Source organism: Poecile atricapillus, chromosome 5 (assembly GCF_030490865.1).
Source record: "Poecile atricapillus isolate bPoeAtr1 chromosome 5, bPoeAtr1.hap1, whole genome shotgun sequence".
Lineage (NCBI taxonomy): Eukaryota > Metazoa > Chordata > Aves > Passeriformes > Paridae > Poecile > Poecile atricapillus.
In genome coordinates, this window is record NC_081253.1 from 36,777,713 (window position 1) to 36,921,891 (window position 144,179).

Sequence of the window (144,179 nt, forward strand, 5' to 3'; positions counted from 1 at the left end):
TTTCTATACGGCTTTTCTTAGGACTCCATTTTTGCAAATGCCTGAAAGAGTCGTTTTCTAGTGAAGAATACTTCATTAAAAGCTCTTCAGATACCAAGACCTGAAAACTGATTAAGTGCAAGTTACAGTAAGAATTTTCTAAGAGGGGAAAGAATTTCTCTCTCAACTTGACCAGAGCCCCACATCTTTCCCAGCAGCATTTCATAAGGAGGACATCCCACTCACCCTGGAATGTTATTTTTCCTAATAAAAGTTAAGAAGTGAAGTTGCTTATTAAAAATAAAATATAATAAAAAATATATCTATAAAAATTGCAACAATTTATGCCCTTCTATGGAAAAAAAACCAAAACCTCATCTGTCACTTCTCATGACAAAAAAATGCCAATATTGAAACTTAACATTTCAGAGTCAATATTCCTGCTCATCTTTGGAGGAGATGGAGAAAAACCATCTATGTTATTTGCTACAGGGCCTTGTTTGGAGATGCAAGCCAGTTCTCCTAATTTCATCCACATTGTTAAAATCATGGGTCTTGACCCAAAATCAACTTGCTGTGAAGTCAGAAGGCTTGTGACTGACTAGAGTGGGAGCTGTATGGAACTCTGAAGAGATAAACTGAGTGGGAAACGGCTTTTAAAGAGAGATCTCTTGCCCCCAAGGCGAGAACACCTTAAGAAACTACAGAAACACATTGTTCTTGTTCAGCTTTTTGCTAAGGCCAAAAGATTTAAAACAAACACGGTTCTAAAACACAAAGGCAAAGACCAAAATTCCTCCCCCAGACAGTCACAATATCCTACTGACTTTCTGCTATCACTGCAGAGTATTTCCAGCTTCAGCTAATAGCACAGAAGAAATGAAAACTTGCATTTTGCAGCTTGTCTGCAAATTAAATCCCTGATGCTCTCTCTGAATCAGTTATTCACAAGAAAAAAAACGGCTAAGATCTCTCCAACATCCTCTTGGCTCTTGCAGTGTATTGAAATATCTTCAGAAAAATGGAAAGACTTTTAAGTTTGTGAGAATAAAAAAGGGAGGGCTTCCACCAACACAGGGACAATAAATTTTCCAAGTAAATATTAAGGGTTCTCTGAAAACAGAAGTGAAAGCCATGCAAATTTGACAGCAGAAATATTTCCCGTGTCTCAGGAGAAACAAACGTTCAACACACTAACTCTGGACAAGACAAGCTGTGAAGCTGCTCTCCAAAGAAGTCCAGAAATGGTGAATATTCATTCTGCTAACATGAATGTCACAAAGCATAATAAAAATTCTCACAGGACTCTGCCTTCCTATCTGCACAGGAACAGGAAGAATCTGAGTAAATGACGTTTCCCTCTGCTAGGGAAGCAAGCCTAGGTCTTGTTTCTAAAAATTAACTGCATTCCCACACTATAATCTCCTGATTTGCTGTTCAGTCTTTTTCTACTCTACAGCATGGTTTCATTTCTCATTTGAACCCAGATCTCCCTCTGCTTCCTCAAGCTGGGCATGGTTTTCTTTTAAATCAACATCTCTTCTTGTGGTGGGATTGCCTAGGCTGAAGGACAGCTGAGGACCCAAAGATCTGCCTGCCCTTAAGATCTTGCACAGGGAAAAAGAAGAGGAAGTCAGGTCCCTGTTGCAAACTCATCTCCAGACAAATACCTGAGTACCTGTTCTTCACGGAGCTAAACAGAAGTGCTCCAAAAAAGGGCTGTTTGAGGGAACAGACAGGATTTTGAACAGGACAGATTAAATTCTCTTCTTTCCTAGGAGCACACAGACCCTCTTGTTTTGCCTTTTCAGGTTTACAAGCTGCATCATGACTTTCCTCCTTCAGCAACATCCAGCTGGAATCTATTAACTCTTTACCACCATTAAATTTCTTCTTCTGATTCTAATCTTGCTATCTTGGCTTTTTTGCATGATCACTCAGCATGTTCACAGGAAAGGAGGAGTCCAAGAAAGAAGAGTGATACTCCCTGACAGCTTGTCTACAGAGATGTTTAGCAAGACAGACTGCTAACAAGCGTCTCGGTCCACACAAAAATCACTGCTCATGGGACAAAGAGCCACCACAAAACCTTCTCCTGCTTGTATATTAAACAGACCCAAAGCAGAGTCTTAACTATAAAACTACTGACTGCAACCATCAAAAAACTTTTCATCATTACCAGGAAGGGAAAATTGTGTAGGGAATGTACATTCTCACTTCCACAAGCACATGCATAAACATCTGTTGAAACTATACTTGGAAACATCCAATATAAGCGAGTACTTGAGGAAATCAGAGTGGATCTTATGAACAATAATTTTAGAGATACAAGGGTGTGTTCCATTATCACCCAAAGATACTTTTCTTGATACTGGAACAACACTCAGTTACATTAAACCTCTAGCTTGCTCTCAGTGATTAGATCTGCTTGCTCCTTTGGCATTTGGCAAAGCCAAACAAGCATTCACTGAGCTCTTCAGATAAATACTCAAACCCCATAGTCTGGAGTTTTGTTTGAAAAGTCAACATACTCATTAATCACTAAACTACACCAAACTTAGCAAGGCTGCAGATCTCACATCTTCAAGTTACCAGAAGCCTTCCAAGAGAAATAGAGCTGTTCCCCAAGCTTCCTTTCCTTTATTCTGTTGCTTGCCAGGAAGAACATACAGCAGCAATCTCTGTGATGCTCAGATCTCTGCCCCATCATGAGGATCTGCAGTTCACCAACTTCAGAGAAACTAAACTTAGTCCACTTCTCCTCCCCCCAACCTTCACCACTTGTTGTTTTGAAAAGGAAAGAGATGGTAAGAAATAAACTTTACAAGAGCAATTCTTTTACCTTTCCTCACATTTTGCAGTCACAGGCATCACCTCTCCAAGAAGACAATTTGAAGGATACCATTTAGTGAAACACAACAAGGTTTCCTTGTCAGTCAAGAAAAACTTCAGCTTCTTTAGTCTTTTGCAAAAAGTTCTGAAGATCATTCATCTTTCAGATTCACAAATTGAGACTCAAGTTTGAATTTATATATTGAGCATATATTGACAGGACAAGGGAGAATGACTTTTAAGTAAAAGAGTACACTAATGCTGGGTATTAGGAAGAAATTCTACCCTGTGAGGATGATAGGGCCACAACACACGTTGACTAGAAAACCTGTGTCTGCCCTGTTCCTGGACGTGTTCAAGACCAGGCTGGAACCAGCATTATCTAGTGGAAGGTAATCCAGCTAATGGCAGGTAGTGGAAGCAGATTGTACTTAACATCCCATCAAACACAAACTATTTCTTGATTCTATGATGATTCAATCTCCACAGGTCCAGGTAGATGTCAAACCTGCTCTTCACAGCCTTCTCCCTTCCCTGCCCCTCTGCCAAGTGCAACAGGCCTCAGGACTCAAGGGACCAGAGAGAGCCAAAGGGGGATGTCGCTAGAGGACACAAAATAGAAGCATGGATTCGATCACAACAGCAGAGGTTTCACCCCAAGGAGGCAGAAAGCCTTTATTTCAGGGTTTTCAGCTCCTTTTAGAAGGTGTTCCGGTACAGGGTAACCTGATTGGTAAAAGGAACACCACCTCTCTTGTTGTTCTATTGATGGAACAAGAGAAAAATACATCTAGAACATCTGTACAACATTGTTTTGAAAACCAAAACCTATTTACAAAAAACAGTCCTTGAGAAAGAAAAGTTTCCCAATAGACTTTCCCTTGGGAAACAGCTCCTGGAGCTATTGCTGGCCACTCTTGCTATCTGTCAGATGATGTTGCTCCTTCCTGGAATGATGTTTTTTGTGGAAGGGGTGTGCAGTAGCACAAAAACACCATCAGCTGCTGAGTTTCCCGGGATTGTTAGATTGTACAGAGGCACTGTCCTGTTTCAGTGGGATCTTCTGTGTCTTTTTCTGGGAGAAACATTAGCCCAGTCTCTGATGTTCAAGGCTCCAGTTGCTGTGTGTCTGTCTGTGTTACAGCTGGTGCAAGGCAAACATTTCTTCCAGACACAGAGTCCTGCTTGAACAGTCACAGAGCTACATCTATTTTTACATTATGTTTGTAATTTTAATTTTTTTTAAGTTTTTTAGAGCCTGCTGATCGTTTTCAAGGTTTTCTCTCTATCCCCAGTGCACATTCTCCAGAAATTGTGCTTTCACATCCTTTTGCATTTATTAAAGTTACCTGCAATGACCAGTCAATCAAAGCCCTGGGAAAACTTCAACTTCAAGGTGAAACCAGGCAAAATATTTATCTCCCACATCTGAAGCCATGAATTGCCAAGTACTGTCCCCAGTACACCTGTAGGTGTGCTGATGTCATTTCAAAGGGGTTGCCAATGAAAACACATTTTAATATCTTTTTGTAGTTTCCACATTGGAATTAAAATTCTTGACTAGAAAAATCACATGTCAAAATTTCTAGGACTCTTACAAACCAAAGCTGTCATTTTCACTCTGCATTTTAGAGTCTCGGAACAGTCACACAAGGTTTTAGTTCTAGACACTACAGAAAAAGTCCTTGGTGTTTGGCTCTAAGTTTACATCAGCATATATTCCTGATGATTACTTTAGGCAGGAGCAGCAAACTCAAGAATGAGCCAAACAGGCTATTCCTGTGTTCTCATGACCTGAGTCTCTCTCTCTCTCTCTCTCATGATGGCACCAAGGCCGCTGCCTTGTGTTAGAGTCTGAAATACAGACTGTGTGCCCTTGTTTTTAATTTTTAGTTCGAAGATTCAGGAAAACACTGAATTTCATATAACATGAAATTCATGAGCATGTTTTCATAGTAATACATGAAAACAAATGATAAAGTTAGATAAGAAAGGTAGGTGTGTAGATTAAAAAGGTTCTTAAATCACTGAGTGAAAAAGTAGTTTAGAGAACAGGAGACAATATGGAAGATTTAGAGTATTGTCTCTTGTCCTTCTTCTTTCTTCTTCATGTTCTTCTCCTAGAGGTTTTTGGGTAGTAGTTAGTGATTGGATAGAAAATGCCGCAGTACATCACAGAAGTGATGGGTCATTGGGTCATTAAGAAAAATAATATACGTGTCTATTGTTAATTGGATAAAAATAAGTATAAAAATAAAAGAACTACGTAGTTCGGGGCCATTTTGTGTATCAGACAGGAAGTGTGCCACAAGGCCTTGTTTGTACCATCAGAAGAAAGAAACGTACCAAATTGCAAAGATTAACCTTGTAACCAGCCTAGAGAGACCTGTTAAATTTTGTAAGGATCCTTCAATAAACATGAGAAACAAGATTCTAACGAGCTCGAGAGTTTACTTCGAATAATAAAGACTGAGATAAGTGGAACTCCCCACTTATCTGGGAGGGAGGATCCCAGAAGAATTCAGCCCAGAGGAGGCTGAAAAACTAGAGAAAAGCTGTATCTACAGAGAATTCAACCCAGAGAAGGCTAGGAGACTACAGAAAAGCTGTATCTACAGAAAATTCAGCCCAAAGAAGGCTGAGAGACTAGAGAAAAGTTATATTCATAGAGAATTGAGCCCAAAGGAGGCAAAGAAAAGGGAGACAGAGGTAACACCTTGGGACACCTGAGTGTGGAAGGCGAGCCCGCCCTCAAGCACGGCCATCCAAGTCAGTCATGGGCACAGGCTGCAGCTGAAGCTGCCAAGCGTTGCTGTGAGGCTGGCAAGTCAAGAGAAAGCCATTGTGGCCAATTCTGCTGAAGCCTTTTGCCAAAGCAAAGGCAGCTGTGCCCACAGTCTCCCCCTGTTTGGCAGCCGGCTGCTGCGGACGCCTCAGTGCGCAGGTGCCGACGTTGGGGCTGCTGCTGTTCCTGTGCACACTCTGCTGCTGTTCCTGTGCACACTCTGCTGCTGTTCCTGTGCACACTCTGCTGCTGTTCCTGTGCACACTCTGCTGCTGTTCCTGTGCACACTCTGCTGCTGTTCCTGTGCACACTCTGCTGCTGTTCCTGTGCACACTCTGCTGCTGTTCCTGTGCACACTCTGCTGCTGTTTCTGTGGGCTCCAGAGCCGCTTGGGCAGCAGTGACTGGGCAGCCCTGCTGGAGGAGACATCGCCGCCCTCCCCATGGTGGCAGCAGCTCAGCGTGCCCCGACCTCTGTGTCAGGGGGGCCTCAGTCACAGCATCGTGGCCTGGGCAGCCACGAGGGCCCGGCCTGGCTGCCAGCCCTGCCTCTGCCCACTGCCCCTTATCGCAGGCACCCAGTGGCCGTGGCCTGGCAGCACCCCCCTGCCCTCCATGTCCCCAGCCAGCCCAGCCTGGGCACACCTCAGGCTGTCCCCACCCTCCTGGAGGGGTGCTGTCCCAGCCTCGAGGGCTTCTGCTGCAAGGCCTGGGAGACATTTTGGGGAAGCGCCAGATCAACCGAGTGTCAGGAACCAGGCGGCTGCCCTGGGGCTGCTTATGGCCTCTGACACCCAGTTCCTCATGTCTTCCCACCACCCCGGCCCCTCAGGGGCCTCCTGTCCCCTTGGAGCCTCCTGACACCCACTCCCTCACACATCCCCCTTGTGCCTTCCCACTGCCTTGTCCCGTCAGGGCCTCCACAGCCCCTCATCCCCTCATGGCCTCCCAGCACCCTGTTCCCTCAGTGTCTCCCCCAGCGTGGCCCGGCAGCAGCGCCACAGCCCCACAGGAGCTCCAGAGGAGCTGCATCAAGAGGCACCTGGGAGCCCTCAGCAACCCAGCCAGCACCACACGGGCACGAGGACACAGATGGCACTTCCTGGCTGGGACAGGGGTTGTGCCTTCAGCAAAACCACCAAAGGCCAAGGGGCTTCTGGCCATTTTCCCTGCACCACTGCACACCCCGGTAGGTTGCTGAGCACAAGGACCCTTTTCCCTCTCTACCCCGGTATCCTGAGGACCTTGGGCAGCAAAAGAAAGCTCCCGGGAGTCTGTGTATTTAGAACATATCCTATATTTACATACTAAACAAAAACAATAGTAAGGAAAGAACAATTTTGAAGAAAAATAAAATCCTGGCTGGCTCAGGTGGCCCCAGCAGACAGAGCCTCCCAGATCAGCTCTCAGCAGAGCTCCAGCAGCGCATCCAGTCAAGGCCTGAGAGATGAGACCGTGTCCTGTATGCCATGTGGAGCTGATCTTGCAGTTTTCTGAAGGTGAAATATTGAGTTCTTTCTACTGCCTGGAGGATACAAAATTTTTGAATTGCCAGGCTTCTGATGGCAGGGCTGATGTTATCTGCCATGTCTTCAAGGGCTGGAAGAGAGGAACAGAGCTATTAGCGTTCAGGAACACACATAATCGCGGAATGATTATATGAAGGTGCTTTATTGAAGAGCTCTGGGTGTCAGGGGTACACAAACCCAAATCTGACCCATCTTGGTTTTGAGCTGAACATGTTTTATACTCTATCGTTATACAACTTACATATTAATTATTAAACTTCCACTGTTCTATTGCATGCATTGTTTTTACCCAGGCATGGATTTCTCGTGATCCCCCCCAGCCCCCTAACATTGTTCCTCATGTTCTTTAAACAATAATTATAGCTAATCACATCTAACAATTGTATCATTTATCATCTACTGACTCCACAGGTGCAGTTTGACATGATCTTTAGCAAGCACAAGGCCTAACATTTCCCAGGGCCTACTTTTCCCAGGGCTTTCCAAACCTAACTTTCTTTCTAAGTCCTTAAATTTTCTAAGATTTTAAGACCTTTTACTATCATTCCCACCTTTGAAAGCATTTTCACTTCACACTGTCCTTTTGTTGCCATTTGATTCAATAAACTGTATTAAGATAGTAGCAAACGTTAACAGTTAGCATTAGTTGACATTAGTAGTAGTTATGCTAAGGCTTGGTAGGCCACATGTAACCTGCAGATGAACTGTATAGTAGATATTGCAATGTAAGCAGTGTAGCTAGGAGATAATCTAAGGAATGTACCTGTTGGCAGAATTTAAAGGTTAAAGAGATAATCGTACCAAGTAGTGAAAGAAATTAAGAAATTGTGATGATGAAGAAATCATGTAGAAAACATATAAAAACCCTGTGATTTTTCTGTGGAATGGGGCTCTGTCTTTGGACGCTAGTCCACAGGCTCCCGGGCCCTCAATAAAGCACCGCATAAACGACTTCGGTTGTTTGTGTTTTCTTCGGATCGGGCAACAGTTTTCTGGCGACCGCGGCAGGACTCCGAAGGTGACTGGGGCGGTTCGCGTTCTGATCCACCCCACGCCGGCACCGAGTGATTCTTGGGGAGTCATCGGTTCGTGCCCGACCCCCGCACCTGGCGGACGACTGCGAAAGGTCAGCCCGAAGGTGCTTTATTTTCTGGTTCTGGTTTGGGTGCCTGCTCATAAGACGAGGCGGCGATCCTCGCAGGGTTGGGCTAAGACGTCTGGTTGGTCTGGGAAGCCTAGGCGCCGGCTGTCAGACGCGGCGAAAGCTGCGCAGGTCCGGCACTTGCCCCTTGTGGCGTCGAGAAGCGGCAAGTTGGATTGGTCTGGTATTTATCTGGTATTTAGTCCCTTTTGTTTGCTGTATGTGGTTTGCTTAAATTTGTTCAACTGTAAATATTGATTGTGGTTTTGTATATTGCTGCTAATTGGTTGATACGATCGTTTGTTGAATTATTGTTTAGGTGTTCGTAAGTTGTTGCTGTTAAGATTGAAACTACCTCAGTATTGAAGTGATTGTTGTGTGAGTGTGTGGTATGATTGATTCTGTTGGACTGTCAATATTGATTGTGGTTTTTATTGTTTCGTATATTGCTGCATATTGGTTGTTGCTATCGGTTATCGAGTTTTTGTACGGCTGTAAATAAGGTTCAAAATGTCATTCAAGGCACTTAAGTCTATGGTTCAGTCTAATAAAGGTATCCCAGAAAATACCCCGCTGGGATGTTTACTGAAGAGGTGGAAAAGTGAAGGGTTTTTCCAGGAGATGAGTAAGGATAAAATGATTGATTATTGTAATCATTGGTGGCCCGAATATAAGCGAGAAGGGCTGTCATGGCCAGAGAATGGTACTGTGGATTATGACACCATAAATTCGTTAATGCGCTATCTGGAGGAAAGTGAAAAATGGGATGAAATACAGTATTTAGACTTGTTTCATTTACTGCGTCGTAAAAAGGAGTGGCAAACTGAATGTGGAATAATGGTGCTGGAAATGAAAGAATCTGAGTGCGGGGGGGGGGGGGAGGGTTGTAAAAAGAAATCTAAATGTGTGCAGTGTTTAGCCTTAAACTTCTGGCCAGAAGAGGATTTGTCTTTAATGGTGTCACCAGGCACGCCTTCTGCTTCACCCCTTCCTACCGTTTCACCCCTCCCCTCTGCCTCACTCCATCCCTCGTTGTATCCGCCGTTACCTGAAAGTAGTACGGAGGAGGAGGAGGAGGAGGAGGATGAGGAGGCGACAAACATAACAGTGGCACCAAGGAAAGCTAAAAAGGTTGCTATGCGTCTTTCAATCCCTCCCCCTACTTCTGCCCAAAATCAGCGGAATACTCCTCTCGCGGCACGAACTAGACAGGGATGTAAAAATCATGGGGGACCCCAGCTTATCGCCCCTTTAAGGGAAGCTATGGGACCCCAAAGAGAGAAAGTGCTTGTGAAAGTACCCTTCTCCCCAGGAGATTTGGTGATTTGGAAGCAGTCAGCAGGTAACTACCGTGAGAATCCTGAAAGGGTGGCACGGGTGGTTAAGATGATTATTAGGACTCAGAACCCGGACTGGAATGACATGCAGGTTTTATTAGATACCTTAATGGATTCCACGGAGAAAGAGATGGTGTTGCGGGCAATGAAAGAGCGTGCTCGGGAAATGATTAGACTGTATCGAGCTGGGGGAACTGTGAATGACTTAGTTCCGAGTGATGATCCGGGATGGGACCCGAACAAGGCTGAAGGGATGGAATCTATCAGGGGGTACCAGGAGTTGTTGGTAGAAGGAATCAGGACTGGGATGCCTAAAACACTAAATTGGTCGAAGTTGTATTCAGTCAGGCAGGATAAGAATGAATCTCCTTCGGTGTTTTTAGAACGCCTTAAGGAGACTGCTAGACGCTTCACTGATTTGGAGATCGACAGTGAAGCAGGAAAATTGCAGCTTGCTTTAATCTTTTTGGGTCAGACACAGGAAGATATACGTAAAAAACTGCAGAAATTAGAAGGACATGATACTCGGGATTTGGATAAAATGCTAGAAGTGGCTTGGAAAGTTTATAATAACAGAGAAAAAGAAACGGCCAAGAAACAGCAGGCGAATATATTAGCTATAATGCAGCAAGCCGGTAATAGAGGAGGAGGCAGAGGTGGTTTTGGGCGCGGTCGTGGCTCTGGACGTGGCAGGGCAGGATTCCAGAATGTTAACTTTGGAGGACGGGGGATGGCCCCTCCTGGTCCCCAGCAAGGAGGGATTGCTCCCAATCAATGCGCGTTCTGTCGTCAGGTAGGACACTAGAAGAATGAGTGCCCAGTGAAAGCTGGACTGGGAGGAATGCCAGTGAATGGACCAACAGGTTACTCCGTGAATCCAGAAAGTGGCGCCCAAGCATTAGTATTGGGAAATTATCAGCATCAAAGCTGACTAGAACAGGATTTGAAGGTCAGGATTGATATTGATGGGAAAGAACAAGAGTTTGGATACGGGGTTATCGTGGATACGGGGGCAACGCATTCAGTTTTAAACAAAAGGTTGGGACCTATTAGTGATACTACCATACAGGTGGTGGGGGCAACGGGACAATTAGAAGAAAGACCCTTCTTACAACCATTAAATTTGAGATTTGGAGGAAAAGAATTAGACCATCAGTTTCTGTATATGCCTAATTGCCCCAAGCCATTGCTTGGCAGAGATTTGTTGTCATCATTAAATGTCAGAATTATATTCGAGAATGGGAGAGTAAAATTAGAAGTTCCGGGAGAAGAAATTGCTCAATTGTTTGTAATAAAAGAAATTGATCCCTCTCCTATTCCTATTGAAGTAGATCAAGCTGTAGTACCTTGGGTATGGGAGTCGGGGAACCCGGGAAAATCAAAAGCTGCTCAGCCAGTGGTAGTAGAATTAAAAGAGGGAGCTCAGCCAGTGAGAATAAAACAATACCCAATTAAATTAGAAGCTAAACAGGGTGTCGCTCCTTTGATAACTCAGTTTTTAGCACAAGGAATTTTGCAGGAATGTGAATCAGACTTTAACACTCCTATTTTTCCAGTTAGAAAACCAAATGGTAAGTATCGGCTAGTGCAGGATTTAAGGGCAATTAATAATATTGTCAAAGACATTCACCCAGTGGTTGCCAATCCGTATACTTTATTAACATCTGTGTCAGAAAAATTTAAATGGTTCTCTGTTATTGATTTGAAAGATGCTTTCTTCTGCATCCCTCTGGCATTGGAAAGTAGGAAATATTTTGCATTTGAATGGGAGAATCCTGACACTGGAAGAAAGAGACAGCTCACCTGGTCTCGATTGCCGCAAGGTTTCAAAAACAGCCCTACAATATTTGGAAATCAATTGGCAAAAGAATTAGAAGAGTGGAAGACTGCTGAGGTAAGAGAATTACCTTCCTCTTATGTCGTTCTCCAGTACGTGGATGGTATCTTTTTAGCAACAGCAGAAAAAGGATTGTGTCTGAAATTGACTATTGCTCTGTTGAATATGTTGGGCCAGGCTGGCTACCGAGTGTCAAAAGAAAAAGCACAGCTGATAAAAGAAAGTGTAATATATTTGGGATGTGAGATCACCCAAGGCCAGAGACGGTTGGGAGTCAATCGAGTGGAAGCTATTTGTGCTATTCCCCTTCCCAGGAACCATCAAGAACTAAGGTCCATTCTGGGAATGGTAGGATGGTGCAGGCTGTGGATTCTGAATTTTGGACTTCTAGCTAAACCATTATATGAAGCTCTGAAAGAACCGCAGTTGAGCTGGGATCGACAGAGGAAAAAGGCCTTTGAAGACTTGAAACAGGCATTGAGGGAAGCTCCGGCATTAGGCCTTCCAGATTTAAATAAAGACTTTCAGTTGTATGTAAATGAGAGACAGAAATTGGCACTGGGAGTGCTAGTTCAGAGACTTGGTTCATGGAAACGCCCGGTAGGGTATTTTTCGAAGCAACTAGATACAGTAAGTGCTGGTTGGCCGTCATGCTTGCGGGCAGTTACGGCCACAGTGATCCTCATCCAGGAAGCCAGGAAATTGACTTTGGGAAGGAAAATAGAGGTATTTGTGCCTCACATGGTACTGGCAGTCTTGGAACAAAAGGGGGTCACTGGCTTTCATCCAGCAGAATGCTGCAATACCAAGCAATTCTGAGAGAACAGGATGATGTGGATCTAAAAATGACTAATCATGTTAACCCAGCAGAATTTCTCCGCAGTGAGCAGGAAGAAGGAGAATTAGCACATGACTGTGTGGAGGTGATTGAACAAGTGTATGCCAGCCGAATGGATTTGAAAGACGTTCCAATGGAAGATCCGGATTGGGAACTGTTTACTGATGGGTCCAGCTTTGTAGAAAATGGTACCAGGTATGCGGGATATGCAGTGGTAACAGTTACCACTGTAGCGGAAGCAAAGGCCTTGGTTCCGGGAACGTCAGCTCAGCAAGCTGAGATCATTGGACTCACTAGAGCCCTAATGTTAAGTTCCGGAAAGAAAGTGAATATATGGACTGATTCTAAATATGCTTTTGGGGTTGTGCACATTCATGGTGCCTTGTGGAAAGAACGAGGGTTATTGAACTCTCAAGGAACTACCATCAAATATAGAACTGAAATTCTAGCTTTGCTAGATGCAGTACACCAACCTGAAAAGGTTGCAATAATGCATGTGAGAGGTCACCAGAAGGAAGAAGGAAAAATATATCAAGGGAACAGATTGGCTGATGTTACAGCACGAGAAGTGGCCAGAGAAGTGTGGACCCAAATGGCCCTGATACCCACTAAGGTGAGTCCTGTAACTCCACATTTGATTCAAGAACCGAAGTATTCCCCGGATGATGAAAAACTAGCATCACTGCTGAAAGCGCAGAAGAATGCAACTGGATGGTGTGTAACAGCCATGGGACAAGTTGTAGTTCCCACCCGAATTATGAGAGCCATCTTAGAGACTGAACATAATAAATGCCATTGGGGAGCAGAGGCATTGGTAAAATTTCTAAAAAGAGAAGTAATTTCTAACCAGATGTTAACATTGGCAAAACGGGTGAATGCCATGTGTCCAACTTGTTTGAAGTATAACCCAATAGTTAGGAAACAGATCCAGCTGGGGAAGTTACAAGTGGGACCAGAACCAGGAGATTACTGGCAAGTAGATTTTTCAGAATTATCAAAAGCACAGAACTTTAAGTATCTCTTAGTGTATGTATGCACTTTTTCAGGATGGCCTGAAGCCTTTCCTTGTCGAACCAATCAGGCAAAAGAAGTAGTCAAAACACTGTTGAAAGAAATTATTCCAAGATTTGGGGTACCGTTAGGACTGTCGTCAGATAGAGGCCCACACTTTATAGCAGGAATAGTACAAGAGGTGGCCAGGATGTTAGATATATCTTGGGACTTACACACCCCTTGGCGACCTCAATCGAGTGGTCAGGTAGAGCGGATGAATCAAACAATTAAGGGACAAATTAAGAAAATTTGCCAAGAGGCAAAAATACAGTGGCCACAGGCACTGCCATTGGCATTGCTCAGAATCAGAATCAAACCCAGGGAGCTAGTGGGAGTTAGCCCATATGAAATTCTATATGGAAAACCATACCATGCTAATGTGTTGAAAGGAGATTTGCACGTGCAGGGTGATCAGACAATATTTGGTTATATCATGTCACTAAACAAAACTCTTAATGCTTTAAGGGGAACCTTGCAGTGGAATCGACCTTTACCACTGGAAAATCCGGTGCATGACATTCAACCAGGAGACCAAGTCTATGTGAAGGATTGGTCCACCCACCCCTTGAAAGAGACATGGGACGGGCCCCGCCAAGTGATCCTGGCAACTTACACTGCAGTAAAGGTCGAAGGAATCGACTCATGGATCCACTACACCCGAGTCAAGAAAGTCCCTGTACAATGGGAGACTCAGATAGTCTCTCCAACACGGGTGATCTTTCGCAAAAAGTAGCCTTTTTGATTATATTGTTACCGGTAATAACGAAACCAATTCCTGTTAACAGCTCTATTGTGGTTGCAGTTACCAAACCAGTGGAAAGGATGGATGTGAACCTGACCTATGACCAGAAAACTGAAGTCCAGAATGTGCAAGCAACCTGCAAGAAAGGTGCTGATTATCCAGAAGCAAATATTGTCACAGTTTGGGGTAAGGATGCACAAAAGACCAGGCCTACTTACATAGTATCTCTAACAGGAAAGAAGCATAGAGAGCCGAGAGATACAGAAGTAGCTGTACATCAAAGTCACGAACAAGAGAATTTAGTAGTAGGGTTGATTAGAGATTTTGGAAAAGTCCAAAATGTGTCCCGAATTACAGCATGCTTACCCCTCCCACAAGCAGCAGGAGAACCAATTCCGTGGGGAATAATTCCCATTCCATTACTACCTGAGACGGCAGACAACGCATCTACAGTATGTCAAAAGACTGTCCAAAAGGTAGTTGTCCGACCTGAAGAAGATTGTATGAAACTGCCCAACAGCCAATTTACCCGTATAAGAGGGTTTAATGGTGTAGGGTGGTGTAGTTATGATGAGTTACAAGATTGCCAAAATATTACGAGCCAAACTACATTGTGGGATGATTGGAAAACCGTATGGGGTCCGAGTTTATTAGAACATTATAGCTATATTGGAGCAGTAGACTGGTGTATACAATGGACAGGAAGTAAAAATCAAACCCCGGAAGAAGTCTATAGAACAGGGACCTCTACAAGAGAAATTAAAGCAGCTAAAGAAAATTGGAATTGTACTAAAGTCATTACATGTGATACCCCTGAAAGCCAAATTAGCCTGGCTCCTCTTAGAGTACTACTTAAGTGGGGATGTGAATGTAGAAAATTTAATCATACAATTACAAGAGAAGCATCCGGAAACAGTGGAATCAGATGAGCTGTAAGTTGTAGAGTTACTACTATCAAAAGTCCAGGAAATTTAGTCTGGGTAATGGGACATGGACAATGGACTACACATATTCCTATAGATGGGCTGGTAACACAAATCACTCTGGGAATCCCCACTCTCTGCCCCCTGTGGAAACAATCAAAATTAAAACCCAACCGGAAGAAAAGAGAAGTAGATGCATTCACGGAGTTAGAAAATGAATGGCACGAGCCAGATGGTGGAGTTAAATTTGGATGGGCTTTAGAATCACTATTTGCACCTGTAGCCTCTTATAGGAACAGAGAAATGCTATACAAATTGCTAGGGCAAACTGAGAGATTAGCAGCAGCCACTAAGAAAGGATTTAAAGACATGAATCTGCAATTACAAGCCACATCCCGAATGACTTTACAGAACAGGATGGCACTGGATATGCTATTGTTAAAAGAGCATGGTGTGTGTCAGTATCTAAAAAGGAAAATTGACCATTGCTGCATCCATATTCCAAATATGACCATTGAAGTAGAAAAAGATATTTCTCAATTGGAAACGATTGGATCCAAAACAAAAGAAATTGAAAAAGAAGCACAACATAATTGGATCGGAGCTATATTTGAGTCTCTAGGACTTCAGGTTTCTGGATGGCTTTCATCAGTGATACAGTACATTCTGTTATTCGCAGTCTTGTTACTAATCATTTGGTTAGCCTATAAGTGTGTTCTAGGAGTCATCGAAAAGGAAACAAGACACACCAGAAGAGTGATAAAAGCCTTGGCAAGAACCAATGAGATACGCCTCAGTGAAATACGCCGACCTCCTCCGAAATATGAAGATGTCGTTGGGCAAGATAATCCAGCATTTGAAAGAACCAACGAGAACTCAGAGTTGAGCATTCTTGCAGAAGATTGAAGAATGCTCAAAAGGGGGGAATTGTTGCCATTTGATTCAATAAACTGTATTAAGATAGTAGCAAACGTTAACAGTTAGCATTAGTTGACATTAGTAGTAGTTATGCTAAGGCTTGGTAGGCCACATGTAACCTGCAGATGAACTGTATAGTAGATATTGCAATGTAAGCAGTGTAGCTAGGAGATAATCTAAGGAATGTACCTGTTGGCAGAATTTAAAGGTTAAAGAGATAATCGTACCAAGTAGTGAAAGAAATTAAGAAATTGTGATGATGAAGAAATCATGTAGAAAACATATAAAAACCCTGTGATTTTTCTGTGGAATGGGGCTCTGTCTTTGGACGCTTGTCCACAGGCTCCCGGGCCCTCAATAAAGCACCGCATAAACGACTTCGGTTGTTTGTGTTTTCTTCGGATCGGGCAACACTTTGTTTCCAAGTTTATACTTGATGTTCTTCGAATCCTTGATTGATGTAAGCGTTGTCCTGGATGTTGTCACAAATTGGAGAACCAGAAGATGGTGGGGGTAGATCTCGTGTCAGTGCCTTTATTATTTTCTGGCTCCAGGATGTTTTCTTCTGTATTTCTCCCTTGAAGATGCTGTCAGCTAACCAAATTGCTAAGAATACAATTAGTAAGATGATCACATTCTCAAGGATAGATTTAAGCCATGAATTCACATTCCACCCTAACCCTTTGAAGATTTTGCCTAACCAACTTGTGGTCAAATCCTTTTGCTCTTCCTGTGCTTCGTGCTCTATTTGCTGCAACTGATAGATGTCATCTTCTAAATCTGCAGTCACATTTGGGATGTGGACACAACAATGATCAAGCTGTCCCTTTAGAAAAACCCACACACTCCATGCTCTTTCAGGAGTAATAAATTGTCATTGTATGTTTAGTTCTTTAAATCTTTCCTGGGTGACTCTTGCTAGTCTATCTACCTGACCTGTAAGTTTGTACAACATTTCTCTCTTCTGATAGTTTCCTATAGGACCAAGCAAAGACTCTAGGGCCCACCTAAATTTCACTTCACTAGAGGGTTCTTGCTAAGTGTCATCTTGATTCTATTCCTATCCTAATCTTTCCTAGCTATGCCTGTGTCTAGCCACTGAGTTGATTTTGCCATTGTTAGCATCCGTACCGAGATTAATTTTTGCTTGAGCAATTTTACCAATGCCTCTGCACCCCAATGCCATTTGTTATGTTTAATTTGTAGATCTTCTCTCATTATCAAGGGGGTTAACACTATTTGTCTTTGTGCAGTTACATACCACTCTTCTGAATTCTTTTGTGCATTTAGCAACTGTCCCAATTTCTCATCTTCTATTGAATCTTTTGGTTTTGGAGGCAAATTAAATTGAGATATGTTAACTTTTAAAGGTATCAATGCCATTGTTGTTTGCACTTCTCGAGCAATCTGTCAGGCTGTCCAGTCTGCCTTTCAATTCCCCTCGCAAATTTTGGAGTTTCCTGATTAGTGTGCTTTGCAGTGCATAATTGCCACTTGTTCTGGTTTTTGGACGGCTTTTATCAATTGTAGGACTGCATCTTGATGTTTAATGTGCGCAATTTGAGAAGACAGCAGTCTTCTTTCTTTCTACAGTGCTCCATGTACATGTACTACTCCAAAAGCATACTTTGAGTCAGTCCATATGTTTACCCTTTTCCCTTTATTCAATTTTAATGCTCTGGTTAAAGCAACCAGTTCTGCCCTCTGGGCAGATGTATTTGGTGATAATGCTTTTGCCTCCATTACTGTATTGACTGTTCTTACCGCATATCCAGCGTATCTGGACCCGTTTTCCATGAAGCTGCTTCCATCTGGACCAGTTTTCCATGAAGCTGCTTCCATCTGTGAATAGCTCTCACTCTGGTTGCTCTAGTGGGATGTCTCTCAGGTCTTCTCTTGACGAATAGGTGCACTTTACTTCTACACAGTCGTGCTCTAATGGGCCTTCTTCAGTTGTGGTACCTAGGAACAAAGATTCAAGAGGTTAGTTGTCTTTAGTCTGACATCATCCTGCTCAGTCAGGATTACCTGGTATTTCATCATCCTGCTTGGAGATAGACAATGGCCCCCCTTTTGATCTAAAACAGTAGTTACCATACGTGGCATGTAGACATCTATGTGCCTACTCACCGTGAGTTTTCTAGCTTCTTGTGTCAGCATCATGGTGGCTGCAACTGCCCACAGGCATGAAGGCCATCCGGCACTCATGTTATCAAGCTGTTTGTAAAAGCAGCCTACCAGCCTTTTCCAGCTTCCCAAAGGTTGGGTCAGCACTCCCTGTGCTAGGTGTAGTCTTTCACGCACAAACAGCTGAAAATCTTCGGATAATGCAGGCAATCCTAATGCCGGAGCAGTTGTCAATGCCAGGTAAACCCTGGTTTGCCCCAGGTAAAGGCTGCATCTTCTGGGCTCCATGCAGGGGTTTTGCAATTAGTCCATAGTCCATGATCTACAGGCAGCACCACTCTGTCATCCTAAGGAAATCTCGCAGCTCATGCAGATTCTGGGGTTCTGAAATAGCACAAATAGCTTGAACATGATCAGTACCCAGCTTTCATTGCCCTTGTGAGATTTCACATCTCAGGTAAATCGCAGTTTGTCGGGCAATTTGTGCCTTCTCTTTAGACACCTTATATCCACTCATTCCCAGCTGATTTAAAATTTCAATTGTTACCTTTATGCAGGTTGTTTTCTCTTCTGTAGTTGTCAGTGTATCATCAACATACTGTAACAGCAGGTATTGTTCTCTTGGTACTTGCCCGTTCTCGGTCCAAATCTCCAGCTCCTTAGCCAGCTGGCTTCCAAATTGTGTTGGACTGTTCTTGTATTCCTGTGGGAGTCGTGTGTCCAAGTGAGCTGGGTTTTCCTTCCATTTTCTGGATTTTCCCACTCAAAGGCAAACAGTTTCCTACTTTCTTTGTCAAGGGGTATGCAGAAAAAGGCATCTTTTAAATCAATTACAGTAAACCATTTCTATTTCTCTTTTACGGATGTTAACACTGTGCAAGGATTAGCTACCACTGGGTAAATATCTTTAGTTATTCCATTATTGCTCTCAAATCCTCTACTAGTCTGTATTGCTCAACACAGAAATTTGGGCTCTAGTGTTAACTACACAAGTAATAGGTGCATGTTTAGGACCCACTATTGCTGTAATCAGTATGTCTCCAGTTTTCTTATTTCTAGTGAGCATTTTAAATACAACTAACTTCCACCTCTCTGCTCACCCATGAGAGGCAGAGTTACCAGTTTCCCTGATTCTACAGCTGTTTGGGCTCTACTCCCAGAAGCTGAGAAGGAGACTGCTTTGGCTCCCAGCCCAGAGCCTGTGGAGGTGTGCTGGGTTATCCAATGGGGCATTTGATAAAATGAACTTGGGACAGTGCCAATTAGAAACTACTTTACTCAACTTTTAAGTGATTAGCCATCCATTCTGTTTCTGGGGACCCCTTTCTTTATCTCTGGTGACCACCAATACTGGCGATTAGAGATTTGTTTTCTCTTTTCTCGGTTTTCATTATGAGAACCAATGTATCTAACAGCCTTTTCTTTCTCTGATTTTTCTTCTGGGATTTCTACAGGTCCATAATTTCTACTGTAATTAATCAGCTCTTTTGCAACTCTGCTCCATGTCCAAATTTTATGGTTCCTAGCAGGAGAACGCAACTGTGAACCTGTCAGCTGAGTGGGGATGGTGAAGGGAGTAAACCCAGGATCAGTGGAACCAGGTCGATCAGTCGGGTTCCCAAGAAATCTGTCTAGTCTGTCCACAGGGCTTATAGCTGCTATGGTTTTTTGGAGAAAAATTGCTGTAGGTTTAAGTGATCCTGGAAGGCCTTGACTTAAAGGGGTCATCATTTCAGTTTTCACAGGTACCAACATCGGTGATACATAACCAGCAATTAATTTTCTTTTGTGTATCATCTGCAAGCAGACAGCTTTGTGAATATTTTCCAGTAGTTGGTCAGGGGTACTCACTGTAGCAGTCAAGTCCCCCCTTTCCAAGGGGTTAAGCCCCTCTGCCCAATAAGCTGTGTGCTGTTAGGGACCATGGGTTATGTCTGTCTCCTGTTGTTAAGAAGACCTCATGTCCCCAGTGCCCACTGGATTCCTGTTCTCTCAGTCGAATCTGATCACCTCCAGTGAGACTAGGAATACATATTCTGTCTCTGACTTGTGAGGGAGATGCCTGTACTCCCTTTTTTCCTTTTTTTTTCTTTTTTTTTTTCATTTTATTTTAGTGGTTATATGCGGATCAAGATCCTTATCATTATTTATATAATTATATTCTGTTTTAATTAGAGGTTTCAAACTAGGACAGCAGTGTTCCCCACAATTTAATGCAAGTTAGCTCATTTTGAGGGTAAATTTGATTAACGAGAGGGCTTTCCCTCCCTTCTGTTTCTTTTAGCGATAAATTTTTTATCATGGAGGGCTGCTCGCAACAGATTGATCTTACTCCTTTCTCCATTTAATTGTTTTTGCAAAATTTCAACTAGGTTTTGGAGGGATTTTATTGTAGTTTTTTCCTCACTTCGTCACTTAAAGCGAGTTTCTATAGCTGCTGTAAGATGAGCTCCCAAAACTGTACAGAGTATACTTTTATTTTTTGCCCAGTTTATATTTTGTTTCATGTTGTAAAGAACATACTCTATCAGTCACATTTTCCAAATTAAACCAATAATTAAGCACCAACTTTTCCCCTCCCGGAGAAGGTCTGTGTCTTGGTTCTAGAAGACAGGTGTCTGCTAGGGAGAGCAGGAGCCTCCCTTGGGATGAAAGAATGTAGACCCCCTCCCTCCGAATTATTATAATTTTGAAATCAAGGGGCTTTCAGGCAGCGATCTGGGGATAGGAATAACAGTTCTTTACTTGTATAACCAGGCAAACAAACAAACAATAACTACAGCATTAACAAGAAAACAGAAACAGGGACCCTGTGACAGCTTTCTCGGCTGAGACGGGATGGAGGAGAGGCTTTGTTTTCACAAACCCCCTTGGGTGGGCAGTCCCGGTGCTCCTGCAGGGCTCCGAGGAACACTCGGCTGGAACAGCAGGGATGAGCTGAGATCCTGGGCTGGTGGATGAGGTGTATCAGCAGCTCCGTGGCGGCGTCTGGCACTGCCACACGTCCCGGCAGGACAGGGGGTGCGAGGCCACCAACAAAGAGGGAAGAAGGAGAAGCAGCAGCAGCTCCGTCTGGGTGATGGCAAAATTCCCTTCTCTCTACCGAAGCAGCTCCTGGCCCAAAAAAAAAAAAAAAAGAATGTCCCTCCCCGAAGCCGAAGAAAACCAGCCAAAAACTGTCCCCACCCTCCTTTCCTGCCCCCTTCCCCCCCTGGGCCCGGCCACTCTTTGTCATTTGTTGAGCACCCACTAAATACTCACAGTTAGGTTGTCCCAGCAACTAATGGGTAAAAATTCCACGGGCAAGCCAGAACAAAAAAAAAGGACACTTAAGCCCCAACACTAAGATTGCAGGAGGTGATTTTTCTTATGTAGTCCCAGTTATTTCTTATCACCTTTTACAGTTCATTTAAACACTGATCTACCATTTATTGCCTACCTCTATTGGGATGAACCTCACTCTGGTAAAGCAATTGTTGCTTCACCAGGATTTAATTGAAATTTTGGAGAAGTAAAAATAGGAAATCAGCCCTCATGATTAAGAAATTGCCTGAAATTGTTTATTTGGATTGTATTGGATGAATTGAAATTGCTTATTCTTTGTAATAAGAAGCTGAATGTATATTTTAAGTGAAAATGGATTCTTTGCTTTTGTTTTTCCTTTTTTCTTGCCCTTATCATTTTCCCACTTTACTTTTTCTGTCTGATTTTCTGTCTCTGGTTTCCGGGCTATGCTACCAAGCTTTGATGAGACCTGAAGACTTCGTAACAACACTACAAAGGAGCCCTCTTGACGCTGATCGTGAGTCACGGGGTGGTGTAAGAGACGCTCTGAAGTTTCCCTCATTTGCCTCACGAGCATGGCAAGAACAGAGACCGAGACCCTGAGGAGCCCAGGGGACTTTGTGCAGGGGTTCTGGCCTGGTTGAGGTGGATGCTTGCTAAGCCATTGTTTGAAGGTGTGCTCGACCTACAGCACAAGAGCGATTGTTTGCAGGTGTTTGCTGTGCTGAGCAACGGCTCACACCACAATAGCCTATACATCTCCCCACCTTTTGGCCAACTGCCCCTCACCTTGAAACTTGAGACTCTAAAGGTGACTTTTCTAAGTTGCTTTCAGAGAGAGAGTTCCCCATGGAAGAAGGCACTGGCGACCCCATCTTGTCCATTGGTAGCGATACCTCCCCCTCGTTTTCTCTCTTTACTTTGCCTCTTTATTCCTCTCTCTTTCTCTCTCTTTCTCTCCTTCTCATCCATTGCATAAGCCATGATGCTGGCACTAAAATAAAGATGCATTATTGCTGTTGTGATTTCAACTGAAATCCCTTGGTGTCCTTTTTGCACTCTGAGATCAAACAAACCTCTTACAAAGCCCGCCTGTGTGAGCAGATTGTGACACATGTATACTTCAATGTGTGCACAAATGATGAATCAGACAATTTCTAGCATCTATGTTGTTCATCAGGCCAGGGGAGATGTTAGGAAGGATGAGAATTTAACAAAAAGTTTCACAGATATGAATGCTTAGTGGAAGGTTCTCTAAGAAATGAAAGCAAGCTTGGATATATAAAAAGACATTTTCAAGGGCCACTTATTGCTGAAACCACCGAGTGAACAAGGGTTTAGTTGAGATGGAAGACTTAGAACAAGGGTTTAGTCAGTTAGAAGGAGGTTTTATGGATGAAGTCCAACAGCTTTAAGTGGTCTTCAAACAAAGCATGTTTTCTACCAAGTAAAACAAGCATAGGCAGACAGAAAGACGTTTTTTATCAAAGCAAAAAGAATTTTCCACTGCAAAACAACTTTCAAAGTTTAACATGTAATTACTAACTCAAATGATTAGGTAGTCACTACCATAGTATGGCAATTTCAGCTGTTTTGATAGGATCTATGTACATGTAAAGGTATTGTGTATGATGCTGATTGGTTGTTATGCAATGATACACACAGCAAAAGAAAGCGATATAATGCACTGTAACCAGAACTAAGTGGGCTTCAGGACACAGGGCTTGCCTGTAGCCAGCAGCTGTAGGCTGAGCCACGACCCCCTGCTGTAATCTAGTCAAAAGAATAAACAGCATTCTAAAGAAGAGCCATCTGAAGTCCCCATCCCTCTGCTGGATCTAACAGTCCTGCCCTCTCCCTGATCCTGTCCATGGATGGAGCATTACTGTGTTTTCAGGAAGCTGTTCTAGAAAGCCTCAGGCATTCCAAGCTCCTTTGCCCTCTGTGGATGCTTGCCACAGAATCCCTCACAGCCGGGTTCAGGGCATACTCAGCTTGGCTCTTCCAAAATCCAAGGCCTTCAAGGTGCTCAGTTAAACCTTTAACTCCACTGTGCTGTGGAACTGGACCTTCAGCACAGGGACCTTTCCAGCCTGATCTGCGCTCGTTCCTCTGCGTCTCTGCACAAAACACAGTGCAGGAGAGAACAGCAGGAGGGGCCTGTGTATCACAGAGCTCTGGATTTGTGACCCTTCAGCACCACAGAGATGCAGGTTAAGTGAAAAAGCCAAACTGTTTATTGATGGGATGCAAAGCAAAGGGATGAGCTGAGGGGCAAAAAAGGGGATGAGCAAGGTCTGAGGGTGGGGGGATGGAGCTGTCAAAAGGGAGGGAAACTGGTGGGAAAAAGAAGGGATGGGCAGTGTCTAAGGGCTGGAGGCATGGAGCTATCAAAAGGGAAGGAGAATAGAGGGAAAAAGAAGGGATGGTCAAGGTCTGAGGGCTAGAGGCAGGGAGCTGTGAAAAGTGAGGGAAACTGGAGGGAAAAAGAAGGGATGGGCACTTTCTGAGGGCTGCAGGGACAGAGCTATCTACAAGCAGGGAGAGGGCTGAAGCCGCGTGAGCTTCCCACAAGCTCAGCTGTGCCAGTTGTCAGCTGAGCCTGGAGCTCCAGCTGGTGTCTTCTGGTTTCAGCGTACTCTCGTCTTCCATGGCATCTTATACAAAGACAGGTTCTCCTGAAGCAGCAGACGAGCGAACATCTGCTGTTCTTTCAATAAATGTCTGGAGAAAAACTGTGTTCCTCTGAGAAGCGTTGTCATCTCTTCTCAGGGCTTGAAGTGCTGGAAGAGAGGGGAACAGAGCCACGATCAGAGCCCAGATCTGTGGCAATCCTAGGAGAAAGTGCTGCCAGGGCCATGCCAGCCTGCTCTTGCTGTGGTCACAAGAGGGAAGAGGCCAACAGGATCAGCTGCAAGGTCCTGGTCACCCCACCCAAATCTGCCCCCCATATCTCTGAAATGTCTCTGTGCTATTCCCACAACACCAAGGTATCCACAGACGGAGAGAAGCCCTCTGAAGCCGGGGCAGGGATTACAGCTCCATGCCCAGGCATTGCAGATCCCCCAGTGCCAGCCCCTCACTGCCAGCCCTCACTCACCCTCGATGAGGGCCTGCAGCTCTTCCTGCTGCCCCCTCAGGTGCTCCCCGGCCATCCCTGGGAACACAGAGCCTGTCAGGGCCCCGGCGGCACAGCTCCCTGCCAGCGGCGCTGCCAGCCCTGGGGCCACACGGCCTCCCGCCCCGGCAGGGCTCAGCCCCAGCCCTTGCCGCATCCTGACTCAGCCCAAGGGCACAGCTGCCAGAGGCCGGCAGCAGCCCCGAGGGCAGCCGGGGCTCCAGGGCGCCGGGCCCGGGTGCCGCTGCCGGGGCAGCAGCCGGGGCTGGGGCCGAGCTGCGGCGGGGCGGGGAGCCAGCCCGGGCTCGTGGCTCACCCATGAACCTGACGGCCACCTCTCGCAGGGACTCCCGTGGGCTGTCCAGCTACGGCAGGGCCCGGCGCAGTTGCTCGGCTGCTCGGCTCCTGTCGTCTGCCAGCTGGAGAGAGCGGCAGGAGGGAAGGGTTGGCGCGGGCTCTGCCCCTCGGCCGGGCGCTGCCTGCGGCCAGCCCCGGCCTCCCGTGCCCACCCAGCCCTGAGGCCCGGCCCGCAGCCCCACTGGGCTGGGGCTCCATCGGCACCCGGCTCGGGGCCACAGGAGCCTGAAGAGGAACCCGTGCAGCTCAGGGAAGGAAGCGGTGTGTGGGGCTCAGGCTGGCTCCCATGGGTGCAGCATTGGGCAGGGGCCACAGCTGCCAGCCCCACACACTGAGCCCTGGGGGCTGGGGGCTTCTCAAATTTGGGCTTCTCCAGGCCGTTCTTACCAGACACTCGGTAAACTTCCACAGCTGCTCCTTCCTCACCAGCTGCTTCAAATTCCTCCTCTTGAGGAACTCGGCCACACGAAGCAGCGTTTCCCGAGAGGCCTGGAGAGCAGCAGAGATGCAGAGATGGCACTGCAGCCGAGGGCACAGGACTCTTGTCTGGGTGACAGGGCCCAGAGGAAGCTGCATATGAGCTCTTGGCTTACAGTGGGAGTGGGTATCCTGTCAGCATTTGCGATGCCCTGAGTCTCTCCAACGTCATAATTTTGAATGGTCACGTCCTCGGTCCCTGCCATGTCAGCCTCTGCCCTGTCATCCGTCACTGCAGCGTCAGAAACTTCTGAGGGCTCAGCTGAATCTGGGCTGACATCAAGCTCTGCCTGGAGCTCCTCCAGCCCAGAGTCAGGCTCAGCTGCGCCCTCAGATGCTGCTGTGGTGTTGTTCTTTTGCGCCGAACGCGCAGGAATTTGCGGAACCCATGTGCAGAATGAACAAAGGACAGGGAAGAGAGGCATGTTCCATGGAGTGCTGCAAGTGCAGAGCTGGGCTGAGCAGTGACAGCAGGCCCAGCCCAGGTAGGGATGGCTGCAGGTACCTTCAGCGTTTTGCGGAAGCGGCCGCGGGCGGGCTCCTGCTGTTGTCTGTCGTTCATGGCTGCATCTGGAAAAGAGCAGCCAGAGCTGAGAGGCTGCGGGAGAGGCCGGAGAACACAGCCCAGCCCTGCACTCCCCAGGCAGGGACAGCCTTGGGGTGGCTCAGGGGATGGAGCAAGGTCACTGGCGGGGGTCAGCCCCAGCCCCTCTTCCGTCCTGTCCTTGGGCATGTCCACACGGGACGGGACGGTTCCTAACTGGCTGCAGCCATCAGCCCTGTGGCCCAGCTCTGCCACTCACCATCCTGCAGAGGTTGGAACTGCTCCAGCTCTTCTGGCTCTTGTGCTGGGGCAGCTCCAGGGTCTGTCTTTCTGTTCCGTCGGAACACTTTAAACAGGTTGAGGAATCTGCCTGCCATGATGCAATCCTGCCTCAAAGGCACCTTAAAGAGAGATGCCTTGGGTAATCTCTGAGAAAACAAACTGTGCAGTTGTGCCTTGAAGGCACCTGCGAGAGAGAAGTTTCAGGGAGGCTACAGGACAGCAAGTCCTGCAGTTGGGTCTCAAGGGCTCCTGCCACAATGACTGGAGGCTCCTTGTAAATGACTGTGGTCACCAGGTCCCACAGACTCACCTTGAGGACAGAGGTCAGAAGGATGGGAGATGCCTCAGAAAAGCTCCAGGTCACCAAGTACCGGAGTCTGGCCTTGAAGGCACCTGCAAAAGAAAAGTCTTGGGAAAGCCACGGGCCACCAAGGGCCGCAGTCTTGCCCCGCAGGCACCTGGAAAAGAAAAGCCTTGGGAAAGCCACAGGCCAGCAATTCAAACATTCTTGAACTAAAACTCCATACGCTATTCCCTCTTTAACATTAACAAATAACTCAAATAATCGGTTTAAATCAGGTAAACTTAAAACCGGGGCACTAGCCAATTTTTCTTTTAACTCCTTTAACTTCTTCTCATCTTCTTCTCTCCAAGTAATAGGTTCCTCCTCTGCTAATTTTTCATATAAAAACTTCACCAATTTCATATATTCTTCTATCCAGAACTTGCAATATCCAGTCAATCCTAACAATTTTCTTATGTCCGTTTTAGTTTTTGGCGCTGATAAAGACAATATTCCTTGTACTCGGATTGGGTCTAACTTTTTGTATCCTTGCCCAATCAAATGCCCCAAATATCTCACTTCAGACTCTACGAACTGCAACTTTTTCCTGGACACCCTTAGTCCTTTCTTTCCCAAATAGTTTAATAGACTAATTGTAGTTTCTCGTACTTCATCTTTTAATTCACCCGAAACTAATAAATCATCAACATATTGTAAAATATTAACACCTCCCATGGGCTTGAATTCACTCATCAGTTCTTGTAGAGCCTGCCCAAATAAATTCGGGGATTCCGTGAAGCCTTGCGGTAACCTAGTCCATTGTAATTGCTGTTTCCTACCAGTCTCGGTGTCTGTCCACTCAAAAGCAAACCATTTTCTACTCTCTTTCTCTAACAGGCAAGACCAAAAAGCGTCCTTTAAATCGATTACGCTAAACCATTTGTGGTCTGACGGTATCCTATCCAGTAGGTTATAAGGATTGGCTACAACCGGATACCGAGTGATGGTCTGTCTGTTAACCTCCCTCAAATCTTGCACTAGCCGGTAGGTACCATCTGATTTCTTGACTGGCAAGATGGGAGTATTGTGGGGGGACATGCATGGTTCTAGTATCCCTCCTTCAATCAACTCATTAATGATGCCATTCAGTCCTTGTCTCCCTTCTACCGATATGGGATACTGTCGTATTCGAATAGGTGGTATTCCAGGCTTCATTTTTACCTCTATTGGAGGAATGTCCAACAACCCATGCTGCCCTTTTTCTGCCCACACTCTTTGATCTATCTCGCTCTCATCCTCTTCTCTTAACAACAACATCTTAGCCACCACCTGCCCCTCTGTTGGTATTACCCCTATTTGCAATTGCACTTGTAGGTCCCGACCCAATAGATTGCACTTTATATCCGGGATGTACAGCAGATCCACACACCCTTCTCGGAAACCCCCCTTAACTATTACCCCTTCTATAAGAAAAACCTCAAAAGGATTATTTTCAGCACCATTTACTTTGCAAGTCCTTTCACTTCAACTATATCCTTCTGGAATCTTGGAGACACTAGATCTATCTGGCCCTGTATCAACCAAAAATTCATACTCTTCGCTCTGAGGGCCTACTTCCAACTTTACCAAGGGTTCTTTTCCATGTTTCATGCCGTCCCTCAGAGCATAGAACCCCTGACACCCCTAATCATCCCCTTTTAATATTTTTTCTAGAGTGTCCTGTTCTTTGGCTATGTATTCATCTTGTTGTCTCTTCTTACAAAACTTCTTCATATGTCCTCTCCCATTACAATAACAGCATATTAATTCTGACCTTTGTATCCTTCTCTCTCCTCCATCTCTCCCTTCCTTTTCTTCCTCCCACCTCCTGAATTCCCTCTTGTCATCCTTTTTGACTCCTCCTTTTTCTCCCCCCATCATCTCTTTGGCCACTGCTATCATTATTTTCGCTTTTGCTTTCGTTTTCTCCTCTTCCCTCCTCAGATAAACTTTCTGTGCTTCCCTCAGCAGTTCATTCAACCCCTTCTCCTGCCAATCATCCAATTTTTCCAATTTTCTTCTTATATCCACCCACGCCTTGGTCACGAATTGTATTTTCACTAGCACCTGTCCTTCTGGGCTTTCTGGATCGACACTTGAGTATAGCTGGAAGTTTCTTCTCAATCTCTCCAACCACGCACTAGGTGTCTCCTCCTTCTCCTGATGACTATCGAAAGCTAGCTTTGCGTTATTCGCTCTCGGTACTGCCTCTCTTATACCTCTAATCATTAATGTTCTGTAATCTCTCATATTCCCTCTTCCCTCTTCCTCATTGGGATTCCACCCAGGATCTCGATTTGGAACCTTCTCCTCCCCTCTGGGGCCAGCCCGATTTTCCCTCTCCCATATCCTCATTGCAGCGGCTCTAATCCACTGATTTTCCTCTGGGGAAAACAGAATATTTAATATTGAATTCAGTTCTTCCCAGGTGTACACACTCGGGCCTAGGAATTGATCTAGCTGATGCGAGATTCCAATCGGATCTTCCAATAAGGTTTTTCTCTCTTTCTTAAAGTTCCGCACCTCCGAGGCGGTCAGAGGAGCATTCACAAACCCTATTACCCCCTCTGGCACCTCCCATGGGTACTTCCCGCAACGGGAACAGCTTTTCTGCCATTCCACCTTTGTCCTCATTTCTTTTTGTTTGGAATCTGGTATTATATCTATGTCCCCCTTCATCCCAATTCTGTTTGTCAGGGACCGGAAGGGATACAGGGACATTCGGGTTAGTTGAGGGGGAATCAATCAATTGGTCGCTTTGAGATGCTGCGGGAACTGCAATGATGTTAGAAGGAGACCTCGGTGGAGGAGTTGAGGTTGAAACCTCCACTGGTAATCCCAAAGAGGGTGTCAGTGTCATGGGGGAGATGACCGGGAAACTAGAGGCTCTGTAAGAAGAGGTAGTGGGTTCTAACATTGGGTATGTAGATACAGACGAGGGGACCAGGGAAGCTTGAGGTAATGTAGGGTAAGTTGTTAATGGCCGAGGAGGAGGATGACGCACCATAGGTGGAGTTGGGGGAGGAGGTGGTGGGAGGTTTTCTAAAGGGTCCCATTTCCTCTCCAGTTTCTCTTCCTCTCCTTTTTCAGCCTCCTTAGTTACTTTGTATACTTTAATTTCTTCTTCCCTCTTATCATCATGAAGCCAACAACTGGCATATTTTACTTCCTCTTCATTTGATGTCTCCCTTAAACTTACATGTTTAATCAGGGCCAAACACAACCATCTCTCCCGACCCATACCAGGGCCAAAACACCGGGCCCTCAGAAATGCTCTCCTTTGGCCATATTTCCGTGCAATACTTTATCATTTTTACCTTATCTAATCCATTTAGTCTTTCCTCCTTTTCCCACTTACTTAGCATTTTTCCCAGTGGGCTATTCGGAGGTATTTCTCTTGGCATCTTTTCTTTTCTATTTTTCTTATTGCCACTCTTCCCCACACATTGCCCCATATTGCCTTTCTATGTGCTCCAAGTAATGTAGATCAATATAAATATATTTCAAACAACAACGAGATACACACCTATGGCCTCACACTTTAATAACCAGAATCAAAAATACCCACAAAGTGTTATCAATGTATTAGAATAGAAACAAAACGACAGACTATTGAAAATAATAATAATTAAATGTAAATACGATCTCTGAATATTGTCGGGTAGAAACAAAATGACGGAGAATTGAAAACAATAATTAAATATAAATGTAATCAAAACAATTAAAATAACCAGGTTGAAAGCAAAAGAGCGGACAATTGAAAACAGTATCTAAACACAAAAGTAATCAGGTATAAATGTAATCAGGTAAGAACAAAGTGGTGGACAATGGAAAAACAATAATTAAGTATAAACGTAATCAAGTAAAAACAAAATGGCGGACAATTGGAAATAATCGGGTAAAAACAAAATGGCGGTCAATAGGAAATAATAATTTAATAGAAATGTGACCAAGTAGGAAACAAAATGGCGGACTATTGAAAACAATAATGAAATATAAATGTAATCAAGTGAAAACAAAATGGCGGACAATTGGAGATTAATTGGGTGAAAACAAAATGGCGGACAATTGAAAACAATAATTAAATATAAATATAATCAAATAAAAACAAAATGGCGGACAATTGAAAACAATAATTAAATATAAATATAATCAAATAAAAACAAAATGGCGGACAATAGGGAATAATCAGGTAAGAACAAAATGGCAGACAATTAATTAAATGTAATCAAGTGAAAACAAAATGGCGGACAATTGGAGATTAATTGGGTGAAAACAAAATGGCGGACAATTGGAAACAATAATTAAATATAAATATAATCAAATAAAAACAAAATGGCGGACAATTGAAAACAATAATTAAATATAAATGTAATCAAGTACAAACAAAATGTCGGACAATTGAAAATGATCGGGTAAAAACAAAATTTCGGACAATTGAAAACAAAAATTAAATATAAATGTAATCAAGTAAAAACAAAATGGCGGACAATTGAAAATAATTGGGTGAAAACAAAATGGCGGACAATTGGAAACAATAATTAAATATAAATGTAATCAAGTAAAAACAAAATGGCGGACAATTGAAAATGATCGGGTAAAAACAAAATGGCGGACAATAGGGAATAATCAGGTAAGAACAATATGGCAGACAATTAATTAAATGTAATCAAGTGAAAACAAAATGGCGGACAATTGGAGATTAATTGGGTGAAAACAAAATGGCGGACAATTGGAAACAATAATTAAATATAAATATAATCAAATAAAAACAAAATGGCGGACAACTGAAAACAATAATTAAATATAAATGTAATCAAGTAAAAACAAAATGGCGGACAATTGAAAATGATCGGGTAAAAACAAAATGTCGGACAATTGAAAACAATAATTATATATAAATGTAATCAAGTAAAAACAAAATGGCGGAAAATTGAAAATAATTGGGTGAAAACAAAATGGCGGACAATTGGAAACAATAATTAAATATAAATGTAATCAAGTAAAAACAAAATGGCGGACAATTGAAAATGATCGGGTAAAAACAAAATGTCGGACAATAGGGAATAATCAGGTAAGAACAAAATGGCAGACAATTAATTAAATGTAATCAAGTAAAAACAAAATGGCGGACAATTGGAGATTAATTGGGTGAAAACAAAATGGCGAACAATTGGAAACAATAATTAAATATAAATATAATCAAATCAAAACAAAATGGCGGACAATTGAAAACAATTAAATATAAATGTCATCAAGTAAAAACAAAATGGCGGACAATTGAAAATGATCGGGTAAAAACAAAATGGCGGACAATTGAAAACAATAATTAAATATAAATGTAATCAAGTAAAAACAAAATGGCGGACAATTGAAAACAATAATTAAATATAAATGTAATCAAGTGAAAACAAAATGGCGGACAATTGGAGATTAATTGGGTGAAAACAAAATGGCGGACAATTGGAAACAATAATTAAATATAAATATAATCAAATAAAAACAAAATGTCGGACAATTGAAAACAATAATTATATATAAATGTAATCAAGTAAAAACAAAATGGCGGACAATTGAAAACAATAAAGAAAAACCCAAAATGGCGGACAATAAGAAACAGTTAAATGATAAAATTAATAGTCTAGTCAGCAATCGACCTTCACAGCTCAAAATGGCTGCCACAGCAACAGAATGGCCACCCTTCCAGCCACTTAGCCTCCCATACCAAGATGGCTGTTCTGCCAACTACACAATCAACACAAAATGGCTGCTCGACCAGCCACACAATCCACCACAAAATGGCTGCCCTGCCAGCCACACAATCCCTGCTCACCACAGCCAGGGGATGATCTGGAGACTCTCGGCTGAGCCTCACCCCAGAACTACACCCCTCTGGCGCACCGAGATTACTTCAATATACCAAGTCTCAAACTAAATGGATAATGTGCCCCTACCCAAACTGAAATTTAATGACGGGCAACACAAATCTGAATCGCAACCAATTTTTTCTCTTAAAAAAAAAGGAAATTCAACTAACAACAAAGGAACTTATAAATGACCAAAACTCAAAGAACCTTATACAAGAATCCTAAAATGACAGGCTCTAAAACCATTCCCTCCTAATCCTAATGAGTAGGAGGCCCTTCCCACAACCGGTGGCCCTTATTCCCTCTCTAGGGTCTCTGTATTGTGAGGTTTCCCCCTATGAACCTCAAAAACACCGGGTGAGGTTCCTAGTTCGGGGTCCTAACTCCCCAGGTTGTCCCTCAACCCCCCGAGGAGCACAAACCCCCAGAGTGAGTACCCCCCTTCCCCCCTGTCTAGGGAAAGGTTACCTCCCCACTCCCGGGTCCTAATTCCCCAGATGGTCCAACTCACAAAAAAACCTTCCCACTTGAGCTTGACAACCAAGGGGACCCTCCCACAGTCGGTGGCCTCTCCCTCTTGGGTCTCTGCACTGTGGTGCACAGACTCCAGCACCTTCCCGGCCTTAAGGGCTTCAGAGTCCTCTCCCAAGCTTCCCAAGCTTGAGACTTTCAGTTGGATTTCCGGGGAACCCCTCTCTCAGGTGTTGTCCCAGGCACTTTGGGGTCCCTAGGGGTCACCCATCTCCCTTCCCTGGGTCCCTGGGGTTTGCCCGTCTCCCTCCTAGCCTAAGGGGGTCCCTCCCCCTTCATCCCAACACCTTACCGGTCAGGGTTGCTCCCTGGAGAGGGGGGGTCCTTCTCACCGGACTGTCACTCCTGCTGGTCTTTGGGTTCAATCCAGCAACCCTTCCGTGGTCTCGACGTAGTCCAGGGGTATATATAAAAAGAAAATGCGCACCACCCAAATCTGTGCTACTCCGGGACCACCTCTGGGTGTGGATATCCCAGGTTTTGGCACCAAAAATTGTCAAAAACAAGGGTCTGGACTCTTCTGGATGTTAAAAGAAGTAGCCAAACCTTTATTCAATGGCAAAAATACCAACAGGAGTAGGAAGACAGGCTAGCCTGACTCCCTGCAATTCCCTACCCGACGAGGAAGGAGAGCCCCCCCACACAGTTGTACCCAAGGTTATATACCGCTTGATCCCCAGGGGATGGTACAACTCAGGGTCCAATGAGGGATCAGGGGAGGAGGAGTGAGGGGAGGCGGTTACACTACTGGGAACCAATAGGGACATGTCATGGGCGGGATGGCAACTAGGGAACCAATCACGAACCGAACTAGGGGTGAGGAGCATGGAAGGTTCTGGAAGAAAGGGTCGGGTTTACAATGATGGATAGGGGGATTAGGGCAGGCCGGGGTGATGGGCAGGGAAGGTTCGGGAATAAGGGGAGGGGTTTACATAATTGACAACTGGGGTCAAAACCAATACAGTTAATAGGGGAGAACAAGAACATACCAACAGACTAACAATTACAATCATAACACTATAAATACTTATAACACCGCTGGGCTTGGCCTTTGGGTACCTGCACAAACTTCAAGTCAGTGGCCTTAGTTTCCAGGACAGCCCTGTGTTGGCCAGCATCCTGACGTGGATGCTGGACTGCTGCAAGGCGCTGCTGGGACCCAGCAGGACAGGACTGGCTGTCTTGTTTACATGTTGAAAATGAGTGAGATTGTATTTAGCTAGAAATTTAGGGATCCCTGAATTTGATAAGGAGCTGTGCCATTATAAGCTTAGAATTTTTTTTCTTTTATTCTGTATCGTAGCTGTTTTGTAGCATTTAATTTTGTTTCAATACAGCAAAGTAGAGGCCCTTCTTTTGGTTTGGATTCTTTAGGGATTTTTTTCCCATCTGAAAGGAAGACTCTGTGAAGGCAGCGATTGGCCGGGCCACAAATACAGGTCATGAAGAAACAAAAGACGTGGCCGAGACCTCTTACATCCCACACTGAAGAGTCAGCCAAGGGAAAGGAGCATTTGGGAGTCATGCCTGGGGGAGGAGGGACAGGCAGTGGGGTTATGGCTGTCTCTGAGCTGGGGGACACGGCTCAAAGGGCAGATGGCTGAGGTTTTGGTGTTGGACTGCTGCTGCCCAGAGGATCCACTGCTACTGCAGAACTTTTCCATCACTGTGTCTCTTTAATGTGGGTGAGCCTCTGCTCCCAGGTGTGGCCATGTAACTGGGTCCTTTCAATACCCGATCACTCTGGGAGGGATCCTCACCATGTGCTTGGGTGCCTCAGGGGAAAACAGGGACCCCGACCACCTCTGAAAGGGAGGAGTTTCACAGCTGCTCGTGGGAGCCCAGCAGCTGCTGCTGTTGCCAGGGCATTACTCAGGTGACAGCCAGGGAACACCCAAAAACAATCCCCCCTCCACCTTTTTTCTCCTTCCAGGGCTGCCCAGACCCTGCTGTTTCTGCTGCCGCTCTGGATTTTTAGTACACTTTGAGCTCAACATCCCTGGGTCTGCACAGCCTCATGCTGCTCCTGCCACAGCTTTGAGCTCATTGCTAAACTGTTTGCCACCCCGGGCCTGCACTCCTCTGCTGTTCCATCCTGGCCCCTCGAGGTTCCAGCTATAGTCCTTTTCACCAATTTTATATCTCCCCACATTTGGGTGCCCAAACGACTGCAGTGGGTCAACCCTGGCTGGGTGCCAGGTGCCCACTCTGTTGCTCTGTCACTCTCTTTCCCACTGGGACAAGGAAGGGGATAAGACAGAGAACAGCCAGCAGGGTGAGATAAGGCAGTCTTATTACAGTAAAATAAAGAACTAAGCAGAGATCTGTGCCTGCATGGGCGGAAGAGAAAAAAGTCACTCTCTACTTCCCATCGGATGTTTGGACATTTTCTGAAAAGAAGGGCTTCAGCACGCGTAATGGCTCCTCCAGAAGGAAAACACTGAAAACTCACAAATGCTCCCCCCCTTCCTCCTCTCTCCCTGAGCTTAGCTCTCTGAGCCGTTGTCATAAGATGTGGAATATCCCTTTGGCTAATTTGGGTCATTTGGCTTGGTTGTGTCCTCTCCCAGCATCTTGCCCACTCCCATCCCCTTTGATGGGGGAAGGAATGTCAGAGAGACAGCACTGCCCGGCAGTAGCCAAAACACTGCTCTGTTCTCAACACCCACCCAGGAACCAATGCAAAGCACAGCACTGGAAGGGCTGTGAACTTTACCTTGGTCAGAACTAATACAGGTGCTATGGAAAGTTTTGGATTCTGGCATGTGCGTGCCCTTCTGCACCTCAGGCCAGACCGTCCTGACAAAACCCATTCAACGACCAGCAGAATTGCATATTCTAAAACCAGGGGAACCTACCTCAACCCCTCCACAGTCAGCTAAGAATATCTCTGCTGCTGCTACAAAAATTCACTACTTACCAACAAAACACAAACGTGCAGATGAAATGATCCCAGCCTCCGTAGAAATGATTCTTAATGTATCAAGACCTTTTCTGAGAGGGACCCCAACTGAACTAAGAGATTGTTTAGTTGGGAGATGACACAAAGTCCGGGAAGATGTAGTGCGCAGCGATGCTTTGAACAGCCTGCAAACCCCAAGAAAATCAATCCCAACATGGGGAAACCTCCTGTATCTCATGATGTCTCATTCACCAACATCTGAGCAAAACAGATCAAGTATGTGTAAAGCTAAAGGTGTAGAGCTGTCACTGTGAAAACTGGAATGGAAATAGCAGGAAACAAAAAAGTAGACGGGCAAGTGTGAGAAAGGAGCAAGGCTGAAAGTGCAGAAGATTGCTGGGAAGCCTGGAAGAAAGTAGATTACACACTATCTGAGAACAGGAAAGGCGTCGTGTTTCTTCCCAGGTTGCAAGCCTTGAGAAAAGTAACAAGCTGTCAGGCCCATGGATTTATTAGAGGCCTGCAGCCATGTTGCTTGTGAAGGACTGAAGAGATTGTCACACTGTTGAACACCGTCAGGTTCATGGGTGAGCCACGAGCCCGGGCTGGCTCCCCGCCCCGCCGCAGCTCGGCCCCAGCCCCGGCTGCTGCCCCGGCAGCGGCACCCGGGCCCGGCGCCCTGGAGCCCCGGCTGCCCTCGGGGCTGCTGCCGGCCTCTGGCAGCCGTGCCCTTGGGCTGAGTCAGGATGCGGCAAGGGCTGGGGCTGAGCCCTGCCGGGGCGGGAGGCCGTGTGGCCCCAGGTCTGGCAGCGCCGCTGGCAGGGAGCTGTGCCGCCGGGGCCCTGACAGGCTCTGTGTTCCCAGGGATGGCCGGGGAGCACCTGAGGGGGCAGCAGGAAGAGCTGCAGGCCCTCATCGAGGGTGAGTGAGGGCTGGCAGAGAGGGGCTGGCACTGGGGGAGCTGAAATGCCTGGGCAGGGAGCTGCAATCTCTGCCACGGCTTCAGAGGGCTTCTCTCCCTGTGTGGACACCTTGGTGGTGTGGGAATATCACAGAGAGATTTCAAGGCTGTGGGGGGCGGATTTGGGTGGGGTGACCAGGACCTTGCAGCTGATCCTGTTGGCCTCTTCCCTCTTGTGGCCACAGCAAGAGCAGGCTGGCATGGCCCTGGCAGCACTTTCTCCTAGGATTGCCACAGATCTGGGCTCTGATCGTGGCTCTGTTCCCCTCTCTTCCAGCACTTCAAGCCCTGAGAAGAGATGACAACGCTTCTCAGAGGAACACAGTTTTTCAGAAGCATTTATTGAAAGAACAGCAGATGTTCGCTCGTCTGCTACTTTAGGAGAACAAGTCTTCATATGAGATGCCATGGAAGATGAGACTACGCTGAAACCAGAAGAGACCAGCTGGAGCTCCAGGCACAGCTGACAACTGGCACAGCTGAGCCTATGGGAAGCTCGCATGGCTTCAGCCCTGTCCCTGCCTGTAGATAGCTCTGTCCCTGCAGCCCTCAGACACTTCCCATCCCTTCTTTTTCCCTCCAGTTTCCCTCCCTTTTGAATACCTCCCTTCCTGCGTCCCTCAAACACTTTCCATCCCTTCTTTTTCCCTCCAGTTTCCCTCCCTTTTCACAACTCCCTGCCTCCATCCCTCAGACCTTGCCCATCCCCTTTTTTGCCCCTCAGCTCATCCCTTTGCTTCGCATCCCATCAATAAACAGGTTGGCTTTTTCTCTTGACCTGCCTCTCTGTGGAGTTGAAGGGTCACAAATCCAGAGCGCTGTGACACACAGGCCCCTCCTGCCGTTCTCTCCTGCGCTGTGTTCTGTGCAGAGACGCAGAGGAACGAGCGCAGATCGGGCTGGAAAGGTCCCTGTTCTTAAGGTCCAGTTCCACAGCATTGTGGAGTTAAAGGTTTAACTGAGCACCTTGAAGGCCTTGGATTTCGAAAGAGCCAAGCTGAATATGCCCTGAACCCGGCTGTGAAGTGTTGCACTATATTAGAAATGGCGAGATATATGAGATATATTCTTCTCTGGCTGGGTTGATCAAGAGAGCAAGATTTATTATTTTTGATCTTCATTTATAGACATCTTTGAGAAGGTCCGAGTGGTAAAACACTGGGCATTAAACTTACACATCATTATCATTGGAGAAGTGGAACACCACCCCTTGGCTGCTTCTTGCAAGTAAACAGCAAGGATCCGAAACAACACCTGCAAAGATAGTTGTCTTTCTCCAAGGATTGTTTGGATTCTTCCTTATGCTTCCTCAGGCCAGAGTGAGAAGCTTGTGTGACCTAGTTCCACACAGGCTGTGTTCCCTGCTTGCTTTTTGCATTTAGCAGCCACAGCTCCTCTTTATCCTTTTAGGGCAGAAAGGCAGCATTTGGAATGTCCTGCTAGGCCCCTGCAGGAAAGAGAACCAGCCCAGCATTAGAGGTCCCTTTAGTAACTTGTTGATTACCAGACGGAACCTGAATTGGACACTGACTTAGAATGGTCAGGGAAGGTCTCTGGCACATGCTGTCAAATCCTTTATGCATTACCATCAACTCCTGTTTTCATTCTTGCAAGGAATCAGTTCAACTTGGCAAATTGGAGTTGATTTACTGAAATATGGGTATGATCTAGTATCAGTATCCAACTGTAGCAGAGAAAGACTCTTTAACCGATTAGGGTTAAAAAGTGTATGTTTATTGGCAGTGCTGGGCCGATGGGCAGGGTCACCCCTTAGTACACAGGGCCCTGAGTTCAGGTGAATACAGGCTTTTTATTTACAGAAATATTGAATACAAATATGTATTCATAACTCAGTTACCAGCCACTCTACGCTTCTTATGCTAATTAGAAACAAAAGCAATTTAGCATGGGCAGTTTGTTCCTTGAGGCGGTGGTCTCGTTATGGGGAGGTGTCACATAACGGAGGAAGGGATATGGCTCTTCCTCATTCTGACCTTTCTACTTTTTCAGTCCAAAGTGACAAATGAACCCCTGGCCATGTTCCTAGTTTCATGTTTCCAGTTAGTTTCAGGTTTGCCATTGTCTTATGTTCTTGAAGTTCCTCACAAGATTCTATGTTTCTCATTACAAGCCCAGCTGAAAAAACATAAGGTTGACAGACAATTAGTTATTGGCTAATGACTAGCTCCTCATTCTAGTAGTGCCTCTCTATTAAATTTAACAAGGGTTAGTGTGGTGGTGCATATTTCTGGGAGTTACCTAGTTTCTTTGTGGACCTTCTAGGCAGCTGTGATGTGTTTTTCCCCTCCCCTCCCTGTCCCTGAAACGTTATCCCATTGGTTGGTGTTATATGTCCCCCCGCCCCTCTCCCGAGGTTTGAAAAAGTCCGGGAAGGAGAAATCCGGTCTCTTCTCCCCTGGAAACCAGCCAGAATAAACATCCTCCGTTACCCTGGAGGGAGAACCAGCACTTTTTGATCTTTTCTTGGTCGTGAAGGATCTCCCCGACCCCTCCATCGACAGAGCTAGCTTGGATTACTTCGGGGGGCTAAGGGAAGATCGCTTCAGGTTAGTTTTTTATTAGATTTAACAAAAATTAATTTCAATTAAGGTTTTAGCTTTTTGAATATCTTAAATTCTTCAAAGTTTATGCTTCATGCCCCACTTCCTCTTTAAAATGAGTAAATTCTTTTACTCAATATACAGACTCTTCATCTATCAAGGCTGTATGGCCAGCTTCTTTCAATACTAAGCCACATGCTGTTGATAGTCATGTCAAAGCTGTCACTTTTTGTAATATTTTCCAATTCCAAACAAGCATTGCAATAGATAAAATCAAACTAATGCCCACTAAAATAAGGAAAACAACAATAGGGTCTATCAGGGTATGAAGTATACCAGTTGCTGTTGGTGACCATCCAAAAAGCACATCCCACCACTGATGAGACAAGTGTTCTGCAAATCACTTAAAAACTCTTTTGATTGTCTCAGTATCATGATGTATAGTAATCAAAGTCTTTTTCCCTGCATCTTGAATTTCTTTTAGGATCTCTTTCAATTCTTGATGTTTTAACAATTGGGCGACTAAGTCCAAATTCATTCCTATAGGCACAGGTGATATTTCTTGCACTGTTGCGAAATTTGCCTTTATGTATTGCTGTGATACTATGGGTGCTTGATAGGAAAAATCACAGCCTTCCATTTCAATAAAGTTACAAGCACACAAGTTAAACTGAGTTTCATTCCCTATTTGATTGTCTACCATTATGGTGGGACATGCTGTCCTGAGACAGACACAACCTTGTCCTACATATGCAAGCAAGGTGGTTTGGTTCACTGAATGCATTTCAAAGTGACAAGTGCTCTGATCTGTGTCTAAGCAAGTGTCTTTATCATCTGCCAAAATTCCTTCACGTATGGACCCTAATTGTTTCCTCATAGAACAGGGTTTCAAATCGATGGTCCACCACTTTCCCTCAACCTCTCGTGCCCACATTCTGTGTTCTGAAGGATATAACACTGCTTTCTCATGATTTCCTCCTAGGGCCACTACTGAATAGATTAAACTCACTGACACACCAGACATGGTCAGGACAAAGGCTGTCACCACACTTACCATAAAAATCATAGGTGAAATTAACTAAAACCCACCAGGCTTGCAGTTCCCTCTCCATATTGGAAGCATTGTCCCAAACAATTTGACGAATTTCAACAGGGAATATCCCCTCTCCAACTTCTCTAATGACTGCAGCAGCCACTGACTGCATCCACAGCAGTGCCTGTGTGCAGCCAAGAGCCAAAGAAACGTCTTTACTAGCTGTGCCTTGGGCTTTAATCATGCATTCATGGTCTCCTTCTTCTGTGTTTTCCCATTCGGGCAACACTTTAGTCAGCTCCCAATGATTCTTGCCCAACGCCAACAAGGACGATTGCAGAGGCTGCTGTAATTTGACTAACTCACTCCCTACTGTAGTCAGCTTATCCGTTAATAATTCTGATTCTACAGTGTTCAAAACTCCTAATCCTGTCCAGTTAAGTTAACTCCTAATAGTCCAGTTAGGTCTCTTTTTCTTTTAGAAGGTATATGTTTTTGAAGCCAATTGATCCAATCTATGAAAGAATTTTGAGAAACAGGGCACACTGTGGCCGAACAGCAGAGGCATTTACTTGCATTCCCATTTCTATGCTTTTCAGGGACCATTTTGGGTTTGTCAGCAGCCTTTGAATTCCTGTCTTTTTAATGGCATATGGTCCAATCTTTGTGATCATGGGTGTTATTTGTTGTTTTTCTTCTTTTTCTGAAATTTTTGGCACTTGGGTGATCACAGTCTTTCTCAGCACTTTGGGGGTGGTTTTGGCCTTGCTTCCAGGGGCAACACATACCTGGGTGATATTAAAATCAACATCATACCTCTTCACTGAACCCCCTTTGATCTTCATTCTGAAGTCAGGACACTTGGACAAGCATTTGTCACAACACTCGGGACCCATCCGGATGATTTTCATGGGCGGATGATGAGCCTCATGAAATCCATCTTGCACAAATTCGTACTCACACCCCCAAACATTTGTCCCTGCCCACAAACTCGCCTTTGTGACTTTTAGCATCATGCTCAAAGCTTTACGTGCATGAGGATTGTATGCTTTTCCGTAGCAGCCGTTTATCTCAGTTATATTGTGTCTACGTGGTGCTGTTCAATTGTAGCTGTGGCCAAAATTATAAAAGTCCCAACTTTCCACATTATGTCCATAATGACTAAGAGTTCGTTTACTCAGTGTTCCGAGTGAGTTTCAGCTTCAATTCTTCTTCACCTGGCGTGACTTTCCAGATTCCTTTGGGGGCTTTCTTCACTCGGGAGCGATGAATCCAGACTTTCTGTTCCTTGATCTTGATTGCAGTGACGGTGGTGAGGAGCAGCTGGAATGGTCCTTCCCACTGAGGTTCTAGGGTCTTTTCTGCAAAAGACTTAACATATCCATAATCCCCAGGCTGTGCATCATACACTGGCCCATCTAATTCCCTGTTCTGGGCTCCAGCCACACACTTTCCAGTTTCCTGAAGTTGTTTATTCAAGACCACCATGCAGCTGTACAAGGTTTCTTCCCCAACTTGAGTAGGTGTTGTTCCCTCTTGGACTGCATATGGCCTCCCGTACAATATTTCAAATGGACTTAGTTTCAGTTTGGCTTTTGGTTTTCTGTGGATTCTCAATCATGCCAGTGGAAGAGCTTGAGGCCAGGTTAAATTTGCTTCTTGTCCCAACCTCATGATTTGTTGCTTAATCCAATGGTTCATTATTTCTACTTGGCCACTTGATTGAGGATGATACGGAGTATGCAGTTCCAAATCTATTCCCAAATGGCGGCTGATTTGTTGTCCAATTTTTGAAATGAAGTGGGGCCTCTATCTGAGGAAATGGTGGCTGGAGCTCTAAAACATGCTATTATTTCTTGCAATAATGCTTTGGTTACCTCTTGAGCTTTAGCTGTCCTAGCAGGGAAAGTTTCTGGCCACCCTGAAAAGGTATCAGTTAGCACCAATAGGTATTGATACCCCGCTTTCTTGGGCAATTCTGTCAAGTCAATTAGCCATTGCTGCCCAGGTCCACAACCTTTCCCAATTTGTCCAATTTTAGGTTTTGGGATATTCTTAGGATTAGTTTGGAGGCAAAGACTACATTGGTGAATTACTTGTATAGCCATACTTTGCAATTTTCTGGCTATAATTCTTTCTTTCAAATAATTATATGGGGCATCTACTTGCCAATGTGTTTTCTCATGTTCTTTCTGTATTAGTGCCCACAACAGGTAAGAAGGTACCACAAGTTTCCTTTTTGTTGTTATAGCCCAGCCCTCTTGATTGTGACTTGTCCCCTTTGCTTTAATAAGTTTTTTGACTTTTTTATTATACACTGGCTTACCTTCAATGGAAATTTTCCCATCTGGTATTAATGTTGCCTCAACTGCTTCTTTAAGTACCTTACCTTTGGCTGCATCTTTTGCCTCTCTGTCTGCCAGCTCATTTCCTTCTTCCAATTCAGAGCTCACTTATTGGTGTGCTTTGATAAGCAGGATGGCCACCATTTCAGGTAGCTGTACTGCATCTAACAGTCTCCGTATTTCTTGTGCATGTTTGATATTTTTCCCTTGTGAGTTCAACAGTCCTTTTTCTCTCCAAACAGCTCTGTGTGCATGGACTACCCCAAATGTGTACCTTGAATCCGTATAGATGTTAATTTCTTTTCCTTTTGCCAGCTCTAATGCCCAGACTAAAGCTATTATTTCAGCTTTCTGTGCAGAGGTGTTTGTTGGGAATGATCCAGACTCTATTCCCTCTCGGCTTGTGGTAACTGCATGCCCAGCATGCCTCTTTCCACTGATAATGTAACTGCTTCCATCAGTGAACCGGGTCTCAGCATTCTCAAGTGGAGTATCCCTCAGCTCAGGGTGACTGGAGTAGGTGGCTTCGATGGTCTCCAGGCAGTCGTGGATCTCCGGTTCTCCCATGCTCCCGCTGAGGAATGAAGCTGGGTTCACAGTGTTAGTTACCACAATCTCAACATCATCCTGTTCTACCAATATGGCTTGATATTTCAGGAACCCCTGTGGGGAAAGCCAATGTCCCCCTTTCGCCTCCAGTACTGCAGATACTGTGTGGGGCACTGGCACAGTCATCTTCTGCCCAGGGTGAACTTGTGTGCCTCTTGAATATTGACTGCCACTGCTGCAACGGCTCTGAGGCATCCTGGCCACCCTTTGGCTGCCGTGTCCAGCTGCTTGGAGAGGTAGGTGACTGCTCTCTGATATGGGCCTAGGCTCTGTGCCAGTATTTCCAGGGCCATCTCTTGTTTTTTGTGAGAAAACAGAAGGAATGGTTTACTCACTTCTGGAAGTCCCAGGGCCGGAGCTGACACGAGGGCCTTCTTCAGCTCATCAAAGGCTCGCGTTGTTTCTTTTGTCCATTGAAGATCCTTGACCCCCTCCGTAATCAAAGCATACAGAGGTTTAACAAGCAACCCATAGTTCTAAATCCACAGCCTGCAAGACCCTGTCATCCTTAAAAAGGTTCTCAATTCCTTCACCATCTGGGGCTTCGGGGTTTGGCATATTGCTTCTTTACCATCTTGCCCCAAAGGTCTTTGTCCAGCACTCACTTCATATCCAAGATAAATAACTGTTTGTTTTACCATTTGGGCTTTCTTCTGGGATACTCCATACCCTTGCAGGACCAAGAAATTCAGAAGGTTTACCATCCAGTCCACACATGCCTCTTGGCTCCTGGTGGCTATTAATAGATTGTCCATGTCCTGGAGTAGCTGTCCTTCTCCTGACGGGGGTTCCCATTTGCGAGCCAATCTCCAAAAATAGTAGGGGAATTCTTGTACCCTTGTGGCAGCATTGTCCATGTGAGCTGAGTTTTTCACCCAGTCTTGGAGATTTCTCATTCAGATGCAAAAATCTTCTGGCTGGCTTCATGGTGAGGGAGGCAAAAGAATGCATTATTTAAATGTAAATCATAAACCAGGATAATTCAGATGTGAAATGGGTTAACAAGGGATTGGCAACCACTGGATACAGATCCTCAGTTATCTTGTTAACAGCCCTCCAATCTTGTACTAACCTGTACGACCCATCTTCTTCACTGGCTTCTTCTTCACTGGCAGAACAGGAGTGTTAAATTAGATTGACACTCCTTCAATAGCCCTATTTGTAAAAAGGTTTCAATAATTGGGGTAATTCCTTCTTTATCCTCCATCCTCAGGGGATATTGTTTGACCCTCACCGGTTGTATTTTCTCTTTCAACTTAATTTGGACTGGTGGTGTGTTCTTTGCTCTTCCTGGTACATTAGAAGCCCATACCCCAGGAAATACTTTATCCATTATTTTCCTAAAATTTTCCTTTTCATTATCCCCTTTAATTTCTTTGGTTATTAGCATTAAACTTAACAATCCCACATACTGTCGGTCTTTTACCTCCAAGCTAATTTCTCCATTTTGAAAAACTATTCTTGCTTCCGACTCCTTCAACAAATCTCTGCCTAAGAGGGTAGATGGAGCATTTGGCATATATAAAAACAGATGAATTGCCCATTGTTTTTCCAATTTATACTTCAAAGATTTACAAAAAATATGCTTTTTCAGATTGGCCAGTTGTCCCCCTTACCAACACAATATCTTTTGTTACGGTGTTAGGGTTCAGGAACACATAATCACAGAATGATTATATGAAGGTGCTTTATTGAAGAGCTCTGGGTGTCAGGGGTACACATACCCAAATCTGACCCATCTTGGTTTTGAAATTAACATGTTTTATACTCTATCGTTATACAACTTACATATTAATTATTAAACTTCCATTGTTTTATTGTAAGCATTGTTTTTACCCCAGCAAGGATTACTCGTGATCCCCCCCAGCCCCCAACGTTGTTCCTCATGTTCTTTAAACAATAATTATATCTAATCACATCTAACAATTGTATCATTTATCATATATTGATTACACAGGTGCAGTTTGACATGATCTTTAGCAAGTACAAGGCCTAACATTTCCCAGGGCCTACTTTTCCCAGGGCTTGCCAAGCCTACCTTTCTTTCTAAGTCTCTGAATTTTCTAAGATTTTAAAACCTTTTCTATCACAAGTATTAGAGCCTTATTCAACACTGAAAAGTTGCTCCTGTATCTCTTAGAAATTCCACTTCTTTTTCTTTATTCCCTAGCTTGACTATAACCAGAGGGTCCCCTGGGGTAGGGCCCTCTGGTCCTCTTCAGTCTTCTTTTACATGAGCAACCTCCCCCTTTCTGATCATCTCTCCTCTGTTCATCACTTTTTCTTAATTCTGGGCACTGCTTTTTCCAGTGTCCAAATGTCTTGCAAAATGCACATTGATCCCTTCCCAGTTGGGGTGGTCCTCGTTTTGGTGGACCTTGCTTACATTTTTCTTTCTCCCCCTCATTCACTACTGCCACCAATTTTCTCATCCACTGTTTATATCCTTCTTCTCAATTGCTAAAGACCCTCCAGGCTTCATCCACCAGGGTTTCCAGATTCTGGCTCTCTGGGCCTCAGAAAACAAATTTATTAGCTGCTTCATTCCTTCACTCGATCCTGGGTCCAGGCTGGTATGTTTCCACATTGCAGTTGATCTAAAAACTCAGAAGGTGTTTGAGAAGGATCTTGTGTAATAGTATATAGAGCTGATTAATTTATAGTCCTGGGAATTGCTCTTTCCAACCCTTTTACTGTTAATTCCTGATATCCTTGTAACTGTCTTAGTCCCCCTTGTTCATTGGGATTCCAGCCAGGATCTTGAAGGGAAAGTACATCCTTAACATCCTCCTGTGTTGTCCTACAATCATCCTCGACTAGGTCTTTAGCTACCTTTAATACCAATACTTTTTCTGTCTCTGTCAGGGCATCAAGCAGTAGCTGTAAATCTGACCAATCTGCTGAATGCTGCTTAACCATAAACATCAGTTTCTTAGCAACGCCTGCTGGATCACTCCAATAACTCTTAGCAATCTTTTCCCAAACCTCCAAATCCATTGTAGAAATGGACTCATGGACTAATTGACTAATCTTGTCGTTCCCTCAGGGGTCATTGCTTCTCTCAGAGGTGCTTGTATAACCTCTTTAACCTGCTTTTGGGTCCTGGATGCTACAGGGCTTGGTGGGGGAGACTTAGAAGTCTTGGTCCTTGATGAGGAAGACCCAGGCTCCTCATCCTCACTGTCACCGCTCAGCAATGGTGGTTCTGAGCCTGCTTCCTCTTCCACCTCCCCCCTCTCTCTAACATTCTAAGAGGTGGTCTTAGGAAGTTTGCTGTTTCCCATTCCAAAACCTCTCTTTGGTATCCTTTATCAGGGTGAGTGCATCTTTGATTAATTGAGCATGTTCTACAACACCATTTAGGCTTTCTCTATTTAGCTTTGTTACCTTTCTCCGGGGCCAGTACCAAGGGATCAGACGGTGGTCTAATCCCACAATCTCTCTGCCACTTCGGGTGGTCACAGAGAGTAAAAAACATATCAGCATAAGTCACTTCCAGCCACTTGTGTTCATGCTGGAGGAAAAGCATTAACTGCAATAAGGTTTCCTAGTCCAGCGTACCATTTACTGGCCACCTCACACCCCCATCCAGCCTATATAGTGGCCACCATTGTGTACAGAACTTCCTCTTGCTTTCTGTACTAGCATATCCCACTAGTTCTTCCCAATGTGTTAAAAGCCATCCCAAAGGACTACTCCTAGGAATTTCTTTACTCTCATTTGTTCCCATCCTGGAAGTTCTTTTTCTCACAATGTTTCTTTATCCCAACTTTGGAGTTTCACTTGGTAATATTCAGGTACCCAATTATCTTGGGCACACTCAACCCTAAGAATGTCAATTGCTTTCTTTAGGGGCCCTGAAACACCATGCTCTAATAACTCAAATATCTCACTGCTGCCATGGGTTACTTTACCAGTTCCTAGCAAGATTTTTATCGCTATCTGGGTGGCTTTATTCTCTTTTGTGCTACAAAGGAAACAGAGTCCCCACTTGGGGATCCTCCACCTAAATACCCGTCGGACCCAAGGCTCTTGACAGACTACACAACGAAACACAATCCAAGGGTTACAATCACAACCTTTCTTTAAACAGAGAAATTCTTTCTCCCTGGCTCTCCAATGCCCCTGATTCCTAGGCATGTAAGCTTAATCCAAAAATGGTAACAGTCAGCAGTTGTAACTCCTGTCACTAGATGGTGGCGTCTCCTCAAAAATGCTTATCACAACCCAGCCACGGGGAGAAGGGGAGATTTTATTAAACGGGTTTCATACAATCAAACATACACCCCAATCACTTTGTCCTTTTCTAGCTGCTTGCAGTCGCCCAGAGCGAAACCATAGATTGGGATTCCCCACTCACCCCGTGCTGATAGCACGTCTCAAACACGCACTTCCTTTGGTTCCAAGCCTCTCCCGTTTCAGAAGGTTACAAATGAAATTCAGCCTAATTTTATCAATAAGGATTTTATGGAAAAATTTCTAAAATCCAATTATGGAAACAACTACAATCACTGTCAGCATTGAGCCCGGGATCGGTGATGGGTGAATTCTGAATCGGCCTTTGTCACACTGATTCCCCGAAGTTCAAAACTTGTCTTTGGGAGAGCTGTGTTTTATACAGTTTTTTCAGCTTGAGGCTATGCAGTTGCAGTTTCTTTCTTTTTTTTTTTTTTTTCTTTTTTTTTTGTGTTGTTAGATTGTCGCCCTGAAAACTCAGCTTCTGTGCTTCCTAACATAGTTTTCTAAAGACTTGCACAGGACAGTAACTGTACACATAGATATGTGTACATTCTTTCTGTTACAGGTCTTGTGACGAGCATCTCTCATCACCAGTGCAATGGGAAATGTTATCCTGACCATCCAATCCCTGGCCGTGGTCAGAAGCCTATAAATCCTGGGAGGAAAGATAAACTCTTCTCTTCTTTTCACCACACCTGGACCTGTGTCCGTGTGATCTGTTCATCACTAGCAGCAACATCAGATATTCATATTTCTCCTGCTGGACTGCTGATGAGTTTTCTGAGAAGGAGATGAAGTTTGACTGGTTTTTCGGGAAGCAGGCTTTGAGATGTAGACTAGTGGTGAGTTTTTTTTTAGTCTGTGTAGTTTTCTTAGGGAAACCGACATTGAGACGCATGGTCCGAGAAAATCAGATCAAGTCGGTATCAAGCGTTAATCACCAAGTCCTTAGAGCACTTACCTTGCTTGAGCAAACCCACCTCTACTCAGTGTTATCTTAATTGCTTAGTCGTTTTCTTGCAAATTCCTGGTTTTCCAGCTGCTGCTTTTACAATCTCAAGTTGTTTATGTTTTACACATAAAACCTGTTTTTATACTTGATTTTATATGTGTACAATAAAACGCAAATTATACTAACACATATTACAAGAACAACCAGCCCAACAGCGCACCGGCTGCTGCAAATCACCTCTGCTGAGCCTCTCTCAGCTTGTGACACAAATCACTCTGCTGAGCCCCCCTCGGCCCTCGGCTGGCCACACAAATCCCCAGCAGCTAATACCGCTTCCTGCTACCTTTGTCACTCCACACTTAGAGTAAATTAATTCCTGTGACCCAAAATCAACCTTTACAGCTCTCCCCAGGACCTTTCTTGTCCCTAAACCTGGGACCAAAACCACAAACTGCAACCTACCAGGCCGCTTTTTAATCACAAATCAAACAAAATGGGAGCCTCCACGGCTCCCAAAACTCAGCAAACCAGCAATACTGTTGTTACCACCGTTTCACCTCAAGACACAAACTATCACCTCCCGGTGCTGCTCCTGGCACTGCTTGAAACACAAACCACCAGCAGCTTACGCTGCTCCTCCTGCTCTCAAATTAAGAGCTCACACTCTTAAAACCAATTATTCCCTGGAAACATACAAACAAAACCACAAAGGCATTTGTTGCATGTAAAGATGTCTCTTTTATTTATTTATCAATTTTATCTATTTATCAACAGCCTTTTAACCCTGTGAAGACCGTACACCACCTCAAAGGTACCTGTTTCAATTTTTAAACATATCTTTTTTTCCATAGTTCTGGCAGTTCCTGGTCTTTCTCCGGGCTGTCAGTGAGGACACAGGAGTCCCCATGTTCCCAGAACATTCCAGGTGGGCACCCAAGGGGGTCCTGGACTCCTGCTGGCCCCTGGGCTAGAGAGAGCAGAGTCCTGCCACGGTCGCCAAAATGATTTACCAAAATATGGATATGATCTAGTATCAGTATCCAGCTGAGACGGACAAAGACTCTTTAACCGATTAGGGTTACAGAGTGTGTGTTTATTGGCAGTGCTGGGCCGAAGGGCAGGGTCACCCCTTAATACACACGGCCCTGAGTTCAGGTGAATAGAGAGTTTTATTTACCGAGATATTAAATGTAAATACAGATTCATAACCCAGTTACCACCCACTCCCCGCTTACTATGCCAATTAAGAAAGAAGCAATTAAGCATGCACAGTTTGCTCCTTGAAATGAGTTGGTGGTCTTATTATGGGGAGTGGTCACAAAAGGAGGAAGGAATATGTATCTCTTCCTCGTTGTGACCTTTCTATCTTTTCAGTCCAAAGTGACAAATGAACCCCTGGCCAGGCTCCTAGTTTTGTGTTTCCAATTAGTTTCTGGTTTGCCATTGTCTTATGTTCTTGAAGTTCCTCACAAGATTCTGTGTTTCTCATTACAAGCCCAGCTGAACAAAACAAGGTTGACAGACAATTAGTTATCAGCTAATGATTAGCTCCTAATTCTAGTAGGGCCTCTCTATCTATTTTAATTTGATTTAGCAAGGAGTAATTTTAATTAAGGCTTTAGCTTTTCTAATATCTTAAATTCTTCAAAGTTTATGTTTCAGCCTGAAAGAAGAACAAATTTCAGAGGACTTGGAGCTCCTATTGGAATGGCTGCAGGTAAAAAGACGGCACACAGGATCCAAAGATTTGTACAAAGAAGCTCTTGCCCGTGGCTGGCCTGTCACCAGGGAAATGTGTAAAACTTGCATATCAGCCTGCAAGCAATGTCACAGATGACTAGAAAGGCATCCTTTAGAAGATGATCTACGCACTTAAGAAAGGGTAAAGGCTTATGGGATGCGTGGCAGGTAGATTATATTGGTCCCTTTAAGAAGTCAGGTGGTAAACACTTTGTGCTGGCAGGAGTGGAGATTATATGTGGGTTGGCCCAAGCCCAAGCTTTGAAAAGAACTACAGGAGATAATACTGTCAAAGCATTGCAAGGGTGGTTTGGAATTTTCCCAAAACCACAAGAAATTCAATCTGATAACGGGTCCCACTTCATTGCCAGAATTGTACAGAATTGGGAAAAGGTGAAAGAATAAAATGGACTTTTCACACCCCTTACTGCCCTCAAGCTAACGGGATTGTAGAAAGGACCAATGGTTTCCTGAAACGGCTCCTTAAACCACAAGAGGGAAGCTGGGCTCTTTGGCTAAGGGAAGCTGTAAAAAATGTAAATGACAGATGGGGATTAAACAGGTGTCCCAAAATCGCTGCCTTTTGTCCAAAAGCCCCAAGCATAATTCCCACTCTATGGGGACCAAGTGACCCTAAGGATCCAGCACACTAGCCTGGACAACCTGCCCTGGTGGACCTTCCTAGTGTAGGGCAAGTACCACTAGTATTAAAAACCTCTCCAAATAAATATGCATGGGTGGCCTCCGACACTCTGGGAGAAGAGCATTGGATCAACACACGCTGGGTAATTCCATCATTTTAAGTTTCTGCCTTTTGGGGGCAGACTCTGTTGTGTTCACTTTCCACAGAAGAACACCGAGGGCCATGAAGACCAGACAAACCATGATAATACTAGTATTAAATAGTAAGTACTTACTATGGTAAGATACTTGTCTGCATCTTACCACAACACCATGGCCAAAACTTGGCTGAGTGGCCGTGGTCTGAAGCTACCATCAGGTACCCCTGATGTGTTCTAGGATCCTACCCTAGAAACCGTCACCCAAACCTAGTGACCGTAGTACTACACGACTCTTGAGGTACGTACCGTCAAAATGACTGGGGTTGGGACTGAAAAGATTGGCCCAGAGTGATAACTGGAACAATTGGTGAAGAAATTAAGGTAGGATGCAGAAAAGTGGAAAAGTCTCTTTACAAGAAAGCTTCCACCATTGCAATCATCAGAAATTTTCTAGAATCAGATGTGACGAGCAATTTGCACCCCAACATCATGGCAAAACTCTGTGCCACAGCAGTGTGGTCATATAACAAACAATCCCCCCTCATACTGTGTTGTCATCAGAAAAATATCGGTTACTATATCCTGGACCCCAGTACCAACAAGTGGAAATTACGAAGCTTTGTAAAAACCAATCTACTGACTGTCGGTATCATTTCACTTGAACCAAATCAACCTCTGTAACATGTAATTGGCAAAATGACCTGACACATCAGTCAGGTCTGAAAGGTCTAATTTATAGACTCAAAATCAATGCTGTGGCAAAACCCATACTGAGTGCAGTGATCACATACCATGGTGTAAGCACCCCCCCAGTGCTGGATGACAAACATAATGTTTTCTCTCCCTTTGTGGGAACGCAAGGTGATGATGTGACAATAACCTGAAAATTAAATGCTGAATCCACATTGAAGCTGTATACAGTTATGGCATGCGACCTCATGGCCATGTTCTGTTTTGTGAAATTCAAAATCAGAATAGTTGGCTAAAGCTAACTGACGTACAATTTTCCCATCAAATTGTGTGGGGGAAAAACAATACCAAATACTGGAGAGAACTTGATGTCAATGTTGTGACACCTACACCTGCCACCACCCAACCACCGGTTATACTGAGCCCGAGAAATTTTGAAATCGGGCCATATATAATCAGAAAAACTGGCCAACAACAAATATTGATTAATTTGGTGTGGTTTCTTAACCAAGTCAAATTGCTAATGCAAAACAATGTCTCAGAAGTTCAGCCAGCTTGTTCACCTTTTTTGCTAACTTCTTTTGAGAGGCGGACACCTGGTTCTGAAATCGTAATTCTTCTAAGAAACGAATGACAAGATCATAACCTGTGTTGTGGGAATAGGATTGGGAATTTTGAATAGTATTGATTTAGAAGTGCTGATGAATTTATTGGCTACCACAACTGGGGATGTAACCAAATTACAGCAACCACTGCAGTCATCCTTATTGGCTTTGGGAACCCAACAGTGGTTACTATCAAACATATTGCCAGATTGGGAAAAGGAAAATGTAAATGATCACAAATTGATAATTGATGCACTCGGTGCTACACAAAATAACATCTCTTTGGCTCTTCTTAGCTGCATTCAGGCTCAATTGTGGATGCAGTCAGTTACTGCCTCAATTATAAGAGAAGGCAAAGAAGGTACTTTTCCTACTGAAAGTCAACAAATAATTTGGGACAATGCCACTGATTTGGAAAAATAATTTAAATCCTGGTGGAACCTAGTAAATTTTACCTGTGACCCCAGCACAAACACAGCCACAGCCTTTGTACTGACTATACGGAATGCTTCAGTGCATTCAATATTCCCTGTCATTGCATTAGGGCTGAATCATGATGGAGCTGCTCTCTATCCTTTTGAGCATAGGGATTGGGCCCGTCAAATTGGTGAGAAGTGGCAAACCATTGGTTTGGAAACTTAATTAGTAACTTAATTCACTGTGCATTTGGAAACTTGTATTGTCCAGGAACAACAAGGGTCTATCTGTGAAAGTAATGCAACCAGAGCTCAAGATATTTCTTTGGACACAGAACAAAATATCTGCAACTCTGAAATACATCCTACCGAGACTTCTGAAACAGAACTTGTGCATATAGGACGTGGATGTGCATGTTTGAGAACTGCTTGTGATAGTGTACTTCTAGAAATCTTAGTAGTGAATACAAAAAAATCATTCAAATTTTTGTGTTTCTAATTTTCCTAAGATTGTAGGAGGTGATTTTTCTTATGTAGTCCCAGTTATTTCTTATCACCTTTTACAGTCCATTCACACACTGATCCACCATTTATTGCCTACCTCTATTGGGATGAACCTCACTCTGGTAAAGCAATTGTTGCTTCACCAGGATGTCATGGGGTGGCTTTACCTTTAAGATAGCTTTGGGAGCTAAAGAAGTTGAAGCTTCTGGTGGCTGATGGGAGTCTTTTCTCCTGACCAATTATCGGTCATTTCTAAGAATTGACAGCAGTTTTGACCATGAGAAAGTTAAGTCAACCTGTGAACACCTCCTTAAGATGTAAAGTCAGAGCACTTTTGCTCTCTTTGTTTCCTGGCTGTGAAAGGTAACAGAGCTCCGGCTGGCCTCCCGTTCTCTGCCCAGCCCATGCGGCCCGGGCCGGGGCTGGGCTGGGCCCAGCGGCTCCCGGCTGGGAGATGGGGCCTGCGGGGCTTCACCCCGGGCTCTGGCCGGGCCAGGCCGGTCCCCGGCTCAGCTGCAGTTTTTGCTGTGACTGAATTTACCAGAGACTGCCAAGTAAAGAAAGGAAAAAAAAGCTCTTGACATGCGGCAGGCTGAGACAGCGACCACACTCTCCAGAGCAGCCATGAAGAATCTTCTATCGAAGACAGCTCCAGCTCCTGTTCCGGCAGAGATCATAGAACCATCTACAAAGCCTGGGCAAGATTTTAACCCTTTCATTACTGTGATAAAAACAAGGGTATTTTGTTCACTAAGAAAGTAGAATGGAAAATTAGCGGTGATGTATAACCTTTGTTTGTGCTTGCTTAAGACATGTTAGAACATTGTGGTTTGTGCTTGTTTGTGGTTTATACTTGCTTAAGGCATGCTGCAGAACATGGTTAGAACATTGTGGTTTGTACTTGCTCAAGGCATGTTGCAAAACATGCCCTTACTTGGGATGTGTTGCCCAGTTCTAGTTCCGGGGGCCCGACCAGGGTGAGGCGCCTTCACCATGTCGGGAGGGGTTTGCAAGGGGAGACCTACCTGAGGGAGACTGTCAGCCTTCATCACCACGACTACCAGGAGGTAGAAGAAGACCCCTAGCAACAGACGACACATGCGCAGAGTACCAGCCTAAAGACACGTCACCGGACGTATAAAAGGAAGAGCGGGAAGTGGTTCGCGCGCGGCAGTTGGCGGAGCCCTACGGAACGGAGGCCCCCTGTCGCCCAGCGCTGTTTTTGCCTATACCTTGCTTGCTCTAATTAATAAATTTTCAATTGACCAAACCGATTTGGGTGTATAAATTTATCACAATTACCCAGATGAGACTTGCAGATTAATCCTTTTATCCAGAGAGAGAAAAAGAGAGTAATCAACATGTAAAGAGACTTTATAAACTATCAGAGACAGTACAGAAAAGAATTAAGCTTCAGAAAAGGTAGAGAATAAGGAGATGATTTATAAGCTGAAATATTTTTCTGTTAAAGCTATGGAGATGGACAATAGGGTCTTGAACAAACTCCTTTAATTCATGACAGAGTATATAGGGAGGAATGGAGTGTTCAAAGTTTGGATTTTGAGCAAAAGGTGGAGTAATTGTGATACAGTGAGGTGCTGGAACAGAGTGAGATAGAGTAATAGTTGAAGATTTGAGGCCTTCAGAGCCAATGTGAAAACTGTTTCCAGGAAAGCTCACAAAGACAGATGAAGAAGACTTTTGCCTTTGAATAATTCATCCTTAAAAATTACATCCCTAGACTCATGGCCCATACACACCTCAGAGTGATGTGAAATGGGAGGAGTGAGCTCTAATGACAAGATTTCAGAGCAGCCGGCATCAGAAAAATAGAAAGCTATAACTGAAATAGCTTTCTTGTGAGAAACTCCATAGATTAGCAGAGGAAGACTTCTGTTTCTCTACAAAGACTGATGAAAAGACTCTAGCAGGAATTGGAACTGGTTTAAACACCAAAGTTCCAAAGTTTTTGTCTCTATGTTGTCATGTGTGCAAGGGAATGGTGGGTAGCAGGGGATAAAAAGGGTTTTCTGGAAGTTTATTCTGGTGTTCTTATTCTTGTACTTTGTTAATAAACTTTCTTTATTCCTTTTTAAATTTTAAGCCTGTTTTGCTCTTGCTCTAATCCATATCTCACAGCAAGAAATAAGTAATTTTTTAGTTACTGTTTTAAAACCACGACAGAGGACCACCCCAACTGGGAAGGGATCAATGTGCATTTTGCAAGACATTTGGACACTGCAAAAATCAGTGCCCAGAATTAAGAAAAAGTGATGAACAGAGGAGAGATGATCAGAAAGGGGGAGGTTGCTCATGTAAAAGAAGACTGAAGAGGACCAGAGGGCCCTACCCCAAGGGACCCTCTGGTTATAGTCAAGCTAGGGAATAAAGAAAAAGAAGTGGAATTTCTAAGAGATACAGGAGCAACATTTTCAGTGTTGAATAAGGCTCTAATACTTGTGATAGTAAAAGGTTTTAAAATCTTAGAAAATTCAGAGACATAGAAAGAAAGGTAGGCTTGGCAAGCCCTGGGAAAAGTAGGCCCTGGGAAATGTTAGGCCTTGTACTTGCTAAAGATCATGTCAAACTGCACCTGTGTAATCAATATATGATAAATGATACAATTGTTAGATGTGATTAGATATAATTATTGTTTAAAGAACATGAGGAACAACGTTGGGGGCTGGGGGGGGATCATGAGTATTCCTTGCTGGGGTAAAAACAATGCTTACAATAAAACAATGGAAGTTTAATAATTAATATGTAAGTTGTATAACGATAGAGTATAAAACATGTTAATTTCAAAACCAAGATGGGTCAGATTTGGGTTTGTGTACCCCTGACACCCAGAGCTCTTCAATAAAGCACCTTCATATAATCATTCCGTGATTATGTGTTCCTGAACCCTAACACCGTAACAAAAGATATTGTGATGGTAAGGGGGACAACTGGCCAATCTGAAAAAGCATATTTTTGTAAACCTTTGAAGTATAAATTGGAAAAACAATGGGCAATTCATCTGTTTTTATATATGCCAAATGCTCCATCTACCCTCTTAGGCAGAGATTTGTTGAAGGAGTCGGAAGCAAGAATAGTTTTTCAAAATGGAGAAATTAGCTTGGAGGTAAAAGACCGACAGTATGTGGGATTGTTAAGTTTAATGCTAATAACCAAAGAAATTAAAGGGGATAATGAAAAGGAAAATTTTAGGAAAATAATGGATGAAGTATTTCCTGGGGTATGGGCCTCTGATGTACCAGGAAGAGCAAAGAACACACCACCAGTCCAAATTAAGTTGAAAGAGAAAATACAACCGGTGAGGGTCAAACAATATCCCCTGAGGATGGAGGATAAAGAAGGAATTACCCCAATTATTGAAACCTTTTTACAAATAGGGCTATTGAAGGAGTGTCAATCTAATTTAACACTCCTGTTCTGCCAGTGAAGAAGAAGCCAGTGAAGAAGATGGGTCGTACAGGTTAGTACAAGATTGGAGGGCTGTTAACAAGATAACTGAGGATCTGTATCCAGTGGTTGCCAATCCCTTGTTAACCCATTTCACATCTGAATTATCCTGGTTTATGATTTACATTTAAAGGATGCATTCTTTTGCCTCCCTCACCATGAAGCCAGCCAGAAAAATTTTGCATCTGAGTGAGAAAGCTCCAAGACTGGGTGAAAAACTCAGCTCACATGGACAATGCTGCCACAAGGGTACAAGAATTCCCCTACTATTTTTGGAGATTGGCTCGCAAATGGGAACCCCCGTCAGGAGAAGGACAGCTACTCCAGGACATGGACAATCTCTTAATAGCCACCAGGAGCCAAGAGGCATGTGTGAACTGGATGGTAAACCTTCTGAATTTCTTGGTCCTGCAAGGGTATGGAGTATCCCAGAAGAAAGCCCAAATGGTAAAACAAACAGTTATTTATCTCGGATATGAAGTGAGTGCTGGACAAAGACCTTTGGGGCAAGATGGTAAAGAAGCAATATGCCAAACCCCGAAGCCCCAGATGGTGAAGGAATTGAGAACCTTTTTAGGGATGACAGGGTGGTGCAGGCTGTGGATTTAGAACTATGGGTTGCTTGTTAAACCTCTGTATGCTTTGATTACGGAGGGGGTCAAGGATCTTCAATGGACAAAAGAAACAACGCGAGCCTTTGATGAGCTGAAGAAGGCCCTCGTGTCAGCTCCGGCCCTGGGACTTCCAGAAGTGAGTAAACCATTCCTTCTGTTTTCTCACAAAAAACAAGAGATGGCCCTGGAAATACTGGCACAGAGCCTAGGCCCATATCGGAGAGCAGTCACCTACCTCTCCAAGCAGCTGGACACGGCAGCCAAAGGGTGGCCAGGATGCCTCAGAGCCGTTGCAGCAGTGGCAGTCAATATTCAAGAGGCACACAAGTTCACCCTGGGCATAAGATGATTGTGCCAGTGCCCCACACAGTATCTGCAGTACTGGAGGCGAAAGGGGGACATTGGCTTTCCCCACAGGGGTTCCTGAAATATCAAGCCATATTGGTAGAACAGGATGATGTTGAGATTGTGGTAACTAACACTGTGAACCCAGCTTCATTCCTCAGCGGGAGCATGGGAGAACCGGAGATCCACGACTGTCTGGAGACCATTGAAGCCACCTACTCCAGTCACCCTGAGCTGAGGGATACTCCGCTTGAGAATGCTGAGACCCGGTTCACTGATGGAAGCAGTTACATTATCAGTGGAAAGAGGCACGCTGGGCATGCAGTTACCACAAGCCGAGAGGGAATAGAGTCTGGATCATTCCCAACAAACACCTCTGCACAGAAAGCTGAAATAATAGCTTTAGTCCGGGCATTAGAGCTGGCAAAAGGAAAAGAAATTAACATCTACACGGATTCAAGGTACACATTTGGGGTAGTCCATGCACACAGAGCTGTTTGGAGAGAAAAAGGACTGTTGGAGTCACAAGGGAAAAATATCAAACATACATAAGAAATACGGAGACTGTTAGATGCAGTACAGCTACCTGAAATGGTGGCCATCCTGCTTATCAAAGCACACCAAAAAGTGAGCTCTGAATTGGAAGAAGGAAATGAGCTGGCAGACAGAGAGGCAAAAGATGCAGCCAAAGGTAAGGTACTTAAAGAAGCAGTTGAGGCAACATTAATACCAGATGGGAAAATTTCCATTGAAGGTAAGCCAGTGTATAATAAAAAAGTCAAAAAACTTATTAAAGCAAAGGGGACAAGTTACAATCAAGAGGGCTGGGCTATAACAACAGAAAGGAACTTGTGGTACCTTCTTACCTGTTGTGGGCAGTAATACAGAAAGAACATGAGAAAACACATTGGCAAGTAGATGCCCCATATAATTATTTGAAAGAAGGAATTATAGCCAGAAAATTGCAAAGTATGGTGATACAAGTAACTCACCAATGTAGTCTTTGCCTCCAAACTAATCCTAAGAATATCCCAAAACCTAAAATTGGAGAAATTGGGAAAGGTTGTGGACCTGGGCAGCAATGGCAAATTGACTTGACAGAATTGCCCAGGAAAGCGGGGTATCAATACCTATTAGTGCTGATACCTTTTCAGGGTGGCCAGAAACTTTCCCTGCTAGGACAGCTAAAGCTCAAGAGGTAACCAAAGCATTATTGCAAGAAATAATAGCATGTTTTAGAGCTCCAGCCACCATTTCCTCAGATAGAGGGCCCCACATCATTTCAAAAATTGTACAACAAATCAGCCGCCATTTGGGAATAGATTTGGAACTGCATACTCCGTATCATCCTCAATCAAGTGGCCAAGTAGAAATAATGAACCATTGGATTAAGCAACAAATCATGAGGTTGGGACAAGAAGCAAATTTAACCTGGCCTCAAGCTCTTCCACTGGCATGATTGAGAATCCACAGAAAACCAAAAGCCAAACTGAAACTAAGTCCATTTGAAATATTGTACGGGAGGCCATATGCAGTCCAAGAGGGAACAACACCTACTCAAGTTGGGGAAGAAACCTTGTACAGCTGCATGGTGGCCTTGAATAAACAACTTCAGGAAACTGGAAAGTGTGTGGCTGGAGCCCAGAACAGGGAATTAGATGGGCCAGTGTATGATGCACAGCCTGGGGATTATGGGTATGTTAAGTCTTTTGCAGAAAAGACCCTAGAACCTCAGTGGGAAGGACCATTCCAGCTGCTCCTCACCACCTTCACTGCAATCAAGATCAAGGAACAGAAAGTCTGGATTCATCGCTCCCGAGTGAAGAAAGCCCCCAAAGGAATCTGGAAAGTCACGCCAGGTGAAGAAGAATTGAAGCTGAAACTCACTCGGAATGCTGAGTAAACGAACTCTTAGTCATTATGGACATAATGTGGAAAGTTGGGACTTCTGTAATTTTGGCCACAGCTACAATTGAACAGCACCACGTAGACACAATATAACTGAGATAAACGGCTGCTATGGAAAAGCATACAATCCTCATGCACGTAAAGCTTTGAGCATGATGCTAAAAGTCACAAAGGCGAGTTTGTGGGCAGGGACAAATGTTTGGGGGTGTGAGTACGAATTTGTGCAAGATGGATTTCATGAGGCTCATCATCCGCCCATGAAAATCATCCGGATGGGTCCCGAGTGTTGTGACAAATGCTTGTCCAAGTGTCCTGACTTCAGAATGAAGATCAAAGGGGGTTCAGTGAAGAGGTATGGTATTGATTTTAATATCACCCAGGTATGTGTTGCCCCTGGAAGCAAGGCCAAAACCACCCCCAAAGTGCTGAGAAAGACTGTGATCACCCAAGTGCCAAAAATTTCAGAAAAAGAAGAAAAACAACGAATAACACCCATGATCACAAAGACTGGACCATATGCCATTAAAAAGACAGGAGTTCAAAGACTGCTGAATAACCCAAAATGGTCCCTGAAAAGCATAGAAATGGGAATGCAAGTAAATGCCTCTGCTGTTTGGCCAGAGTGTGCCCCATTTCTCAAAAATTCTTTCATAGATTGGATCAATTGGCTTCAAAAACGTATGTCTCCTAAAAGAAAAAGAGACCTAACTGGACTATTAGGAGTTAAGTGGACAGGATTAGGAGTTTTGAACACTGTAGAATCAGAATTATTAAGGAATCAGCTGACTACAGTAGGGAGTGAGTTAGTCAAATTACAGCACCCTCTGCAATCGTCCTTGTTGGTGTTGGGTAAGAAGCATTGGGAGCTGACTAAAGTGCTGCCCGAATGGGAAAACACAGAAGAAGGAGACCATGAATGGATGATTAAGGCACTAAGCACCGCTAGTAAAGACGTTTCTTTGGCTCTTGGCTGCACACAGGCACCGCTGTGGATGCAGTCAGTGGCTGCTGCAGTCATTAGAGAAGGTGGAGAGGGGATATTCCCTGTTGAAATTCGTCAAATTGTTTGGGACAATGCTTCCAATATGGAGAGGGAACTGCAAGCCTGGTGGGTTTTAGTTAATTTCACCTATGATTTTTATGGTAAGTGTGGTGACAGCCTTTGTCCTGACCATGTCTGGTGTGTCAGTGAGTTTAATCTATTCAGTAGTGGCCCTAGGAGGAAATCATGAGAAAGCAGTGTTATATCCTTCAGAACACAGAATGTGGGCACGAGAGGTTGAGGGAAAGTGGTGGACCATCGATTTGAAACCCTGTTCTATGAGGAAACAATTAGGGTCCATATGTGAAGGAATTTTGGCAGATGATAAAGACACTTGCTTAGACACAGATCAGAGCACTTGTCACTTTGAAATGCATTCAGTGAACCAAACCACCTTGCTTGCATATGTAGAACAAGGTTGTGTCTGTCTCAGGACAGCATGTCCCACCATAATGGTAGCCAATCAAATAGGGAATGAAACTCAGTTTAACTTGTGTGCTTGTAACTTTGTTGAAATGGAAGGCTGTGATTTTTCCTATCAAGCACCCGTAGTATCACAGCAATACATAAAGGCAAATTTGGCAACAGTGCAAGAAATATCACCTGTGCCTATAGGAATGAATTTGGCCTTAGTCGCCCAATTGTTAAAACATCAAGAATTGAAAGAGATCCTAAAAGAAATTCAAGATGTAGGGAAAAAGACTTTGATTACTATACATCATGATACTGAGACAATCAAAAGAGTTTTTAAGCAATTTGAAGAACACTTGTCTCATCAGTGGTGGGATGTGCTTTTTGGATGGTCACCAACAGCAACTGGTATACTTCATACCCTGATAGACCCTATTGTTGTTTTCCTTATTTTAGTGGGCATTAGTTTGATTTTATCTATTGCAATGCTTGTTTGGAATTGGAAAATATTACAAAAAGTGACAGCTTTGACATGACTATCAACAGCGTATGGCTTAGTCTTGAAAGAAGCTGGCCATACAGCCTTGATAGATGAAGAGTCTGTATATTGAGTAAAAGAATTTACTCATTTTAAAGAGGAAGTGGGGAATGAAGCATAAACTTTGAAGAATTTAAGATATTCAAAAAGCTAAGACCTTAATTGAAACTAATTTTTTTTTAAATCTAATAAAAAACGAATCCCTGTTAAATTTAATAGAGAGGCACTACTAGAATGAGGAGCTAATCATTAGCCAATAACTAATTGTCTGTCAGCCTTGTGTTTGTTCAGCTGGGCTTGTAATGAGACATGTAGAATCTTGTAAGGATCTTCAAGAACATAAGACAATGGCAAACCTGAAACTATCTGGAAACATGAAACTAGGAACATGGCCAGGGGTTCATTTGTCACTTTGGACTGAAAAGGCAGAAAGGTCACAATGAGGAAGGGCCATATCCCTTCCTTCCTTATGTGACCCCTCCCCATAACGAGACCACCAACTCATTTCAAGGAACAAACTGCCCATGCTTAATTGCTTTTTCTCTAATTAGCATAAGAAGCAGAGAGTGGCTGGTAACTGAGTTATGAATACGTATTTGTATTCAATACCTCTGTAAATAAAAAGCCTGTATTCACCTTTACTCGGGGCCGTGTATATTAAGGGGTGACCCTGCCCATCAGCCCAGCACTGCCAATAAACATACATTTTTTAACCCTAATTGGTTAAAGAGTCTTTCTCCGCTATAGTTGGATACTGATACTAGATCATACCCATATTTTAGTAAATCAACTCCAATTTGCCATGTTGAACTGATTCCTTGCAAGAATGAACTACAGGAGTTGATGGTAATGCATAAAGGATTCGACAGCATGTGCCAGAGAACTTCCCTGACCATTCTAAGTCCGTGTCCAATTCAGGTTCTGTCTGGTAATCAACAAGTTACTAAAGGGACCTCTCATGCTGAGCTTGTTCTCTTTCCTGCAGGGGCCTAGCAGGACATTCCAAATGCTGCCTTTCTGCCCTAAAAAGAAAAAGAGGAGCTGTGGCTGCTAAATGCAAAAAGCAAGCAGGGAACACAGCCTGTGTGCAACTAGGTCACACAAGCTTCTCACTCTGGCCTGAGGAAGCATAAGGAAGAATCCAAACAATCCTTGGAGAAAGACAACAATCTTTGCAGGTGTTGTTTAGGATCCTTGCTGTTTACTTGCAAGTAGTAGTCAAGGGGTGGTGTTCCACTTCTCCAATGATAATGATGTGTAAGTTTAATGCACAATAAGAGTTTAACCACTCAGACATTCTCAAAGATGTCTATAAATGAAGATCAAAAATAATAAATCTCGCTCTCTTGATCAACCCAGCCAGAGAGTCTGTGTCGTACATCTCGCCATTCCTAATATAGTGCGACACTTCACAGCCGGGTTCAGGGCACACTCAGCTTGGCTCTTCCAAAATCCAAGGCCTTCAGGGTGCTCATTTAAACCTTTAACTCCACAGTCCTGTGGAAGCAGACCTTCAGCACAAGGACCTTTCCAGCCTGATCTGCGCTCGTTCCTCTGCGTCTCTGCACAAAACACAGTGCAGGAGAGAACGGCAGGAGGGGCCTGTGTGTCACAGCGCTCTGGATTTGTGACCCTTCAGCTCCACAGAGATGCAGGTTAACCTGTTTATTGATGGAATGCAAAGCAAAGGGATGAGCTGGAATCCTAGGAGAAAGTCCTGCCAGAGCCACCCCTGCCTGCTCTTGCCGTGGCCACAAGAGTGAAGAGACCAACAGGATCAGTTGCATGGTCCTGGTCATGAATCTCCCCAACTACATCCCCACCAAAATCTCTCGTCCTGCATCCCTGAAATCTCTGTGCTTTTCCCACACCACCAAGGTGTCCACACAGGGAGAGAATCCCTCTGAAGCCGGGGCAGGGATTGCAGCTCCCTGCCCGGGCATTGCAGATCCCCCAGTGCCAGTCCTGTCGTTCTAATTGGGAACGGCAGGAAAGAACGACAGGACTCTCAAAGAAGTCAGAACAGGAGAGAATCTCTAGTTTATTGCTACAGCCATGTTATATAGACTAGTTCGTGGAAAGTACAGAAAGGAAACTCTTATTGGTCAGTAAAGTGCTACATTACCATCATTGATCAGTGGGGTTCACCACTCCCTGACTTTCTCTTGCAAGGAACACAAGGGAACAGACAAAGAGCACCTGGCAGTTGTTTTCTGTCTCTGAGGATTGTTTTGAAATCCTCCCATGAAATTTCCAGGCTAGCTTCTCAGGCAGGACTGGCAGGCCATGGGGCCTGCAGCTTGCTCCAAAGCTAGCATCCACACCAGTCCCTCACTGCCAGACCTCACTCACCCTCGATGAGGGCCTGCAGCTCTTCCTGCTGCCCCCTCAGGTGCTCCCCGGCCATCCCTGGGAACACAGAGCCTGTCAGGGCCCCGGCGGCACAGCTCCCTGCCAGCGGCGCTGCCAGCCCTGGGGCCACACGGCCTCCCGCCCCGGCAGGGCTCAGCCCCAGCCCTTGCCGCATCCTGACTCAGCCCAAGGGCACGGCTGCCAGAGGCCGGCAGCAGCCCCGAGGGCAGCCGGGGCTCCAGGGCGCCGGGCCCGGGTGCTGCTGCCGGGGCAGCAGCCGGGGCTGGGGCCGAGCTGCGGCGGGGCGGGGAGCCAGCCCGGGCTCGTGGCTCACCCATGAACCTGACGGTGTTCAACAGTGTGACAATCTCTTCAGTCCTTCACAAGCAACACGGCTGCAGGCCTCTAATAAATCCATGGGCCTGACAGCTTGTTACTTTTCTCAAGGCTTGCAACCTGGGAAGAAACACGACGCCTTTCCTGTTCTCAGATAGTGTGTAATCTACTTTCTTCCAGGCTTCCCAGCAATCTTCTGCACTTTCAGCCTTGCTCCTTTCTCACACGTACCTGTCTACCTCTTTGTTTCCTTCTACTATTTCCATTTGTTTTCACAATGAAAGGTCTACACCTTCAGCTTTACACATACTTGATGTGTTTGGCTCAGGTGTCAGTGAATGAGACATCATGAGATACAGGAGGTTTCCCCATGTTGGGATTGATTTTCTCGGGGTTTGCAGGCAGTTCAAAGCATCGCTGAGCACTACATCTTCCCGGACTTTGTGTCATCTCCCAACTGAACAATCTCTTAGTTCAGTTAAGGTCCCTCTCAGAAACGGTCTTCATACATTAAGAATCATTTCTACGGAGGCTGGGATCATTTCATCTGCATGTTTGTGTTTTTTTGGTAAGTAGTGAATTTTTGTAGCAGCAGCAGAGATATTCTTAGCTGACTGTGGAGGGGTTGAGGTAGGTTCCCCTGTTTTTCAGAATATGCAATTCTGCTGGTCATTGAATGGGTTTTGTCAGGACGGTCTGGCCTGAGGTGCAGAAGGGCACGCACATGCCAGAATCCAAAACTTTCCATAACACCTGTATTAGTTCTGACCAAGGTGAAGTTCACAGCCCTTCCAGTACTGTGTTTTGCATTGGTACCTAGGTGGGTGTTGAGAACAGAGCAGTGTTTTGGCTACTGCCGGGCAGTGCTGTCTCTCTGACATTCCTTCCCCCATCAAAGGGGATGGGAGTGGGCAAGATGCTGGGAGAGGACACAACCAAGCCAAATGACCCAAATTAGCCAAAGGGATATTCCACATCTTATGACAACAGCTCAGAGAGCTTAGCTCAGGGAGAGAGGAGGAAGTAGGAGGGTATTTATCAGTTTTCAGTGTTTTCCTTCTGGAGGAATGCATACTGAAGCCCTTCTTTTCAGAAAAAGTCCAAACATCAGATGGGAAGTAGAGAGTGACTTTTTTCTCTTCAGCCCATGCAGACACAGATCTCTGTTTAGTTCTTTATTTTACTGTAATAAAACTGCCTTATCTCACCCTGCTGGCTGTTCTCTGTCTTATCCTCTTCCCTGTCCCAGTGGGAGAGTGACAGAGTGACAGAGTGGGCACCTGGCACCCAGCCAGGGTTGACCCACTGCAGTCGTTTAGGCACCCAAATGTGGGGTGATATAAAGTTGGTGAAATCGACTATATCAGGAACCTCGAGGGGCTGGGCTGGAACAGCAGAGGAGTGCAGGCCTGGGGTGGCAAACAGTTTAGCAATGAGCTCAAAGCTGTGGCAGGAGCAGCATGAGGCTGGGCAGACCCAGGGATGTTGAGCTAAAAGTGTACTAAAACTCCAGAGCAGCGGCAGAAACAGCATGGTCTGGGCAGCCCTGGAAGGAGAAAAAAGGTGGAGGGGGGATTGTTTTTGGGTGTTCCCTGGCTGACACCTGAGTAATGCCCTGGCAACAGCAGCAGCTGCTGGGCTCCCACGAGCAGCCGTGAAACTCCTCCCTTTCAGAGGTGGTCGGGGTCCCTGTTTTCCCCTGAGGCACCCAAGCACATGGTGAGGATCCCTCCCAGAGTGATCGGGTATTGAAAGGACCCAGTTACATGGCCACACCTGGGAGCAGAGGCTCACCCACATTAAAGAGACAAAGTGATGGAAAAGTTCTGCAGTAGCAGTGGATCCTCTGGGCAGCAGCAGTCCAACACCAAAACCTCAGCCATCTGCACTTTGAGCCATGTCCCCCAGCTCAGAGACAGCCATAACCCCACTGCCTGTCCCTTCTCCCCCAGGCATGACTCCCAAATGCTCCTTTCCCTTGGCTGACTCCTTAGTGTGGGATGTAAGAGGTCTCAGCCACATCTTTTGTTTCTTCATGACCTGTATTTGTGGCCTGGACAACCGCTGCCTTCACAGAGTCTTCCTTTCAGATGGGAAACAATTCCCTAAAGAATCCAAACCAAAAAAAGGGCCTCTACTTTGCTGTATTGAAACAAAATTAAATGCTACAAAACAGCTAAAATTCAGAATCAAAAATAATTTCTTAGCTTATAATGGCACAGCTCCTTATCAAATTCAGGGATCCCTAAATTTCTAGCTAAATACAATCTCACTCATTTTCAACATGTAAACAAGACAGCCAGTCCTGTCCTGCTGGGTCCCAGCAGCGCCTTGCAGCAGTCCAGCATCCACGTCAGGATGCTGGCCAACACAGGGCTCTCCTGGAAACTAAGGCCGCTGACTTGAAGTTTGTGCAGGTACCCAAAGGTCAAGCCCAGCAGTGTTCCCTCAGGATATAGCAGTCCTGAGTGATCTCCCCTGACATCACCCACTCCTTGTGGCACCAGTTGCTTTCCTGTGGAATGTTCTAGCTGCCCCAAGAGTAAAGAGGGAGCTGGAGAAAGAGCTTGCCAGGCTGCTCTCCATCCTTTCCCAGCAATCCTGCTTAAGGGGAGAAGTCCAAGCTGAGCTCAAATGTGTAAATGGAAGAGCCGTGCACAGGAAGGGTCAGTGGGAAGGATGATCCAGGAACCATTGGCCTGGCAGCCTGAGCTTGCTACCCCGGAAGGCCTTGGAGCAGATCCTGCTGAGTGCCATGCCATGGCATGTGCAGGGAACCAGGGGGTCTGCTGGAGGGTGGGAAAGCTCTGTGGAGGGATGGGAACAGCTGGGGGTGCTGGTGGGGTGTTGAGGAGTTCTGTGAGCGTGTTTTGGGGGCGTTGGTGTTGGTGGGTGTGTTGGGGAAGGAGTTGTCTGGAAGTGAGAGGTCTAGGCTGGAATTAGAGTCAGTTTGACAGCATCATCCATGGTTTGGCATAGCCTTGGTTATGGAGGACATAAGGAATATCTGTGACTTTTCCTGTTAGTGGTCCTGGTTCTCATGCAAAAAAAGAAGAGGGGAGAGCTGTAATTTATTGGCCACCTAGATATCTGTACCAGGGGGAGGATTAGCGTTTTTGCAAGCTACTCAATTGTTTGGAATATTTTTGTAATACTGAGTGGACTGTCATTCCTTGAGAGCTTTAATCCTTCAGAGAATTAGGATATTATCATCCCTCCATAGAAAACGAAAGGCATGCCAACCAAGGAATGGCCTTTTTTTAGCCTCTGTGTAGTGTTACATTTTGTAAAGTGACACTCGATGAATGATGTCAAGGCAAAGGACTTGCTGCTTTGAGATGGGAAGCAAACTTGCACATCTTTCACATTCTCTGGCCATTCCAATTAATTGATGAAGTCCACCAGATCCTTCTGTGCCTTCCCAACAAAGATGTTTTTGGAGCTGCATGAAATTACTTCAATGGGAAAATAATTCAAATTAATGTAATTAATCTGACCAAGACTAAGAGTTGCCAGCAGTTGTTCCAGATGCTCCTGCCAACAGCCCCTGCAGGAAGGAGCCCAGCCCCCAATGCATGGGGGCTTTGGCCGCCCTCTGGCACAGGAACCCCCCAGGGGCACAGGTCTCTGGGGCAGGAGAAGGGCACCAGCACTGCCAGGGCTCGGCTGGGGTGGCAGGTCTGCCTCAGTGGGGACTCTGCCACACTTGCTGATTTCATTGCTGCCAGGCCCCTGTACAGATTCTGTGCAAGGCCCCGTGCCCTTCCTGCTGCAGCTGCGTCGGCAGCCCTGGGGGCTCCTTCTGCTGCCCTGAGCCTGCAGAGCAGGGCAGCATTTGCTGATGGTTTGAGACGTTCCTAAAGATCCTGTCATGCTGTCTTAGACACTTTGGGCAAGGGATTCCTTCCAAGCTGGGCCACTTTGGGGGGGATGGGAGCGGAACCAGGGCAGGTGGCAGTGAGTGCAAGTGCCCTTTGTGACACGGTGCAGCCTGGTAACCGTGGAATGGAAAGGGACAGGGTGTCCAAGGGCCCTTTGTGACACAGGGTGACATAGGGGCTGGTGGTGACAGGGCAACACCACAGTGCCCAGTGCACGTGACGGGAGAGGACGCGCCAGAGCGGTGCTGTGAGGAGCCCCCACACAGCGCACTCGTTTGTGTCTTACCCGGAGTTTTTCCAAGGCGTTTCTTCTACAGGTGACCTCGTGGAAAGACTGCGGGCCTTGGTGGCCCGTGGCTTTCCCGAGGCTTTTCTTTTGCAGAGGCCTGCAGGGGAAGACTGCGGGCCTTGCTGGCCCGTGGCTTTCCTGAGGCTTTTCTTTTGCAGGTGCCTGCGGGGCAAGACTGCGGCCCTTGGTGGCCCGTGGTCTTCCCAAGACTTTTCTTTTGCAGGTGCCTTCAAGGCCAGAGTCTGGTACTTGGTGACCTGAAGCTTTTCTGAGGCATCTCCCATCCTTCTGGTTTCTGTCCTCAAGGTGAGACTGTGGGACCTGGTGACCACAGTCATTTACGAGGAGTCTCCAGTCATTGTGGCAGGAGCCCTCGAGACTAGACTGCAGGACTTGCTGTCCTGTAGCCTCCCTGATGCTTCTCTCTCACAGGTGCCTTCAAGGCACAACTGCACAGTTTGTTTTCTCAGAGATTTCCCAAGGCATGTCTCTTTAAGGTGCCTTTGAGGCAGGATTGCATCATGGCAGGCAGATTCCTCAACCTGTTTAAAGTGTTCCGACGGAACAGAAAGACAGACCCTGGAGCTGCCCCAACACACGAGCCAGAAGAGCCGGAGCAGTTCCAACCACTGCAGGATGGTGAGTGGCGGAGCTGGGCCACAGGGCTGATGGCTGCAGCCAGCTGGATCAAATCCATCCCATCCCATCCCATGCCATCCCATCCCATCCCATCCCATCCCATCCCATCCCGTCCCGTCCCGTCCCGTCCCGTCCCATCCCATCCCATCCCATCCCGTCCCATCCCATCCCGTCCCGTCCCGTGTGGACATGCCCAAGGACAGGACGGAAGAGGGGCTGGGGCTGACCCCTGCCAGTGACCTTGCTCCATCCCCTGAGCCACCCCAGGGCTGTGCCTGCCTGGGGAGTGCAGGGCTGGGCTGTGTTCTCCGGCCTCTCCCGCAGCCCCTCAGCTCTGGCTGCTCTTTTCCAGATGCAGCCATGGACGACAGACAACAGCAGGAGCCCGCCCGCGGCCGCTTCCGCAAAACGCTGAAGGTACCTGCAGCCATCCCTACCTGGGCTGGGCCTGCTGTCACTGCTCAGCCCAGCTCTACACTTGCAGCACTCCATGGAACATGCCTCTCTTCCCTGTCCTTTGTTCATTCTGCACAGAGGTTCCGCAAATTCCTGCGCATTCGGCGTAGAAACAACAACACCACAGCAGCAACTGAGGGCGCAGCTGAGCCTGACTCTGGGCTGGAGGAGCTCCAGGCAGAGCCTGATGTCAGCCCAGATTCAGCTGAGCCCTCAGAAGTTTCTGACGCTGCAGTGAAGGATGACAGGGCAGAGGCTGACATGGCAGGGACTGAGGACGTTGCCATTCCAGATGATGACACCAGAGGAACTCAGGGCATCGCGAATGCCAACAGGATACCCACTCCCACTCTAAGCCAAGAGCTCATATGGGATTATTTCAAGGACGCTCGTGGTTCTTCTGACATGGTTGAGAAGAGAGCTGCTTCTTCTGACCAGCAGGTAGCCAGCCAGGAGCCAGAAGTGGAGGTCTCCCAGGATCCTGTGCCCCCTCAAGCCACATCCACAGGGCCCCCTCAGACTATGAGGCCAGCAGAGTGTGATGGGACGGTAAGCACTTCTTGGGGGAAGCTGGGGAAGTTGCTGCCTTGGACAGCGCTCCAAGTCTTCCCCATTCCTACTCCAGGTGCCAGCCATGGTGAGGAACTTTTACCAGAGTCTGGTGTCCCATGTCCCTGTGGATGTCAGTCAGCAAATTGACATTGTGAGGCTGGCTGAAGAACACCCTATCGATGTGGTGCTGACCCTCCTGTGCTGTGCCCCATCGTGTGACAGGTATGGGGCCCACGTGCCTTGAGAGCTCAGGGCTCACCGGCCTTTAGGGCCCATTGCCCTGCACAGCCTGTCCAATGGGCTCTGCCCAACAGGCAGAGAGGTCCAGGAGCCTCGGGCCCCTCTGTTTCCTGAGGCTGCTGCCAATGCTCCCTCCCTGCCCCTCAGGGCACCGGGGCTCTGTCACCTGGGACCCCACAGCTACACAGGGCATGGCTCTGAGACTGAGACACCCCTGACACAGAGCTCTGATCCCACAGAGCTGCTGCAGTGATGTGGAGAGTCATAGGCTCATCAAGACCAGCAATGGAGAAAGTGGTGCCAATACTGCTCTGTGTGATGGAGAACTGGCCCCTTTGCAACATCAGCACCTCTGATGGGGACACCAAGGACATTTTTCCCTTGAGTGTGAGTTTCTGGAGCTGACCTTTGATCACCTGGAGCTTGCTTCCCCAGGAGCTCTCTGTTCTCTTCCCGCCTCACTTACTGGGCTGAAACCAGGGCTAGGGGAAGGCTCAGGGGACACCGGACCCACTGCTCCTCGTGCATGTCCCCTCAGGCCCTGCCCCATGGACACATTGGCACTGAGCGCTGTCTTGCTGTGCTGCTTTTGCAGGCAACTCTGGTGCTCTGGGTGATGGTCCACATGCCTCAGTGCCATGACGCAATGATCATTTATACCCCTCGGCTGTTTGTGGCTCTGCTGTTCCAAGTTGTCATCACCACACAGCAGATGCCACCAGTGGAATTTGACAGCTTCTGGAGAGCATGCCAAGAGGAACACCGCCTTCCCAGCAACCCCAACAGGTGCCAGTCCTCCTGTCCTTCCCATGCCCTTGTGGCTGACACCAGTGCACCCAGTGTGACCTGGGCTTTGCTCTGCACACAGGTTTGCAGTGCAGGCCATGAAGGCTCTGCTCTGCCGACTGGGGTGTTCCAAAGAGTTGACGGCTATGGAGCTCAAGGGTGTCTGGGACACGCTCCTCTGTGCTGACACCCAGCACAATGCTGTGGGTCTGCTGGCCAGGTGAGAGCCCCTTCCCCCCACTGACTCTGAAATGTGTGCCCTGTGCCACTCATAGTCCCCGTGGTCACGGCCAGAAGGCCTTGTCACTGAGGGATGGCTGAGCAGACTGGAAACGGCTGAGAGAGGAGGGTGCCCAAAGAAGGCACCTCCCAAAGCACCCACGATCCCTCCAAGGATGCTGGGGAAAGGCCAGATCTCTGTGAGTCATTCATGGCAGAGATTTTTTTCCCCCCACCTCAAGTCATGGTGCTGTTTTCCCCCTGACAGGGAGATGTGCAGTGGATTGGTCCCCCTCCGTACCAGCATTGCACTCCACCTGCTCAAGGCACTCACCAGGGATAAGCCGCCCTGGGATCTGCCCTTCCTGGCATTCCTTGTGGAGGTGAGCCTGATGGCCAGCACTACCTCGCTGAGCTGCCTGCCAGCCCTGTCCCCTTGCATAGCCACAGCTGCCTGGGACGGTGCCTGCGCCAGTTCCAGGCTCCTGATGGCTGGTTCCCCTCTCACTGCCCTGTGCCTTTCAGGTCCTCGAGTATTTAGATATGACTAAATATGGTGACTGTGTCCTTGAGATTATGTCAATGCACCTGCAGAGCGAGTGCCGGCAGAGGCGTTGCCTGGCACTCAGAGGCCTCAAGGTGCTCAGCAAGGATCCCTTGATGGTGAGAACGGGGCAGCGGCTGAAGCTGTGCTGGGCAAAGCAGCCCCTTGGATTGGCTGGGCTTCAGGAGCTGAGGCAGCTGCTCCCAGCTCTCCTGCCTCACCTGCCTGAGTGCTTTGGGACAGGCCTTTGGCCTCTGGGCCCGGCAGCAGCAGGGTGGGGTTGCAGTGCCAGGGCGGTCTTGGCACTGCAGCCGTTCAGGGCTTCCCAGAACAGCTTTGTGTTCCAAACAGGCCATAAGAATGTGCAGCCTGTCTCAACGCCTTCAGGACCTGCTGGGTGATAAAGATGGAGATGTGGTTGGCATGGCCCTCCGTGTGTTGCTCAGCATGCTCAAGAATAAAGACATCGGGATATGCAGCACCACTGCTCCGAAGCTGGCTCAGGCACTCCTGCTGCTCTTTGATCACGTAAGGCTCTGTGCCCCCAGCCATGGGCATTGGCTGCTGCCCAGAAACTTTGTGTCTTACAGATTTCTGGGCCTTTGTCCAGTCGAGCCTGGAGGAATTGGTATTAAGGTCTTTTTCTCTTCTTTTCCTCCAGGACCACAGCCATGTGCAGTTGCTCTCCCTTGAACTCTTCTTCAAGACAATGGACTGGGTAGTGGATGAGGGAAAGAAGCCTCTGGAGAAGATTTTGAACCAGAGCCTGCTTCCACTCTTCATCCACTGCCATGATGAGAACTGGCGTGTGGCGAAGGTGAGGTTTGCTGTGGTGCCGGTGCATCCCTGGGAGGGGAATCGGCTTCCTCCTGTCCTGGAATCTCCCAGGCTGCAGCTTCCTCTGGGCCCTGTCACCCAGACAAGAGTCCTGTGCCCTCGGCTGCAGTGCCATCTCTGCATCTCTGCTGCTCTCCAGGCCTCTCGGGAAACGCTGCTTCGTGTGGCCGAATTCCTCAAGAGGAGGAATCTGAAGCAGCTGGTGAGGAAGGAGCAGCTGTGGAAGTTTGCCGAGTGTCTGGTAAGAACGGCCTGGAGAAGCCCAAATTTGAGAAGCCCCCAGCCCCCAGTGCTCAGTGTGTGGGGCTGGCAGCGGTGGCCCAGTGCTGCACCCGGGGGCGCCAGCCTGTGCCCTACACACCGCTTCCTTCCCTGGGCTGCACGGCTTCTTCTCCAGGCTCCTGTGGCCCCGAGCCGGGTGCCGATGGAGCCCCAGCCCAGTGGGGCTGCGGGCCGGGCCTCAGGGCTGGGCGGGCACGGGAGGCTGGGGCTGGCCGCAGGCAGTGCCCGGCCGAGGTGCAGAGCCTGCGCCAACCCTTCCCTCCTGCCGCTCTCTCCAGCTGGCAGACGACAGGAGCCGAGCGGCCAAGCACCTGCGCCGGGCCCTGCCATACCTGGACAGCCCACAGGAGTCCCTGCGAGAGGCGGCCGTCAGGTTCATCGGTGAGCCACGAGCCCGGGCTGGCTCCCCGCCCCGCCGCAGCTCGGCCCCAGCCCCGGCTGCTGCCCCGGCAGCGGCACCCGGGCCCGGCGCCCTGGAGCCCCGGCTGCCCTCGGGGCTGCTGCCGGCCTCTGGCAGCCGTGCCCTTGGGCTGAGTCAGGATGCGGCAAGGGCTGGGGCTGAGCCCTGCCGGGGCGGGAGGCCGTGTGGCCCCAGGGCTGGCAGCGCCGCTGGCAGGGAGCTGTGCCGCCGGGGCCCTGACAGGCTCTGTGTTCCCAGGGATGGCCGGGGAGCACCTGAGGGTGTAGCAGGAAGAGCTGCAGGCCCTCATCGAGGGTGAGTGAGGGCTGGCAGTGAGGGGCTGGCACTGGGGGATCTGCAATGCCTGGGCATGGAGCTGCAATCCCTGCCCCGGCTTCAGAGGGCTTCTCTCTCTGTGTGGACACCTTGGTGGTGTGGAAATATCACAGAGAGATTTCAGGGATGCAGGGCGAGAGATTTGGGTGGGGATGTAGTTGGGGAGATTTGTGACCAGGACCTTGCAGCTGATTCTGTTGGCCCCTTACCTCTTGTGGCCACAGCAAGAGCAGGCTGGCATGGCCCTGGCAGGACTTTCTCCTAGGATTGCCACAGATCTGGGCTCTGATCGTGGCTCTGTTCCCCTCTCTTCCAGCACTTGAAGCCCTGAGGACAGATGACAGCCCTTCTCAGAAAAACACAGACCTTCGAGAGATATTCTCTAAAAGAGCTGGAGAGCTACGCTGTCTGCTGGCTTAGGAGAACCAGTTTTCATTTAAGGTGCCATGGAAGACGAGACTACACTGAAACCAGAAGAGACCTGCTGGAGCTCCAGGCACAGCTGACAACTGGCACAGCTGAGCCTGTGGGAAGCTCGCATGGCTTCAGCCCTCTCCCTGCCTGTAGATAGCTCTGTCCCTACAGCCCTCAGAAACTGCCTATCCCTTCTTTTTCCTTCCACTCTCCTTCTCGTTTCACAGCTCCCTGCCTCCAGCCCTCAGACACTGCCCATCCCTTCTTTTTCCCTCCACTTTCCCTCCCTTTTGATACCTCCCTCCTTCCAGCCCTTAGACACTCCCCATCCCCTTCTTTGCCCCTCAGCTCATCCCTTTGCTTCACATCCCATCAATAAACAGTTTGCCTTTTTCACTAAACCTGCATCTCTGTGGAGTTGAAGGGTCACAAATCCAGAGTGCTGTGACACACAGGCCCCTCCTGCCGTTCTCTCCTGCACCGTGTTTTGTGCAGAGACGCAGAGGAAGGAGCGCAGATCAGGCTGGAAAGGTCCCTGTGCTGAAGGCCTGGTTCCACAGCATTGTGGAGTTCAAGGTGTTACTGAAGGCCAGTAGTGGGACAAGGAGCCTGTGTGTGTCAGGGACCAAAGTTGTGTCTAAGGCCCTGCCGTATTTGGTCCTCTTTCGTGCACGTTGAAAGGTTAATGAATAAAGCCAGGTTCAAAGACCCTCCTGGAAAGGCAAAATCCCGATTTTAGCAGCTTTTTCCACTTCGGCATTGCAGGTATTGATGGATCTACTGGAGAGGGAATGTTCATCCCAAATTTCTGCCCATTTTTCTAGGAACACTCCAATGGCAGTACAATGCCACGTGTACTGATTCAGTCTTCTGAGGTTTTTTGGGTTATTCTCTTTTGGGATTTAGGGGCATGGAAGGTGGGGAGAGAGGCAGGACATAATCCAGATCCAGAAAAATCCCATACAGCACTGGAAATGAGGAAAACATAGTGGAAACAAGCAGAAAGGAACTGGGGGAAAAAAGGATTTTTAAGAAGGAAAAATAGGGAAAAGTAAGGACAAAATTCCAGACAAATCCACTAGGAAAGAATAATTTGGAGGTGGAATAGGAGAAATTCCAGCCCAGCAGGCTACCAGGGCCTGGGAGGGCCCAAATTTTTTATTTTATTTGGGAACTTTTTAGGGCTTTTTAAAAATATTATTGGATTTTTTTCCAGGAAGATCCCCCTTTTCCTTTCTGATGGGACTGGAAGTCAACTCGTGCTCCTGCAGTGCCTCTTTTTGCCCATCCTCATTCCTGAATATTCTTAGAAACATCTGTAAAACGGTGAAAATGATGATGGACTGTGGCCTTTTTTCATTCTCAATACCTGTGATGCTATTGGAGTGAAAAGAAGAGGGAAAAACCAATAAAAAATGGGAAAAAATATTTATAAATCAGAATTCCCCCATCTATCAGTGCCTGGCTTTTTGTTACAAGGCTTATTAAAAAGAAAAAAAAAGGTGGTTGTAGTGGGTGACTCCCTTCTGAGGGGAACAGAGGGCCCCGTACACTGACTGGACCCATCCCACAGGGAGGTCTGCTGCCTCCCTGGGACTCGGCTACGGGGTATCACTGAGAGACTTCCTGGGCTGATCCAGCCCTCTGGTTGTTATCCACTGCTGCTACTCCAGGCTGGCAGAGATGAGACTGAAACGAGGAGTGCCAGGGCAATTCAAAGAGACTTCAGGGCACTGGCTCAGTGGTTGATGGGGCAGGAGCACAGGTAGACTTTTCCTCAGTCCCTTTGGTGGCAGAAAAAAAGTGAAAGCAATAGGAGAGCCCACATTATCAACAAGTGGCTCAAGGGTTGGTGTCATCGGCAGAATTCTGGGTTCTCTGATCATGGGGCGACTTTTCTAGCACCCAGCCTGCTGGAACTGGATGGGCTGCATCTCTCTTAAGGGTAGAAGAATTTTATCTTATGAACTCGCAGAACTCACTGAGAGGGCTTTAAACTAGGTTTCAAGGGGGAAGGGGATGCAGCTGGGCTGTCTGGAAGCAGGGCCAAGGGTGGTGAGCCTGAGTTAGGGGTGAAATCAGTAGCTCAGATGAGGGGCATGTACACCAATGCACACAGCATGGGTAACAAAGAAGAAGAGCTGGAGGCCGTGGTGCAACAGCAAAGCCATGATGTACTCATGGCTGAGTGCTGCACTGGGTGGCTACAAGCTCTTCAGAAGAGACAGGAAAGGGAGAAGAGGTGGAGGAGTGGCCCTTTCTGTTAGGGAGGTTTCGACACCGTAAGTATGGATGCTAACTGTGAAGTAGGGAGCACAGTGCCTGTGGAATAGCAGGCCACATAACTTTCTCAGTCTTGCCTGGGAAAGTGGCCTGGGAATTCCTAAGGAGGAATTAAAACGACCCTCAGAGATAGAAAAGAGCCTTGCGGGAGCTGTTTGTCTGTTCCTTGTTTTCTTACAAGAGAAGGTGGAGGGGTGGTATACCCCACTGACCAATGATGGTGATGTGTTCATTTACTAACCAATAAGAGTTTTCCTTTCTGTACTTTCACGTATCGGTCTGTAAAAAAGACCTGAAGCAATAAACTGGGAGAAATTCTCCTGATAGACTCCCAAGAGAGTCTGTCGTTCTTCTCGCTGTTCCCAATAGAGCGACACTGTAAGTATTGAAACTGATGATGATAAAGTTGAGTGCCTATGGGTAAGAATTAAGGGGAAGGCCCACAAGGCTGATATCCTACTGGGAGTCTGTTATCGTCCACCCAACCAGGAAGAAGAGGCAGACAACTCATTCTATAAGCAGCTGGAGAAGGTTTCAGCATCACCAGCCCTTGTTCTTGTAGGTGATTTTAGCCAACCAGACATCTGCTGGTAACTTAACACAGCAGGAAAGAGGCAGTCCAGGAAGATTTTAGTATGTGGAGGACAACTTTTTGTCGCAGCTGGTGAGTGAGCTCAGCAGGGGAGGGACTATGTTAGACCTGTTGTTTGCAGATAGAGATGGGCTGGTGGGAGATGTGGTGGTTGGAGGCTGCTTGGGACATAGTGATCATGGAATGATAGAGTTCTCCAGATCAGGTGAAATCAAGAGGAACATCAATAGGACTTTTATATTGGACTTTACTTACATTGGAGTGCAGATTTTGGCCTATTTAGGAGACTTATTGTCCCTAAAGCAGGACACTTATTCAAAGCATTCCTTGGGAAGTAGCCCTTAAAAACAAAGGAGTCCAGGAAGGATGGGTGGTCTTCAAAACAGAGATCTTGAGGGCACAGGAAGAGTCTGTCCCTGTGTGCTGAAAGATGAGTTGATGAGGCAAACATCCAGCCTGGATGGGCAATGAAGTTTTGAAGGAACTGAAGAATAAAAAGAGGATGTATATAATCTTTGAAAGGAAGGTCAGGTCTCTCAGGATGTGTTTTAGGGGGGTTGCTAGGGCATGTAGGGAAAACATTAGGGAGAACAAAGCTCAGTTCAAACTTCATTTGTCAACTTTTGTAAAGGATAATAAAAAATGATTTTATGAATACATTAATGGTAAAAGGAGGGGTAAGAGCCACCCTTGTTCTCTATTAGATGCAGGAGGGAACTTAGTAACTGCAGATGAGGAGAAGGCAGAGGTGCTTAACACCTTCTTTTCCTCAATCTTTAGTGGAAAGCAGCTTGTCCTCAGGACAGCTGTCCTCTTGGGTTGGTAGATGGTGTCAGGGAGCAGGATGGTCCCGCTGTTGTCCAGGAGGAGGCAGTCAGAGAACTGCTGAGCCACTTGGATGTTCATAAATCTATGGGGCAGATGGGATCCAGCCAGGGTGATGAGGGAGCTGGCAGGTGAGCTGGCAAAACCACTCTCCATCATTTACCAACAGTCCTGGCTCACTGGTGAGGTTCCAGATGACTGGAAACTGGCCAATGTGACAGCCATTCACAAAAAGGGTGGGAAGGAGGATCCTGGTGATTACAGGCCAGTCAGCCTGAGCTCAGTACCTGATAAGATAATGGAGCAGTTTATGCTGAGTGTCATCACACAGCATTCACAGGATGGCCAGGGTATCAGACCCAGCCAGTGTGGGTTCAGGAGGGATAGGTCTTGTTTTATGACCAGGTGACCTGCCTAGTGGATGCAGGAAAGGCTGTGGATGTTGTGTACCTGGACTTCAGCAAGGCCTTTGGCTCTGTCTCCCGCAGCATTCCCTGGAAAAGCTGCAGCCCAGGCTTGGACAGGAGCACTCTTTGCTGGGTTAGGAACAGTCTGGATGGCTGGGCCCAGAGAGTGCTGGTGAACGGTGCTGCATCCAGCTGGGGGCCAGTGAGCAGTGGTGTCCCTCAGGGGTCTGTGCTGGGTCCTGTTGTGTTCAATATCTTTACTGATGACATGGATGAGGGGATTGAGTCCACCACCAGTAAATTTGCAATGACACCAAGCTGGGAGCGTGTATTGATCTGTTGGAGGGTAGAAGGGCTCTGCAGAGAGACCTGGAACTGTTGGATGGGTGGGCAGAGTCCAATAAGATGAAGTTTAGCAAATCCAAGTGCTGAGTCCTGCATTTTGGCCACAATAACCCCCTGCAATGCTCCAGGCTGGGGACGGTGTGGCTGGTCAGTGCCCAGGCAGAAAGGGACCTGGGGGTGCTGGTGACAGCAGCTGAACACAAGCCAGCAGCGTGCCCTGGTGGTCAAGATGGCCAGTGGCCCCTGGCCTGGAATAGTGTGGCCAGCAGGAGCAGGGAGGTCATTCTTCCCCTGTGCTCGGCACTGGTGAGGCCACACCTTGAGTGCTTTGTCCAGTTCTGATCCCTCTCTTTGGGAAGGACGTTGAGATGTTTGAGCACATCCAGAGGAGGCAACGAGGCTGGGAACACAAACCCTGTGAGGAACAGCTGAGGGAGCTGGGGTTGTTTATCCTGGAGACAAGGAGACTCAGAGCTGTTCTTACCACTCCCTGAAAGGTGGCTGTGGGCAGGTGGGCTTGGTCTCTTTCTCCAGGCAGCAGCTGACAGAAGCAGAGGACACAGTCTTAAGCTGTGCCAAGGGAAATATAGGTTGAATATTAGGAAAGAGTTTTCACAGAAAGAGTGATAAAGCACTGGCATGGTCTGCCTGGGGATGTGGTGGAGTCACCATCCCTGGGTGTGTTTAAATAAGGACTGTATTTGGCACTCGGTGCCATGGTTTAGTTGAGGGGTTGGGGCATGAGTTGGACTCAATGATCTTGAAGGTCTCTTCCAGCCTTGTGATTCTATGATGAGTTAGTCTAGTGTTCTTTTTGCCACAAAATAGAATAGAGGACACCTTGAGTGTTTGGAAAAAATAGAAAAAAATCCCCAAGACAACCCCAAAACCAAAACATTTGGGTTATTTTTCAGAGGAGAAATCCTTTTACACCATGGAATTAAAAAAATAAAAACAAAAAAAACCAAAAAAATGGATTTTAAGAAGGAGATAAAAGTAATATTAATAATTAAAAAAATTATCAAGATTCTGAATATGTCTTCTTTGTAGATTTTCTGGGGAGTAAAAGTTTGGTACCTTATTTTACTACTTAAATTGTTTTGCCATGTGTAATCCGAGAGATGAAAACTTCTTAGGTTTCTTGGGTTGTTTGGGTTTTTCCACTTGAGTTGCTTGGAATTTTTCCAGTTGAAAATGAAAAAAGGGTTGAAAATTAAAAATAAAAGAAGGACAAAGAAAAAAAAAATTAGTGGTGAAGAAGAAAAAAAAAAGGACAAATCTCTTGAAAATATAAAAAACAAAAAAAGAAGAGTTACACTTAGTTTCCAATGTATGCCTGGGCACCTTGACTTTTCCATGTTTTTTGGTACATTCCTGAGTTGTCGTGGAGTTGTGCAGACAGGATGTTGAGCTTGGCAGAGATTCTGGAGCCGCCACAGCAATTCCCAGTTTCCTTCCCACCTGTAGTATCCGATGCCATCATGTCCATGACCATTCTGTAGCAATAAATGTGCCATTTTTCTAATTCTCGATGCCTGGAATGCTGTTATTCCATGGGAATTTGTGAGGAGAGCTGGAGGATTCTAAATTCCCAACACCTGGAATGCTATCATTCCATGAGCGTTTGTGAGGGGAATGGGTGGATTCAAAATTCCCGATGCCCAGAATGATGTTATTTCATGGGAATTTGGGAGGGGAGCTGGATGATTCAATATTCCCAATGCCTGGAATTCCATAATTGCATGGGAATTGTGGAGGAGAGCTGTAGGGTTCAAGATTCCTGATGCCTGGAATTCCATTATTTCGTGGGAATTTGGGTGGAAAATGGAAGGATTCAGAATTCCTGATGTCTGGAATGCTGTTATTCCATGGTTTTGGTGAATATGGAAAGGGAGCTGGAGGAGTCAAAATTCCCAATGAAAAGAATGCTGTTATTCCATGGATTTCCACTGTTGATGGGAATTTGGGAGCGCAGCTGGAGGATTCTAAAATCCCATCAACTGGAATGCCATTAATCCACCAAATTCAACCCTGGACTTTCAAGTCCAACCTTTGACCATCAACTACAAACTGAGACCTTTCAATCACACTTTTGACCTTCAAATCCAACTTTTGACAAATAAAAACAACCTTTGACAACCAAATCCAACCTTGGGACTTCAAGTCGAAACTTTGACCATCAAATTCAACCTTTGACCACCTGGGATGGGATGGGATGGGATGGGATGGGATGGGGATGATGGGGATGATGGGATGTGGATGGGGCCAAGCCAGCCACAGGCAGAGCCCTGTTGCCCAGCTCTGCCACTCACCTTCCTGCAGTGGCTGGAACTGCTGCACCTCTTTGGTCTCCTGTGCTGGGGCAGCTCCAGGGCCTTCTTCTTCCTCCTCCTCAACCCAGGCCAACTTGGGCACTCCTGGGGGTCCCTGCTCCATGGCACTGCCTGGATTTATGGTACTTGCAAGAGAGATGCCTTGGAAAAGCTCCGAGGCAGCAAGTCCTGCAGTTGTGCCTGGAAGGCACCTGCAAGACTCAAGTCCTGGCAAGACTGCAGGACACCAAGTCCTGCACTCGGGTCTTGAGGGCTCCTGCCACAAGGACAGGAGGATCCTCGTTAAGGATTGTGCCCTGGTCTCAAGGGCAGTGACTGCAGGGATGGGCGATGCCTCGGAAGAGCTCCGGGTCACCAGGTCCCAGAGTCTGCCCTCGAGAGCACCTGCAGAAGAGAAGCCTCGGCAAGGCCACAGGTCACCAAGTGCTGTGGTCTGGCCTCGAGGTCACCTGCAGGAATGATGGCTCAGAGAAGCTCCGGGTCAGACACAAACGAGTGCGCTGTGCGGGGGCTCCTCACAGCATTGCTCTGGCGCGTCCTGTCCCGTCGCTTGCACCGAGCACTGTGGCGTGGACCTGTCACTGTGGCCACCTCCTCTGTCACCACGTGTCATGAAGGGTCCTTGCACACACTGTCACCTGCCCTTGTGCTGCCCCCACCCCACCCCCCGCAAAGTGGCCCAGGTTGGAAGGAATCCCTTGCCCAAAGTGTCTTAGACAGCCCGACAGGATCTTTAGGAACACCTCAAACCATCAGCAAACGCTGCCCTGCTCTGCAGGCTCAGGGCAGCAGAAGGAGCCCCCAGGGCTGCCGAGGCAGCCGCAGCAGGAAGGGCACGGGGCTTGCACAGAATCTGTACAGGGGCCTGGCAGCACTGAAATCAGCAAGTGTGGCAGAGTCCCCACTGAGGCAGACCTGCCACCCCAGCCGAGCTCTGGGCTGCTCAGGGGCTGCTTATGGCCTCTGACACCCAGTTCCTCATGTCTTCCCACCACCCCGGCCCCTCAGGGGCCTCCTGTCCCCTTGGAGCCTCCTGCCACCCACTCCCTCACACATCCCCCTTGTGCCTTCCCACTGCCTTGTCCCGTCAGGGCCTCCACAGCCCCTCATCCCCTCATGGCCTCCCAGCACCCTGTTCCCTCAGGGTCTCCCCCAGCGTGGCCCGGCAGCAGCGCCACAGCCCCACAGGAGCTCCAGAGGAGCTGCATCAAGAGGCACCTGGGAGCCCTCAGCAACCCAGCCAGCACCACACGGGCACGAGGACACAGATGGCACTTCCTGGCTGGGACAGGGGTTGTGCCTTCAGCAAAACCACCAAAGGCCAAGGGGTTTCTGGTCAATTTCCCTTCACCACTGCACACCCTGGTAGGTTGTTGAGCACAAGGACCCTTTTCCCTCTCTGCCCCGGTATCCTGAGGACCTTGGGCAGCAAAAGAAAGCTCCTAGGAGTCTGTGTATTTAGAACATGTCCTATATTTACATACTAAACAAAAACAAAAATAAGGAAAGAACAATTTTGAAGAAAAATAAAATCCTGGCTGGCTCAGGTGGCCCCAGCAGACAGAGCCTCCCAGATCAGCTCTCAGCAGAGCTCCAGCAGCGCATCCAATCAAGGCCTGAGAGATGAGACCGTGTCCTGTATGCCATGTGGAGCTGATCTTGCAGGTTTCCAAAGATGGAATATTGAGTTCTCTCTACTGCCTGGAGGATACAAAATTTTTGAATTGCCAGGCTTCTGATGGCAGGGCTGATGTTATCTGCCATGTCTTCAAGGGCTGGAAGAGAGGAACAGAGCTGTTAGAGTTCAGAAACACACATAATCACGGAATGATTATATGAAGGTGCTTTATTGAAGAGCTCTGGGTGTCAGGGGTACACAACCCCAAATCTGACCCATCTTGGTTTTGAGCTGAACATATTTTATACTCTATCGTTATATAACTTACATATTAATTATTAAACTTCCATTGTTTTATAGTATGCAATGTTTTTACCCAAGCATGGAATTCTCATGATCCCCCCCAGCCCCCTAACATTGTTCCTCATGTTCTTTAAACAATAATTATTTCTAATCACATCTAACAATTGTATCATTCATAATCTACTGACTACACAGGTGCAGTTTGACATGATCTTTAGCAAGCACAAGGCCTAACATTTCCCAGGGTCTAGTTTTCCCAGGGCTTGCCAAACCTACCTTTCTTTCTAAGTCCCCAAATTTTCTAAGATTTTAAGACCTTTTACTATCATTCCCACCTTTGAAAGCATTTTCACTTCACTAGAAGTGAAAATGTTTTCACTTGATACAGTCCTTTTTTTCTGAGTTTATACTTGATGTTCTTCGAATCCTTGATTGATGTAAGCGTTGTCCTGGATGTTGTCACAAATTGGAGAACCTGAAGATGGTGGGGGTAGATCTCGTGTTAGTGCCTTTATTATTTTCTGGCTCCAGGATGTTTTCTTCTGTATTTCTCCCTTGAAGATGCTGTCAGCTAACCAAATTGCTAAGAATACAATTAGTAAGATGATCACATTCTCAAGGATAGATTTAATCCATGAATTCACATTCCACCCTAACCCTTTGAAGATTTTGCCTAACCAACTTGTGGTCAAATCCTTTTGCTCTTCCTGTGCTTCGTGCTCTATTTGCTGCAACTGATAGATGTCATCTTCTAAATCTGCAGTCACATTTGGGATGTGGACACAACAATGATCAAGCTGTCCCTTTAGAAAAACCCACACACTCCATGCTCTTTCAGGAGTAATAAATTGTCATTGTATGTTTAGTTCTTTAAATCTTTCCTGGGTGACTCTTGCTAGTCTATCTACCTGACCTGTAAGTTTGTACAACATTTCTCTCTTCTGATAGTTTCCTATAGGACCAAGCAAAGACTCTAGGGCCCACCTAAATTTCACTTCACTAGAGGGTTCTTGCTAAGTGTCATCTTGATTCTATTCCTATCCTAATCTTTCCTAGCTATGCCTGTGTCTAGCCACTGAGTTGATTTTGCCATTGTTAGCATCCGTACCGAGATTAATTTTTGCTTGAGCAATTTTACCAATGCCTCTGCACCCCAATGCCATTTGTTATGTTTAATTTGAAGATCTTCTCTCATTATCAAGGGGGTTAACACTATTTGTCTTTGTGCAGTTACATACCACTCTTCTGAATTCTTTTGTGCATTTAGCAACTGTCCCAATTTCTCATCTTCTATTGAATCTTTTGGTTTTGGAGGCAAATTAAATTGAGATACGTTAACTTTTAAAGGTATCAATGCCATTGTTGTTTGCACTTCTCGAGCAATCTGTCGAGCTGTCCAGTCTGCCTTTCAATTCTCCTCGCAAATTTTGGAGTTTCCTGATTAGTGTGATTTGCAGTGCATAATTGCCACTTGTTCTGGTTTTTGGATGGCTTTTATCAATTGTAGGACTGCATCTTGATGTTTAATGTGCGCAATTTGAGAAGACAGCAGTCTTCTTTCTTTCTACAGTGCTCCATGTACATGTACTACTCCAAAAGCATACTTTGAGTCAGTCCATATGTTTACCCTTTTCCTTTTACTCAATTTTAATGCTCTGGTTAAAGCAACCAGTTCTGCCCTCTGGGCAGATGTATTTGGTGATAATGTTTTTGCCTCCACTACTGTATTGACTGTTGTTACCGCATATCCAGCGTATCTGGACCCGTTTTCCATGAAGCTGCTTCATCTGGACCCGTTTTCCATGAAGCTGCTTCCATCTGTGAATAGCTCTCACTCTGGTTGCTCTAGTGGGATGTCTCTCAGGTCTTCTCTTGACGAATAGGTGCACTTTACTTCTACACAGTCGTGCTCTAATGGGCCTTCTTCAGTTGTGGTACCTAGGAACAAAGCTAGATTCAAGAGGTTAGTTGTCTTTAGTCTGACATCATCCTGCTCAGTCAGGATTACCTGGTATTTCATCATCCTGCTTGGAGATAGCCAATGGCCCCCCTTTTGATCTAAAACAGTAGTTACCATATGTGGCATGTAGACATCTATGTGTCTACTCATCGTGAGTTTTCTAGCTTCTTGTGTCAGCATCATGGTGGCTGCAACTGCCCGCAGGCATGAAGGCCATCCGGCACTCATGTTATCAAGCTGTTTGTAAAAGCAGCCTACCAGCCTTTTCCAGCTTCCCAAAGGTTGGGTCAGCACTCCCTGTGCTAGGTGTAGTCTTTCACGCACAAACAGCTGAAAATCTTCGGATAATGCAGGCAATCCTAATGCCGGAGCAGTTGTCAATGCCAGGTAAACCCTGGTTTGCCCCAGGTAAAGGCTGCATCTTCTGGGCTCCATGCAGGGGTTTTGCAATTAGTCCATAGTCCATGATCTACAGGCAGCACCACTCTGTCATCCTAAGGAAATCTCGCAGCTCATGCAGATTCTGGGGTTCTGAAATAGCACAAATAGCTTGAACATGATCAGTACCCAGCTTTCATTGCCCTTGTGAGATTTCACATCTCAGGTAAATCGCAGTTTGTCGGGCAATTTGTGCCTTCTCTTTAGACACCTTATATCCACTCATTCCCAGCTGATTTAAAATTTCAATTGTTACCTTTATGCAGGTTGTTTTCTCTTCCGTAGTTGTCAGTGTATCATCAACATACTGTAACAGCAGGTATTGTTCTCTTGGTACTTGCCCGTTCTCGGTCCAAATCTCCAGCTCCTTAGCCAGCTGGCTTCCAAATTGTGTTGGACTGTTCTTGTATTCTTGTGGGAGTCGTGTGTCCAAGTGAGCTGGGTTTTCCTTCCATTTTCTGGATTTTCCCACTCAAAGGCGAACAGTTTCCTACTTTCTTTGTCAAGGGGTATGCAGAAAAAGGCATCTTTTAAATCAATTACAGTAAATCATTTCTATTTCTCTTTTACGGATGTTAACACTGTGCAAGGATTAGCTACCACTGGGTAAATATCTTTAGTTATTCCATTATTGCTCTCAAATCCTCTACTAGTCTGTATTGGTAAACACAGAAATTTGGGCTCTAGTGTTAACTACACAAGTAATAGGTGCATGTTTAGGACCCACTATTGCTGTAATCAGTATGTCTCCAGTTTTCTTATTTCTAGTGAGCATTTTAAATACAACTAACTTCCACCTCTCTCCTCACCCATGAGAGGCAGAGTTACCAGTTTCCCTGATTCTACAGCTGTTTGGGCTCTACTCCCAGAAGCTGAGAAGGAGACTGCTTTGGCTCCCAGCCCAGAGCCTGTGGAGGTGTGCTGGGTTATCCAATGGGGTATTTGATAAAATGAACTTGGGACAGTGCCAATTAGAAACTACTTTACTCAACTTTTAAGTGATAAGCCATCCATTATGTTTCTGGGGACCCCTTTCTTTATCTCTGGTGACCACCAATACTGGCGATTAGAGATTTGTTTTCTCTTTTCTCGGTTTTCATTATGAGAATCAATGTATCTAACAGCCTTTTCTTTCTCTGATTTTTCTTCTGGGATTTCTACAGGTCCATAATTTCTACTGTAATTAATCAGCTCTTTTGCAGCTCTGCTCCATGTCCAAATTTTATGGTTCCTAGCAGGAGAACGCAACTGTGAACCTGTCAGCTGAGTGGGGGTGGTGAAGGGAGTAAACCCAGGATCAGTGGAACCAGGTCGATCAGTCGGGTTCCCAAGAAATCTGTCTAGTCTGTCCACAGGGCTTATCGCTGCTATGGTTTTTTGGAGAAAAATTGCTGTAGGTTTAAGTGATCCTGGAAGGCCTTGAATTAAAGGGGTCATCATTTCAGTTTTCACAGGTACCAACATCGGTGATACATAACCAGCAATTAATTTTCTTTTGTGTATCATCTGCAAGCAGACAGCTTTGTGAATATTTTCCAGTAGTTGGTATGGGGTACTCACTGTAGCAGTCAAGTCCCCCCTTTCCAAGGGGTTAAGCCCCTCTGCCCAATAAGCTGTGTGCTGTTAGGGACCATGGGTTATGTCTGTCTCCTGTTGTTAAGAAGACCTCCTGTCCCCAGTGCCCACTGGATTCCTGTTCTCTCAGTCGAATCTGATCACCTCCAGTGAGACTAGGAATACATATTCTGTCTCTGACTGAGATGCCTGTACTCCCTTTTTTCCTTTTTTTTTCTTTTTTTTTTTTCATTTTATTTTAGTGGTTATATGCGGATCAAGATCCTTATCATTATTTATATAACTATATTCTGTTTTAATTAGAGGTTTCAAACTAGGACAGCAGTGTTCCCCACAATTTAAACCAAGTTAGCTCATTTTGAGGGTAAATTTGATTAACGAGAGGGCTTTCCCTCCCTTCTGTTTCTTTTAGCGAGTCAGCATTTTTTAAATTTTTTTATCATGGAGGGCTGCTCGCAACAGATTGATCTTACTCCTTTCTCCATTTAATTGTTTTTGCAAAATTTCAACTAGGTTTTGGAGGGATTTTATTGTAGTTTTTTCCTCACTTCGTCACTTAAAGTGAGTTTCTATAGCTGCTGTAAGATGAGCTCCCAAAACTGTACAGAGTATACTTTTTTTTTTGGCCCAGTTTAAATTTTGTTTCATGTTGTAAAGAACATACTCTATCAGTCACATTTTCCAAATTAAACCAATAATTAAGCACCAACTTTTCCCCTCCCGGAGAAGGTCTGTGTCTTGGTTCTAGAAGACAGGTGTCTGCTAGGGAGAGCAGGAGCCTCCCTTGGGATGAAAGAATGTAGACCCCCTCCCTCTGAATTATTATAATTTTGAAATCAAGGGGCTTTCAGGCAGCGATCTGGGGATAGGAATAACAGTTCTTTACTTGTAAAACCAGGCAAACAAACAAACAATAGCTACAGCATTAACAAGAAAACAGAAACAGGGACCCTGTGACAACTTTCTCGGCTGAGACGGGATGGAGGAGAGGCTTTGTTTTCACAAACCCCCTTGGGCGGGCAGTCAGTCCCGGTGCTCCTGCAGGGCTCCGAGGAACACTCGGCTGGAACAGCAGGGATGAGCTGAGATCCTGGGCTGGTGGATGAGGTGTATCAGCAGCTCCATGGCGGCGTCTGGCACTGCCACACGTCCCGGCAGGACAGGGGGTGCGAGGCCACCAACAAAGAGGGAAGAAGGAGAAGCAGCAGCAGCTCCGTCTGGGTGATGGCGAAATTCCCTTCTCTCTACCGAAGCAGCTCCTGGCCCAAAAAAAAAAAATGTCCCTCCCCGAAGCCGAAGAAAACCAGCCAAAAACTGTCCCCACCCTCCTTTCCTGCCCCCTTCCCCCCCTGGGCCCAGCCACTCTTTGTCATTTGTTGAGCACCCACTAAATACTCACAGTTAGGTTGTCCCAGCAACTAATGGGTAAAAATTCCACGGGCAAGCCAGAACAAAAAAAAAGGACACTTAAGCCCCAACACTAAGATTGCAGGAGGTGATTTTTCTTATGTAGTCCCAGTTATTTCTTATCACCTTTTACAGTTCATTTAAACACTGATCTACCATTTATTGCCTACCTCTATTGGGATGAACCTCACTCTGGTAAAGCAATTGTTGCTTCACCAGGATTTAACTGAAATTTTGGAAAAGTAAAAATAGGAAATCAGCCCTCGTGATTAAGAAATTGCCTGAAATTGTTTATTTGGATTGTATTGGATGAATTGAAATTGCTTATTCTTTGTAATAAGAAGTTGAATGTATATTTTAAGTGAAAATGGATTCTTTGCTTTTGTTTTTCCTTTTTTCTTGCCCTTATCATTTTCCCACTTTACTTTTTCTGTCTGATTTTCTGTCTCTGGTTTCCGGGGTATGCTACCAAGCTTTGATGAGACCTGAAGACTTCGTAACAACACTGCAAAGGAGCCCTCTTGACGCTGATCGTGAGTCACGGGGTGGTGTAAGAGACGCTCTGAAGTTTCCCTCATTTGCCTCACGAGCATGGCAAGAACAGAGACCGAGACCCTGAGGAGCCCAGGGGACTTTGTGCAGGGGTTCTGGCCTGGTTGAGGTGGATGCTTGCTAAGCCATTGTTTGAAGGTGTGCTCGACCTACAGCACAAGAGTGATTGTTTGCAGGTGTTTGCTGTGCTGAGCAACGGCTCACACCACAATAGCCTATACATCTCCCCACCTTTTGGCCAACTGCCCCTCACCTTGAAACTTGAGACTCTAAAGGTGACTTTTCTAAGTTGCTTTCAGAGAAAGAGTTCCCCATGGAAGAAGGCACTGGCGACCCCATCTTGTCCATTGGTAGCGATACCTCCCCCTCGTTTTCTCTCTCTACTTTGCCTCTTTATTCCTCTCTCTTTCTCTCTCTTTCTCTCCTTCTCATCCATTGCATAAGCCATGATGCTGGCACTAAAATAAAGATGCATTATTGCTGTTGTGATTTAAACTGAAATCCCTTGGTGTCCTTTTTGCACTCTGAGATCAAACAACCCTCTTACAAAGCCCGCCTGTGTGAGCAGATTGTGACACATGTATACTTCAATGTGTGCAGAAATGATGAATCAGACAATTTCTAGCATCTATGTTGTTCATCAGGCCAGGGGAGATGTTAGGAAGGATGAGAATTTAACAAAAAGTTTCACAGATATGAATGCTTAGTGGAAGGTTCTCTAGAAATGAAAGCAAGCTTGGATATATAAAAAGACATTTTCAAGGGCCACTTATTGCTGAAACCACCGAGAGAACAAAGGTTTAGTCGAGATGGAAGACTTAGAACAAGGGTTTAGTCAGTTAGAAGGAGGTTTTATGGATGAAGTCCAACAGCTTTAAGTGGTCTTCAAACAAAGCATGTTTTCTACCAAGTAAAACAAGCATAGGCAGACAGAAAGATGTTTTTTATCAAAGCAAAAAGAATTTTCCACTGCAAAACAACTTTCAAAGTTTAACATGTAATTACTAACTCAAATGATTAGGTAGTCACTACCATAGTATGGCAATTTCAGCTGTTTTGATAGGATGTATGTACATGTAAAGGTATTGTGTATGATGCTGATTGGTTGTTATGCAATGATACACACAGCAAAAGAAAGCGATATAATGCACTGTAACCAGAACTAAGTGGGCTTCAGGACACAGGGCTTGCCTGTAGCCAGCAGCTGTAGGCTGAGCCACGACCCCCTGCTGTAATCTAGTCGATAGAATAAACAGCATTCTAAAGAAGAGCCATCTGAAGTCCCCATCCCTCTGCTGGCTCTAACAGTCCTGCCCTCTCCCTGATCCTGTCCATGGATGGAGCATTACTGTGCTTTCAGGAAGCTGTTCTAGAAAGCCTCAGGCATTCCAACTCCTTTGCCCTCTGTGGATGCTTGCCAGAGAATCCCTCACAGCCGGGTTCAGGGCATACTCAGCTTGGCTCTTCCAAAATCCAAGGCCTTCAAGGTGCTCAGTTAAACCTTTAACTCCACAATGCTGTGGAACCAGGCCTTCATCACAGGGACCTTTCCAGCCTGATCTGCGCTCGTTCCTCTGAGTCTCTGCACAAAACACAGCGCAGGAGAGAACAGCAGGAGGGGCCTGTGTATCACAGAGCTCTGGATTTGTGACCCTTCAGCACCACAGAGATGCAGGTTAAGTGAAAAAGCCAAACTGTTTATTGATGGGATGCAAAGCAAAGGGATGAGCTGAGGGGCAAAAAAGGGGATGAGCAAGGTCTGAGGGTGGGGGGATGGAGCTGTCAAAAGGGAGGGAAACTGGTGGGAAAAAGAAGGGATGGGCAGTGTCTAAGGGCTGGAGGCATGGAGCTATCAAAAGGGAAGGAGAATAGAGGGAAAAAGAAGGGATGGTCAAGGTCTGAGGGCTAGAGGCAGGGAGCTGTGAAAAGTGAGGGGAAACTGGAGGGAAAAAGAAGGGATGGGCACTTTCTGAGGGCTGCAGGGACAGAGCTATCTACAAGCAGGGAGAGGGCTGAAGCCGCGTGAGCTTCCCACAGGCTCAGCTGTGCCTGTTGTCAGCTGAGCCTGGAGCTCCAGCTGGTCTCAGCGTACTCTCGTCTTCCATGGCACCTTATACAAAGACTGGTTCTCCTGAAGCAGCAGACGAGCGAACATCTGCTGTTCTTTCAATAAATGTCTGGAGAAAAACTGTGTTCCTCTGAGAAGCGCTGTCATCTCTTCTCAGGGCTTGAAGTGCTGGAAGAGAGGGGAACAGAGCCACGATCAGAGCCCAGATCTGTGGCAATCCTAGGAGAAAGTGCTGCCAGGGCCATGCCAGCCTGCTCTTGCTGTGGTCACAAGAGGGAAGAGGCCAACAGGATCAGCTGCAAGGTCCTGGTCACCCCACCCAAATCTGCCCCCCATATCTCTGAAATGTCTCTGTGCTATTCCCACAACACCAAGGTATCCACAGACGGAGAGAAGCCCTCTGAAGCCGGGGCAGGGATTACAGCTCCATGCCCAGGCATTGCAGATCCCCCAGTGCCAGCCCCTCACTGCCAGCCCTCACTCACCCTCGATGAGGGCCTGCAGCTCTTCCTGCTGCCCCCTCAGGTGCTCCCCGGCCATCCCTGGGAACACAGAGCCTGTCAGGGCCCCGGCGGCACAGCTCCCTGCCAGCGGCGCTGCCAGCCCTGGGGCCACACGGCCTCCAGCCCTGGCAGGGCTCAGCCCCAGCCCTTGCCGCATCCTGACTCAGCCCAAGGGCACGGCTGCCAGAGGCCGGCAGCAGCCCCGAGGGCAGCCGGGGCTCCAGGGCGCTGGGCCCGGGTGCCGCTGCCGGGGCAGCAGCCGGGGCTGGGGCCGAGCTGCGGCGGGGCGGGGAGCCAGCCCGGGCTCGTGGCTCACCGATGAAGCTGACGGCCGCCTATCGCAGGGACTCCCGTGGGCTGTCCAGCTACGGCAGGGCCCGGCGCAGTTGCTCGGCTGCTCGGCTCCTGTCGTCTGCCAGCTGGAGAGAGCGGCAGGAGGGAAGGGTTGGCGCGGGCTCTGCCCCTCGGCCGGGCGCTGCCTGCGGCCAGCCCCGGCCTCCCGTGCCCACCCAGCCCTGAGGCCCGGCCCGCAGCCCCACTGGGCTGGGGCTCCATCGGCACCTGGCTCGGGGCCACAGGAGCCTGAAGAGGAACCCGTGCAGCTCAGGGAAGGAAGCGGTGTGTGGGGCTCAGGCTGGCTCCCATGGGTGCAGCATTGGGCAGGGGCCACAGCTGCCAGCCCCACACACTGAGCCCTGGGGGCTGGGGGCTTCTCAAATTTGGGCTTCTCCAGGCTGTTCTTACCAGACACTCGGTAAACTTCCACAGCTGCTCCTTCCTCACCAGCTGCTTCAAATTCCTCCTCTTGAGGAACTCGGCCACACGAAGCAGCGTTTCCCGAGAGGCCTGGAGAGCAGCAAAGATGCAGAGATGGCACTGCAGCCGAGGGCACAGGACTCTTGTCTGGGTGACAGGGCCCAGAGGAAGCTGCATATGAGCTCTTGGCTTACAGTGGGAGTGGGTATCCTGTCAGCATTTGCGATGCCCTGAGTCTCTCCAACGTCATAATTTTGAATGGCCACGTCCTCGGTCCCTGCCATGTCAGCCTCTGCCCTGTCATCCGTCACTGCAGCGTCAGAAACGTCTGAGGGCTCAGCTGAATCTAGGCTGACATCAAGCTCTGCCTGGAGCTCCTCCAGCCCAGAGTCAGGCTCAGCTGCGCCCTCAGATGCTGCTGTGGTGTTGTTCTTTTGCGCCGAACGCGCAGGAATTTGCGGAACCCATGTGCAGAATGAACAAAGGACAGGGAAGAGAGGCATGTTCCATGGAGTGCTGCAAGTGCAGAGCTGGGCTGAGCAGTGACAGCAGGCCCAGCCCAGGTGGGGATGGCTGCAGGTACCTTCAGCGTTTTGCGGAAGCGGCCGCGGGCGGGCTCCTGCTGTTGTCTGTCGTTCATGGCTACATCTGGAAAAGAGCAGCCAGAGCTGAGGGGCTGCGGGAGAGGCCGGAGAACACAGCCCAGCCCTGCACTCCCCAGGCAGGGACAGCCTTGGGGTGGCTCAGGGGATGGAGCAAGGTCACTGGCGGGGGTCAGCCCCAGCCCCTCTTCCGTCCTGTCCTTGGGCATGTCCACACGGGACGGGACGGGATGGTTCCTAACTGGCTGCAGCCATCAGCCCTGTGGCCCAGCTCTGCCACTCACCATCCTGCAGAGGTTGGAACTGCTCCAGCTCTTCTGGCTCTTGTGCTGGGGCAGCTCCAGGGTCTGTCTTTCTGTTCCGTCGGAACACTTTGAACAGGTTGAGGAATCTGCCTGCCATGATGCAATCCTGCCTCAAAAGCACCTTAAAGAGAGATGCCTTGGGTAATCTCTGAGAAAACAAACTGTGCAGTTGTGCCTTGAAGGCACCTGTGAGAGAGAAGCCTCAGGGAGGCTACAGGACAGCAAGTCCTGCAGTTGGGTCTCAAGGGCTCCTGCCACAATGACTGGAGGCTCCTTGTAAATGACTGTGGTCACCAGGTCCCACAGACTCACCTTGAGGACAGAGGTCAGAAGGATGGGAGATGCCTCAGAAAAGCTCCAGGTCACCAAGTACCGGAGTCTGGCCTTGAAGGCACCTGCAAAAGAAAAGTCTTGGGAAAGCCACGGGCCACCAAGGGCCGCAGTCTTGCCCCGCAGGCACCTGGAAAAGAAAAGCCTTGGGAAAGCCACAGGCCAGCAATTCAAACATTCTTGAACTAAAACTCCATACGCTATTCCCTCTTTAACATTAACAAATAACTCAAATAATCGGTTTAAATCAGGTAAACTTAAAACCGGGGCACTAGCCAATTTTTCTTTTAACTCCTTTAACTTCTTCTCATCTTCTTCTCTCCAAGTAATAGGTTCCTCCTCTGCTAATTTTTCATATAAAAACTTCACCAATTTCATATATTCTTCTATCCAGAACTTGCAATATCCAGTCAATCCTAACAATTTTCTTATGTCCGTTTTAGTTTTTGGCGCTGATAAAGACAATATTCCTTGTACTCGGATTGGGTCTAACTTTTTGTATCCTTGCCCAATCAAATGCCCCAAATATCTCACTTCAGACTCTACGAACTGCAACTTTTTCCTGGACACCCTTAGTCCTTTCTTTCCCAAATAGTTTAATAGACTAATTGTAGTTTCTCGTACTTCATCTTTTAATTCACCCGAAACTAATAAATCATCAACATATTGTAAAATATTAACACCTCCCATGGGCTTGAATTCACTCATCAGTTCTTGTAGAGCCTGCCCAAATAAATTCGGGGATTCCGTGAAGCCTTGCGGTAACCTAGTCCATTGTAATTGCTGTTTCCTACCAGTCTCGGTGTCTGTCCACTCAAAAGCAAACCATTTTCTACTCTCTTTCTCTAACGGGCAAGACCAAAAAGCGTCCTTTAAATCGATTACGCTAAACCATTTGTGGTCTGACGGTATCCTATCCAGTAGGTTATAAGGATTGGCTACAACCGGATACCGAGTGATGGTCTGTCTGTTAACCTCCCTCAAATCTTGCACTAGCCGGTAGGTACCATCTGGTTTCTTGACTGGCAAGATGGGAGTATTGTGGGGGGACATGCATGGTTCTAGTATCCCTCCTTCAATCAACTCATTAATGATGCCATTCAGTCCTTGTCTCCCTTCTACCGATATGGGATACTGTCGTATTCCAATAGGTGGTATTCCAGGCTTCATTTTTACCTCTATTGGAGGAATGTCCAACAACCCATGCTGCCCTTTTTCTGCCCACACTCTTTGATCTATCTCGCTCTCATCCTCTTCTCTTAACAACAACATCTTAGCCACCACCTGCCCCTCTGTTGGTATTACCCCTATTTGCAATTGCACTTGTAGGTCCCGACCCAACAGATTGCACTTTATATCCGGGATGTACAGCAGATCCACACACCCTTCTCGGAAACCCCCCTTAACTATTACCCCTTCTATAATAAAAACCTCAAAAGGATTATTTTCAGCACCATTTACTTTGCAAGTCCTTTCACTTAAACTATATCCTTCTGGAATCTTGGAGACACTAGATCTATCTGCCCCTGTATCAACCAAAAATTCATACTCTTCGCTCTGAGGGCCTACTTCCAACTTTACCAAGGGTTCTTTTCGATGTTTCATGCCGTCCCTCAGAGCATAGAACCCCTGACACCCCTAATCATCCCCTTTTAATATTTTTTCTAGAGTGTCCTGTTCTTTGGCTATGTATTCATCTTGTTGTCTCTTCTTACAAAACTTCTTCATATGTCCTCTCCCATTACAGTAATAGCATATTAATTCTGACCTTTGTATCCTTCTCTCTCCTCCATCTCTCCCTTCCTTTTCTTCCTCCCACCTCCTGAATTCCCTCTTGTCATCCTTTTTGACTCCTCCTTTTTCTCCCCCCATCGTCTCTTTGGCCACTGCTATCATTATTTTCGCTTTTGCTTTCGTTTTCTCCTCTTCCCTCCTCAGATAAACTTTCTGTGCTTCCCTCAGCAGTTCATTCAACCCCTTCTCCTGCCAATCATCCAATTTTTCCAATTTTCTTCTTATATCCACCCACGCCTTGGTCACGAATTGTATTTTCACTAGCACCTGTCCTTCTGGGCTTTCTGGATCGACACTTGAGTATAGCTGGAAGTTTCTTCTCAATCTCTCCAACCACGCACTAGGTGTCTCCTCCTTCTCCTGATGACTATCGAAAGCTAGCTTTGCGTTATTCGCTCTCGGTACTGCCTCTCTTATACCTCTAATCATTAATGTTCTGTAATCTCTCATATTCCCTCTTCCCTCTTCCTCATTGGGATTCCACCCAGGATCTCGATTTGGAACCTTCTCCTCCCCTCTGGGGCCAGCCCGATTTTCCCTCTCCCATATCCTCATTGCAGCGGCTCTAATCAACTGATTTTCCTCTGGGGAAAACAGAATATTTAATATTGAATTCAGTTCTTCCCAGGTGTACACACTCGGGCCTAGGAATTGATCTAGCTGATGCGAGATTCCAATCGGATCTTCCAATAAGGTTTTTATCTCTTTCTTAAAGTTCCGCACCTCCGAGGCGGTCAGAGGAGCATTCACAAACCCTATACCCCCTCTGGCACCTCCCATGGGTACTTGCCGCAACGGGAACAGCTTTTCTGCCATTCCACCTTTGTCCTCATTTCTTTTTGTTTGGAATCTGGTACTATATCTATGTCCCCCTTCATCCCAATTCTGTTTGTCAGGGACCGGAAGGGATACAGGGACATTCGGGTTAGTTGAGGGGGAATCAATCAATTGGTCGCTTTGAGATGCTGCGGGAACTGCAATGATGTTAGAAGGAGACCTCGGTGGAGGAGTTGAGGTTGAAACCTCCACTGGTAATCCCAAAGAGGGTGTCAGTGTCATGGGGGAGATGACCGGGAAACTAGAGGCTCTGTAAGAAGAGGTAGTGGGTTCTAACATTGGGTATGTAGATACAGACGAGGGGACCAGGGAAGCTTGAGGTAATGTAGGGTAAGTTGTTAATGGCAGAGGAGGAGGATGACGCACCATAGGTGGAGTTGGGGGAGGAGGTGGTGGGAGGTTTTCTAAAGGGTCCCATTTCCTCTCCAGTTTCTCTTCCTCTCCTTTTTCAGCCTCCTTAGTTACTTTGTATACTTTAATTTCTTCTTCCCTCTTATCATCATGAAGCCAACAACTGGCATATTTTACTTCCTCTTCATTTGATGTCTCCCTTAAACTTACATGTTTAATCAGGGCCAAACACAACCATCTCTCCCGACCCATACCAGGGCCAAAACACCGGGCCCTCAGAAATGCTCTCTTTTGGCCATATTTCCATGCAATACTTTATCATTTTTACCTTATCTAATCCATTTAGTCTTTCCTCCTTTTCCCACTTACTTAGCATTTTTCCCAGTGGGCTATTCGGAGGTATTTCTCTTGGCATCTTTTCTTTTCTATTTTTCTTATTGCCACTCTTCCCCACACATTGCCCCATATTGCCTTTCTATCTGCTCCAAGTAATGTAGATCAATATAAATATATTTCAAACAACAACGAGATACACACCTATGGCCTCACACTTTAATAACCAGAATCAAAAATACCCACAAAGTGTTATCAATGTATTAGAATAGAAACAAAACTACAGACTATTGAAAATAATAATAATTAAATGTAAATACGATCTCTGAATATTGTCGGGTAGAAACAAAATGACGGAGAATTGAAAACAATAATTAAATATAAATGTAATCAAAACAATTAAAATAACCAGGTTGAAAGCAAAAGAGCGGACAATTGAAAGCAGTATCTAATTGGGTAAAAACAAAATGGCGAACAATTGAAATAGTAATTAAATACAAATATAATCAGGTAAGAACAAAATGGCAGACAATTAATTAAATGTAATCAAGTGAAAACAAAATGGCGGACAATTGGAGATTAATTGGGTGAAAACAAAATGGCGGACAATTGAAAACAATAATTAAATATAAATATAATCAAATAAAAACAAAATGGCGGACAATTGAAAACAATAATTAAATATAAATATAATCAAATAAAAACAAAATGGCGGACAATAGGGAATAATCAGGTAAGAACAAAATGGCAGACAATTAATTAAATGTAATCAAGTGAAAACAAAATGGCGGACAATTGGAGATTAATTGGGTGAAAACAAAATGGCAGACAATTGGAAACAATAATTAAATATAAATATAATCAAATAAAAACAAAATGGCGGACAATTGAAAACAATAATTAAATATAAATGTAATCAAGTACAAACAAAATATCGGACAATTGAAAATGATCGGGTAAAAACAAAATGTCGGACAATTGAAAACAATAATTAAATATAAATGTAATCAAGTAAAAACAAAATGGCGGACAATTGAAAATAATTGGGTGAAAACAAAATGGCGGACAATTGGAAACAATAATTAAATATAAATGTAATCAAGTAAAAACAAAATGGCGGACAATTGAAAATGATCGGGTAAAAACAAAATGGCGGACAATAGGGAATAATCAGGTAAGAACAAAATGGCAGACAAATACTTAAATGTAATCAAGTGAAAACAAAATGGCGGACAATTGGAGATTAATTGGGTGAAAACAAAATGGCGGACAATTGGAAACAATAATTAAATATAAATATAATCAAATAAAAACAAAATGGCGGACAATTGAAAACAATTAAATATAAATGTAATCAAGTAAAAACAAAATGGTGGACAATTGAAAATAATTTGGTGAAAACAAAATGGCGGATAATTGAAAACAATAATTAAATATAAATGTAATCAAGTAAAAACAAAATGGCGGACAATTGAAAACAATAAAGAAAAACCCAAAATGGCGGACAATAAGAAACAGTTAAATGATAAAATAGTCTAATCAGCAATCGACCTTCACAGCTCAAAATGGCTGCCACAGCAACAGAATGGCCACCCTTCCAGCCACTTAGCCTCCCATACCAAGATGGCTGTTCTGCCAACTACACAATCAACACAAAATGGCTGCTCGACCAGCCACACAATCCACCACAAAATGGCTGCCCTGCCAGCCACACAATCCCTGCTCACCACAGCCAGGGGATGATCTGGAGACTCTCGGCTGAGCCTCACCCCAGAACTACACCCCTCTGGCGCACCGAGATTACTTCAATATACCAAGTCTCAAACTAAATGGATAATGTGCCCCTAGCCAAACTGAAATTTAATGACGGGCAACACAAATCTGAATCGCAACCAATTTTTTCTCTTAAAAAAAAAGGAAATTCAACTAACAACAAAGGAACTTATAAATGACCAAAACTCAAAGAATCTTATACAAGAATCCTAAAATGACAGGCTCTAAAACCATTCCCTCCTAATCCTAATGAGTAGGAGGCCCTTCCCACAACCGGTGGCCCTTATTCTCTCTCTAGGGTCTCCGTATTGTGAGGTTTCCCCCTATGAACCTCAAAAACACCGGGTGAGGTTCCTAGTTCGGGGTCCTAACTCCCCAGGTTGTCCCTCAACCCCCCGAGGAGCACAAACCCCCAGAGTGAGTACCCCCCTTCCCCCCTGTCTAGGGAAAGGTTACCTCCCCACTCCCGGGTCCTAATTCCCCAGATGGTCCAACTCACAAAAAAACCTTCCCACTTGATCTTGACAACCAAGGGGACCCTCCCACAGTCGGTGGCCTCTCCCTCTTGGGTCTCTGCACTGTGGTGCACGGACTCCAGCACCTTCCCGGCCTTAAGGGCTTCAGAGTCCTCTCCGAAGCTTCCCAAGCTTGAGACTTTTCAGTTGGATTTCCGGGGAACCCCTCTCTCAGGTGTTGTCCCAGGCACTTTGGGGTCCCTAGGGGTCACCCGTCTCCCTTCCCTGGGTCCCTGGGGTTTGCCCGTCTCCCTCCTAGCCAAAGGGGGTCCCTCCCCCTTCATCCCAACACCTTACCGGTCAGGGTTGCTCCCTGGAGAGGGGGGGTCCTTCTCACCGGACTGTCACTCCTGCTGGTCTTCGGGTTCTATCCAGCAACCCTTCCGTGGTCTCGACGTAGTCCAGGGGTATATATAAAAAGAAAATGCGCACCACCCAAATCTGTGCTACTCCGGGACCACCTCTGGGTGTGGATATCCCAGGTTTTGGCACCAAAAATTGTCAAAAACAAGGGTCTGGACTCTTCTGGATGTTAAAAGAAGTAGCCAAACCTTTATTCGATGGCAAAAATACCAACAGGAGTAGGAAGACAGGCTAGCCTGACTCCCTGCAATTCCCTACCCGACGAGGAAGGAGAGCCCCCCCACACACTTGTACCCAAGGTTATATACCGCTTGAGCCCCAGGGGATGGTACAACTCAGGGTCCAATGAGGGATCAGGGGAGGAGGAGTGAGGGGAGGCGGTTACACTACTGGGAACCAATAGGGACATGTCATGGGCGGGATGGCAACTAGGGAACCAATCACGAACCGAACTAGGGGTGAGGAGCATGGAAGGTTCTGGAAGAAAGGGTCGGGTTTACAATGATGGATAGGGGGATTAGGGCAGGCCGGGGTGATGGGCAGGGAAGGTTCGGGAATAAGGGGAGGGGTTTACATAATTGACAACTGGGGTCAAAACCAATACAGTAAATAGGGGAGAACAAGAACATACCAACAGACTAACAATTACAATCATAACACTATAAATACTTATAACACCGCTGGGCTTGGCCTTTGGGTACCTGCACAAACTTCAAGTCAGTGGCCTTAGTTTCCAGGACAGCCCTGTGTTGGACAGCATTCTGACGTGGATGCTGGACTGCTGCAAGGCGCTGCTGGGACCCAGCAGGACAGGACTGGCTGTCTTGTTTACATGTTGAAAATGAGTGAGATTGTATTTAGCTAAAAATTTAGGGATCCCTGAATTTGATAAGGAGCTGTGTCATTATAAGCTTAGAATTTTTTTCTTTTATTCTGTATCGTAGCTGTTTTGTAGCATTTAATTTTGTTTCAATACAGCAAAGTAGAGGCCCTTCTTTTGGTTTGGATTCTTTAGGGATTTTTTTCCCATCTGAAAGGAAGACTCTGTGAAGGCAGCGATTGGCCGGGCCACAAATACAGGTCATGAAGAAACAAAAGACGTGGCCGAGACCTCTTACATCCCACACTGAAGAGTCAGCCAAGGGAAAGGAGCATTTGGGAGTCATGCCTGGGGGAGAAGGGACAGGCAGTGGGGTTATGGCTGTCTCTGAGCTAGGGGACACGGCTCAAAGGGCAGATGGCTGAGGTTTTGGTGTTGGACTGCTGCTGCTCAGAGGATCCACTGCTACTGCAGAACTTTTCCATCACTTTGTCTCTTTAATGTGGGTGAGCCTCTGCTCCCAGGTGTGGCCATGTAACTGGGTCCTTTCAATACCCGATCACTCTGGGAGGGATCCTCACCATGTGCTTGGGTGCCTCAGGGGAAAACAGGGACCCCGACCACCTCTGAAAGGGAGGAGTTTCACGGTTGCTCGTGGGAGCCCAGCAGCTGCTGCTGTTGCCAGGGCATTACTCAGGTGACAGCCAGGGAACACCCAAAAACAATCCCCCCTCCACCTTTTTTCTCCTTCCAGGGCTGCCCAGACCCTGCTGTTTCTGCTGCTGCTCTGGATTTTTAGTACACTTTTAGCTCAACATCCCTGGGTCTGCACAGCCTCATGCTGCTCCTGCCACAGCTTTGAGCTCATTGCTAAACTGTTTGCCACCCCGGGCCTGCACTCCTCTGCTGTTCCATCCTGGCCCCTCGAGGTTCCAGCTATAGTCGATTTCACCAATTTTATATCTCCCCACATTTGGGTGCCCAAACGACTGCAGTGGGTCGACCCTGGCTGGGTGCCAGGTGCCCACTCTGTTGCTCTGTCACTCTCTTTCCCACTGGGACAAGGAAGGGGATAAGACAGAGAACAGCCAGCAGGGTGAGATAAGGCAGTCTTATTACAGTAAAATAAAGAACTAAGCAGAGATCTGTGCCTGCATGGGTGGAAGAGAAAAAAGTCACTCTCTACTTCCCATCGGATGTTTGGACATTTTCTGAAAAGAAGGGCTTCAGCACGCGTAATGGCTCCTCCAGAAGGAAAACACTGAAAACTCACAAATGCTCCCCCCCTTCCTCCTCTCTCCCTGAGCTTAGCTCTCTGAGCTGTTGTCATAAGATGTGGAATATCCCTTTGGCTAATTTGGGTCAGTTGGCTTGGTTGTGTCCTCTCCCAGCATCTTGCCCACTCCCATCCCCTTTGATGGGGGAAGGAATGTCAGAGAGACAGCACTGCCCGGCAGTAGCCAAAACACTGCTCTGTTCTCAACACCCACCCAGGAACCAATGCAAAGCACAGCACTGGAAGGGCTGTGAACTTTACCTTGGTCAGAACTAATACAGGTGCTATGGAAAGTTTTGGATTCTGGCATGTGCGTGCCCTTCTGCACCTCAGGCCAGACCGTCCTGACAAAACCCATTCAACGACCAGCAGAATTGCATATTCTAAAACCAGGGGAACTTACCTCAACCCCTCCACAGTCAGCTAAGAATATCTCTGCTGCTGCTACAAAAATTCACTACTTACCAACAAAACACAAACATGCAGATGAAATGATCCCAGCCTCCGTAGAAATGATTCTTAATGTATCAAGACCTTTTCTGAGAGGGACCCCAACTGAACTAAGAGATTGTTTAGTTGGGAGATGACACAAAGTCTGGGAAGATGTAGTGCGCAGCGATGCTTTGAACAGCCTGCAAACCCCAAGAAAATCAATCCCAACATGGGGAAACCTCCTGTATCTCATGATGTCTCATTCACCAACATCTGAGCAAAACACATCAAGTATGTGTAAAGCTAAAGGTGTAGAGCTGTCACTGTGAAAACTGGAATGGAAATAGAAGGAAACAAAAAAGTAGACGGGCAAGTGTGAGAAAGGAGCAAGGCTGAAAGTGCAGAAGATTGCTGGGAAGCCTGGAAGAAAGTAGATTACACACTATCTGAGAACAGGAAAGGCGTGCTGTTTCTTCCCAGCTTGCAAGCCTTGAGAAAAGTAACAAGCTGTCAGGCCCATGGATTTATTAGAGGCCTGCAGCCATGTTGCTTGTGAAGGACTGAAGAGATTGTCACACTGTTGAACACCGTCAGGTTCATGGGTGAGCCACGAGCCCGGGCTGGCTCCCCGCCCCACTGCAGCTCGGCCCCAGCCCCGGCTGCTGCCCCGGCAGCGGCACCCGGGCCCGGCGCCCTGGAGCCCCGGCTGCCCTCGGGGCTGCTGCCGGCCTCTGGCAGCCGTGCCCTTGGGCTGAGTCAGGATGCGGCAAGGGCTGGGGCTGAGCCCTGCCGGGGCGGGAGGCCGTGTGGCCCCAGGGCTGGCAGCGCCGCTGGCAGGGAGCTGTGCCGCCGGGGCCCTGACAGGCTCTGTGTTCCCAGGGATGGCCGGGGAGCACCTGTGGGTGTAGCAGGAAGAGCTGCAGGCCCTCATCGAGGGTGAGTGAGGGCTGGCCGTGAGGGGCTGGCACTGGGGGAGCTGAAATGCCTGGGCAGGGAGCTGCAATCCCTGCCCCGGCTTCAGAGGGCTTTTCTCCCTGTGTGGACACCTTGGTGGTGTGGGAATATCACAGAGAGATTTCAAGGCTGTGGGGGGCGGATTTGGGTGGGGTGACCAGGACCTTGCAGCTGATCCTGTTGGCCTCTTCCCTCTTGTGGCCACAGCAAGAGCAGGCTGGCCTGGCCCTGGCAGCACTTTCTCCTAGGATTGCCACAGATCTGGGCTCTGATCGTGGCCCTGTTCCCCTCTCTTCCAGCACTTCAAGCCCTGAGAAGAGATGACAACGCTTCTCAGAGGAACACAGTTTTTCAGAAGCATTTATTGAAAGAACAGCAGATGTTCGCTCGTCTGCTACTTTAGGAGAACAAGTCTTCATATGAGATGCTATGGAAGATGAGACTACGCTGAAACCAGAAGAGACCAGCTGGAGCTCCAGGCACAGCTGACAACTGGCACAGCTGAGCCTGTGGGAAGCTCGCATGGCTTCAGCCCTCTCCCTGCCTGTAGATAGCTCTGTCCCTGCAGCCCTCAGAAACTGCCCATCCCTTCTTTCCCTCCAGTTTCCCTCCCTTTTCACAGCTCCCTGCCTCTAGCCCTCAGACCTTGACGATCCCTTCTATTTCCCTCCACTTTCCCTCCCTTTTGACAGCTCCATCCCCCCGCCCTCAGACCTTGCCCATCCCCTTTTTTGCCCCTCAGCTCATCCCTTTGCTTCGCATCCCATCAATAAACAGGTTGGCTTTTTCTCTTGACCTGCATCTCTGTGGAGTTGAAGGGTCACAAATCCAGAGCGCTGTGACACACAGGCCCCTCCTGCCGTTCTCTCCTGCGCTGTGTTCTGTGCAGAGACGCAGAGGAACGAGCGCAGATCGGGCTGGAAAGGTCCCTGTTCTTAAGGTCCAGTTCCACAGCATTGTGGAGTTAAAGGTTTAACTGAGCACCTTGAAGGCCTTGGATTTCGGAAGAGCCAAGCTGAATATGCCCTGAACCCGGCTGTGAAGTGTTGCACTATATTAGAAATGGCGAGATATATGAGATATATTCTTCTCTGGCTGGGTTGATCAAGAGAGCAAGATTTATTATTTTTGATCTTCATTTATAGACATCTTTGAGAAGGTCCGAGTGGTAAAACACTGGGCATTAAACTTACACATCATTATCATTGGAGAAGTGGAACACCACCCCTTGGCTGCTTCTTGCAAGTAAACAGCAAGGATCCTAAACAACACCTGCAAAGATTGTTGTCTTTCTCCAAGGATTGTTTGGATTCTTCCTTATGCTTCCTCAGGCCAGAGTGAGAAGCTTGTGTGACCTAGTTCCACACAGGCTGTGTTCCCTGCTTGCTTTTTGCATTTAGCAGCCAGAGCTCCTCTTTTTCTTTTTAGGGCAGAAAGGCAGCATTTGGAATGTCCTGCTAGGCCCCTGCCGGAAAGAGAACCAGCCCAGCATGAGAGGTCCCTTTAGTAACTTGTTGATTACCAGACGGAACCTGAATTGGACACTGACTTAGAATGGTCAGGGAAGGTCTCTGGCACATGCTGTCAAATCCTTTATGCATTACCATCAACTCCTGTTGTTCATTCTTGCAAGGAATCAGTTCAACTTGGCAAATTGGAGGTAATTTACTGAAATATGGGTATGATCTAGTATCAGTATCCAACTGTAGCAGAGAAAGTCTCTTTAACCGATTAGGGTTAAAAAGTGTATGTTTATTGGCAGTGCTGGGCCGATGGGCAGGGTCACCCCTTAGTACACAGGGCCCTGAGTTCAGGTGAATACAGGCTTTTTATTTACAGAAATATTGAATACAAATATGTATTCATAACTCAGTTACCAGCCACTCTACGCTTCTTATGCTAATTAGAAACAAAAGCAATTTAGCATGGGCAGTTTGTTCCTTGAGTCGGTGGTCTCGTTATGGGGAGGTGTCACATAACGGAGGAAGGGATATGGCTCTTCCTCATTCTGACCTTTCTACTTTTTCAGTCCAAAGTGACAAATGAACCCCTGGCCATGTTCCTAGTTTCATGTTTCCAGTTAGTTTCAGGTTTGCCATTGTCTTATGTTCTTGAAGTTCCTCACAAGATTCTACGTTTCTCATTACAAGCCCAGCTGAAAAAACATAAGGTTGACAGACAATTAGTTATTGGCTAATGACTAGCTCCTCATTCTAGTAGTGCCTCTCTATTAAATTTAACAAGGGTTAGTGTGGTGGTGCATATTTCTGGGAGTTACCTAGTTTCTTTGTGGACCTTCTAGGCAGCTGTGACGTGTTTTTCCCCTCCCCTCCCTGTCCCTGAAACATTATCCCATTGGTTGGTGTTATATGTCCCCCCGCCCCTCTCCCGAGGTTTGAAAAGGTCCGGGAAGGAGAAATCCGGTCTCTTCTCCCCTGGAAACCAGCCAGAATAAACATCCTCCGTTACCCTGGAGGGAGAACCAGCACTTTTTGATCTTTTCTTGGTCGTGAAGGATCTCCCCGACCCCTCCATCGACAGAGCTAGCTTGGATTACTTCGGGGGGCTAAGGGAAGATGGCTTCAGGTTAGTTTTTTATTAGATTTAACAAAAATTAATTTCAATTAAGGTTTTAGCTTTTTGAATATCTTAAATTCTTCAAAGTTTATGCTTCATGCCCCACTTCCTCTTTAAAATGAGTAAATTCTTTTACTCAAGATACAGACTCTTCATCTATCAAGGCTGTATGGCCAGCTTCTTTCAATACTAAGCCACACGCTGTTGATAGTCATGTCAAAGCTGTCACTTTTTGTAATATTTTCCAATTCCAAACAAGCATTGCAATAGATAAAATCAAACTAATGCCCACTAAAATAAGCAAAACAACAATAGGGTCTATCAGGGTATGAAGTATACCAGTTGCTGTTGGTGACCATCCAAAAAGCACATCCCACCACTGATGAGACAAGTGTTCTGCAAATCACTTAAAAACTCTTTTGATTGTCTCAGTATCATGATGTATAGTAATCAAAGTCTTTTTCCCTGCATCTTGAATTTCTTTTAGGATCTCTTTCAATTCTTGATGTTTTAACAATTGGGCGACTAAGGCCAAATTCATTCCTATAGGCACAGGTGATATTTCTTGCACTGTTGCCAAATTTGCCTTTATGTATTGCTGTGATACTATGGGTGCTTGATAGGAAAAATCACAGCCTTCCATTTCAACAAAGTTACAAGCACACAAGTTAAACTGAGTTTCATTCCCTATTTGATTGTCTACCATTATGGTGGGACATGCTGTCCTGAGACAGACACAACCTTGTCCTACATATGCAAGCAAGGTGGTTTGGTTCACTGAATGCATTTCAAAGTGACAAGTGCTCTGATCTGTGTCTAAGCAAGTGTCTTTATCATCTGCCAAAATTCCTTCACATATGGACCCTAATTGTTTCCTCATAGAACAGGGTTTCAAATCGATGGTCCACCACTTTCCCTCAACCTCTCGTGCCCACATTCTGTGTTCTGAAGGATATAACACTGCTTTCTCATGATTTCCTCCTAGGGCCACTACTGAATAGATTAAACTCACTGACACACCAGACATGGTCAGGACAAAGGCTGTCACCACACTTACCATAAAAATCATAGGTGAAATTAACTAAAACCCACCAGGCTTGCAGTTCCCTCTCCATATTGGAAGCATTGTCCCAAACAATTTGACAAATTTCAACAGGGAATATCCCCTCTCCAACTTCTCTAATGACTGCAGCAGCCACTGACTGCATCCACAACGGTGCCTGTGTGCAGCCAAGAGCCAAAGAAACGTCTTTACTAGCTGTGCCTTGGGCTTTAATCATGCATTCATGGTCTCCTTCTTCTGTGTTTTCCCATTCGGGCAACACTTTAGTCAGCTCCCAATGATTCTTGCCCAACGCCAACAAGGACGATTGCAGAGGGTGCTGTAATTTGATTAACTCACTCCCTACTGTAGTCAGCTGATTCCTTAATAATTCTGATTCTACAGTGTTCAAAACTCCTAATCCTGTCCAGTTAAGTTAACTCCTAATAGTCCAGTTAGGTCTCTTTTTCTTTTAGAAGGTATATGTTTTTGAAGCCAATTGATCCAATCTATGAAAGAATTTTGAGAAACAGGGCACACTGTGGCCGAACAGCAGAGGCATTTACTTGCATTCCCATTTCTATGCTTTTCAGGGACCATTTTGGGTTTGTCAGCAGCCTTTGAATTCCTGTCTTTTTAATGGCATATGGTTCAATCTTTTTGATCATGGGTGTTATTTGTTGTTTTTCTTCCTTTTCTGAAATTTTTGGCACTTGGGTGATCACAGTCTTTCTCAGCACTTTGGGGGTGGTTTTGGCCTTGCTTCCAGGGGCAACACATACCTGGGTGATATTAAAATCAACATCATACCTCTTCACTGAACCCCCTTTGATCTTCATTCTGAAGTCAGGACACTTAGACAAGCATTTGTCACAACACTCGGGACCCATCCGGATGATTTTCATGGGCGGATGATGAGCCTCATGAAATCCATCTTGCACAAATTCGTACTCACACCCCCAAACATTTCTCCCTTCCCACAAACTCGCCTTTGTGACTTTTAGCATCATGCTCAAAGCTTTACGTGCATGAGGATTGTATGCTTTTCCATAGCAGCCGTTTATCTCAGTTATATTGTGTCTACGTGGTGCTGTTCAATTGTAGCTGTGGCCAAAATTACAGAAGTCCCAACTTTCCACATTATGTCCATAATGACTAAGAGTTCGTTTACTCAGCATTCCGAGTGAGTTTCAGCTTCAATTCTTCTTCACCTGGCGTGACTTTCCAGATTCCTTTGGGGGCTTTCTTCACTCGGGAGCGATGAATCCAGACTTTCTGTTCCTTGATCTTGATTGCAGTGAAGGTGGTGAGGAGCAGCTGGAATGGTCCTTCCCACTGAGGTTCTAGGGTCTTTTCTGCAAAAGACTTAACATATCCATAATCCCCAGGCTGTGCATCATACACTGGCCCATCTAATTCCCTGTTCTGGGCTCCAGCCACACACTTTCCAGTTTCCTGAAGTTGTTTATTCAAGGCCACCATGCAGCTGTACAAGGTTTCTTCCCCAACTTGAGTAGGTGTTGTTCCCTCTGGGACTGCATATGGCCTCCCGTACAATATTTCAAATGGACTTAGTTTCAGTTTGGCTTTTGGTTTTCTGTGGATTCTCAATCATGCCAGTGGAAGAGCTTGAGGCCAGGTTAAATTTGTTTCTTGTCCCAACCTCATGATTTGTTGCTTAATCAAATGGTTCATTTTTTCTACTTGGCCACTTGATTGAGGATGATACAGAGTATGCAGTTCCAAATCTATTCCCAAATGGTGGCTGATTTGTTGTCCAATTTTTGAAATGAAGTGGGGCCCTCTATCTGAGGAAATGGTGGCTGGAGCTCTAAAACATGCTATTATTTCTTGCAATAATGCTTTGGTTATCTCTTGAGCTTTAGCTGTCCTAGCAGGGAAAGTTTCTGGCCACCCTGAAAAGGTATCAGCACCAATAGGTATTGATACCCCAATTTCCTGAGCAATTCTGTCAAGTCAATTAGCCATTGCTGCCCAGGTCCACAACCTTTCTCAATTTCTCCAATTTTAGGTTTTGGGATATTCTTAGGATTAGTTTGGAGGCAAAGACTACATTGGTGAGTTACTTGTATCACCATACTTTGCAATTTTCTGGCTATAATTCTTTCTTTCAAACAATTATATGGGGCATCTACTTGCCAATGTGTTTTCTCATGTTCTTTCTGTATTAGTGCCCACAACAGGTAAGAAGGTACCACAAGTTTCCTTTTTGTTGTTATAGCCCAGCCCTCTTGATTGTGACTTGTCCCCTTTGCTTTAATAAGTTTTCTGACTTTTTTATTATACACTGGCTTACCTTCAATGGAAATTTTCCAATCCAGTATTAATGTTGCCTCAACTGCTTCTTTAAGTACCTTACCTTTGGCTGCATCTTTTTCCTCTCTGTCCGCCACTCATTTCCTTCTTCCAATTCAGAGCTCACTTTTTGGTGTGCTTTGATAAGCAGGATGGCCACCATTTCAGGTAGCTGTACTGCATCTAACAGTCTCCGTATTTCTTGTGCATGTTTGATATTTTTCCCTTGTGACTCCAACAGTCCTTTTTCTCTCCAAACAGCTCTGTGTGCATGGACTACCCCAAATGTGTACCTTGAATCCGTGTAGATGTTAATTTCTTTTCCTTTTGCCAGCTCTAATGCCCAGACTAAAGCTATTATTTCAGCTTTCTGTGCAGAGGTGTTTGTTGGGAATGATCCAGACTCTATTCCCTCTCGGCTTGTGGTAACTGCATACCCAGCGTGCCTCTTTCCACTGATAATGTAACTGCTTCCATCAGTGAACCGGGTCTCAGCATTCTCAAGTGGAGTATCCCTCAGCTCAGGGTGACTGGAGTAGGTGGCTTCGATGGTCTCCAGGCAGTCGTGGATCTCCGGTTCTCCCATGCTCCCGCTGAGGAATGAAGCTGGGTTCACAGTGTTAGTTACCACAATCTCAACATCATCCTGTTCTAACAATATGGCTTGATATTTCAGGAACCCCTGTGGGGAAAGCCAATGTCCCCCTTTCGCCTCCAGTACTGCAGATACTGTGTGGGGCACTGGCACAATCATCTTCTGCCCAGGGTGGACTTGTGTGCCTCTTGAATATTGACTGCCACTGCTGCAACGGCTCTGAGGCATCCTGGCCACCCTTTGGCTGCCGTGTCCAGCTGCTTGGAGAGGTAGGTGACTGCTCTCCGATATGGGCCTAGGCTCTGTGCCAGTATTTCCAGGGCCATCTCTTGTTTTTTGTGAGAAAACAGAAGGAATGGTTTACTCACTTCTGGAAGTCCCAGGGCCGGAGCTGACACGAGGGCCTTCTTCAGCTCATCAAAGGCTTGCGTTGTTTCTTTTGTCCATTGACGATCCTTGACCCCCTCCGTAATCAAAGCATACAGAGGTTTAACAAGCAACCCATAGTTCTAAATCCACAGCCTGCAAGACCCTGTCATCCCTAAAAAGGTTCTCAATTCCTTCACCTTCTGGGGCTTCGGGGTTTGGCATATTGCTTCTTTACCATCTTGCCCCAAAGGTCTTTGTCCAGCACTCACTTCATATCCGAGATAAATAACTGTTTGTTTTACCATTTGGGCTTTCTTCTGGGATACTCCATACCCTTGCAGGACCAAGAAATTCAGAAGGCTTACTTTCCAGTTCACACATGCCTCTTGGCTCCTGGTGGCTATTGAGAGATTGTCCATGTCCTGGAGTAGCTGTCCTTCTCCCGACGGGGGTTCCCATTCGCGAGCCAATCTCCAAAAATAGTAGGGGAATTCTTGTACCCTTGTGGCAGCATTGTCCGTGTGAGCTGAGTTTTTCACCCAGTCTTGGGGCTTTCTCATTCAGATGCAAAATTTTTCTGGCTGGCTTCATGGTGATGGAGGCAAAAGAATGCATCCTTTAAATGTAAATCATAAACCAGGATAATTCAGATGTGAAATGGGTTAACAAGGTATAGGGATTGGCAACCACTGGATACAGATCCTCAGTTATCTTGTTAACAGCCCTCCAATCTTGTACTAACCTGTATGACCCATCTGGCTTTTTCTTCACTGGTAGAACAGGAGTGTTAAATTAGATTGACACTCCTTCAATAGCCCTATTTGTAAAATGGTTTCAATAATTGGGGTAATTCCTTCTTTATCCTCCATCCTCAGGGGATATTGTTTGACCCTCACCAGATATATTTTCTCTTTCAACTTCATTTGGACTGGTGGTGTGTTCTTTGCTCTTCCTGGTACATCAGAGGCCCATACCCCAGGAAATACTTCATCCATTATTTTTCTAAAATTTTCCTTTTCATTATCCCCTTTAATTTCTTTGGTTATTAGCATTAAACTTAACAATCCCACATACTGTCGGTCTTTTACCTCCAAGCTAATTTCTTCATTTTGAAAAGCTATTCTTGCTTCCAACTGCTCCAACAAATCTCTGCCTAAGAGGGTAGATGGAGCATTTGGCATATATAAAAACTAATGAATTGCCCATTATTTTCCCAATTTATACTTCAAAGGTTTACAAAAATATGCTTTTTCAGATTGGCCAGTTGTCCCCCTTACCATCACAATATCTTTTGTTACGGTGTTAGGGTTCAGGAACACATAATCACGGAATGATTATATGAAGGTGCTTTATTGAAGAGCTCTGGGTGTCAAGGGTACACATACCCAAATCTGACCCATCTTGGTTTTGAAATTAACATGTTTTATACTCTATCGTTATACAACTTAGATATTAATTATTAAACTTCCATTGTTTTATTGTAAGCATTTTTTTTACCCAAGCAAGGATTTCTCGTGATCCCCCCAGCCCCCTAACGTTGTTCCTCATGTTCTATAAACAATAATTATAGCTAATCACATCTAACAATTGTATCATTTATCATATATTGATTACACAGGTGCAGTTTGACATGATCTTTAGCAAGCACAAGGCCTAACATTTCCCAGGGCCTACTTTTCCCAGGGCTTGCCAAGCCTACCTTTCTTTCTAAGTCTCTGAATTTTCTAAGATTTTAAAACCTTCTACTATATCAGGTATAAGAGCCTTATTCAACACTGAAAATGTTGCTCCTGTATCTCTTAGAAATCCCACTTCTTTTTCTTTATTCCCTACATTGGGAGCTATAACCAGAAGGTCCCCTGGGGTAGGGCACTCTGGTCCTCTTCAGTCTTCTTTCACATGAGCAACCTCCCCTTTTCCCTTCCAATCATCTCTTCTCTGTTCATCACTTTTTCTTACTTCTGGGCACTGATTTTTGCAGTGTCCAAATGTCTTGCAAAATGCACATTGATCCCTTCCCAGTTGGGGTGGTCCTCGTTTTGGTGGACCTTGCTTACATTTTTCTTTCTCCCCCTCCTTCACTACTGCCACCAATTTTCTCATCCACTGTTTATATCCTTCTTCTCAATTGCTAAAGACCCTCCAGGCTTCATCCACCAGGGTTTCCAGATTCTGGCTCTCTGGGCCTCAGAAAACAAATTTATTAGCTGCTTCATTCCTTCACTCGATCCTGGGTCCAGGCTGGTATGTTTCCACGTTGCATCACGCAGTTGATCTAAAAATTCAGAAGGTGTTTGAGAAGGACCTTGTTTAATAGCATATAGAGCTGATTAATTTATAGTCCTGGGAATTGCTCTTTCCAACCCTTTTACTGTTAATTTCTGATATCCTTGTAACTGTCTTAGTCCCCCTTGTTCATTGGGATTCCAGCCAGCATCTTGAAGGGGAAATACGTCCTTAACATCCTCCTGTGTTGTCCTACAATCATCCTCAGCTAGGTCTTCAGCTACCTTTAATACCAATAGTTTTTCTGTCTCTGTCAGGGCATCAAGCAGTAGCTGTAAATCTGCCCAATCTGGTGAATGCTGCTTAACCATAAACCTCAGTTTCTTAGCAACACCTACTGGATCACTCCAATAACTCTTAGCAATCTTTTCCCAAACCTCCAAATCCATTGTAGAAATGGACTAATGGACTAATTGACTAATCTTGTCATTCCCTCAGGGGTCATTGCTTCTCTCAGAGGTGCTTGTATAACCTCTTTAACCTGCTTTTGGGTCCTGGATGCTACAGGGCTTGGTGGGGGAGACTTAGAAGTCTTGGTCCTTGATGAGGAAGACCCAGGCTCCTCATCCTCACTGTCACCACTCAGCAATGGTGGTTCTGAGCCTGCTTCCTCTTCCACCTCCCCCCTCTCTCTAACATTCTAAGAGGTGGTCTTAGTAAGTTTGCTGGTTCCCATTCCAAAACCTCTCTTTGGTATCATTTATCAGGGTGAGTGCATCTTTGATTAATTGAGCATGTTCTACAACACCATTTAGGCTTTCCCTCTTGAGCTTTGTTACCTTTCTCCAGGGCCAATACCAAGGGATCAGATGGTGGTCTAATCCCACAATCTCTCTGCCACTTCGGCTGGTCACAGAGAGTAAAAAACATATCAGCATAAATGAGTTCCAGCCACTTGTGTTCATGCTGGAGGAAAAGCATTAACTGCAATAAGGTTTCATAGTCCAGCATACCATTCACTGGCCACCTCACACCCCCATCCAGCCTATATAGTGGCCACCATTGTGTACAGAACTTCCTCTTGCTTTCTGTACTAGCATATCCCACTAGTTCTTCCCAATGTGTTAAAAGCCATCCCAAAGGACTACTCCTAGGAATTTCTTTACTCTCATTTGCTCCCATCCTGGAAGTTCTTTTTTTCACAACGTTTCTTTATCCCAGCTTTGGAGTTTCACCTGTAATATTCAGGTACCCAATTATCTTGGGCACACTCAACCCTAAGAATGTCAATTGGTTTCTTTAGGGGCCCTGAAACACCATGCTCTAATAACTCAAATATCTCACTGCTGCCATGGGTTACTTTACCAGTTCCTAGCAAGATTTTTATCGCTATCTGGGTGGCTTTATTCTCTTTTGTGCTACAAAGGAAACAGAGTCCCCACTTGGGGATCCTCCACCTAAATACCCGTCGGACCCAAGGCTCTTGACAGACTACACAATGAAACACAATCCAAGGCTTACAATCACAACCTTTCTTTAAACAGAGAAATTCTTTCTCCCTGGCTCTCTAATGCCCCTGATTCCTAGGCATGTAAGCTTAATCCAAAAATGGTAACAGTCAGCAGTTGTAACTCCTGTCACTAGATGGTGGCGTCTCCTCAAAAATGCTTATCACAACCCAACCACAGGGAGAAGGGGAGATGTCGTGGTTTTAAACCAGTAATTAACAAAAGGGGAAAAAGAATTACTTATTTCTTGCTGTGAGATATGGATTAAAACAAGAGCAAACCAGGCATAAAACTTAAAAGGAATAAAGAAAGTTTATTGACAAACTACAATAATAAGAACACCAGAATAAACTTCCAGAAAAACCTTTTCATTTCTTACTGCCCACCATTCTTTTGTTCACATGATAACAGAGACAGAAACTTTAGAACTTTGATGTGTTAAACGGTTCTAATTCTTTCTACAGTCTTTTCACCAGTCTCTGTAGAGAAACAGAAGTTCCTTTCTGTTAATTTATGGAGTTTCTCACAAGAAAACTATTTTTGTTATAGTTTTCCGTTTCCTTGATATCAGCTGCCCAGAGCTGCTGTTATCAAAGCCCACCCCTCCCATTCCACATCACTCTGAAATGTGTTATGGGTCATGAGTTTGGGGATAGCATTTTTAAGGATAAGTTATTCAAAGGCAAAAAGTATTCTTCATCTGTTTCTGTGAGCTTCACTAGAAAACAGTTTTCTCATTGCCTCTCAAGGCTTCAAATCTCCCAGCACTTCACTATACCATAATTACTCTACTTTTTACTCAAATTTACACTTTGAACACTCTATTCCTCCCCATACTCCATCATGAATTAAAGGAGTTCTTTTCAGGACTTCATTGTCCATCCCCATAGTTTTAACAGAAAGATATTTCAGCTTAATTAAAGCATCTTCTTAATCTAATCTAATCATCTAATCTAATCTTAATCTAATCATCTACCTTTCTTGAAGCTTCTTTTCTTTCTTGCCACTAGTAGTTTATAAAGTCTCTTTTCATGTTGATCACTCTCCTTTTCTCTTTCTGGATAAAAACATTAATCCGCAAGTTTCATCTGGATAAGAAAGAGTTAAAATCCTGCCCAAGCTTTTGTAGATGGTTCGGTGACCTCTGCTGAACAGGAGCTGGAGCCGTCTGCGATGGAAAGTTCTTCATAGCTGCTCTGGAGAGCGTGGTCACCGTCTCTGCTTGCTGCAGGCCCAGAGCCCCTCTCCTTCTTTACTCGGCAGTTTTCTGGTAAATTCCATCACAGCAAAACCTGCAGCCAAGCCAGGAACCGGCCTGGCCCGGCTTGGCTCGGGGCAAGCCCCCCGCAGGCCCCATCTCCCAGCCGGGAGAACGGCAGGCCCAGCCCGGCCCCCGCCCGGCCGCATGGCCTGGGCAGGGAACCAGAGGCCAGCCCGAGCTCTGCTACCTTTCACAGCCAAGAAACAAAGAGAACAAGAGAGTTCTGGTTTTTTACTTTAAGGTGGGGTTCACAAGTTGATCCCACTTTTCAATGGCTAAAACTGCTGTCAATTCTCAGCAATGACCGATAATTGGTCAGGAGAAAAGACTCCAGGCAGTCCCCAGCAACTCCAACTTTCCTTAAAGGTAAAGTAACTCCATGACAGGAGATTTTATTAAAGGGGTTTCATACAATCAAACATACACCCCAATCACTTTGTCCTTTTCTAGCTGCTTGCAGTCGCCCAGAGCGAAACCATAGATTGGGATTCCCCACTCACCCCGTGCTGATAGCACGTCTCAAACACGCACTTCCTTTGGTTCCAAGCCTCTCCCGTTTCAGAAGGTTACAAATGAAATTCAGCCTAATTTTATCAATAAGGATTTTATGGAAAAATTTTTAAAATCCAATTATGGAAACAACCACAATCACTGTCAGCGTCGAGCCTGGGATTGGTGCTGGGTGAACTCTCAATCGGCCTTTGTCACACTGATTCCCCGAAGTTCACAACTTGTCTTTGGGAGAGCTGTGTTTTATACAGTTTTTTCAGCTTGAGGCTATGCAGTTGCAGTTTCTTTCTTTTTTTTTTTTTTTGTGTTGTTAGATTGTCGCCCTGAAAACTCAGCTTCTGTGCTTCCTAACATAGTTTTCTAAAGACTTGCACAGGACAGTAACTGTAAACATAGATATGTGTACATTCTTTCTGTTACATGTCTTGTGACGAGCATCTCTCATCGCCAGTGCAGTGAGAAATGTTATCCTGGCCATCCAATCCCTGGCCGTGGTCAGAAGCCTATAAATCCTGGGATGAAAAATAAACTCTTCTTTTCACCACACCTCGACCTGTGTCCGTGTGATCTATTCATCACTAACAGCAACATCAGATATTCATATTTCTCCTGCTGGACTGCTGATGAGTTTTCTGAGAAGGAGATGAAGTTTGACTGGTTTTTCGGGAAGCAGGCTTTGAGATGTAGACTAGTGGTGAGGTTTTTTTTTAGTCTGTGTAGTTTTTTTCGGGGAAAAAAGGACATTGAGACGCATGGTCCGAGAAAATCAGATCAAGTCGGTATCAAGCGTTAATCACCAAGTCCTTAGAGCAATTATCTTGCTTGAGCAGACCCACCTCTACTCGATGTTATCTTAATTGCTTAGCCGTTTTCTTGCAAATTCCTGGTTTTCCAGCAGCTGCTTTTGCAATCTCAAGTTGTTTCAGTTTTTTACACAGAACCTGTTTTTATACTTGATTTTATATGTGTACAATAAAACGCAAATTATACTAACACATATTACAAGAACAACCAGCCCAACAGCGCACCGGCTGCTGCAAATCACCTCTGCTGAGCCTCTCTCAGCTTGTGACACAAATCACTCTGCCGAGCCCCCCTCGGCCCTCGGCTGGCCACACAAATCCCCAGCAGCTAATACCGCTTCCTGCTACCTTTGTCACTCCACACTTAGAGTAAATTAATTCCTGTGACCCAAAATCAACCTTTACAGCTCTCTCCAGGATCTTTCTTGTCCCTAAACCTGGGACCAAAACCACAAACTGTGACCTACCAGGCCGCTTTTTAATCACAAATCAAACAAAATGGGAGCCTCCACGGCTCCCAAAACACAGCAAACCAGCAATCCTGTTGTTACCACCGTTTCACCTCAAGACACAAACTATTAACTCCCAGCTGCCGCTCCTGGCACTGCTTAAAACACAAACCACCAGCAGCTTACGCTGCTCCTCCTGCTCTCAACTTAAGAGCTCACACTCTTAAAGCAAATTTTTCCGTGGAAACATACAAACAAAACCACAAAGGCATTTGTTGCATGTAAAGACGTCTCATTTATTTATTTATCAATTTTATCTATTTATCAACAGCCTTTTAACCCTGTGAAGACCGTACACCACCTCAAAGGTACCTGTTTCAATTTTTAAACATATCTTTTGTCCATAGTTCTGGCAGTTCCTGGTCTTTCTCCGGGCTGTCAGTGAGGACACAGGAGTCCCCATGTTCCCAGAACATTCCAGGTGGGCACCCAAGGGGGTCCCGGACTCCTGCTGGCCCCTGGGCTAAAGAGAGCAGAGTCCTGCCACGGTCGCCAAAATGATTTACCAAAATATGGATATGATCTAGTATCAGTATCCAGCTGAGACGGACAAAGACTCTTTAACCAATTAGGGTTACAGAGTGTGTGTTTATTGGCAGTGCTGGGCCGATGGGCAGGGTCACCCCTTAATACACACGGCCCTGAGTTCAGGTGAATAGAGACTTTTATTTACCGAGATATTAAATGTAAATACAGATTCATAACCCAGTTACCACCCACTCCCCGCTTCCTATGCCAATTAAGAAAGAAGCAATTAAGCATGCACAGTTTGCTCCTTGAAATGAGTTGGTGGTCTTATTATGGGGAGTGGTCACAAAAGGAGGAAGGAATATGTATCTCTTCCTCGTTGTGACCTTTCTACCTTTTCAGTCCAAAGTGACAAATGGACCCCTGGCCAGGCTCCTAGTTTTGTGTTTCCAATTAGTTTTCTGGTTTGCAATTGTCTTATGTTCTTGAAGTTCCTCACAAGATTCTGTGTTTCTCATTACAAGCCCAGCTGAACAAACACAAGGTTGACAGACAATTAGTTATCAGCTAATGATTAGCTCCTAATTCTAGTAGGGCCTCTCTATCTATTTTAATTTGATTTAGCAAGGAGTAATTTTAATTAAGGCTTTAGCTTTTCTAATATCTTAAATTCTTCAGAGTTTATGTTTCTGTCTGAAAGAAGAACAAATTTCAGAGGACTTGGAGCTCCTATTGGAATGGCTGCAGGTAAAAAGACGGCACACAGGATCCAAAGATTTGTACAAAGAAGCTCTTGCCCGTGGCTGGCCTGTCACCAGGGAAATGTGTAAAACTTGCATATCAGCCTGCAAGCAATGTCACAGACAACTAGAAAGGCATCCTTTAGAAGATGATCTATGCACTTAAGAAAGGGTAAATGCGTATGGGATGCATGGCATATAGATTATATTGGTCCCTTTAAGAAGTCAGGTGGTAAACACTTTGTGCTGGCAGGAGTGGAGATTATATGTGGGTTGGTCCAAGCCCAAGCTTTGAAAAGAACTACAGGGGATAATACTGTCAAAGCATTGCAAGGGTGGTTTGGAATTTTCTCAAAACCACAAGAAATTCAATCTGCTAATGGGTCCCATTTCACTGCCAAAATTGTACAGGATTGGGCAAAAGGTGAAGGAATAAAACGGACTTTTCACACCCCTTACTGCCCTCAGGCTATCGGGATTGTAGAAAAGACCAATGGTTTCCTGAAATGACTGCTTAAACCACAGGAGGGAAGCTGGGCTCTTTGGCTAAGGGAAGCTGTAAAAAATGTAAATGACAGATGGGGATTAAACAGGTTCAAAAGCCCCAAGCATAATTCCCACTCTATGGGGACCAAGTGACCCTAAGAATCCAGCACACTAGCCTGGACAACCTGCCCTGGTGGACCTTCCTAGTGTAGGGCAAGTACCACTAGTATTAAAAACCTCTCCAAATAAATATGCATGGGTGGCCTCCGACACTCTGGGAAAAGAGCATTGGATCAACACACGCTGGGTAATTCCATCATTTTAAGTTTCTGCCTTTTGGGGGCAGACTCTGTTGTGTTCACTTTCCACAGAAGAACACCGAGGGCCATGAAGACCAGATAAACCATGATAATACTATTATTAAATAGTAAGTACTTACTATGGTAAGATACTTGTCTGCATCTTAGCACAACACCATGGCCAAAACTTGGCTGAGTGGCCGTGGTCTGAAGCTACCATCAGGTACCCCTGATGTGTTCTAGGATCCTACCCCAGTGTTGAGGGTTAGGTGTTCTTTTTTTTTTTGTTTTGTTTTTTTTTGTTTTGTTTTATTTTTGTGTTCTGGCCTGCCAGGGAATTTTTACCCATTATGTGCTGGGACAACCTAACTACCGGTACTTAGGGGTGCTCACAAAGGACAAAGAGTGGCCGGGCCCAGGGTGGGGGGGGGAAGGGGGCAGAAAAAGGAGGGTGGGGACAGTTTTTAGCTGGCTTTTCCTTGGCTTCGGGGAAGGACGTTCGTGTGCTGGGTCGCAGAGCTGCTGCGGTGGAGAGAAGGGAATTTCGCCATCACCCAGACAGAGCTGCTGTTTCTTCTCCTTCTCCCCTCTTTGCTGGTGGCCTCGCACCCCCAGTCCTGCCGGGACGTGTGGCAGCCACCGCCGCGGAGCTGCTGATCCACCTCAGCCAGCAGCCCAAGATCTCAGCTCGTCCCTGCTGTTCCAGCTGAGTGTTTCCTCGGAACCCTGCAGGAGCACCGGGACTGACTGCCCGAGGGGTTTGTGAAAACAAAGCCTCTCCTCCATCCCGTCTCAGCCGAGAAAGCTGTCACGGGGTCCCTGGTTCGGTGTTCTTGTTATTGCTGTAGTTATTGTTTGTTTGTTTGTCTGGTTATACTAGTAAAGAACTGTTATTCCTATCCCCAGATCTCTGCCTGAAAGCCCCTTGATTTCAAAATGATAATAATTCGGAGGGAGGGGGTCTACATTCTTTCATCCCAAGGGAGGCTCCTGCTCTCCCTAGCAGACACCTGTCTTCTAGAACCGAGACAGATTTTGGCCGCCCATCGTGGGGCACTGAGAGAAAAAGGGCAAAAAAGGAATAACAGTTCTTAAATAACCTAACTTTTGTGTGCTGGATTTAGAAACTTTGTTAGGTAGAACCATGTTGTTTAGCTTACCCAGGTTTGTGGGTCATGTGGTCACAGCTATATTTCTCCCATTTGCTGCACCTTACCTAAATATGGGTCCTATAACTAAGGCTACTGTGGCTATTATCCAGCTTGTTTTGTGGGTTGATAAGGTGAGGAATTCATGGATGTTTAACGTCCTCTGGACGGCGGGCTCATGGATTCAGAGCTGTCACACACTAACTGGATGGTTTTCAGGTTACTTTAATAATGGTACCTACTGGGAGAAAAAGACAGCTGGGGAAATTTTCTCCCAACCTTTCACCCAGTTCCTTGGGCCTACCCCACCAGTTTTCAAAGGGTTAAAATCTTCTCTGGATGCTAATGACATCATACAGTGGCTGGTGTTGCTGATACGCCTGTTCTACTTAGTCTTCAGAGACAAAGGGAAAGAGACCGGAGGTGCTGCCCCAGAGCCTGGCACAGCCCCAGAGACAGGGGGTGCTGCTCCAGAGCCTGCCCCTGCCCCAGAGACAGGGAGTGCTGCTCCAGAGCCTGGCACAGCCCCAGAGCGAGGGGGTGCTGCCCCAGAGCCTGCCCCTGCCCCAGAGACAGGGAGTGCTGCTCCAGAGCCTGCCCCTGCCCCACAGCCCACCTCAGAAATGAACCACCCAGAGTGAGTGGGGGTTGTGGTGAAGGAGATACGTGAGATGAGCCAGAAGGTAGAGTGCATTTCCTCAGCTGCTGGGAAACCCTCCCCCTGCCCCAAAGAGAGAGAGTCTTATGGTGCAGCAGTGGAACCCACAAATGTTACAACCATCCAGGTTCCAGATGAACCACAAGGGCAGTCACAGCCAGCAGCTGTTGCCCCTGTGGAAACAAGGAAGTCTAAGATGAAATCACAGCACCCTGCTGATAAGGATAAGAAAGGAGGGTCCTCACAACCCACAGGGGAGCCAGAAGTTGAAATCATCACTGAGTCTCTGACATATGACAGTCTCCGTAAGTTACAAAAAGACATTGTGAGGCGGGGGCGTGAGCCTTATACCACCTGGTTACTTCGGGTCTGGGACCTTATGGGTACAGGCGTGCAGCTGGATGGTGGTGAGGCAAGGAATGTGGGACCCTTAACGCAGGACTCAGGTGTGAATCAGATATTCGTCAGGGAGCAAGGGCCCCTTTCCCTCTGGGAGCGGCTTTTGATGAGTGTAAGAGAAAGGTTTGTCCATAGAGAGAGAATGGAAGAGCACTATCATAGAAGGGAATGGAAAACCATTGAGGAAGGGATCCAACAGCTGAGAGAAGTGGCGATATTAGAGGTCCTTTTTGGAAGGGGTGGATAGCATGATAATGACCCCGACAAAGTCAGGTGCACTGGGCAGATGTTGTGGAGTCTGGCAAATCTAGGGCCACGTGAATACACCAACTATATTGCAACGATTAATGCCGATAACAGCCGAGAGACGGTGGGTTCTGTTGCCACCAGGCTTAGAAATTATGACAGTATGGTCCATGGCCCACAGCAGGCTAAGATTTCTGCTGTGATTAAGGAACTCAAAGAGGAGATGAGGGAAATGAGGGAAGAGATGAGGAAGAGCAGTTCCCATATGGCACCAGTGCGGGTCACAAGCCCAAAACTCCAAGCCCCACGTCCCCCAGCTAGAGAGAGAGGGTACACCTCACGAACTGAGCTGTGGTTCTTTCTACGTGACCATGGAGAAGACATGGGAAAGTGGGATGGGAAACCCACTTCTGCCCTGGCAGCACGAGTGCGTCAACTCAGGCAGGGAACCAGTAACCAGAAAGGTTCCACTAAAGTGAAGGTAGCCTCAACCTCCCGTGACAAAACTGCCAGATATTACAGAAAAGAGGATGATCCCCTTGAAGGAACCTCTAGCATGTATGCCCAGGGAGGAGAGGATGACCAGTGCTAGAGGAGCCCTGCCTCTGGCCAGGAAGAGGCATGGGAAAACCGGGTCTTTTGGACGGTGTGGATCCGATGGCCTGGCACATCAGAGCCACAAAAATACGAAGCTTTAGTTGATACTGGTGCACAGTGTACCCTAATGCCATCAGGACATGTGGGGGCAGAACCTGTTTCCATTGCTGGGGTGACGGGGGGATCGCAGCAATTGACTCTGTTGGAAGCTGAGGTGAGCCTGACTGAGAGAGAGTGGCAGAAACATCCCATTGTGACTGGCCCAGAGGCCCCATGTATTCTGAGCATGGACTTCCTTTGAAATGGCTATTACAAAGACCCAAAGGGACACAGGTGGGCTTTTGAAATAGCTGCTGTAGAGGCAGAAGACATTAAGCAATTGAACACCTTGCCTGGACTATCAGAGAATCCATCTGCTGTAGGACTCCTGAAGGTGGAAGAACAGCGAGTACCAATTGCCACCTCGACGGTGCATCGCCGGCAGTATAGGACAAATCGAGATGCTGTGATCCCCATCCACAAGATGATCAGAGAACTGCAGAGCCAAGGGGTGGTCAGCAAAACCCACTCACCCTTCAACAGCCCCATCTGGCCTGTGCGCAAGTCTAACAGAGAATGGTGATTGACTGTGGACTATCGTGCATTGAATGAAGTGACTCCACCTCTGAGCGCTGCCGTGCCGGACATGCTGGAGCTCCAGTACGAGCTGGAGTCCAAGGCAGCGAAGTGGTATGCCACTATTGACATTGCTAATGCATTTTTCTCCATTCCCTTGGCAGCAGAATGCAGGCCTCAGTTTGCCTTCACGTGGAGGAGAGTGCAGTACACCTGGAACAGACTGCCCCAGGGGTGGAAGCACAGCCCCACCATTTGCCATGGACTGATCCAGGCTGCCCTGGAAAAGGGTGAGGCTCCAGAACATCTACAGTACATAGATGACATCATTGTGTGGGGGAACACAGCAGTGGAAGTATTTGAGAAAGGAGAAAAGATCATCCAGATTCTGCTAGAAGCCGGCTTTGCCATCAAGAAGAACAAAGTCAAAGGACCTGCTCGAGAGATCCAGTTCCTGGGAGTAAAGTGGCAAGATGGACGGCGTCAGATTCCCACTGAGGTCGTCAATAAGATCACTGCAATGTCTCCACCCACCAGCAAGAAGGAAACGCAAGCTTTCCTAGGTGCCATAGGTTTTTGGAGGATGCACATTCCTGAGTACAGCCAGATTGTGAGCCCTCTCTACTTGGTTACCCGAAAAAAGAATGATTTCCACTGGGGCCCTGAACAGCAGCAAGCCTTTGCTCAGATCAAACAGGAGATTGCTCATGCAGTAGCCCTTGGCCCAGTCAGGACAGAACCAGACGTGAAGAACGTGCTCTACTCTGCAGCTGAGAACAATGGCTTGTCCTGGAGCCTTTGGCAGAAAGTGCCTGGGGAGACTCGAGGCCGACCACTGGGATTCTGGAGCCAAAGCTACAGAGGGTCCAAAGCCAACTACACTCCCACAGAGAAGGAAATCTTAGCTGCCTATGAAGGAGTTCAAGCCGCCTCAGAAGTGATTGGCACAGAAGCACAACTCCTCCTGGCACCCCAACTGCCAGTGCTGGGGTGGATGTTTAAAGGAAAGGTTCCTGCTACCCACCATGCCACCGACGCTACATGGAGCAAGTGGATCGCCCTCATCACGCAGCTCGCCCGTATTGGAAACCCAAATCGCCCCGGGATTTTGGAAATAATTACAAACTGGCCAGAAGGTGAAAACTTTGGTCTCACTGATGAAGAGGAGCAGGAACAAGTGACACAGGCTGAAGAAGCTCCACCGTACAACCAACTGCCAGCAGAAGAAACACGCTACGCTCTGTTCACTGATGGTTCCTGTCGCATCGTAGGGAAGAACCGGAAGTGGAAAGCAGCCGTATGGAGCCCCACACGACAGGTCGCAGAGGCCACTGAAAGAGAAGGTGGATCAAGCCAACTTGCTGAACTCAAAGCTGTTCAACTGGCCCTGGACATTGCTGAAAGAGAGAAGTGGCCAAAGCTCTACCTCTACACAGATTCATGGATGGTAGCCAATGCTCTGTGGGGATGGCTGGAAAGGTGGAAAAAGGCCAACTGGCAACGCAGAGGAAATCCAATCTGGGCTGCTGATGAGTGGAAAGACATCGCCACCAGGGTAGAGAAACTGTCTGTGAGGGTCCGTCATGTAGATGCCCATGTCCCCAAGAGTAGGGCTAATGAAGAGCACCGAAACAATGAGCAGGTGGATCAAGCTGCAAAGATAGAGGTGTCAAAGACAGACTTAGATTGGCAACACAAGGGAGAGTTGTTCCTAGCTCGATGGGCCCATGACGCCTCAGGTCATCAGGGTAGAGATGCCACCTATAAGTGGGCACGAGACCGAGGGGTGGACCTATCCATGGACAGTATTTCTCAGGTTATCCAAGCAGGCCAAGCGGTTGAAGCCCCTCTGGTACAGTGGGCGGTGGTCCAGATACAAGTATGGAGAGGCCTGGCAGATTGACTACATCACACTGCCCCAAACCCGCCAAGGCAAGCGCTACGTGCTCACGATGGTAGAAGCCACCACTGGATGGTTGGAAACCTACCCTGTGCCTCATGCCACTGCCTGGAACACCATCCTGGGACTTGAAAAGCAGGTCCTTTAGAGGCACGGCACCCCTGAGAGGATTGAGTCAGACAATGGGACTCATTTCAAGAACAGCCTTATAAACAGCTGGGCTAGGGCACATGGCATTGAGTGAGTGTACCATATCCCCTACCATGCACCCGCTGCTGGAAAAGCTGAACGGTGCAATGGCCTGCTTAAAACCAGCTTGAAGGCGCTGGGTGGAGGAACTTTCAAGAACTGGGAGATTAATTTAGCAAAAGCCACATGGTTAGTGAACACCCGAGGTTCCACTAACCGAGCAGGCCCAGCCCAATCTGAGCCCTTTAGAACGACAGATGGAGATAAGGTTCCAGTGGTACATATGAGAGGTATGCTGGGAAAAACTGTTTGGGTTAATTCTGCCTCCAGCAAAGACAATCCAATCCGTGGGGTTGTCTTTGCTCAAGGACCGGGTTGCACTTGGTGGGTGATGCAAAAAGATGGAGAGACCCGGTGCATACCCCAAGGGGACCTGGTTTTAGGGTGAGCTACCCATAACACTGTGCTTGTATCTGTATCTGCATGTACATATGTATATAGTTAAAGTAGTATGTGTTAGTGTATAATTTAAAGGTTTCATATTTGATGTAACATTTTGGTATGGGAAAAAATTCGGGGTGGATAGTGTTGAGGGTTAAGTGGGAATTTTTACCCATTATGTGCTGGGACAACCTAACTACCGGTACTTAGGGGTGCTCACAAAGGACAAAGAGTGGCCGGGCCCAGGGTGGCGGGGGGGAAGGGGGCAGAAAAAGGAGGGTGGGGACAGTTTTTAGCTGGCTTTTTCCTCGGCTTCGGGGAAGGACGTTCGTGCGCTGGGTCGTGGAGCTGCTTCTTCTCCTTCTCCCCTCTTTGTTGGTGGCCTCGCACCCCCTGTCCTGCCAGGCATCGCCGTGGAGCTGCTGATACACCTCATCCACCAGCCCAGGATCTCAGCTCATCCCTGCTATCCCAGCCGACTGTTTTCCTCGGAGCCCTGCAGGAGCACCGGGACTGCCCGCCCAAGGGGGTTTGTGAAAACAAAGCCTCTCCTCCATCCCGTCTCAGCCGAGAAAGCTGTCACAGGGTCCCTGGTTCTGTTTTCTTGTTAATGCTGTAGTTATTGTTTGTTTGTTTGCCTGGTTATACAAGTAAAGAACTGTTATTCCTATCCCCAGATCTCTGCCTGAAAGCCCCCTTGATTTCAAAATGATAATAATTCGGAGGGAGGGGGTCTACATTCTTTCATCCCAAGGGAGGCTCCTGCTCTCCCTAGCAGACACCTGTCTTCTAGAACCAAGACAGAAGAACACCACTCTTAGCACCCCAACACATGGTAGAAAGGGCAATCGATACCTGTACCTTCATGATTAATGTTCCAGCAACAGGGTGGTTTGCTTTCACCATTCCACACCAGAAAGAAAATCGCTATATTTTCCTTTCCAGGCACTGCTAATATCCCAAAAGCACAAAAGTTTTGGGTGTTGCCTGATACTCCCACCCAGGTCCTCCAAACCAAGCCATTTTAGAGTGTCCTAAGCCAGTCCGCACGTGCTTTTAGGTGCTCAAAACAGTCCACACTGCAGGAAATGCCTGCCACTAGCTAAAGACCCAGAAAAAAATATGCTCCTTGACCTACTATCAAATAAACATCCCATGAAAAATGAGCAGAGTCCCTCTGCAGGCTCTCAGAGCTGAGAAAGCTTCTCAAGACTTAGAAACTGAGGCTGCTTCTTGTCCAGCTGCAAGATACTCCTACAGCAGACGGACTGGTAAATTCATCCTCTTCCTCTTGGTGATGGCAATGGCAACAGGAACAGGGGAGAATGGGCCACTGGATGCAGGCACACACATTTATTGCTTCAAGTCAGCTTTCTGTCTTTTCAGAGAAGCCCTGGATTCTCTCATCCCCCTTTTGCACAGCAGCCTGCAGGACAGATGGAAAAGATTCTGGAGTAAAGGTGGGATCTGGTGTGAATAAGGGTAGAAGTATTTTGGCTGGGAATTTGTGGGCATGCAAAGGCGTGGGAGTTGTGATTCATGAAATGCTTCCCTCCCCCAGCAGTTCCCCACCTTGCAAGGAGCCAGTTGTTGGTGCTGGGAAGCAGGGACTCATTGGCCAGGCATTTGGCAGGAATGTTTCTGGAGCAGGCTCTGAGGCTGGAGCTGCACATCAGCCAGAGCATCTCCTCAAAGCAGCTCTAATGGAGCATCACCAGGAACAAAACATTTCCTGAAACTACTGCAGGGCAAGATAGAAAATTCATCCAGCCCTTGATCCAAGAGGGCGTAAAATGCACTAGGATTGTGTTTTCTCTCCAGTTCCAAATAAAATCCCCAATATGGATATGTTGAATGGTCCCAAGGAGCAAATTCAGCAGTAGCCGTGCCTGAGAGATCAACAACCAAAAATACTGGAGGGCAAACTGAGCTGCAGCAGCACAGGAATTCTCACTGCCTTATATCTGGGGCTCTTGTATCTGTACATGCCCTGTCTAACACCAGGAATGATCTTTTCCAGCTTGTCCTGACCTCGGTTCCTCTGCTAGGGAATGCATAAGCAAGGAAGATGCTCCATGTGCACCACGTAGAGCCTAGATTTTAATCCATCTGCCTCAAATCCAGCCCAAGTACTTCCCTCTTGCACAGACAACCTGAGGATGAGCACATCAAAATTTTAATCAGACTCTCAGCAATATCCAGCCCCACTGACATGTCTCAAATAGGCACAGGGAACAAGCCAATAACACTCTGCACAATCAATGTTGTCAACTCTCGGATTACCCAATACATTGTTCAAAATGCTGCTCTGGGAACAGTTTTGTGAGAAAAAGCACTTCAGCAGCTACAGTTCAGGAAGGCCTGGGGAAGAGGAACTAACAAGCCTTAAAAGATTTAGAAGATGTGGAAAAAAGTAATTTTGATTTTATTTTTCAGTCTTTGAGGTTCTGACTTACCGTTTCTAAAGCACTAGGGACTGACAATACTTAAAACCTTGTTAGGGAAGTGTCAAAGGCACTGTCAAAAGCATGAGGCAGTCAGCTTGAATTGCTCCTAAGGGGAAACTTCAAGACTAGGAAGAAAAATATCAGTTTCCTTATTACTAAAGGAGTTAACCCATTAAGCATCAATAACTTTGCAGAGCAGAACATGAAGCAATGAAACCAAACAGTTTGGATTGTGAATATGAGCTACTGAGCATGATCTGAGCATGATCTCAAAGTCTATGAAAGCATAGACAAATCCTGAGTGAAAAGGATTTTCATGCCTTTAGAAGGAAATATGTATCTGCTGCTTTATGAAGATCCTTGCAAAACCAGAATTCACATCCATGTACAAACACCAGCTCTCCATTCTCCTGAGCCACTGGCAAAGAGACAAACCTTCCATGCTCAAATTAATATTTCCACTCTCCCAGTCCAGCATGCAAGCGGGAAGGCCATGGACTCATGATCAAAACCAGAACCAACCACCGTGGAAATTACAGCTTTTGCCACCATGAAATTATCTGAGAACCAACTGATCTTTGGCCTTCCATTCTCCACTCTCTCCTGAGCTATGCAGGGCTGTTATGGAGGCAATCTTCCTTCCTAGTACTCTGGGAAAGGAAGTGCAAGAGCAATCCCAGCTGTCCTGAGCACAGAGCACAGCTCTCAGCCAAATTATTATTAATGCAAGTGTGCTGAGCAACCACAGACCTTTGTAGGGATGGATTCATGGCAGGGCAGATGCCGAAGGAAACATTCATCTCTGTGGGATGGAAAGAGCTACAAAAATGTCCTAAGAGCAGGGAAGATCAAACAGGAGTAAAAGTACTCATTCACTGATTCCCTTTTTTTGCCTCCATTTGTAGTTAAGCTGCTAAAGAAAAAGGATCTCAGAAAAAGAACCTTTCCTCCCAACCTCTAACAAAAGGGTTTGCTGAATAATGAAGTATTTATATATAAAATGGAGTTAAAAGACCATTATGACCATGGGTGGCACAAGTGAAGCAGGTGGAACTTGAGCCCTCTCTTCCCATCCCCTAGTGACAAGGAAGTCTGTGTGACATGGGAGATCTCCAAAAAGAAACTCCTCCTCAACTTGACATAAAACTAAACCTCAGGTTGGATCTTGTGTGCCCTAGAAGGACTGCTCACACATCTGAGATGATGTTCTGGCCTCTTTCTAAAGCTTTTGGGAGCAGACAATATAAAATGCTAAAAACAGACATCAAAACAAGATTTGGAAGCTCCCTGGATTATATTTAAAAAACAGGATAAAGAAAACAGTGCTTATACTGAATCACAGGCTTTGTTTTTAGCTTCCAAAATGGCTAAGTGATCAATTTTTGCTGTTATGGGAAGAATTCAGTTCAGTCAACACACAGAACTTCACCAGTCACCATTACCTGCTCCTAATGACTGTGAGCAAACCTGCTGGTCAAAAGCCAGTTCAGTTTATTGGCCCAGAACAGGAACAGAAATAGGAGCATTAAATAAATGTCTTTGCCCTGCCCTGTTCCCTCTGCTGTTGCTGCAGCACAGAAAGTCTCCAAGAAGCTTGTCAGTGAATTCATCGTAATATCCATGAAATTGCTAGGACATGGCAGCACTCCTTGGCAATCAGCTTGTGGGGGGCAGAAAGTTTTACTCCTCTCTCCTCTGAAGCCACTGGGTAGATGACTCACAGTAGATTGGTGTTGCAAGGTCCCCAGTTTCTCTTCAAATGGAGGGGTGGAGCTTCCCACTGATCCAGAAGCAAAACAGCCAAAGCCAAACCCCACACATTAATGGATTTTTCCACATGCTGAGTCCCAAGAGCTTGAAAGAGCTCCTAGAAATAGAAAGCTTCCTTACCTGCCTTGGAAAACATTGCTTGGTACTCTACAGCACAGTCCTGCCCATGTTTGTGAGGACACCTGAGGTCATGAGTAAAAAACATCACTGCCTGTTTCTGTTCAATTCTGTGAGGAAGGAAACAGCGTTTAAAGCAGATTTGTAACTGGAATATCCCATGATCCCTGTGACAATCCAGGGCAGAGTCCCTTCCCAAGGGGTTAAGGTGGACAGAACACATTCAGGATATGAAGAGGCTCACCAAAGGATTGCCACACTCAGGGGCTGCAGAATCTCTCTCTCCAAATTAGTGTCTCATGGTGTAAGTTTTAAGTGGTAGCAGATGTTGGCAGTGAGCTCCAGACCTTTGTTTCCCAGATTCCGAGATAACTGCTGCTTTCGTGCAAGCCCTTCTCTAGCAATAACTATAATTAAGTGCCATTTATATAAGGTCTTTCGTTCAGCAGTCCCAAAGCGCTCAATAAATTTAACAAACCATTAGAACTCAACAGATGTATTGGTCTGAAGTTTTGAAAAGGCTGCATTCTTCTCCTGGATCCTCCACATTCCCACAAATGGCAGGTACCCTAATTACCATAATTACCATAATCACCATAATCATCTATCAGTTTGCAGAGAAGCAGAATTAGGGGATGCCAAAGGCCACAATACATTCTGCTAATAACAAAAGGATTTAAGCAGAGCTCCTGGCCTTTAACTTTGTTCCCACTCTGAGCAGGAAACCACCCTGCCTCCAGAAATTCACACACACTGACAACTTCATCTAGCCAGCACTGAACTGAAATGCAAGCATGTATTCCCAGAGCACATGAAAAACCCACTGGTTAAAGAAAGCCAGGCCCAATCCAAGCAACAAGAATGTTTTCACTAGGATGCCTTAAGCTCACAAAAATTGAATTTAGTGGCCCAAGCAGGACATTGAGAGAGTAGCCACCAAGTAACTGTAATCTTGCTTATACATCCCTCTGGATTCCCCCTAAAAAAATAAATCATGGAAGGCATTGCTCGAAAGGACAAGTCTTGCCACAACAACAGTACCATCTTTTACACCACCTAGATAAGACACTCAATTAGACACACAATTGTGACATTACAGTACCTGAAGGAACCTGAAGGAAAGATGGAGAGAGACTATTTTCAAGGGCCTGGGGTGTCAGAACAAAGGGGAATGGATTCAACTTGATAGAAGCCAGGTTACTCTCTCTCAACAGCTGACCTCCTCCCCCCTCTCCCCAGAAAAACCACAGGAGCTAAGCATCCAAGCCTGGGGTGCACAAAAAATGAGGAGCAGGTTTTGGCTAAGGCACAACTCACACAATCAGCAGTGTGAGGGTGTGGACAAGCAGCAGTGATTCCTTGAGCTGTGTATGAACCTCAGTGCAAAGCAAGATATCTTTTCTTTCTTAATTATAGAATATCTTGAGTTGGAAGGGACCCACAAGGATCATTGATCTAAATCCAGACTTGACAGAGTCTCTTTAACTTGTATGTTTATTATGCTGCTGCTACCAAAGGCAGTTCAGGATCTGTCACACAATTTGAATTATATTGCATTTGTTCCTATTTTAGGCCACATAAAGAGGCATTTGCAGAAATCTCAGATAGTTTGAGACTATGGCTCAATAGTCACAGTAATATAAACTGCAATTTAGCTGTGTATCTCAGTTCATAGCTGCAACAATTAGAGGTTCAAGGGTTTTTTTGCCTAAACTTTATCCACTTATAAAGAAGACTGCATGAGGTCTAATACCACATCACCATCACTTTGTAACACATCATGCAATAAAATCCAATGTTTAACCGTTGCACCTTGTGCTGGATAGTGAGAATATTCCCACCCCCCTCCAAAGCTTCCTTGCCTCTGATTATCTGATCTACTTCTCCTGCTGGTCTCTCACACTCCGTGCTTGAAACAGGAATTAGAAGTAAGAACCATGGCGACGGAGAGGACTTCTTTCTCTATTTTCTATCAAGCATGAATAGCTGATCAGCACCCAGTTGACAGCACAGCCTGAAGGAGACATGGCCAAACTCTTCTCAGCTGAATTAAAATAACAGCAAATAAATAATCTGGATTGTATTTAGAAAGTCACAAGACCAGTGCTTGGCCCTGGCTAGGGGTGAGGAGAAGGCACATCCAAGGTGACATGCAATTCATTTCAGCTGAAACAAATTTAATTCTTACCAAGGGAAGCCAGGTTTCCCAAGCTCTAACAGGAAGAGTGTTCACTGGACAGAGACTGTGTGAATGCAGAAGGGGGACTAGACTGGGGCCCGTTTTTTTCATCATGCAGAAACGTAGCAGCTTTTTATTCCGTTTTATGAGTCAGTGCTCCCAATGGAAAGAGCACACACATCATGGCTTTGGCACTGCACACCACTACATTTCCTACCAGCCCCATCCCGTGATGAATCTGATCCATTTGGTTAACCTCTTCAAGGAGGGGTTTGTGCCAGCTGTGCTCTCCAGGAGCAGGAGGGGGGCAAGGCAGGGATGTGTCAGAGGACATATGAATGCTCTCTCCTTGCAGTCCCCGCAGCACAAACCACCCCTGTAATAAAAACAAATGAGCCCAGAAGGCAGTCGGGAAAGTGCTGAGAGAAAGGTCCCCTCCTGGCATGAGTCAAGCTCCAAAGCAGTTCAAGGAGCTGTTCTGGCTTGCCACGGGGACAAACTGTCCAGCAGAATCTCTGACAGCTTTTCTCCTCACTGATTCACTCCTCAGTGTGCCACTGGGCTGACAGACACAAAGATGCCACAGGTGATCATGCAAGACACAGGGCTTTCAACAGGACGTTGCCTGTCACGGTCCTTCAGTGTCACAAACACAGCAAAGTGTTTGAGAGACCCCTTGAAAGTGTTTAAGAGATCCCTGAGCTGCCAGACTCTGAGGGTTTCTGTTTTGGCCACAAAGTGCATCTGGGAGGGATGCAAAATTGCCAAGGTGCTCAAGACCTAATTTAAAAAAAAAAAAAAAAAAAAGAAAAACCAACAACAGCAACAAAAAAACCCAAACAACAGAATCAAAGGATCCAGATCTAAACCCAGTCTCATACCTAAGACAAGCCTTTGGTGAGTTAATGAACTTGCCAAGAAATCTCCGAGTCCATAGTGTCTTATCCTCTAATTCTAAGCTCCTTCCCCAGGATCTTTGGGCTAAATCCATCTCCCCAATCATCTCAGAGGATCCAGAGTGCTTAGGCACACAAAAACATCACATATCTCATGTGGGAGAAGTGCTCCAAATTATGGGAATTCTTACAATTTCCTTTTCTGACTCTGTCCCCCAATCCCACTCATGTTGTTAATATCTAATGTTAATATGACTAAATATCATAGGTTGTCCTCAAAGTCCCAATCTCTTTGCCTTTGTCTGCAACTATTATTACATTTTAGTTAATTTGGAGTTTTAGCTAATTAGTTAATTTGGTTAATTTAAATTAGTAAATTTGGTTAATTTAGTTAATTTAGTTAATCTGGACTGCCTGAATAAGAAAATCAGGCCAAAACATTAAAATGAAAGTGCTTTCAGTGCAATAACTTGAACTTCCCCAAATTACTGCTCCTGGTTTTGCTGCTGTAGAGCTGACCACTCGTAAGTGACAACACACACACAATGGAGGCAAAGGCTGATACCAGCTCCACCAACAAACCCAGAACACAAACAGCTAAAAACGCAATAGGTTTCAAACATGAATGTTGAAGGATGACAAATTCTGTAACAAAGTCCACAGGGACAAGAAGCAAAGAGTTGTTTTGGGTTTCCCAGCTGTATCTGTGATATACAAGAAAAGTCCTCCAGTAATTCTGAATAAGACCTCTTTTAGAGTTAAAACTCTGTTTTTTGAGTCTACCTTCCCACTGCATGACTTCTGCCCAAGGCAGCTACTACAGGGAAAAGCATTTGCCATTGTGTGGGATACAACACAACCAGAAGAAAGTGCTCCTGTGGCGTGCTGTTAAGTTGATCAGACCAGATATGCTGGTATTTCTGGAGCTCAGCCTCCCCCACATAATAATTTGGTGTTTTAAGTGGTAAATTTACTTATTTATTAGAATCTAAACTCTGTACTATGTGCCTAGAGACAGCATGAAGCTTAGATATAGAGGAAAAAGCATCACTGCCTTCTTCTTCATGTAAAATACACTGAAAAACAGAAATAAATTTGAATTTAAGGTTAAAGCAGTCCATATTTGTTTATTTTTCTTTCCCCCTCTGCTGTTTCCTATGATTTAGGCAGTCTTGTTCTCAGTGGCTTCCTAACACAGTCTGCAAAATTCCTTATCATAGTTGATCTGTCACTGGACACAGGTGCTCTCTAGAGGTTGGGCTACATCTGAGATGGGATCCTTGTCCTCTCTGAAGTCACTGGAAGGTTTTCCATGTGCTTCTGTGGGAGCAGCACTGCAAATACATGACTTAAATCCTGCCTAGAAGGAACAGGATTTGGTTTATATCCATACATAAATCAGTACATGGCCCCTTATACTTACCTTGACTGTTTTAATTTTATTTTTAAAAGGCTTGTAGCTAAGGTTTCCTGACTTTTATTTATTTATGATAGCTTAGATGCCTGTAAAAAAGTGTGGAGTAAATCCATGCTTCCAACAGGCTACATCCTACAAAAGTCTGGGAACTCTTAACCACAGGAAAAATGATCAGGCTTCAGGATGACTCATTGTCGCTAGTTTGCAAAGATGTTTGAAGAAACTGGGAAGCAAAGACTAATTAATGTACTTCCCACTCTTTTATAAATTCCCATCTGCTCTGCCTCACTTTCTGAAGGCCTCAAGGCACACAGAAGTTGTTCTGCCTGCAGGCACGTGGCGAGGACTGGGACCACTCTCAGGCCTCCTCTTTGGAGTGTTTACAAAAGCATGGAGGGACAGGACACAGGGAATGGCTTCCCACTGACAGAGGGAAGGGTTAGACGGGATACTGGAAGAAATCCTTCCCTGTGAGGGTGGGGAGGCCCTGGCACAGGTAGCCCAGAGAAGCTGTGGCTGCCCCTGGATCCCTGGAAGTGCTCCAGACCAGGCTGGATGGGGCTTGGAGCAACCTGGGCTAGTGGAAGGTGTCCCTGTCCATGGCAGGGGGTGGAAAGAGATGGGCTTTAAGGCCTCTTCCAACCCAAAACTTTCCAGGATTCCTGTGAAATTCTTTCTACACGGCTTTTCTTAGGACTCCATTTTTGCAAATGCCTGAAAGAGTCGTTTTCTAGTGAAGAATACTTCATTAAGAGCTCTTCAGATACCAAGACCTGAAAACTGATTAAGTGCAAGTTACAGTAAGAATTTTCTAAGAGGGGAAAGAATTTCTCTCTCAACTTGACCAGAGCCCCACATCTTTCCCAGCAGCATTTCATAAGGAGGACATCCCACTCACCCTGGAATGTTATTTTTCCTAATAAAAGTTAAGAAGTGAAGTTGCTTATTAAAAATAAAATAGAATAAAAAATATATCTATAAAAAATTGCAACAATTTATGCCCTTCTATGGAAAAAAAACAAAACCTCATCTGTCACTTCTCATGACAAAAAAATGCCAATATTGAAACTTAACATTTCAGAGTCAATATTCCTGCTCATCTTTGGAGGAGATGGAGAAAAACCATCTATGTTATTTGCTACAGGACCTTGTTTGGAGATGCAAGCCAGTTCTCCTAATTTCATCCACATTGTTAAAATCATGGGTCTTGACCCAAAATCAACTTGCTGTGAAGTCAGAAGACTTGTGACTGACTAGAGTGGGAGCTGTATGGAACTCTGAAGAGATAAACTGAGTGGGAAACGGCTTTTAAAGAGAGATCTCTTGCCCCCAAGGCGAGAACACCTTAAGAAACTACAGAAACACATTGTTCTTGTTCAGCTTTTTGCTAAGGCCAAAAGATTTAAAACAAACACGGTTCTAAAACACAAAGGCAAAGACCAAAATTCCTCTCCCAGACAGTCACAATATCCTACTGACTTTCTGCTATCACTGCAGAGTATTTCCAGCTTCAGCTAATAGCACAGAAGAAATGAAAACTTGCATTTTGCAGCTTGTCTGGAAATTAAATCCCTGATGCTCTATCTGAATCAGTTATTCACAAGAAAAAAACGGCTAAGATCTCTCCAACATCCTCTTGGCTCTTGCAGTATATTGAAATATCTTCAGAAAAATGGAAAGACTTTTAAGTTCGTGAGAATAAAAAAGGGAGGGCTTCCACCAACACAGGGACAATAAATTTTCCAAGTAAATATTAAGGGTTCTCTGAAAACAGAAGTGAAAGCCATGCAAATTTGACAGCAGAAATATTTCCCGTGTCTCAGGAGAAACAAATGTTCAACACACCAACTCTGGACAAGACAAGCTGTGAAGCTGCTCTCCAAAGAAGTCCAGAAATGGTGAATATTCATTCTGCTAACATGAATCTCACAAAGCATAATAAAAATTCTCACAGGACTCTGCCTTCCTATCTGCACAGGAACAGGAAGAATCTGAGTAAATGACGTTTCCCTCTGCTAGGAAAGCAAGCCTAGGTCTTGTTTCTAAAAATTAACTGCATTCCCACACTATAATCTCCTGATTTGCTGTTCAGTCTTTTTCTACTCTACAGCATGTTTTCATTTCTCATTTGAACCCAGATCTCCCTCTGCTTCCTCAAGCTGGGCATGGTTTTCTTTAAAATCAACATCTCTTCTTGTGGTGGGATTGCCTAGGCTGAAGGACAGCTGAGGACCCAAAGATCTGCCTGCCCTTAAGATCTTGCACAGGGAAAAAGAAGAGGAAGTCAGGTCCCTGTTGCAAACTCATCTCCAGACAAATACCTGAGTACCTGTTCTTCACGGAGCTAAACAGAAGTGCTCCAAAAAAGGGCTGTTTGAGGGAACAGACAGGATTTTGAACAGGACAGATTAAATTCTCTTCTTTCCTAGGAGCACACAGACCCTCTTGTTTTGCCTTTTCAGGTTTACAAGCTGCATCATGACTTTCCTCCTTCAGCAACATCCAGCTGGAATCTATTAACTCTTTACCACCATTAAAGTTCTTCTTCTGATTCTAATCTTGCTATCTTGGCTTTTTTGCATGATCACTCAGCATGTTCACAGGAAAGGAGGAGTCCAAGAAAGAAGAGTGATACTCCCTGACAGCTTGTCTACAGAGATATTTAGCAAGACAGACTGCTAACAAGCGTCTCGGTCCACACAAAAATCACTGCTCATGGGACAAAGAGCCACCACAAAACCTTCTCCTGCTTGTATATTAAACAGACCCAAAGCAGAGTCTTAACTATAAAACTACTGACTGCAACCATCAAAAAACTTTTCATCTTTACCAGGAAGGGAAAATTGTGTAGGGAATGTACATTCTCACTTCCACAAGCACATGCATAAACATCTGTTGAAACTATACTTGGAAACATCCAATATAAGCGAGTACTTGAGGAAATCAGAGTGGATCTTATGAACAATAATTTTAGAGATACAAGGGTGTGTTCCATTATCACCCAAAGATACTTTTCTTGATACTGGAACAACACTCAGTTACATTAAACCTCTAGCTTGCTCTCAGTGATTAGATCTGCTTGCTCCTTTGGCATTTGGCAAAGCCAAACAAGCATTCACTGAGCTCTTCAGATAAATACTCAAACCCCATAGTCTGGAGTTTTGTTTGAAAAGTCAACATACTCATTAATCACTAAACTACACCAAACTTAGCAAGGCTGCAGATCTCACATCTTCAAGTTACCAGAAGCCTTCCAAGAGAAATAGAGCTGTTCCCCAAGCTTCCTTTCCTTTATTCTGTTGCTTGCCAGGAAGAACATACAGCAGCAATCTCTGTGATGCTCAGATCTCTGCCCCATCATGAGGATCTGCAGTTCACCAACTTCAGAGAAACTAAACTTAGTCCACTTCTCCTCCCCCCAACCTTCACCACTTGTTGTTTTGAAAAGGAAAGAGATGGTAAGAAATAAACTTTACAAGCGCAATTCTTTTACCTTTCCTCGCATTTTGCAGTCACAGGCATCACCTCTCCAAGAAGACAATTTGAAGGATGCCATTTAGTGAAACACAACAAGGTTTCCTTGTCAGTCAAGAAAAACTTCAGCTTCTTTAGTCTTTTGCAAAAAGTTCTGAAGATCATTCATCTTTCAGATTCACAAATCGAGACTCAAGTTTGAATTTATATATTGAGCATATATTGACAGGACAAGGGAGAATGACTTTTAAGTAAAAGAGTACACTAATGCTGGGTATTAGGAAGAAATTCTACCCTGTGAGGATGATAGGGCCACAACACACGTTGACTAGAAAACCTGTGTCTGCCCTGTTCCTGGACGTGTTCAAGACCAGGCTGGAACCAACATTATCTAGTGGAAGGTAATCCAGCTAATGGCAGGTAGTGGAAGCAGATTGTACTTAACATCCCATCAAACACAAACTATTTCTTGATTCTATGATGATTCAATCTCCACAGGTCCAGGTAGATGTCAAACCTGCTCTTCACAGCCTTCTCCCTTCCCTGCCCCTCTGCCAAGTGCAACAGGCCTCAGGACTCAAGGGACCAGAGAGAGCCAAAGGGGGATGTCGCTAGAGGACACAAAATAGAAGCATGGATTCGATCACAACAGCAGAGGTTTCACCCCAAGGAGGCAGAAAGCCTTTATTTCAGGGTTTTCAGCTCCTTTTAGAAGGTGTTCCGGTACAGGGTAACCTGATTGGTAAAAGGAACACCACCTCTCTTGTTGTTCTATTGATGGAACAAGAGAAAAACACATCTAGAACATCTGTACAACATTGTTTGGAAAACCAAAACCTATTTACAAAAAACAGTCCTTGAGAAAGAAAAGTTTCCCAAAAGACTTTCCCTTGGGAAACAGATCAGCCACTGACAGGCTGAAAACTCTCTCAGGCTCAGAAAATCACGTCCACAGGGGGAGACTTGCACCTACCTCACTGGGAGCTCCTTGGGAAGTGCTTTCCTTGAGAAGCAAATCCCTTTCCTCCAAAAGCATTTCCCCAAATGTGTAGTTTTTCTGGGGAACACCAATATACTCTTAAGAAACCCTGGTAAGGCTGAATGACTTCTGGTCCTTTCAGAACAGGCACTCCAGTTCTAGCTTGTATCCCCCCAAGTGTGCTTCCAGGTGGAGGTTCAGATGTGCAGCCCCAGGCTTTCTACCAACACAAGTTGCCTGCTGCCTCTTCACCTGCCTCAACTCCTGCCTGTGGTCACGGCAGCAAAACCAGGTTGTTCCTGGCTGGAGACCAGAGTCCTGATCCTGCAGGATGCTCTTGCCAGCACCTTCCAGGACTTTCCACTGTGCACACAGTACTTTTCACGCCTGCTCTCAACTGGTTTTGGAAGGCAGAGCCCAACCTGGCTGGCTCTGCCATCAGCACACCCCAAACACAGGCGGAGGGAGAAGAGGCAGGGACAGTTTTGCAGCCATGCCCAAGAGAGACTGGAAAGGTGCCCTTCCTCTGGTCTCACTTGGCTGGCTTTCTGGCTGGCTCTGAGGCAGGGGCTGCGATTCCTCACTTGTGGGGCCCAGAACCAAAGCCGGGATCCCGGCACTGCCTGACAGTGCTCCAGACAGTGGCACAGTGACGCATGTGGGTCTCAGCCACTGTGCTGCTGCTTCATTTGCTCTTAGGCACACCCAAAGCTCCCTGTTAAGCCCAGCTGGTCTCTGGTTCTGCCCTCTCCCTGATCCTGTCCAGGGATTGAGCATTGCTGTGCTTTCAGGAAGCTGTTCTAGAAAGACCCAGGCATTCCAAGCTCCTTTGCCCTCTGTGGATGCTTGCCACAGAATCCCTCACAGCCGGGTTCAGGGCATACTCAAGCTTGGCTCTTCCAAAATCCAAGGCCTTCAAGGTGCTCAGTTAAACCTTTAACTCCACAATGCTGTGGAAGCGGACCTTCAGCACAGGGACCTTTCCAGCCCGATCTGCGCTCGTTCCTCTGCATCTCTGCACAAAACAGCGCAGCAGAGAACAGCAGGAGGGGCCTGTGTGTCACAGCGCTCTGGATTTGTGACCCTTCAACTCCACAGAGATGCAGGTAAGGGGGAGAAACCAAAAGGTTTATTAATGGAAGGGAAAGTGAAGGGATGAGATAGGGGGAAAAAAAAGGGGATGGGGAAGGTCTGAGGGCTGGAGGGAGGGAGCTGTCAAAAGGGAGGGAGGAGGCAGGAGCTATGGGACCTTCCCACAGGCTCAGCTGTGCTCAGCATCAGCCGTGCCTGGAGGTCCAGTGACACTGAGTCGTGGTGTTCTCTTCACTCTCTCCGGGTACTGTTCTTCAGGCAGTTCTCTGATTCCAGAAGATGACTTTAGTTCTGCAGATCTTTGTCTAAAAATGGCTTGAATTTCCAGGTTAGTGGAGGATGGGCTGTCATCTTTGCTCATGGCTTCAAGGGCTGCAAGACAGATGAACTACTACAGTCAGTACACAGACCTGCGAGGACACCCGGTGATTGTTCTGCTAAGGACACCCCTCCCAGCTCTCGCCATAACCACAGTAGAGGAGAGGCCAAGGGCATCAGCCGAAAGCTGCTGGGCACAAATCCTCCCGCCCACGTCTCTGAAATCGCTCTGTGCTCTGCCCACACCTCCCCTCGTCCACACAGAGAGCGAAGCCATCCGCAGCTGGGACAGGGATTGCAGTTCCCCCCACCAGCCCCCTCTGACATCCTGCTGCCCTCACTCACCCTCACTGAGAACATGAAGCTCTCCTGGCTGCCCCTTCAGGTACTGCCCGGCCATCCCTGGGAACACAGAGCCTGTCAGGGCCCCGGCGGCACAGCTCCCTGCCAGCGGCGCTGCCAGCCCTGGGGCCACACGGCCTCCCGCCCCGGCAGGGCTCAGCCCCAGCCCTTGCCGCATCCTGACTCAGCCCAAGGGCACGGCTGCCAGAGGCCGCCAGCAGCCCCGAGGGCAGCCGGGGCTCCAGGGCGCCGGGCCCGGGTGCCGCTGCCGGGGCAGCAGCCGGGGCTGGGGCCGAGCTGCGGCGGGGCGGGGAGCCAGCCCGGGCTCGTGGCTCACCGATGAAGCTGACGGCCGCCTCTCGCAGGGACTCCTGTGGGCTGTCCAGGTACGGGAGGGCCCGGCGCAGGTGCTCGGCCGCTTGGCTCCTGTCGTCTGCCAGCTGGAGAGAGCGGCAGGAGGGAAGGGTTGGCGCGGGCTCTGCCCCTCGGTCGGGCGCTGCCTGCGGCCAGTCCCGGCCTCCCGTGCCCGCCCAGCCCTGAGGCCCGGCCCGCAGCCCCACTGGGCTGGGGCTCCATCGGCACCCGGCTCGGGGCCACAGGAGCCTGAAGAGGAACCCGTGCAGCTCAGGGAAGGAAGCGGTGTGTGGGGCTCAGGCTGGCTCCCATGGGTGCAGCATTGGGCAGGGGCCACAGCTGCCAGCCCCACACACTGAGCCCTGGGCACAGGGAGCTTCTCCAGGCTGTCCTTACCAGGCATTTGCCAAACTTTGACAGCTTCTCACTCTTAAGCAACTGCTTCAGACCCCTCTTGTTAAGGAACGCGGCTGCACAAAGCAGTGTTTCCCGAGAGGCCTGGAGAGCAGGACAGGTGGAAGATGTCATCGCAGCCCAGAGCACAGGACTCACATCCCTGTGCCAAGGTCAGGAGGAGGCCACAGCCTGTGAGGTTCGAGGGCAGGAGGCAGCTGAGCCTCCTCCTCACCTTTGCCACGTGCTGGTTCTCCTCATGGCAGTGCAAGAAGAGTGGGAGCAGGCTCTGGCTCACAGTTCTCTTCAGGGGCTTTTTTCCCTCATCTACTACCAAGTCCATCGTCTTTTGAAAAAGTTGAATAGAAAGCAACTGGACATGGCTGTTGTCCTGGAGGAAAGGAAGCGGAAAAGACCTCAGCACCAACTTCTCCAGCCCACCTGTGCAAAGCTTAAAATGCACAGGGCACAAAGTTTCTGGGCAGCATCCAATGCCCACAGCTGGGGGCACAGAGCCTTACGTGATCAAAAAGCAGCAGGAGTGCCTCAGCCAGCTTTGGGGCGGTGGTGCTGGATATCAGGATGTCCTTGTGCTGGAGAACATTTGTGAAGACACAGAGGGACATCCTGACCACCTCTCCATCTGCATCACCCAGCACATACACAAGCCGTTGAGACAGGATTCCTATTCTTCTTGCCTGTTTGGAACACAAGGCTGTGCTGGGAAGCCCTGAACGGCTGCAGTGCCAAGACCGCCCTGGCACTGCAACCCCACCCTGCTGCTGCTGGGCCCAGAGGCCAAAGGCCTGTCCCAAAGCACTCAGGCAGGTGAGGCAGGAGAGCTGGGAGCAGCTGCCTCATCTCCTGAAGCCCAGCCAGCCCAAGGGGCTGCTTTGCCCAGCACAGCTTCAGCTGCTGCCCCGTTCTCACCATTGATGGATCCTTGATGAGCACCACGAGGCCTCTCAGCGCCAGGCGACACCTCTCCCTGCACTCATTCTGCAGGTACCTTGACATTATCTCCAGAACACTGTCCCTGCATTCACTCAAATCCAGGCAATCCAGGACCTGAAAGGCACAGGGCAGTGAGAGGGGAGCCGGCTGGCAGGAGCCTGGAACTGCGCAGGGCTGGGCCCAGGCAGCAGCACAGGGTGCGGGCACTGTCCCAGGCAGCTGTGGCTATGCAAGGGGACAGGGCTGGCAGGCAGCTCAGCGAGGTAGTGCTGGCCATCGGGCTCACCTCCACAAGGAATGCCAGGAAATGCAGATCGCAGCGATGCCCAGATTTGCTGAGCAGCCCAAGCAGATGGCATGCCATGCGGGAACACAAGGGGATCAAGTCACGGTGCATCTCCCTGGGCAGGAGGAAAAGGGCACTAAGACCATGAAGCGGAAGGGGCAAACTTCTCCCAGGACTGGCACACAAAGATCTGGTCTTTCCCCACCACCCTGGAGGGACCGTGGGTGCTATGGGAGGTGGCTTCTTCTGGGCACCCTCCTCTTCCAGCCTTTTCCAGTCTTCTCAGCCATCCCTCAGTGACGACGCCCTCTGGCCAGGACCACAGGGACCGTGTGGGGCACCCCAGGCACAGGGCACAAATGCTGAGGGCAGTGGGTAGAAGGGGGTCTCACCTGGCCAGCAGACCCATGGCATAGTGCTGGGTGTCAGCACAGACCAGCGTGTCCCAGCCACACTTGCGTCCCATTTGCATGACCACATTGTCACACCGCAGTCGGCAGAACAGGGCCTTCATGGTCTGCACTGCAAACCTGTGTGCAGAGCAAAGCCCAGGTCATGCTGTGATCTCTGGCTCCTGCCCTGGGGACATGGGAGGGACAGAAGGACTGGGAGGGAGCACCTGCTGGGGTTTGTGTGAAGGTCATGTTCTTCCTGGCATTGCATCCAAAAGGTGTCCACCTCCTCATTACTATGCACTGTGCTGTCAAAAATCTGAACTATCAGAGCCACAAGCAGGTGCGGGGCATAAATGTGCATTGCCTCGTGGCACTTGGGCACCTGGGTAATCACCCAGAGCACCAGAGTTGCCTGCAAAAGAAGCACAGCAAGACAGCGCTCAGTGCCGAGGTGTCCATGGGGCAGGGCCCGAGGGGAGACGCACGGGGAGCAGCAGGCCCGGTGTCCCCTGAGCCTGCCCCTAGCCCAGGTTTCAGCCCAGGGCCTGAGGCAGGGAGAGGATGAAGAGCTGCTGGAGAGGTGACCTAGGGGAGAGCAAAGGCCAGTTCCAGAAACTCACAGCCAGGGCAAAGACACCCATGTTGTCCCCATCAGAGGTGAACATGCTGTGCAGAGGCCAATCCTCCATCACACAGAGCAATGTTGGCAGGACCTTCTCTACTGTGGGACTTGACGAAGCTATAGTTCTCCACATCATTGCAGCAGCTCTGTGGGATCAGAGCGCTGTGTCAGGGGTGTCTCAGTCACAGAGCCATGCCCTGTGCAGCTGTGGGGTCCCAGGTGCCAGAGCCCCCATGCCCTGAGGGGCAGGGAGGGAGCATTGGCAGCAGCCTCAGGAAACAGAGGGGCCCGAGGCTCCTGGAGCTCTCTGCTTGTCAGGCAGAGCCCATTGGACAGGCTGTGCTGGGCGATGGGCCCTAAAGGCCGGTGAGCCCTGAGCTCTCAAGGCACGTGGGTGCTGTACCTGTCACACGTTGGAGCACAGCGCAGGAGGGTCAGCACTGTACCAGCAGGGTGTTCATCAGCTATCCTCAGAATGTTCATTAATAATCTGACATCGGCAGTCACAGAGGACGCAAGTCTCTCATGCATGATCCTCACCATGGCTGGCACCTGGATGAGGCATGGGAAAAACTTGGGAGTGCTCCCTGAGGGAGGAGATTCCCCAGCTTCCCCCAAGAAGTGCTTCCCTTCCCCCCAACTCTGGGAAAAGGCTGAGGTGGGCAAGCAGACATGGCTTGATGGGCCGCATGATCCTGGGAGGCCTCCAGCCGTGTGCACTGTCTGCTTATTACTTTTGGTAAGAAATATGTGTATATGTGACTTATAAATTGTGAGCATAAATGACAGTTAAAGTGGGGATAGTATCAGTGTTTCTTAGGACCTCAGTCATTCAGGTGTCTGAATTGGCCTCATTTGTTACCTGGTCAGCCTTCACTATGTAATTAGTCATTTCTGCACATTCAACTGATGGTAGGCCAGCATCTCTTAGCCTGGAGTCACATTTGTCTGCGTCCTCAGTGTCTTTGTTCTTTGTACACCAACCACCCATGAACTTTGGAAACATTGACAGAAAAGCAGGGAAGAGAGGCATGTTCCATGGAGTGCTGCAAGTGCAGAGCTGGGCTGAGCAGTGACAGCAGGCCGAGCCCAGGTGGGGATGGCTGCAGGTACCTTCAGCGTTCTGTGGAAGCATCCATGGTCGGAGTCCTGCTCTTGCTTCTTCCCTGCATTTGGCAAAGACTGAGTGCAGCCAGAGCTGAGGGGCTGCGGGAGAGGCCGGAGAACACAGCCCAGCCCTGCACTCCCCAGTCAGGGACAGCCCTGGGGTGGCTCAGGGGATGGAGCACGGCAACTGGAAGGGGTCAGTCCAAGCCCCTCTTCCGTCCTGTCCTTGGGCATGTCCACAGGGGACGGGACGGGACGGGACGGGACGGGACGGGACGGGACGGGACGGGACGGGATGGGATGGGATGGGATGGGATGGGATGGGATCCAGCTGGCTGCAGCCATCAGCCCTGTGGCCCAGTTCTGCCACTCACCATCTTGCGGTGGTTGGAACTGTGGTGCCGCATTAGGCTTCTTTGCTGGGGCAGGTGAAGAAG